At 32.1% G+C, this 144,179-nt stretch overlaps 1 protein-coding gene across 2 annotated transcripts; it reads right to left on the reverse strand.

The window, feature by feature from the left end:
• Nucleotides 1-4,747: 4,747 nt before the first annotated feature.
• LOC118184897 (uncharacterized) lies at nt 4,748-79,880 on the reverse strand. 2 transcript variants are annotated; one of them, XM_035354623.2, is made up of 9 exons: nt 79,754-79,880; nt 68,582-68,712; nt 53,140-53,352; nt 43,694-43,910; nt 40,508-40,748; nt 37,293-37,416; nt 34,573-34,759; nt 9,700-9,910; nt 4,748-4,979 (listed from the first exon to the last, which is right to left on the reverse strand). In XM_035354623.2, exons 2-9 carry the CDS (start codon nt 68,690-68,692, stop codon nt 4,883-4,885), a joined length of 1,401 nt encoding a protein of 466 aa, XP_035210514.1. In that variant the 5' UTR covers nt 68,693-68,712; nt 79,754-79,880; the 3' UTR covers nt 4,748-4,882. The 2 variants fall into 2 exon arrangements, with proteins under 2 accessions (XP_035210514.1, XP_035210515.1); XM_035354624.2 differs by having other exon boundaries at nt 68,582-68,699; nt 79,754-79,803.
• Between the last annotated feature and the right edge of the window lie 64,299 nt (nt 79,881-144,179).

The following is a 144,179-nucleotide window of genomic DNA, read 5'->3' on the forward strand; positions in this document are numbered from 1 at the left end:
CATTTTTGCCTATTAAAAAAAAAGACGCCAAACTACGCAATTTTTCGCCAAAAATGGAAAAGTCTTCAAACACGCTGGGTTTGGTGTATTACACGTTTAGTTATTATACTTCAGTAAAGACTCTTTTTCTTTTTTCCTCTATCACACATTTTCGGAAAAAAAATGATTAAAATTTCAGACCTGCCTACTACAGAAGAGCATGCTGTTGAATATTTCCAAAATTAGGAAATCTTACTGGCCAGAAAAAATGTATTAATGCCCACGAAATGGCGCTTTATTTAAAAACTGAGAAACAATAATAAATAAAAAAAAATAATGGAAATTTTTAATGAAAAATTTAATATAAATAATGGATAATATAATAAATTTGAAAGAAAAAATAATAATAGAACGTTTTGTTCTTGTATTTAGTAAATGGGTTTTTTTTGTTTTGGAGCGATTGGCGCCGTCTTTTATGGTCGACGGGATTTTCCGTAAGTACCTAAAAATTTTATTAATCACTGAGTATTTTTTGGGCCCTAGGAAATATTTGGGCCTAGAGGCCAACAATACTAAGAAAATACGCGGGCAGCCAACAGCCTAGGAACGGCCCTGCTCGCGAGTCAAGTGCCGCTGGTCGCCGGACAGCGGCGTGGCTCTTATGCGAATAAAATACATGTATAAAAAACTAAACTAGTTTTATATCTGAAAGAAAGTAATTAATTTATTTTATTTCTCTATACAAAGTTGTCAGAGATTTCTTTCCATTTGAAACCTGTTTTACTACTTTGAAAATGATGTAAATATGGACTTGCGGCTTTTGGAAAATCTAGTTACGTCTCTCGAACTTTCCTGAATTTCAATATGGCTCTTACTGGTACGAAGTTTGGCTACCGCTGGTCTACATCAAATTTCTCCATTTTCGTATTATCTTTGTTGCTTACGTTGCACTACGTTATTCTAATATGGCATTTATTTTCCACACAGTTTAGCCACTTCCTATTACATGAAGCGTAAGATCTTTAATTTATAATCTGCGTGTCTTAGTAAATTACAAGATCTCAGTACCGCAGGCGTTTGACATGGTATTAGATCTTTTACCTTTCACACTGAGACTAAATATTGCTTAACTGACGAATTATTAGCACAAAAAGGCTATTAGTCTCGAAATGGCATTTTGCGTCGAATCACTAAAAGCGTTGAATCTCTTTTCAAATTGTTGCCTCCAAATTTTATCGCCCTGTATTATATTTAAAGAAATTAAATAATGAAGAATCTGCATGAATTTGCATATGTTTCTCGCATTGTGGTCAAACAACGGTACCTAAGCTATCTTGATATCAGCTATCAAATTTTGATAGCTGTAGTCCTCCACCCGAACATGGGCACCTGGAAGCTTGGATTTTGAATTTCGAATTTGTTTTATTATCTATGTTCTTGTTTGTAAAACTGTAACGAATTTTTGATTAAAAACCCAAGAACTTTAAAGCCAGCAGTACGGAATAGAACATTATTATCTCAAAGGCGTGAGACTGTTTATCAGAAATTTTAAAGATATGCTGTTTTAAGATACTTTTTTTTGTATTTGTGTGGTGTGTGTTTGTGCAAGTGTGTATGCGTGTATGTGCGCGTAAATGAAAAAAAAACACCCTTTAGGTGTAATTTAAAATCTAAACGCTTACAGACTTTTTTAATGTAATATAAATTTTTCTTAACAATTAAGTCCAATTAAAATTGATTCAGAGCCATCAAATTATGTAGGTGGATATTTCTGTAAATATCTTTATTTTTTAAATTTTATGAAATTTATTAAAGTGTTAAAAATTTACATAGAAACCATTATTTATAACTTTATTTAGGAGTTCAAACATTAAATATTCATTTTTAATGCATAACTCTGGTATGGTTTTGAAAATGATTTGACACATTGTTTAATGTGAACAATTCGTATTGTTAAAATGTCTTCTTAGGGATTCTAAATCCACTTCTAATTTTAACGATGATTTGAACGTATTTAATATCAATGCACTGGTTAATATGTTTCAGTATATAGACTCCACAGATGTCCTGTTAGGAATCTGTGGAGTAAAAAGTAAGCATTATTACGTATTGTTTAGAAGTTCATTTCTTCAAAAGTTTATATCGTTCCAGCAGATGTAATTTCAATGAATTAGTTCCTCTCTGACACTGTGTTTAACTGATAATATTTAATGTCACATGCATCTAGCTGCGACTCTGAACTTGATGAAACTCAGCACAGTATTTAAATGAGTTTTCGAAAAGCTCCTATTGTGATAAAAATAGTTCAGTGTAATATTTAACGCTGGTAACTTGTAGGTGTATAAGGTTTGACAACTGTCATAGGCGCATTTAAAATCTTCAAGTACGGAACTGAAATACGCTGCTCAAAGGTTTCAGGAGAAAAATTTAACTGAACAAAATAAAGAGTAATATGTATTGCCTAGTGGTTAGATTGGTGGGCTAATCAGAAAGCCGTCATTTCGAGATCACTTGTTTAGACTTTTATTCCATTTTTTCAAAGTAGCATTACTTTTTGGTATAATATAAAATACACTTAATTCATTTTCATAGTTTGAGACCAAAGTTTGCAATGCCGCTTGAAATTATCATTAAGGATCTGTAAGGTAAGCATAAAACTTTCCATTACACTGCTGTGTTAACACTTTTTCGCATTTTTGCTGTATTCCATATACACTGAAGTGACAAAAGTCATGGGATAGCAATATGCAAATATACAGATGGCAGTAGTATCGCGTAGAAAATGTATAAATGCGAAGTGCTTTGGCACGGCTTTCATTTGTGTTCAAGTTATTCATGTGAAGAGGCTTTGACGTGATTATGGCCGCACGACGAGAATTAACAGACTTTGAACGCGGAATGGTAGTTGGAGCTACACGCATGGGTCATTCCATTTCGGATATCGTTAGGAAATTCAACATTCCGAGATCCACAGTGTCAAGAGTATGCCGAGAGTATCTAATTTCAGGCATAACATCCCACCATGGACAACGCAGTGGCCGATCACCTGCACTTAACGACCGAGACCAGCGACGTCTGCGTAGAGTTGTCAATGTTCACAAACAAGCAACACTGCGTCAAATAACCGCAGAAATCAATGTGGGACGTACGAGGGACGTTTCCGATAGGACAGTGCGGCGAAATTTGTCTTCCTTGGGCTATGCCAGCAGAAGACCGACTCGAGTGCCTTTACTTGTAGGGTTTATATTTATTTTAACTAACATTTATTTTAAGTTTAAACTATCTTTCCTGTCAAGCCTTACTTTCCCCTGGAACTGCCAATGCCAGAATATGTAAATTTGAGTAGAACGCGCAAGGATTCAAATTATCAGCGGAAGTATTATGATTTAAATAGGAAGGAAACAAGTTCAGAGTGTGATATTCTTACTTCACGAGCGCGGAGGTAGTTAGCGAGAAATTGAAGAACCCCGCGTTTCGGCCTATGTGCTTGGCGGGAAGTAGTGTTAATCGTTCAAGTGAGCTTCAAGTCTGCTGAATTAGCAGCGGTGTTGTAAAACGCGGTGAGTTAGTTATTTTAGAGAGCCTCGTAGTTAGAGTCTTGTCTTTAGTTTCTTTTCAAGTTATTATTTTTATTTGACCGCCAAGTAGGCGCAGTCTGTGAGCGTCAAGAGCACGCAATTGTAATTTATTACGTTGAATAAAAAGGGACTTAAACCCTTCACAAGACTCTGTGTTTTATACAGTTTCCACAGTCACCTCTTGGTTGCGTGCAAGTTGGAGGCGCGCAACGTTACATACTGACAGCACGACATCGCTTGCAGCGACTCTCGTGGGCTCGTGAGCATATCGGTTGGTCCCTAAATGAATGGAAAACCGTGGCTTGGTCAGATGAGTCACGATTTCAGTTGGTAAGAGCTGATGGTAGGGTTCGAGTGTGGCGCAGACCCCACGAAGCCATGGACCCAAGTTGTCAACAAGGCACTGTTCAAGCTGGTAGTGGTTCCATAATGGTCTGGGCTGTTTTTACATGGCATGGAATCGGTCCTCTGGTGCAACTGAACCGATCATTGACTGGAACTGGATACCTTCAGCTACTTGGAGTTCACTTACAGCCATTCATGGACTTCACGTACTCAAATAACGATGGGATTTTTATGGATGACAATGCGCCATGTCGCCGGGCGACAATTCTTCGCGATTGGTTTGAAGAACATTCTGGACAATTCCAGCGAATGATTTGGCCATCTAGATCGCCCGACATGAATCCCATCGAACATTTATGGGACATCATCGAGAGGTCAGTTCGTGCCCAAAACCCTGCACCGTCAACACTTTCACAATTATGGACGTCTATAGAGGCAGCATGGCTCAATATTCCTGCAGGGGACTTCCAACGACTTGTTGAGTCCATGCCACGTCGAGTTGCTGCACTTCGCCGGGCAAAAGGAGGACCGACAAAATATTAGGAGGTATCCCATGACTTTTGTCACTTCAGTGTAGTTATTGTTCCAAAAAATTTCTGAAACCCTAGTTAGCAATTATGAATCATCCTGTAATTGATTTGAATTAATACACTTACGAACATACTTAAAATTAATAACTATAAGTGGGGCGTATGTAGGTAATGATTTCAATCATTCACTCTTGAAAAACATTCACCTTAAGAATTAAATACTGATTAGCATATGCATGGTACTAATATTCTGATTTATATTTTCTGCTATTTTTGTAAGCACTTGAACTAAAATGTGAAAGAAAAAGACAGAAAATCTATTATTTTTTTAATCAATAGAGTCCAAGAATTTCACTTTAAAGCTAACACGATTTTGTTGAAATTTTCTTTGAAGAAAGTAGTAATATTTTAATTTTAAACATATATTGAAATTTTAATTTCTTTTCTAAATCAATAACAAACTCTATCATAAATTTGTAAGTCTCCAGAAACACCGCTAGGGGTATGAACAACAGCTGTGCTAGTGCTTTTAAAGTATATCCAGCACCTGTAAAACAATTAAAGCATAAATTACTATGTTTATTATTTTCGAAACAAAATACATTATTAAAAACCCAATGTGCTTAATATTGAATAACGTGTAAAATACGCTTACGTTTCCAAAACACTTCATATATATTTCTAAAACTGTTTATTAAAAATAATCATTTAATCGCCTTAATTAAATTCTCTTTTATATGATAAATAAAATTTGACAAAAAGCTAACAAAAGTTTTATTTGACAAAATAATCTTCTTAGAGTAGTTTTGTTCTTATTTTGAGCAAAACGTGCTGAATAAACAAAAGTGCTGTAATAACTTTAATGAAAGATTTATTCTTTTAATTTATTTTAACCAAAAATCATTGTTATTTTAAAAATATGGAATAATTGTATAGGCTCTCATCCTTAACTGCTTAAAATTGAAGATGTATATTCTTTATTAATAACTTTTAAGGTCTTTTTATGTTTTCTAATCATATGAATGAATTATTAAAGAATGTATAAATTTGTTTCTTTTAAAAATGATGATTTTGAAAGGTAGAGAATGCAATTTAAAATTTTTAATTAATTATGATTTCTATCAAATATATACCGCTGCAAAAAAATTATATTCCACAAAATATTCAACCAAACTGATTTGTTTTTCACTGGAATGAGTAATAGGCAAACTTCATCCGGTCCAGTTTGATCAGCCTCTGATGAAAATAATGACACTGTAAGCGCTTTGTACAAAGTATCCTTGCGAACTTCTGCAATTTAGGATTTGATTTCAGAGTTTAACTAGTCAAAGCAGTTTTTATGATACCGAAATGTTGCTTAGAAGATTCTCTGAGAGAGAGCTGTCGGCTGCTTAGAAACAAAGCAAACAAAAGTAAAGTAGCAAGAGTTGAATGTTCCAAACAATAGTCCAATAGTCTCTGCTGTTTGGAAACAACTTAAAGACTTTGGAATTGCTGCTAAAAAACCAAATATAGGCGTAAAAGTAATAACAATTTCATTAAAGGGGGTTTATGTTAAGTGCTAATTGCAGCTGGAAACTGATTGCCAGGTAGATGAGTTTTAAATGTGCACTGGCCATTTGAACTCGCTTTCATTTTTAGGCAATCTACATACAGTATGCTTCCCTCCGATCGTAATGGGTTTAGATCTTAAATTTCAAAAGTTCCTCAAAATCTCATCAATAAATGTTATTTTCTTTGATTATAATTAAAAAATGACTCTCTCACTTTGTAGATTCCTTTTCGTCCAATATACATCAACCCCAAAATCGGAAACATTAAAAAGTAGCAATTTTCATTAATTTCTTTAATTTTTCATTAATGAATACTAAAATTTTCATTAATAAATACTAAAATTTTCATTAATGAATACTAAAGCTTTCCTTCTGTAACAATGTTTACGTTCATAACGTTGAGGTAGAGCAAAGGGTTTGCGTTTCACCACATTCTCATCAAATAAATATGAATTGGTCATAGAAAATCAAAACTGTAGTCAATATAATGGCACTATATATTCATTTCGATAACAAGTTTCTGTTTAACACCCGATTCTAAAAGCTCTACAGCTGAAATTCGAGTCGGCTCCAGAGCTATTCACCTTTCTCCGCTCTTACATATTATTTCACTTTTATTTGCTTTATTTTTTCTGTATCTTAGTATTCTGTAGTCGATATTTACACTTGCATTTGTGTATTATAATGATAGTTATTACCCCCCACAAATTCAAGTAATTTTATTCAACAGTTTCTCAGTTTATCAACAGGTTTGAGAATCTGTCTGAGTTTTCAGCATGTAAAAATAATTGTGGTTAAAAAGTACATATATACATGCATAATTTTTAATGAACTTTTATTTCTTTAAATACTTTAAACATTTAGCAGCATTAAAAACATCACATAATTTTTTATGGTTTAAATTAGTCAGACTTACTCCAAATATCTCTCATTAGAAATGGGGCAACTCAATCGATGGAAAATAATAATCAATGTAGTTCAGTAATATTTGACCTAATTACTGAAACTTTCCACCCAAAATAGGAAAACAGGCTGGAAGGAGTGGTTTCACTGAAATGAATTATATTCGTTTAGGGGAAAAGCACAAACGAATATATGCTTGAAAGGAGGGATGTCTTCGTAAAAGACTCAGTTCATGTTCTAAGGATCATCTTTGGTGCAAACTGAACTAAACATCGAATTTATATTTTTTAAGTAATAAAACGCATTTTATACTTAGACTAAAAGCTTTAAATTCAATATATTTGCAAGAGTTGAAAATAAAAAATGCTTAAAATTAAAAGATATAGTTTTAAGTCACTTCAAATGAACTGTAATTTGAAGGGTATACTGGGCTACTTAGAAAAAAGAATCTCAGAACTACAAATTTCAGAATTCATAAAACTTAGCTTTTACTCACATGCAAATTCTAAATCCTGTTATGCGAAATACATGTTTATTAGAACGGCTTAGGTATAGTCACATGATCAACTCCATACAAAGCTAAGAGTGAGGTTAGCGTACTAAACCTTAACCTAGAAACTCTATCTTGTGAGCATTGCTGTACGCTCGAATGATTAATTGCTTCATATCTCAGCTGGTTTGTATTTCTTGGCAGAATTTCACCATTTTCCACTGTTATGGCAAGCGTTACTGTTTTAGACGCATAACATGCGTTTAACTGTCTTTTTTAGTTTTAGCTGTCTTTTTCAGTTTAGTTAGTTAAACGCATTTTATGCGTTTCTCCAAATAAAGTAAATTATCTACGCCCGATTTATGCTATATATGTATAAAAGGCTAACTCGTACATAAAAAACTCACTTCTAATGGTTAATTTCCGGTTAGCATAATATTGCTAATACCATTCAAATAGATACAATAATCAGAAAAAAATTTTCTTCTCGAAATCTAATGAATCTACAATTCCACCAGCTTCCTTCGTTTGTACACCTTGCTCAAAAAAAATGGACAGTTCTGTATCTCCCGTTTTAATGTGCCAATTGACGAAATTTAACTTGCGTTTTTTATGTCTCGAAAGCGCAATTTAGAATATGTGTTATATTTACATATAGCATTGTCCTAACGTAAATATTCTGACACAAAATGAGACTTTTCTGATGTATATACCGATTTTTTCCATATTTCGATTTTACGATCCAAATTATGCCAAAGTTCCAAGTTTTGTAAAAAATCGCACGAGTGGTTTTTAAAACTCTCAAACGCTCTCAAAATTTTAGCCCTTCAATGTTTATTGAATTGATTATATATTTATTAATATCTCTTTTTTTGCTAAACTTAACTGATTCCTTGTTTCACAGTTCGAAAGCTAGGTTCAATCCAAATCAAATTCACAGATATTTTCTGATTTATTTTTAAAATTTGTATTATTTAGTAATTTTTATAAACTATTTGAAAATATTTCTGAAGAATAACCTATAAAATTTTTACTATCACCTTAAATTAGATATTTTTTCTAGGAACACCTGCAAAAAAATTATTTTATTCAAAATTTCCAAAGCTATACATAAATTTAGATATATATTGGCGCGCTTTGATATTTGGTATAATTGTTATAAGCGATTATAACGACAAATGTGCTTTAGGCGCTTTTGTAACATTATTTGAAAGAACGGACGATGCACCTTGTTTTCTGCTCGTGCACAATGAAAAAAGGGAAACGAAAATAGGTTACTATAAATTAAGAATTTCGCCAACTGTATTATTTCTAGAGCAAACTGAAAAATGTACTCCGAGATATGTTTTTAAATTCCTTGGTGAGTTACTCACCAAATTTTACAAAATTCAGCATTTGCGCATCATTTGATTTGTAGAATCGAAACATGGAAAAAAAATCGCATATCATTTCAGAAAAGTCCGATTTTATGTAAAAATATCTATGTTAGAGCAATGCTTTATATGAATCAAATATATATCCTAAGTCGCGCTTTCAAGACATGAAGACCGCAAGTTCAGTTTCGTCAATCGGCTCAGTAGAGCAGGAGATATATTACCATTTTTTTCCAATAAGGTGTACCATAAAAAAACTTAAATTACCTGTAACTGGAGGTACGCGTTTTGCAACTCTTGGCGAAGTATTTACTTGTTCATAATTATCAAAGTAATCATTAGTGAACTATGGTAATTGTAATAATATTCAAAGAGAAAACTTGCTGTGAACAGTGCCCGGATACCTTTCACAATCATCAAAGGTTTTATCGCACTCCCGGGAAACACTGAATCCAAATATCTGAATAATTAAGTGCATTGTATATAAGGATAAATACAAAACTGAAAAAAGAAATTTAGTCCATTACATTTTTATCCCAAGGAAACTCGCTGTTAATGCATACGCAATAACTAACAGCACAAATATGCGTAGTATATTAAGTATTATACTAATTATAATATTGTGTGGTTTCAGCCTCTTTGTAATAAAAGAACCACACAGTTTAAAAGTCTTCGTTGTAGTACATAATATTTTATAAAATTATTTTAATAAAGAAATTAAAATTTTTTTCAGTTACGATGCATCTGCTGATAACTGCGCATGCTACATACAGCCTTCTGTTCATTTAAACCTTGTAAATTTCCTTCAGGTCTTTTGATTTATAAGGTGTTTGTAAAAATGCCAAGACACTCACTTTCTTAAAGTTACGAAGATACTTTGAAATCATTTTATCCTTGTTCAAAATAAATCAAATGGCAAATCAGAATTAAATGCACTAAAATACTTACTGTTTTTCTTTTTTATGGTATAAGCTAGTTGTAAGATCCAGTTCAGTCATGTGTTCGGCGTATCCAATAGATCTGCAACGTTCTTCTGCAATACATAAACTCTGGCATTCCTTCAAACCACCTTTGACTTCCCCTTTCTTCATCATTTCTTCATCGTATACTTTTAATAAACCTCTAATTGAATCATGAAAGTTATTTTCACATTGTGCATCTGTTTGTGAAAAAGAATATTTCTTTAGAATAAAAAAAAATATGTTTTCTTTGTAGACTAAAACTTACATTTGGGTTATTACAAAGATATAATTATGTGCGTGCGGGTTCGTAATGGATTGAAAACACACAGAACCGATGAAAGGTTGATAAATTTAATTTTTCCCAAAGAAATATTTTACAGTTCTGGAACATTTAGCAAAAGTACTCGTACAACTCTTAGAAATATGATAAAGCTCAGTCAGTAGTTACCACTTCAAATTGCTAAGAACGTTAAACACAAGACAATTCAGAAACCTCAAATGAGTACGCTCGCACAAAGATCTCTCAATACTCTGAGCTAAATTCTGAGCTCAACTCTGAAATAAACTAGACTGATGCTCTCTCCGGTCTCGTATAGTTTTCTCCCATCCATCCATCCAGAAATATCTAGTACCTTCGATTTGTCGAAATTTTAGGAAGACATACAAGGTTACAGTTGCATAGGCACGAATACAGTTACATGGGGATCGTAACAGTTACAGTTACAGCGGTACAAGACCAAATTGTCGCCCATTGATCGCCAAAGTTTGGTAACTTTTGGCCATTTCTTACCAAATTTGGCGATAAAAATTTGTCACCAAATTTATTGCCAGCTTGGTGCTATTTCGACAGTTTGGAGAAATAGCAATTTACCTCAGTGGACTTACTCCTGTAGTCCTCTTTTTCCAGCTATACTTCACTCTCTTGAAGTATAGAGTCTTTAATCTTACACTATACAAGAGTTACTACAATTTACATATATTTTCACTAAAATTATTTACATATGTTTATGTAAAATCCGTAAAAATATTATACATTATTAAAGAGACAAGTTACTGTAGTGTCGTAATTATTATTATTAAATTCATGTTTTCTCATTTGCATGCAAACTACAAGTTATTATTTGTGTCTAAATTAAATTCCAAAAAGAAAACAATCTGAAAGGATTCAGATTTTGACGGTAGCCTAAAAGGGCTCTTTTAAAGTTTAATATAATTTATCGGTAGCGATTATCAATAGAGGTAGCCCAGAAGGAATAATAGGATGTTATATATCTTCTGTAAAGTTGAGAAATGAAAAAATATACAACATAATTCTATAAAAATATTTTAATTACACATATCATAAGTTATATGCACTTTCTTTGAAATCAATCAGATTAAAAAGTATAGAAGTAATATTCTTAAGAATTGCATCAACTGCTTTAAACATGTTAGTTTATTAATCAGAAACAAACAAAGTAAATTTGAAAGATAAATATCTTACATTTCGCCGAGTGGCAACAGATTCGAACGAAAAGTGAAGCAACGCATTTACAGTGGACGTCATTTGAAGTGAATTATCGCAAAATCGTATTTTGAGACTTTTAGCCTTTTGGGCTAAAAACAAATAAAATTAAAAATGGGTACTTTCAAAATGTATTAGTAATTTCTAGATATGCATAAAATATGATCTTATCTATTCAGTCAGTAACTGAATTAATATTATATTAACAGAAGTGTGAAACTGACAGAAATAAACAAGATGCAAAAAGTGTTATTTCTTACCCTCATTTTTCAACTTAGAAACATTTACATAAAAAAATTTATTTATTTTCAGATTTTAACATAACTTATTTATTCCGAATATTGCAAGAATGGAAGTGAATCTTATCATATTTTTTTTTAACTTTCTTGTTGTGAAAGTTTTTCTTTAACTTTCTTGAAAGGAGAAAATCACAAAAATTACAAATAACTGCGTTTAAAATTCAAAATAATTATCTGTAAATCACTTTAAAATTAGAATAATGAATGTGATTACAAAAGAATTATTCACAGGTGGGAAAATTTATCAGACGTTATTGCTCCCAGTTGGGTATATACAAAAAAGAAACAGTACGGAGAGTTTTTTCATAATTACACTCATGTTTCTCTTTCGGTTAAGCAGTAGCAGAACATGAAATATAAACAAATTAATGCAAGTCTAACTTTACCTAAATTAGATGTCTAAGCGATTAAAAAAAAATAATTGCGATTAATGTTTGTAATATTTATTAGGAAAGATGCTTCGATTCCTATTAAAGTATTAATAATAAACATTTTAATAAAATGAGTTTGACTAATGATAATTTTAGTTAAAGATGACTGTATTCAAATTAGAGCTATGTTGTAAAAAACAAAACAAAAAAAAATTAAAGTTAGGACACCCAGCTGCTGTGTGCCTAATTTTGCGCTTCCTATTTTTAACTTTCATCATCAAAAAGACAAAATCGACCATAACTTAATGAGATATTTCAAAACATTCCATTGAACAGTTCGAAATATAATGCTAGATACTTATTCATTTGACTGAAAGAAACTTCAGATATTTTCAGCAGGGAAGGAGGAAGAAGAAGAAGAAAGAAAGTGCAATCAAATTATGGCATACTTAAAAAAAACAAGTATAAAGTTTCCTTTTTTCTTAAAACGGAAAAATTAATAATCCAGTTTATTATATTATAATTCTTATTTTTAAGAATTTTTTTAAATGATACTTTCTACTTGTAACAATATTCTTTAGATAAGGTACTGTAGATGAACTCAGAATAATTATCAGATATGAAACAGTTATGCAACACTCAAACGGAAATGGAGCACTGTGACCCTCAGAACAGAAAACAGCTTCCGCCACATCCTCCGTTGCATGGAGACTAAGATTAGATAAGACAATCACGCTACGTACTGAGCGCCAGTGGACAGATAACGTCCTCCCACTTCGCTCGCATTTGCCCGGAACTATATTTTTAATGCGTGCAACGGTGCAGAAAGTATAGCCTTTTCAGTTAAAGAGCAATCCAAAAATGAGTGAAAACGTTGATTCAAATCACATAAATCAAAGTAAATCTTCGCCAGAGGAAAGCCTCGAAGACCTAGAGTGCCTTAACTTCCCCGGCGATGTTGATTGGTCATCGACTCTCGTACTAAGGTGTGATCCGAGCGCTGGCCCTTACAACCTCAGTGACGTAACAGCAGGTTTGTTCAATATAGTCCGTCGCATTGATGTCTTCAATCTAGGTGCCACATCTTTGAACCATGCTTTCACCATGAGCTTCAAAACCACTTACGGTTTGGAGAATTTCGTAAAGTACTTGAAAAATCCTAAACTGTGCAAAGGCGTAATGGTAAAAGGGCACCGTTGCACGTTTACCAGAGTGCCAAATAAGTGTGTCACTGTAATAGTTCGATGGATACCGCTAGAAATCGACACAGCTCACATAACAGAAATATTTAACAAATATGGAGCCATAGTAAAGACGGAGTTACTGAGGAGCAAATTCAGAGGTTGGTTCAACGTGTACACTAACGAAAGGAAGATAACGTTGTGTCTACGACCAGGAGTTACGCCACAGGACTTGCCGTACGGGATTGTAGTAAAGGAACTGATTGGTGCCGTTTTTGTTGAAGAACGTAATCCAAAATGTCTAGAATGTTATTACACAGGTCACAAGAACGATTCGTGTGAACATGAACAATGCGCTTTTAATCAAATTAAGAAATGAACACCAGCTACCACTATTGTAATTAGAAAATTTTTGAAGTCATTCCATGCTTCTCTTTAAAATAGTAAGAAACAAAAAATTGGCAAATAAGAAATAAAAAATGGTTTTCAGAAAATTTTTTGAATTCAACAATCTTTTTAAGGCTCTGGATATTTTTCTTTAATTAGTAAAGTGCAAATCAAATGAAATTTTCGTTAATGATAAATCAAAGTGTGATGGTTTACAAATAAATAACAAGTCAAAACTGCAAAAGATGGTTTCTCAGTAAAGAGGATTAATATGATTAAACTGTAGAGATATTTTCACAATTTGATAGTAAGGTAGGTAATTAGATAAATGTATTAAGTGTTTTCATGACAAATACAAGTAGAACGTTCATTTCTTTTAAATGTTAAGAGTATTTTCATTTTCTTTGTTTCTATTTATATTTTAATCATTAATAATCTACTGCTAATGATTAAAATTCAAATATTAACAAATTTTACATTAATAAGTATGAATATTATTTTAAAATACATACAAATGGTTTATATTTTAATCATCAATAGTCTATTTAATTTCAAAATGCGTTATAAAAATCTGCATGTTTACTAATAATTTTGATTTCAAATTTTTAATTATTAATGATTTAAAATGTTATCATTTTAAGATATAAGTATTCTTGCCTTTTTTATTGAGAGTACTTCTTTTTCCATTTAAGCAAAATAGCTAGTTTCAAAAAATAATATGAAATTATTAGTAGCAGCTCTCAATATTTAATCCAACTTAGGGAAAATTTTATTCAAGTTTAAAATCAATAAATGTTTAATTTTTCAGCTTCTAAAAGAATTATCTAATGTAAATATATGCTCGTTTGTGTTTGTGTACATGTACATAAGTATTTTTATTTTATGTTTGTATGTATGTATATATATACATATAAATATATACATATGTATATATATATATATATACATATGTATATATATATATATATATATATACATATAAAAAATCAAAACATCAATAAATAAATAAATAAATAAGTAAAAATAACTTTTAAGTGAAAATTTCAATAAATAGCTAATCTGTTAGTTTGCAAACAGCAAAAAAAATTTAAAAATAGTTAAAATATTTATATATAAAATTTATAGAATTTATAATATATATATACTATAAATAAATTTATTTATTAAAGAAATATTGATTACATTATCTCCAAAGATTAATTTTAGTAGAATTATCTAAAAAGAGTGAACCCATAGTTAGTAAATTTAATTCCGAAAATTGTTTTAAAGTAACTTGAATGTAAATTGTTAAAAATGTTTAACGGGGACTTGAATTAAATCATGAATAACAAAATTTCAATTGTAAAAAGAAATTAAATTAAAAGCAATTAATCATTGCCATTGATCGGAAATTAGTTGACTTTTCAAGGGGAACAAATCAACTCCCGTTCAATGAACAATAATTAAGAAATAAATACAAAGGTGTTTCGTCCTTTACTCAAGTAATAAGGCGATACTAAACTGGCAATTTAAGTTAGGCCAACTATTTCCGTGAATTGAAGGGATCAAGAACCAATGCACAGCATTAAAGAACTCATTCTGATTAAGCATTTTCGCTTATTCAATTTTGAGTGAAAAGCAATTTATGCAGTAAAATTGATAAAGTGTTATTTCTTTAATAACTAAATTATTATTAACTTACTTTGCAGCTATTGCGCAAGTAGTACAATAACTCGATTTCGCACTAAGTGATTTTAAGATTATACTATAAATAAATATATATAAATAATTATAAATATATACATATAAAATTTATATAATTTATAATATATATAATATACATATATATACTATAAATAAATATACATAAATAATTATAAATATATATATAAAATAAGGCTTGTAAATTTTATAGATATTATACATATAATATCTATAAAATTTTTGTATTTAATTTTCATTTATGGGCAATTAATTAGCAGCGGTTTGAGTCACATGATGGCAGGAAGAACGAAACGTGTGTTCGACACTCATTAATCATCCGGATTTAATATTTTAAATACTAACCCTTTGAAAAGTTTTTTTTGAAGCATTAAACAGAAGTTGATTAATAGTTTTTATTTGTTTCTCCCTTAATTATTTTTTCAAACTTTAATAACCCTTTTAGAAAAAAATTTCTTCAGATTTTGCATTTCACTATAAATTAACGTAAGACAATATTAATACGCTAACCAACTTTTCCTAGTATAGTGTAATTTTTTTAATAAAAAAAGTTTTTTAAAAATTACTTTAAAATATATACATATGCCACACTCATAAATAGTAAATAGATTTTCCTTCTAAATATATCCCATTTTGAATCCTCCTTCTCTCTCTTTCTCTCTCACTCTCTGTATGTATATAGATAGATAGATCGGTGCATATATAGGTAGACGTATCGATATGAGTATGTTTGTGCATATGCATGTATTGTGCATGCATATTGTATAGTTTAAGTTACCAAACTTCAAGGCGTTGCTTTTTCCTTACATTAAACTTCTGAAACTCAAGACATTTTTACATATAGAGTCTCATTTAAAAAATATAAAAAAACTGAAAATAAAATAAAAGGTTTTTAAACTGGAGCAGCACGTCAAAGAGGTTAAAGAAACGATTCCTGAGTATCTCCTTTAAGAATCTGCTCCTTTTTCTTGCTCAGCCCTATACATAAAATGCATATTGGGGTGCTACGTCTTCGTCCAGCTATGCATACCACTCGATATCCGCAAAGGGAAGGACAATTTTTGCCGTCAAAACGTTGGGCCTTCACACTTTTGCCAGATATTTTTAATGTATGGAAAGTAATTAGTATACACGTACACACATATATATGCACAACGCACATAAGATTATTCCTATCTCGCCATGTGTACGCCATGTGTACATTTATACGCAATCCTATGTATAATATGTATACAGAACTTTAAAAATATATTTTGTGCAATGTAGTAAGCATAGAGTATAAAGTTTTGAATGTAAAAAAAAAAAAAAAAATATCTTGAAGCTTATGAAGCTCAGAACTCAGAATGGTTTATACGTTCATTCAATATGTATCCCCTAAAAACAACAGTAAACTTTTCGTAAAAACAAAGGCATAATTAAAAATATCTGCGAACCATCAATAAAATGCAAAAAAAATGTATGAAAAGCAATTATAACAATTTTTATTGTTTTGGTTATTATTATTAGTAGTATTAGAAGTAGTAGTAGCGAGCAGTTCTTGTAGTAATAACTGTAATAAGAGTAAGACTGCACTAGTTTCGTTTAATTTTTTTGTAGCTTTAAACTGAATTTTTTCATAAACTTAAAATTCAGCAGCATAAATAATTTATACATTCAAAAGCAAAGTTACGTAAATTTTTAAAACAGCATATCCAGTTTAAAACAGGATAGCCAGTGTACGTTTAGAATCCCGATGCAGCGTCAAGAGTTTGCATGTATTTTTTTGCGGTTTTTTTCTTCAGTTCATCATATCAATATTCAGTTTTTTTACTAAAACGGCTTTACAAAATTTTATTTTATTTTTATTAATAATGTCTCATTTGTTTGTTGTCTTTATTAAATATTAAGTTCTTGACCTTACGCCACATAAAATTCGATTCAACAGCAAAATCATAAAATATTTAAAAACATCATATCTTTAGAATTTCCTCTAGTCTAGACAGACCTGGGCTTCTGGAGATAATCTTTTCCGCCTGACAATATTGCCATTGCTCGCATTCAGATCGTTGAATTTGTTAACATAAATTCATTTTTTCAAAACTTTTATAAAATGGGAAACACAGAATTCGAAATTCAAAATTTGGGATTCCAGGTGCACATGTTCGGGAGGAGGACTATGGTATTCAAACCTTGAATAGCTCCGTTGTTTTTTCACAATGAGAGAAACATGCATACATTCATGCAGATTCTTCATCATTTAATTGTTTAAACATAATGCAGAATGAATTTGGTGGCCAAAAAAAAAAATTGAAAAGTGATTCGACGCAAAATGCCGTTTCGAGACTAATAGCCCTTTTGGGCTAACGCCCATTTAGGCCAAAACAAAATTCAGCAGAATTAATTAGCAATACTTGGTTTTGTGTAGCATTGACTGCCGCAGCTTTGACAAAAATTAAATTCTCTTTTGCGAAAATCTATAGTATGCCACATGTTACCTAATACGAATATTGACAAAAATAGTATTTTAAGTTTTTTACTGATATCTGATAAAATAATTCGCATTGAAGAAAATATCGTTCTTCAGTTATTTACTTAAAAGAATATTAAATGCATAATACTAGAAATGCCTTTACCATAATTTAATTACTATAATAATTATTATTTTACCCTTCTCAGTATCGATGAAAGTGTCCCTCTGAAACTTCCTCATCGAAAATAAAAGAGAGAGAGAACAGCTGTATATATTGTTTAATGTAATTAGACATTTTACTGTTTCATTTGTACTTTTTTTAGTTAATCTCTTAGATGAAACACTTTTAATAGTGCTTTCAAAATCAATTTAAGGACTTTTCAAGGTAACTTTCAAGAGGTATTTAATATAATCTTAAAATAAAATTGCAGGCTATGACTTATTTTCAAACTTCTCTATGTGCAGTTGCTGTAACCTTTAAGAAATCCATTAAGTTTATAAAGTATCAGAAGTAGAAGCAATCAGACCCACCTAACCAAACAAATTGGTCTTATGACCAAAACAGGCCACGCCAAAATATTCAATAAATAAATTATTTATTAAATAAGTTTATAAGGTATTTTCTCCCTCCTTTTTGCATGAGATCATGCTGAACTGGAAGCGCATTCGAGAGGTCCGGGTTACAGACACGGCGAGGGCATTGCTCATTTTGCATGCCTCCAACATCAATAACCCTAATGACTGTACATAAGCGTCCGAACTAAAATATATGATGGACGATAATTCGTCACAACCAGGATTTGACGAGTGGGTCCCCTTATCCCCATTCGCCCTTTAAAAGAGGGAGTATATAAGGTATTTTCTCCCTCCTTTCCCCAATGCCTTCGCGGTGTAACTGGAAGCACACTCGACGCGGATTCAGGAGGGTCGGAGTTCGAATCCCCGGTAAGGGCACCGCATATTTTTCACGTCTCCTACATCGAAAATCCTAACGGTTGAACAAGTTTTAAGATGAATTAGAGCTGAAATGTGTAGCATGATTGAACTGCGTGTTTTCTTGCGAACACCTATTTTATGTAATAAACTGTATTTCTCCAATAATTATTAGAAACAAAATCCATATATCTTCCCTTCTGAATTAAACGCACATCTAAAGTAAACAGAATCTAAATACACATATTTGTACATACAACTAGGCATGGGAAAAAGTAAATTTTTAAAATTCGCGCTGTTTATGGTAAACATTTGAAAATCAAAATACAGGCTGCGTAATAAAAATGTAATAATTGTAAAAAAAAGAGGAAAAAGTAAGTGACGGGTTTTAAATTTCCCTACCTAGATAATCTAATTACACGTACATTGTGGGGAAAATAGAAAATTGTATAAATAAATGTTATTTTTATTTAATTATAAGTTATTTACGTAATTATAAAGCATTATGTTTTAACTTCTTAAATTACATCTTAAACTATTCTGAACTATCAGGTACTTTACATCATTAAATTAATTTCTTCTGAAAATTGTCGTATAACGTACAAGCAATTATTGCTAAATTTACCTCTTACATATTCTTATGAAGATTTAATCTATTAAGTTATGAGCAACATTTATATTTTCGAACTATAGATATGTGTTCATAATAAGTATAAGTAATATCAAAATATAAATTGATTCTTTGGCAGTTGCATCCAAAAAAAATAACTGTATGCATTGTAAAAACTCACAGTTGGTTTATTTCTTTTGAATATGATTACGAGTGAGTTACTTTATAAATGAAATAGGGACCAGGTATGTTAAGGTAGTTGCTTTTTATTCCTTAACGGACTATATTATATACAGAAATGATTTTGAAGGCCATTAAAAATTTTATCATTAAAACTTCTTATATGCATCATAATTACATATATTAATAACTGGTCTTTTACAAGCATTATATTTCGCATTTTTATGATGATAATGACTAAATAAAGTTGTAAGGATCTTAAGTTTTACTAACGTTTATTTTATTTTAAATCTTTACTATCACTTCTTATTTTCTACTTCCGGCCAGAATTATAAGCGTTAATGTATTTATGCAAAGTTTGTCTGGCGAACGCCAAGTATTTAAGTTGTGGCTTTTTGCCAAGCGAGAGAGAGGAAGCAGTGAGTCGAAGCAGGCCGTTTACCTTAGAAGTTTCACGCAGTTGCTGGTTGCCTTCCAGGCCAGAGGTCTTAATCCTCTTGATAAATTTTAAACGTATTGTAGTGTTCACAGTTCTCTGTACTACATACGGCTTCCTGTTAATATAAGGCCAATCTTCCACGTTTATTTAAAGTTAAATTAGAGTTTAGTTCTATTTTTATATTTTTACGTTAGACCCCAAGTAGCGGGTCTGTGTATTCCGAAGTACGGAAGTTATTGTAAATAGAGAAAAATAAAGGGTTTTGTATACCCTTCTTGTGTATCCTGTCTACTTCCCACAGTTTTGAACATAGCTTTAGTAAGCTCTCTGTTCCGAGTCAGGTCCTTGCATGTTCCCGAAGAAGGTAAGACGGAACATTGATCCTGATAGTGGCGCCCAACGAAGAAGAATAACCATGGCCGAGTTTCAAGAAGAACCTGTGCTGCCTGCAGAAACGGCTCAGAATCCAGAAATGCCAGCTGCCGCCCTGGAAGGATTTGGTTACATCGTCCAGACCATGCGCGCTTCGATGAAACCAGAAGCAACATTTAATGGAAACTCACCGGTAACCAGTTTTTTGGAAAAATTGGATGACCACTTCATGCTCTACCCCGTGCACGAGTTTCAAAAAGTTACCTTAGCTACCAGCGCTTTGAGGGACCAAGCGCTTAACTGGTTCAAATGTATAGGCAGAAGTCTCTTGGGTCAAGCAGGAAGTCCCACCTATACTTACGAGAATTTCGAGACTGCCCTAGTAAAAGCCTTCCGTGTCGTAAGGGATCGTGCGAAATTAGAAACGGAACTTTTCAGTATATATCAGCAAAGAATCGAAAATCTCTCAAGCTTTATTTTAAGAAAAATTCACGTCTTCAAACTCTTGTATGGAAACCGTCCAGATCCTGAAATAATTCAAGTAATTTTGCCGAGGTTACTGCCCCAAGTGCAAGACTTTATTGAATTAAGAAATCCGACTACACTGGAAACGTTATTTGAGCTAGCAATCCAGTTTGAAAGTAGAAGAAAGGCGGACATTGAAAGAAGACGCCAATATCAAGAGTGAAACCAATTTGGTGCGCCAAGACTACAGCAAACTCAAGCACACGGCTACGGAAGCAAAGCGAATCAGTGGGCAAGGAAACCCGAGCATTCAAAAACAGCCGGCGAACGTCGACAGTTCAATAGCAATCAAGGAAAAAAGTCTCAAGGCCAGTGGAAAAAGAAGGAAAGCACGGAAAAGAAAAATAATTTAAACTAAAACGGATTTCTGCTGACGAGAGGGTGCGGAAATCCGAAGAATCCGAAGGCCAAGAAAACCCCTCTTCCTTCAAGTTAAATACGGTAATGGTGAGAAATTTGACTCTTCCGAAGATTGAAGTGTTGGTGAATAATCTCCCAGCCACCGCACTCCTGGATACAGGCGCGCAGTGTTCCTGTGTGGCAGAAGAATTTTTTAGGAAGTATTTTCGGAAATACCGCATATATAATTCGGATAATACGACAGTGTTAGCGGCGCAAGGAGAAAAATGTAAGTGTATAGGTAAAGTACCGCTGTATATCCGTATCAAGGACGAACAAGTAAAGGTGATGTTTTTTATAGTAAAGAAGCTGCAAGCACATATAATCTTAGGAATAGATTTTCTTTCAGAAGCACAAGCAACGCTGGATTTTAATGAAGCGTCCCTTAAGCTGACAATGAAACCAGTTCGTGCAGAAAAGGCTGAACCGCCGATGTTAAATCTTGACCACCTGCCTAATGACGAGCAAGGAAGAATCCGACAAGTGGTAAGTGAATTTGCTTCGTTATTTAGTGATATTCCAGGATTTACTCAGGTTACTAACCATAGTATTGACACCGGAGATTCAATGCCAGTTCGCCATAAAGCATACCGGTATGATAAGAATAAGGAAAAAATTATAGAATGGCATATCACCGATATGCTACGTAAAAAGATCATAACGCCCATCTCAAGTAGTTATGCTAGCCCGGTGGTTTTATGTAAGAAAAATAATGACTATCCTTTGACACATCCAAAAAGGTGGAGATTCGCGATTCATTACCGTAAATTAAACTCCATAACTAAATATTCGGCATATCCGTTACCTATTATTGAAGAAATTCTAAGGAACATAACATCCACCAAATATATGACGACTTTAGACTTAACGACTGGTTATTTTCAAATAGGGGTTAGGCCTGAGGATGTGCCTAAGACTGCTTTTATAACCAAGTCTGGCACTTATGCATTTTTGCGTATGCCGTTTGGCCTTTCAGGGGCCCCGGCAACATTTCAGCGATATATGGACATTGTGTTAAGACCTGTTCTTGGAAAGTCCACATTTATCTATTTAGACGACATCATTATTACTAGTGATAATCTCGACCAACATGTACAGGATGATTTAAGACAGGTGTTTTCTTTATTAAATGAGGCCGGTCTAAAAGTTAATGTCGAAAAGTGCAAATTTGCAGCCCCTGAATTAAAATATTTAGGTTACAAGATATCTCAGAAAGGAATAGAGACAGACGAATCAAAAATAATCGCTGTACAAAAGTATCCGACTCCAAACACGGCAAAGAAGCTCTCTTCTTTTCTAGGACTTTGTTCATATTGTAGGTCCTTTATAAAAGATTTTGCAGCTATCGCTGAGCCATTGTTAAAATTAAAAGGGAAAAAGGCAAGATTCTCGTGGACGGCCGAAGCCAATAGTGCTTTCGAAAAATTAAAACAAGCTTTAACGCACGCCCCTGTGTTGAAATTTCCTGAAAAGGATGAGAATTTAGAAATTTCAGCGGATGCTTCGGATTGTGCGGTAGGAGCGGTACTTTCGCAAAATCAGCAGCCCGTGGCATTTTTTAGCCGAACTTTAAATCAAACACAAAGAAACTATTCCGCGACCGAGAGAGAGGCACTTGCAGTTCTGTTAGCAGTGCAAAAGTTCCGAGTCTATTTTGGAAAGGCGCCAATAACAGTGTACTCTGATCATGCGGCGGTAACTAGATTGTACTCAGGGAAAAACTTATCCCCAAGGTTAATAAGATGGGCACTCAAGCTACAAGAATATAATCTGGTAATCAAACATACCCCCGGAAAGGAAAATATCGTAGCAGATGCCCTATCAAGAATTAAAATAGATGAACAAGATAATACTGTAAAGGTGGCAATGCTCACAGCATGTACAATAAATTCCGGAGAAACTGTAATAACCGAACTGGGTAAGGATCCTGAGTTTGGAAGCATTTATGAGTATTTAAAGGATCCTGAAAATTTTAGCCACCAAGATATTGTGGCGATAAGAAATAGGGCGGCCCATTACGAACTAATAGATGGTCTATTATTCTATACAAAAACTACGAATTCCAACAACGAATTTCGACCTGTTATCCCAGCTAGTCTTAGATTAAATATCCTGCAGGAGCTCCATGACAGCCCTTTAGCTTCTCATGCTGGTATTCGAAAAACTATCCAACGCGTGCGCGAGGCAGTCTATTTTCCTGAACTGCAAAAGTTAACAAGGGCGTATGTCCAGTCCTGCCCAACATGTCAAGCAGTTAATTATATTAATTTCCGCCCGGCCGGGTTTCTAAATAGTATTAAATCCGATTTTCCAAATGAAATAATTGGCATCGATTTATTGGGCCCTTTCCCAAAAAGTCAGTTAAATAAAAGTCGCTATCTCCTTGTTATGGTTGATCATTTTAGTAAGTGGACCGAAATTGTTCCCTTAAAACGAGCCTCCGCGAAATTAGTTACTGATTCTATTTTAAATAAATATATTTTAAAATACAGGGCGCCCCTAAAAGTTATATCGGATAATGGTCCTCAATTTGTAAGTAATGTATTTGAAGACATGTGCCAAAAACTGGGCATACGTCATCTAAAAATGGTCCCGTATCGGCCGCAATCAAATATAGCGGAACGGGTCAATAGAAATATAGTGAAAATTATCCGTAGTTATGTTAAAAATTTTCATAAAAGCTGGGATAACTATGTCAATGAATTTGCTTTCGCCCTTAGGACCGCAAAACATGATACAACGGGCAAAACTCCTGCTGAGTTATTTTTAGGCAGAAAGATTATAACGCCGTTAGATAAATTATTTTATGTGCAACAAAGAGCCCCAGAATTTAAAATGGGTGATATAGAAAGACTAATTAAGGAAGCAAAGAAGAATACTGAAGTAGCACAGAGAAAACAAAAATTATATTATGACTTGAAACGACGGGGAGTAACTTATAAAGTAGGGGATGAAGATTTAAAAATTAAGCATTCACTTTCTTCAGCACCAGAAGATAAAACTGCCAAATTTTTTCCACGATTTGAAGGACCATATGTTATAGAAAAAATAACTCACGCTGCAGTAGTGTTAAAAGCCAGAAATGGGGAAACCTGCTCCGCAAACATTGATCAAATCAAACCCTACTATGATCGTAATAAAATGCAAATATTTTCAGATCTTTTGCAGGATCCGGCACGGCAGACACAGCAGGCACAAGCTCCAGAGGTGGAAAAACGACAAGTACAAGGGCAAGCCATTAAGAGGCAGGAGCAAGTGAAAAGAAAGTTTCCCCGCGGAAAAATTGAAGGTAGCAAGAAAAAGAAGCCGTTCCACCGTCCAGAAAAGAGAGTTCGCGAACACCCCCAGAATGAAGAAGGGAGAAGGACGACGTATGCAAAGAGAACCAGGAGAAATGACGGCAACTATAACCCGGCTCTAAAACGGAAGATCTACTCATCCGACAGGACTCTCCGCAGCAAATGTCGCCGAACTGCGGAAGGGCCATCAGCGGCGGAGGAAAAGTTACAAGGAAAATTTGAACGGCCAGTAACGAGGTCCAAGCAGGAACACGAAAAAAGTTTCCCGGTTCCGCCAAGACCAGCTGCCATCGAACGACCAAGACCACAGGCAGAAGCGAAAAAGAAGGTATTCAAGGGTGACCGAACTGGAGAAAAAAGAAAGCATCTAGAGGAAGGCACTGAAGGGCGAGCCCGTACAAGAAGGAGGATAAATCAAACAACTATCTGCACTACCTTTAAGGACTGGGCCCAGAAAAGAATGTCGGAATATCACAAAGATAAGTAAAATTTTATGTTACTTTGTAAACTTAAGTTAATCTTTCATTCTTACTGCAAGTGGCAGATTTCAAGAAGTTTTACCTCATGCGAGGTCTACCTTTATCGCCAAAAGAGCGAGAAATGAGTTGTTACCGAGTTTGGTATTATGTTTTTCAATTACTCGCGCGTAAAACTAAAGTTGATGTATAATAGCGTTGTGTAAAGACTTAAATATTGTATAAATATTATTTAAAACATTCTGGTAAGAAAGAAGTTTTAGTCTGAAAGACTTTTTGAAATGTATTATTTCAATGTAGAAAGAATTGGCACTTGCTTTGAAAAGAATAGAAGTTAACAATGTACTACTAATGTATGTTTTCAAATGTATAAAATTAACGGCATGTTAATATGTTCTTATATACAATGTGAACTGTTATTTTAAATGTTAAGAAATACCGTGATATGGTAAAAGTGAAAGTAATGTTAAATTTTTTTTTTATTCGTGTGACTGTAAAAAGACTAAATGATGGTGAATATGTGTTAAAGGTTGAATGATGTAGTTAGGCTCTCTGACGCTACACTTCAGAGTTAGCCACTTTCAGAATAGTACCTCAGGGTTTAGAGTTGAAATTAGGGTGTGTTACGAGGTCTTGGTATGTTGAATTTTAACACGTTAGTGTTTTGATTGTAGGAGGAAGTGTTGAACACGTAGACAGAAACACATTCGTAGTTCTTTTACAACACATGTCAGAGAGCACGGGGAGAGATAATTAAAATAGTCATGAATGAAATAAGAATGTTAAGAGAAATGTAATTATACATGTTACTTGCCATTTCATTTTGTAACATTTCATTAAACTAGTTTTCCTTCCAGATCTCTGGAAGGAACCAGATTTGAATAAAAGCTCCTGTTTAGATGCAGTACAGATGAAAAAAATTGTGTGTCCTGGGAGCTGCTATTGTAAAAACAAATTTCTTTTTTTTTAATTTCTAGTTTCTAGCGAAAAATGTTTGTAAAAGATTGGCCTCGCGTTAGATTCTAGAGCTAAAAGTTTTCAACAAGGTCGTTTTAGACCTCAGTTTCAAACTAATTAACTGTGGCGGGAAGTATGTAAGGATCTTAAGTTTTACTAACGTTTATTTTATTATAAATCTTTACTATCACTTCTTATTTTCTACTTCCGGCCAGAATTATAAGCGTTAATGTATTTATGCAAAGTTTGTCTGGCGAACGCCAAGTATTTAAGTTGTGGCTTTTTGCCAAGCGAGAGAGAGGAAGCAGTGAGTCGAAGCAGGCCGTTTACCTTAGAAGTTTTACGCAGTTGCTGGTTGCCTTCCAGGCCAGAGGTCTTAATCCTCTTGATAAATTTTAAACGTATTGTAGTGTTCACAGTTCTCTGTACTACATACGGCTTCCTGTTAATATAAGGCCAATCTTCCACGTTTATTTAAAGTTAAATTAGAGTTTAGTTCTATTTTTATATTTTTACGTTAGACCCCAAGTAGCGGGTCTGTGTATTCCGAAGTACGGAAATTATTGTAAATAGAGAAAAATAAAGGGTTTTGTATACCCTTCTTGTGTATCCTGTCTACTTCCCACAGTTTTGAACATAGCTTTAGTAAGCTCTCTGTTCCGAGTCAGGTCCTTGCATGTTCCCGAAGAAGGTAAGACGGAACATTGATCCTGATAAAGTATCAGGTTCCTTTTTTCCTTACTTTCAAAATTCGTGCTTTGTAGCAATATGAAATCATTTTCTTAGAGTTCTTTATAATTTAGTAGAATATAATGATCAGTTGAAATCTTCAGTCTGACTAGAAGTTTTTAAGCGTTTGGCATAACTTCTCAACTTAAAATACAAGAAATGAATTATCATAAAAATATAAAAACTTTGAATGTAAACATGCTGCACTACTATTCAAAATCAAAACTTTAGGATTCAATTTTTGTTAGCAGTACATACCTGTGCATTTTCTTACTTACATCCAAGCAAGCGATGGATCAAAAGTTGTTTACATAATACATTTGAAATCTCCACTCCTTGCATATGCAGATCCAATAAAAATCAAATCTGAATTTTTAAATAGTTCCTAATTCATTTCTCTTAGGCAAATATGAAAAAACTTTATTCCTGATTAAGAGTAATAACTTATAAGATTCAACACACAAAAGAAGCCTAAAACGAATTTACTTAAAATGTTGGAAAAATTATGAGTTCAAGTACACTTTTATTCCAGAAGCACTCAAAGACATTAGCTTTTGAATAAGACAGTAATTTTTAAATAATTCTCTCAGAAACAAATCATAGAAATTATCAGATTTTCCTGAATAGTTTTGGAAATTTCATGAAATTGTAATTTAGATTGATTGCTAATTAAATAAACATTCAAGAAAGAATAGGTATATCTTCGAGATTAAAAAAGTGAGTAATTAACTTATAGTATCAGAAAAATTTCCTGAAGCATATGTTTAAAAAAGATTTAATAAAAAAGATTGAAAATCACGCATTTTTTCGCGCAAATTGAATATATATTCAATGAGATTTAGTTGTGTGATAAATTGCAACGATATATCCAAATATTGCTAAGAGACAAAAATTGTCCTACTTCAGCAATCTATCAAATTTGCAGCTTAAATTTATTTTTGAATTCTTACTATTACCATAACTTGTTACCAGTACTGATATATAGTACCTTGGGTATTCAAATAAATACATCCAAACGGTGATGCTACAGTACTCAATGGGTAATTACCTTTTTCAAAAACCTGTTCCTTTTTTAAGCTTTTCTTTATATGTTACAGCTAACAGCTGTATTTAAGTAAAGAACATCTAAGTTCACCAAATACAGAAGTCATCTAATAAAGATGAGACGTATGTCAGTATTTAATGTATTCTCACGTATATTATGCTTTCAGAGTTAGTTCTTAGAGTCTCGCTTTACTTCAACTATTTGATGTAGGATGCTGCTGATAAAGGTTTTCCTACTTTTGTATTGATAAAACTTTAAATTATTTTCTTCTTGTCATTATAAACAAAGTCCGCTGTTAAATATTACTAAAAACTATGTTGTTTACCATACGTCGGGCAATAATTTCCCTTTAAAGATTATAAGGTATTTCTCCCACTTCCCTAGCATGCCTTCGTGGTGTAACGGTTGCACGCTGGCCGGTATTCCAGAGGTCCGTGGTTCGATTCTCGGCGAAGGCGGTTGTTAATTTTTCATCTCTCCGGCTTCCAAAAAAAAAAAACCTAATGACTCTACAAGATACGCTAATCATTGATGATGGTAAACTAAATAAACTCAAATAAAGAGAGGAGTTCAGAAGAACCTCTCTCTTTATTTTAGTTTTAATAAAATTATTCGAAATATTTCTTCAATATGTGAAACTCATGTTTCCGAAAACTTCCTTTTCAATAAAATTGTTTAATTTATTGAATGATATTTTGATTTCAATTCAGCTTTTCCCAATTTTTTTTTTAATTCTAATTTCTACCTTTTCTATTTTTTACTTGATTTTTACTTTTGCCCAGCAGATGGCACTATGTGTGATAGATTTAATTATACTATATTTACTTTTACTTTTTAATCCCCCAACCGCTTCCTTCCCTCGCAAAGTACATTTTTCTTCCTGTTAAAGAAGGATCTCGTTGCTGTGTTTCAAGTGATATCCGTATTGTATAAAACTAACAAAAACTGGTTAAGAAAGCGTCGACTAATACAACTAATACAACTGCAAGATTACGTTATTGTTATCTCAAAAAGACTGAAACTACGCCTGAATTCTATATGACTATCAGGAAATAAATAACTAGGAGGATTTGCTTACAGTTTTCCCCTGAATGGTGCAATTTAATTCCAAACATTGCCTTAGTTTTTAAATTATTACTATAAAAAGTACATTGTTTTCCTACTTGCCATTTACGTTTTCAGAATAATTCATTTTTGGGTTTCAGTTCCTACTTTGTTTATTTTCATTTATTTTTTAATAGATTTACCAAACATTTCTCTTGTAGAAACCTAACTAACTGGTTGCTTAAAATCCCCTCCCAACAAAAATGCATATTGTCTTCTCAGTGGCAAGTAAATAGACGACTTCAAACTCTGGTTTCACATTCCTTTTTTCCTACCCCACTTGAATATTAGAATTCAAACTGAACACTTTAGTTTCAAATTTTTATACTTTTAGGGCTATTTTACTCATTCTGAGGCTAAAAATTAACCTTATGTATAAACAAAAAGTAATATTTTTTAACAAATTTTCCTCAAAAATTAAATTAAATTTCGCTATACAGTATATTAGGCTTCGGCAGCTTTTCCCAGTTTTGGGTCAAAATCAACCATTATACGTCTATTAAAAAAAAACGTTTCTGGCCAGGGATATTTTTATTTTAAAATAGTCTTTTTTGGGTGAATAATAAAACAAATTTCATTGGGAAAATAATTACAGTGTATTTTAAACATAAAAATTATAATTATAATTCTAATAATTATAAAAATAAACGTAACTGAATTGACTTTATTTTTCTTTTCCATATTAACGGCTCTCCTTAGGCTGAACATGTGGCGTCAATTTAGTCAAGATCTGGCTTATAGTTAGTCGCCTTAAGACGAATACAAGCATCTGAATTTTCGGTACTTAAGCTTCTCCTGTTCTTACTTAAAATAAATTTTACGTGTGAAAATACTTACTTACATCTGTAAGTTGAACTGAATGCGAACCAAATGGCAAAGCCAATTTTTTTGCTACTGAATTCATTCTTGCGCTGTTGAATAAGAGATAAAAATGAGAGCGAACTAAATGGACGACATTAGGGTTGCCAGATATTTGTCAAGTAATTATGGATTCACCGATACTTTCTTTACACGTGGTAGAAGCGAAAAAAAAAGGGGGGGGAATCTAGAAATTCCAGAATTTAGTTCTATATGCAATCACGTTTTACTAGTATGTATAGTGATATTTATTGTACTAGTATTTTACTAGTACTTTTCTGATGTTTTACTATGTATTAGCTATTAAAAACCATTTAGTGAAGTATTCTGGGCGGGAAAATTAAATAATTGCGCAAGTTTCAAAATATTTTTTTTTTTTTTTTTTTTTTTTTTTTTTTTTTCAAAATTTTATCGCAAAGATTATTTATTCAGTTGCTAAACAAATCTTTAAATCTATATTCAGACTTTAATTCCCATAAAATGTTTTGCATAGCAACATAATGTTGTAAATGCATATACATGAAGGGTAAAAAATTTACACAGGAATTGATATAATAATAAATTAAATCTTTTACCTGTTTAGAAATATTATTTCAAGGTTATTTTTTAAGAAATTTTTTACTATAAATAGAGTAGTGAGTATTATTGATTTCCTATTTAAACCGAAAATAATCAAAAATGAGTTAAATTTGATACATAATTATTAATATTATAAATTTATCTATTTAAATTATTATACTAAAATATTTCACAAAGAAATGTGAACCGTTTCTGGTTTTTTAAATGTAGATATGAAATGAATTAATTTGTACCCATGTGTGCATTAATAAAATACTTGGAAATTTATCAAGAAAATCAATACTTTTAAAAATATGCTTTTATTTTCCTTATCTCTAGTATTTTAGATCAGTGGTCTCAAAATGGTAGCCCTCGAAGTAATTTTATGCGATGGATGATTACATTTGAATTATGTATTTGCAAAACTGTATGTATTTGTTGTTGTAAAGCTGTACGGCAAAGATTTTAATTATTTGTTTGCATTTTTATGAATTTATAATGTTTTCATTACCCTTAATAATTAAGTTGAATAATTCACCAGAAAATTTATAAATGGATGTAATTAATTTACTGCGTAATATAAATTTTATTCAAAGATTCACCAGAAAATTTATAAATGGATGTAATTAATTTACTGCGTGATATAAATTTTTTTATTCAACGATTTCAAGATGCAGAATTGACTAACTTTCATACGTACTTTTCAAAAAATAAGCATGCTAAGTTAAGAATTTTTGCCCTAAGAATAATCGCATTGTTTAGGAATACGTTTATTTGTGAATAACGTTTTTTCACAGTTTAAAATTAATAAGGATCCAAATGACCGATGAGCATTTACAATCCATGATGAAAATAATTTCTAATTATTCTCTCCAGTACATGTAAATTAACAAATTTTATATTTAAATATAAAATTTATACTTATTTTTATACAAATACATGTATTTTAATTTATGTTCCAAAGAAAAATTTAATAAATAAAAGGTTGTTATTATTTATTGAGGTTTTTGCTCTTATTAAAACATTATTCTCAAGTTTTATTATTATTCTCCAATTTTACCAAACTTAGAAAGTTTAAATATATATTTCTTTATTTTGATTAAAGTAAATTATTAAATTATTAACTAAATTTAGTTTATTAGAATATTTGAAAAAAATATCACTGTCTTATATATTAATATTTAGCTATCAATATGTTTATATTACAAAATATAATCAACAAATCCCTTGCAGGTACCAAACTTTAAATCTCAGCTGGAAAATAAATATAAATTTGAATTTCCCCTTCCCGGTAAAAATTTCATATCGCTAAAACAAATTCTAGCCCGTCAGCTGTTTTCAGATAGTGCAATCGGCACGCATGTAATACGAGTCTGAGACAGCTGTTTTAGATTAAAAGAAATCCTCTAGATTCATTTCTGTTAAGTTTATTTAATTTCATGATAGATTGGTAAATGCTGTAGTCAAAGCAATACATTTAGACGCTGAAGAGTTGTGGTAAATTTTCAGAAGTACCATAATAAAATTCTTCTGAATTTTAAATGATATAAGAAATATAGAGTCTTAATATTTAGCTCAAAATATAATGCCGTATATTTCGTTGAAGTTACAAAAATTAATAAATCTTTCAGTGAGCAATTGATTTGAAATACGTAATGTAATGCAGTGTAATGCAGATGAAGCATTAAAATATTCAATAATCTGTGCCCAAGTCTAATGCTTATTATATCTGAAGAAGTTTTAAAGGTAGTTATTTTCTATAAACCCTCGCAGACAATCGCAACTTTTCCATCAGTCAAAAGAGGAAAGAAAAGTCAAAGCAATGAATTATACAAACTTTTTAGTATTTAAAATACATCACAAACTAAACTGCAGCGAATGCTTGCAAAGTATAAGAGAAAAATCATATGAAATAGCAAATGATATCTAAAATGTGAAAGGTTACAACTTGGTATTAAATCATTACTTCCAAAAAACTATATTCAAGCTGATTACCTGTGGTGGTGAAATCTGAGCTCTTCCATTATCTTTAGGGAAAGAGAAACACTGAACGCGATTCAAAGGATCTTTCTATTAACTATAACAAAAGGTATAGAAATACATCAAATTTTGTCATAAGTGTGCTGTCCGTAATTTGCCCTCTGCCTATCTTCTCGCCCTCTAGAAAACCCATACAAAAGCAATAATTTTTTAATTGCAAAAAAATATGCCCTCTGCTATGACATTCGAAAAAGGGATTTCGAAGGATCAGGACATTCATATTCTTGCTTTGTTCGTATAGTATGAAGTAACATAAAAATCAACAAGAAGGAAAATAAAATCAGTGAAATATTCTCATCGGTGTTTATAGACGACTCAAGAATTGATAACGGATTTGAATTAACATATGAATTATTTGAATTTCGAAGGATCAGGACATTCATATTCGTGCTTTGTTCGTGTAGTATGATGTAACATATAAATCAACAAGAAGGAAAATAAAATCAGTGAAATATTCTCATCGGTGTTTATAAACGACTCAAGAATTGATAACGGAGTTGAATTAACATATGAATTATTTGATTCACCACAGCAATTAATACCACTTAAAGGTCACTTTTTGCTAAAGAATGATATATTTCAAATGGAATGATGCGCAAGTTAATATGCTGTAATTCATAGTAATGAAAAGGAAATTAAAATATACTCCTACTACTCATCAGCATTACTTGCAACTTCCAACAATCTACATAAATCTCCACTATTCCAAGAAATTACAGAACTCTCTTGCAGCAACCCAAATCTAACAATCCAAATAAACTAGGGACCATGCAGGAAACATAAATAATGAAACCTCTGACTAATATGCAAGAGCAGCAGCAAATAATATTTAAGCAAATAAATTAAATGCTAAAGAGTCAACCTCTCACATTCAGAAACATACCAATAAAGCTTAAGAGATTACTATATATAGAATATTGGAATACTGCGTCCAAGACACAAGGTTTTATAAAGTAATTTCGCAAGTAGATGAAATGAGGAGGATAGAAAGCTGATTTATAAACTTGTTTTTAAAGGGTCACATGCTTTTTTCTGCAGTGAGATATCTCAAGCACCGGCTTTTACAGATGTGAGGAAAGGGATGACTTAGAATATTACCCAACACTGAGAACTTAATCCAATTTTCATATTAAACTACCAGAAGAATGTGTTTATCCTTATTTAAAATATGGAATATAAACGAAACACTTGAGAATTAAAATAATAAAAATGATTAAATATATATTTCAAAATAGTGTGAAAATGTGCTTAGTCGCTTAGAAACTAATCAAATAGCCTTAAAAATGAAAATTCTAGCAATTAAAATGTCTATAAAGCCTTATCAAAAGAAACATAGAACAAAAGCGCATTACATATACCTTCCCCATATACCACGTCCAACTTCACTTTCAAAAATCTAAGATGTATCAACAGTGCATGTAAATTAATTACTTATCTCAATTATGTATCAGTAAAATGTACATGCATATCCAGTGGTTCTACTATATTCACAAAATAATGCATATAGGTATCTGTGTAATAGAATAATGTGTTAAACATTTAATGTGTATGTGACTTGGGTGTTAAAACAGTCTACCGAAGAACGCAGAAAAGTCAACTTAATACATTATAGCATCAGATGTATTCCATTAGCATATGAAAGACAAGGGTAACTCTGTAATAGCATGAATGCTTTTTTTAACATCAATAAAATGTATGCTTTTTTTATGTATGCTTTTTTTAACATCAATAAAAATTGTAGTTAGTGCGTTGAGATAATACTCGGTGACTCCCAAAAATATCTATTATTACCGGACCTTATTTGAACAAGAAGCGGAATCTTCATTGTCATCTTTGATGCATGAGTTCTTGCACAGGAGAACAAAGATTCTGACAAAGTGTTGACGACTGATTAAGGTACTGAAGGCCAGTGACCAGCTTGTATTCATTAAGACTTTGCTGAGCCAGCTATCACTACTCTTTTGTTGTGTTATCTATTATCTAAAGCTAAAACCACAGCTTTTTTATTATTTCTTTTTCCATAACGTAAAGTCCAAAACACTGCGTAATATTTCCATGCAAATAAGAAAGGAACTAGACAGTTACAAAAACATGCTTCCACTCCTTAAAATAATCTCTTTTTCATAGTTACTGCCTTACAGAGTTCTCCTAGCCTGAATATATAATTATACAGACATAACCATTTGTTCAAAACAAAATTTAAAAATACTTATAGAAGGTAACACAAACTAAAGATAATATCATTTGTTGAGTCTGTTAATTTGAAAATTGTGCTGTAAGCTTCAGAACAACAAATGGCAACATATTTCAATAAAAATACAAAATTGCTGAGAATTCCTCTGTTATAAATCAATAACTAGTTTTAACTTTCTACGGTAGTCTTAGAAAGTCTAGTATGTGATTTAGTTAATAACGCTGAGAAAGAGACGAAGTAATTACTAACCTAGTTCCTCCTTTAGGCGTCTATAAGCTAAATTGTAAGTGCCTATTCCTCTCGGCAGTCCACTGAGGTATAGATGGATTGCATTATGGATTTCATCTTTCGAAGCAGGCTTAAACAAGCTGATGTCTCCACAAACTTTATAGAAGGCTTTAATGCATTGATTCAAGGATTCAAGAAGATTATTGACCTATAATAGTGGGATAAAAAAAGAATGTTTATTTTAGTATAACTTATAAGGTATATCTCCCGCTTTCCTAGCGTGCCTTAGTGGTGTAGTGGTTCTGAACACTGGGCCGGTATCCAGAGGTCCATGGTTCGATTCGCGTCGAAGCCGGTTGCTAATTTTTCATCTCTTCTGCTTCCAAAAATTACCTAATGCCTCTACAAACTTAGGATGGCTGGTTTATTTTTAGAAGATGAATACTTTAAGGGAAAAGAAATAATTCTTATACAATTAATATTATTTAAGAAGAGCATATTTTGCAATCTTTCTGTTATCCGGTTTCTCAAGAAATTCTGATTACAAAAATTTCACACTAGTATTATTTATACTACATAAATTTTCGAAGACTAGCTTGGAATGTGCACCATGTCTTGCAAAAGGAAAATATTTTTATAAATCAAGGTAGATATTTCATATGTAGTCAAATACCTGCTCTAAAAATTATGTCAAAAAATCTCATGATATGTTTTTTAATATTTTAAACGAAGGAAGTAATATATGCTAACACTGTGAATTCTTCAAGAAAAAATATTTAAAGCAGCCTCTGCTATCATTGAATTTGATTATAAAAGAAATGAATTTTACAGATAAATATATGAGATATTTCAACAATTTTTAAAATCATAATTGATATCTCTCATTTTATGAGGAAAGAAATTTTCGGAATTAAAAGTCTTATTTAGTACCAGAATAACAAACTTTTACGTAAATTTTTTAAATAACTATTAAAAATTTGTCTAAACTAGCGGCAAATGCCTTCTGTTATCGAATAAAAAAGTATTTTTATAAGACTTATCAACAGAAAGCAATATGCTACACACCCTTTCAAAACAGTGAACAGGCACATACTAAAATTAACGCTATGTGTCTATATAAAAAAATCATAATAGGTATAAGAAGAACAGATACGAAGTCCACGAAAATACACAATAATAATAATTATAAATACTAATCTTCAATAAGTTCATTAAAAATTAAGTTGCAAGCTAATCTTTAATGTATTTATTGAAATAGTGAAAATGTTTATTCATAGTAAAAACTGTGAATAATGAAGTATAGATAATAAACATTCCAAAGTTTCACGCTCTAAGAGACGTACATTCGGCAAGGAATGAGGGGGTGAGAATTCGATACCTTAGTTATTACTGTAGTTATCAACTGTGTGAGAATTTCGAAATCTTTAAACAGTCGGCAACGATAAATTTTGTTATAGTGGTGGCTAAATTCTGTCATTTGTCTTACAGATTAATATCTGTGCTTAGAATGGAACCATTTACTACAGAAAATATGCAACACTTTCGGTTAAACAATATTTTTAAAGTAACAATACATAATTTTAAAGTACTAATATGTACTAATGTTTCATTTATTTATGTAACTTAGTAATACAGCATGTAAAATTTATTTATATTTTATTTCCTGGGATGTTGTGAATGACTTTTAACATTTTCCCAAAAGAGTTCATTTAAAGTTTAATAAGGTTAAATTAGCAGAGATTATGAATAGAAATGGCCCAGGTGGAAAACCGATATATTTATAGGATACTAAATGAATACATATTTCGAGTAACATGGGAATGTTATATATCTTATGTATATTTGAAAAGTGAAAAAATATACAACTGTAATTCTGTAAAAGTATTTAATAGTTTTATTTATTTATATAATGAATTAAATTCATTTTCATTTAACTGAATTAGATTCAATAGCAGACAAATTAAATTCGAAAGATAATTTTTTTACATTTTGCTGAATAGCAACTGACCAAAATGAAAAGTGAAACAGCGCACTAAAACAAACAACATAAAACTGATTTTCGAGACTAATAGCCTGTTTGGGCTAAATGCTTTAATAGCTCATATCAAGTACTAACATATGGTAAATATAACAAAAACTTTAATATAATTGCTACCTAAAATGTAATATTGGTTTTTGTACTTGAATATATATATCTTTTATTTCTTTTACTATATTCTATGTCACTCGTCAATATTTATTCAACTTGTAAAATGCTTTACAGTGAATTACATTTGTTTAGAATTATACTGAAGCTTGATTATCAATTCAGTAAGGTAGTGTTGTATAATGTACGTTAGTAGCTAATAAAAAATACAGATCCATGCATGTAAAAACAAATTGACAAAAATTTCTAAAACATATGCTAAAACAAGTTTCCCTGCATGTCGTCTTATAGTTGATAAGAATTATCTGCACTAAATCATTTTCGTTCCTCATAATGTATCATCTTTAGTGAATAATAACTGCTCTATAGAAATTCATATAAATATTCCTACAATTTATGATTCAAATATATTAACTATAATTCTTAATTTAAAAGCATTTAAGTCAATTGAAATATTTATTGGAAGAAAAGAAATATTATTAACAAGTCAATTTAAGAGAATATAACAGTTATTTTGAAATTCTGTGCTCAATGACCATATTTACAAAATAATAATAATAATAGTGTTAAATAAAATGTCTAAAACCTATCTTACGCGTTCTTCATCTTCTTCTTCAAAAATTGTCATAGTTTCAGTTACCCATCGCATCATGCTGACTTTAGTGACTTTAGCATCATCGAACATTTCATCCAAGGTCTCCAAGTCTTTTAACATTTCACTAAAAATACGAGAGTTACATATTGTTACAAATTTTGTTTACATATGTAAATAATTGTAGTGAAATTCTAGTATTTTTTACATAATGTAACATGACAAGTCTGACCAGAATGAAGCGCTGTCGTAAAAATAAGATTACAGAGCAAATCTATTTAACAATGAGATAAATAGCTATTTCAGTACATTGTCAAGATATCGCTAAGCTGACAATGATTTGTGCGGTTACTTTTGTCGCCAAATTTGGTGAGAAATTACCAAAAGTTGCCAAATTTGACGATGTTTCAGTACGGTCCCTGTATAATTGCAATTGATACTGTGATTGAATAACTGTAATTGATCCCTATATATAACTGTAACCGTATCCGGTCTTTATACGTAACTTTAACCCTATATGCCTTCCCATAATTTCGAGAAACTGAAGGTACTTGAGATTTCTTAATGGCCGGAAAAGAACTCTTCAAGACAGGCGACAGCATCAGTTCTCAGTTTTTTAGTTCAGAGGTGACCTCGGAGTATGATATCTGTGTGTGATTGACAAAAATTTCTCTTTGGATGTGCTTTGCATTGCGTTGTGTTGAATGTTATTAGTAGTTTGAAGTGGTAACTATTGATTGTGCTCGGTCCTACTGAGAAGAGCTATACAAGTACATTTGTGAAAAGTTCCGGAACTGTAAAGTGTTTCTTTTGATAAAATAACTTTTATCAAGCTATCATCAGTTCTGTGTGCATTCAGTCGATTACAAACTCGTACGCACGCAACGATATAAAATCAAAATAAAGAAACTATATTACAGCGCTTCAAGTTACGACTGGGAACGCTTTAGTAAATTCCTGTACACCATACATTTAAAAGTCCTTCAGTGGCTTGTATTATCGCAGCATTTGTCATAGACATATACTTCTAAATATAAAAAGGCTTTAAAGGAGGAAACTATTGGTGTTAGGACGTATTTGAGCTTAAATAATCGATTCTTAAAATATTATGAAAGGTAATTTTTTATACGCGTGCCTAATCTCTACAGTTATATTTAGCAAACGTTTGCATTCATTCTAGAAAATAAAGCACAGATATATTTAATTTTAAAATATAAGATGATGTTTAGGGCTCAAGAGCGAAATATTTAAAACTGTATAAGACTAAAAATGAAATATCAGTTCAGATAAGCATTTCTAATATTAGAAGACCAAGTGACGAGCATTATTATGCGGATTGTCATGAAAAGTTACGTTCAATACAATTCTTTTTCAAAAGACACATTTTATTCGCAGAATAAAATTTTATAGACAGTATTCAGTATTGACATGCAGCCAGTTCATAACATAATTTGAAAATGAAAAATTATTCATAGTTAAAAATGAAAAATAATTCTGTTTAATGAATTTTTTGTATGATTATAAGAATATGGTTCTGACATTATAAAACTGCATGAAAAATTGTATTTTTTGCATCTGGAAACTTACGAATTACTTTCATGAAAGTCGTTTCAGCACACCTTATGTGATATTAATATAAATTAAAGAATATTACACCCAGGTAATCACTGAATGATGTTAAAAGAAAAAAAAATCAACCTCTAATTATTCTAATTTATTTTTTAACCAACTCCTCAAGAAAAGCCAAAAAAAAGGTGACCAAAATCCCAAATTTTGAAATTAAATAATTCGAAATTTTGTCATTTGCCAAATTCTTCGTCCTTTATGTCTTAGAATGAATATAAACTCTTACTAAATACAGAGACCTAGAGATCATTTAAAATGCTACGTCGTTTTAATTTTTTTTAAGATTAAAATTGCCAAAACATGAAATCTTTCTTCACTTGAAACATTTTATAACTTGAGCACAAAATACTGTGGAACGCATCGCGAGAGATAGAATAATGTATCACTAAACAAATCCTAATTGAAGCGTTTTAAACTTATAATACGAGGGCAATCCCAAAAAAAAGGTCTCCTATTTTTTGGACTTTCTCTACATCCCCAAAAAAAGGTCTCCTATTTTTTGGGGATGTAGAGAAAGTTTTAATACTGTTGTTGGCAACACTTGTGAATGGTGCTTTCTCCACTACCACATAAGCACGCAGGCGCTTCGCTCGGATGCTCAGTCTTGGCTTAGCAGCCATTCGAAATAGAGCTCCCAATAAACGTTACCGCCAAGTGCGAAGTGCGCGCAGTTATTCGATTTTTGAATGCAAAAGGCGTTAAACTGGTTGAAATTCAACGCCTATTGACGGAAGTGTATGGACAGTCGTGCATGGATGTCAAAAATGTTCGCAAGTGCTATAGAGAGTTTACAGCCGGTCGTACTGAAATTCATAACGAAGAAAGGCGCGGGAGGCCGTCAATTGCCGACGAGACAATCGCAAAAGTTAAGGAACTCGTGCGTAAAGATCGGAGGATCACTCTGGATGCTATCTGCATTTTGGTTCCTGAGGTTTTCAGAAGCACCATCCACAGGATTTTAACGGAAAAGTTGCAATATCGGAAGGTGTGTGCAAGATGGGTGCCGCGTATGTTGACAGAAGACCACAAACAACAACGGGTTGATTCTTCCCGCGAATTTCTTCGCCACTATGGAGACGAAAAGGACAACTTCTTGGACTTCTTGGAAAGATGAGAGTCAACACTTCCTGAAGGGCATGGCGGCAAGCTGGTATGACATGGGCATTGTAAAACTGCCACAGCGTCTACAAAAATGCATCGATTGAAATGGCGATTATGTTGAAAAATAAAGCATTCTTCAATCTTTAAAGAGATGTAGCAATTATAGAAAATAAACGTTTCTTTGTATATCTAAAAATATAGAAGATCTTTTTTGGGGGGATTGCCCACGTATTAGCGTTTAAAACACGTATATCAAGAAAAATATTTGATTTACTGTATACTTTTATACGTAATACAAACGAGCATGTAGTTTTATTATCACTCATTATTCTTCACTGAAATATGCTCAATAGTTTATGACCACCGTGCATATCTTCTGAACAAAATCATAGATGTCAGAATATGTAAGGAAAACGTGACACTTATGATACGTCTTTTTCGCAAAATCATCACGCTGTATTCTGTACAATAATTTGATTCTTTCCACTTACTTGCTTTGTTTTACAGTGGAGTACTTTTTATCTAATTCGTTCAAGGGCTTCAGAGTCATGAATAAGGGCTGTCCTAATTTTCCAACGTCTGACGGGAACTTCTTGATGGCACTAATTAGAGTTTCCGGAGATGATATGAATTCTTTGATAGGTGCTGTAGAGTAGACATTTGTGCTGATTTTAACCTTCCCACGAATATCTTTATTTTCTTGAATGGCGGCCATGGCTTTGTTCCATCGATCTTCAAAAAAATATGCATTCAATTTTATAACCAAGGGAATACTACCATATGAGTATAAACTAATTATTTAGAGATTTAAATGTTTATTAGTTAACATCTTAAAAAAGCTGGAAAATTTATGTATCTGCCAAGTAAAACAGCTCTTGCTGAATCATATTTTCTAAAGGTAATTGAAAATTGTGTTTTTCTCAGTTATAACTTATTTATTGAATCTTATTTGTGAGTAGCAAAATAGTTTCTTATTAATAAAATTATTATTAATAAAAGCATTTTATTAATAATAATTTTATTAATAAGAAACTTATTAATAAAAGCAAAAAAGTTTCTTATTAATAAAAGCAAAAACTTGTGCTACAAGATTTTTGTAAAGAATATAGGTCTGCAAATTTTGTTGTAACAACTGAAAACGTTCAAAAAGAAAAGTTTATTTCCCTAAATTTTCGATTATATAAATTAGGTTAGGTTATTTTACCGTAGCAAAGTTCTCTCTAGCTCTTTATCTAAAGGAGGAATAACTTGGTAGAGATTTTCTAAAGAAAATTGCTTCATATTTTAAGGCTAACATGGGAACAAATCACGAAAACGTCCACGCAGCTAGTCCATTTGCTGAGATTGCACCTGATACGAAGTGTCCACTAGATCGAATATAAGCCTCTTTCGAATAGATAGTTTAGGTTAGGGTAGGTTATGTAATTAAGTCAAAGCGCAAGATGGCTGTCTGCCATTGAGAAAGGATATCTTCGTGAAAGCTTTTCTAGAGAAAACTGGCTCTTATTCACGTTACACATGGGCAAAACTCTAAACCCAACCAGCCAGCCAGCCCGTTCACATCCGGATAGAATTCTCAACATTCAATTTTAACCACTCGACCACTGGTGAGGTTTGTTCAAATAGAAAATTCAAGCGTAATAAAAAAATTTAAATAGGAATGCAGTTTGTTTATAGGGATGTTTCAGTAGCCTTTCATCGCTGTTAAAATGAAATAGTCTTGAAATAACCGTGATTATGCCTTAACATCAATGCCTTAAAGTTTCTTTATAGACAATATTACTATACTATGTTTTTCTTCGGCTGTTGTTTCAGATACAATAGTTCCCAAAAGTTTTCGTACACTTTAAGAATTTGTAGAAAAGACGATGTAGCCTGGAACTGAATTCGAATATAAAGCTCAGTATTTTTTCTTGTCATCTCCATTCGATTTTGAATAAAACTAAACTTTCTTTAATGCTGACTTATTTTCTTTATCTAAAATTGGAAAATGTAAGGAGCCATAGATGAAACTGGCCACAAAAGAGATCGTACATCTAAAAGTTTTCGTAGAATTTCATAAATAAGATTATTGTCCGACACTTTTTTATTTTTGCATTTTGATGACGTTTAAAACTTCGCTTGGCTTTACTCTGTGCTTGCATACTTCATTATACGAATATTTTAATTAATATTTAAAAATGGGTCGTAGTCATAAGGAAACAACAAACATCATTCGAAAATTGATCATTTTTCCTCATAAGGGTGGAAAATTGTTCCGGGATATCACTAAATTAGTAAATTTATCCCGTTCTACGCTGGCTTTAAAGAAAAAAAAAACCGCATCGAAAATAAAGTAAGAAGAGGTCTTCCGGCAAAGTTAACGCAATATGATCGGAGATTTATAGTCAGAAAATTTGCAAAATGTCCATATTTGGATCCTGTAAAGATTTCTACGAGTTTACTGAAACATTTTCTACTTCAGTTCCACCTGAAACTATTCGACAAGTACTCAGATCAGCTGGATTACATAGGCATTCTACTCGAAGATAATTTTATGTAAGTGTAAAAAATAGAAAGCTCATTCTTTCTTTCGCAAAATCTTCCGCACCGAAGGGCCGAGTTCAAATTCCGGGGAAGGCATGGATCTTTGTAAGCATATATTGCTTGTGCGGCGTGAGGACACTGAAAGTACACGGCTAGCCAAAGCCTCTTAAAAGGTTGATGGTACGGGAAAAGGGGTTGGGACTGAACCCCTAGGATTCAATTAGGACCTCGGAATTTCAATTGAGGTAGAAGCTTAGCATTTAGCAAGGTCTGGAGATACCTATTATACATACATGGAAGCACAAGTGACAGCGTTGCGTTATGCTGTACCTGTACACTTGTTATAAGATCGCTTCCTTCAATGATGATCTTCAATAAAAGGTTCTTTTTATTTTTGCTGAAGTTAGAAAGATATCTATAGATGAGATTCTATATAAAGATATCTATATCATATTTGTAACTTAGATTTTCCTAATAATTTATCTTTCAAATTAAAATAGTACAGCACTTAACTCTCTAGACCACGGGTTCTCAACCGGTGGTACGCAAAGAAGAAAAGTATTTTTAACTATTAAATTCAAAAATTAATACCCCAACATCCTAACTGAGTTTTTTTCTAATACTCGTAAATTTAGGCGATCTGAGCTTTGTTTAAGAAGGGTGGTGGTAGTAGTACTTTGTAGTGGTGGTAATAAAGGTTTTTAATTTATGTTTAGATGGTACGCGTTAGTCAAAAGGTTGAGAACCGCTGATCTAGACAATATAGACGAAATGTGCATATTTCTTTATAACTTCTTTCTTTATTTTATTACTACGTGCATATATATACTACGTTCATCGTCATGTACTATCTAACATATACATATCATGCAATGGGTTTTTTTAATAAATTCATTTTCACGGCCCTCAAAATTATGATTTTTCTATTTGCTTTTATCAGATGAAAAGGTTTTAAACTATATAAATTTTGTCCTTTTTTTCAAATGCCAATATTGCGCAATAGTTCTTTTTTTTTTAATTAGTTTCATTGTTTTGGAAGCAACACCAACGTTCTGTTGCTACTGATTTCGACATCATATGTTTCTTCATATGTTTTCCAATTTAAGATGGAATTGAAGCGCAATCTGCATATTTTTAATGATTATTCTTACCTAGTGTTCCATTTCCCAGCTCGCCAATTACGCCTAATTTTTCTGTTAGAGTGTGCCTTACGGCTCGTACATCGCCTGGAATATCACAGTGAAACCGAAATAGAACTACACACCATCCTCCATACAGCAGAGAATCCACATAATGAGTCTTAGAATTGGGAATTTTGTCTTTCCAGTCGGAAAGTGGGATGGCATCTTTCTTAAGTTGTCTTTTGACCTGAAAAGTGTGAAGCTTAATCAGTTTTGTTGATGGTAACTTTACATATATAGAGTGCAAATGGATGGGAAATTTACCAGTTCAGAATTAATTGTTACCTTCCTTGAAGTAATTCTTTCCAGAGAACTCGTGAGTAAAATTATCTTTAGAGTTTATCATCAAATAGCATTTCAGGAATTTTAGACCCTTATCCAGATTAAAAATCTACTACTTGATGTTAAATAGGAAGAGGCAGATCCTGTTTCAGTTTTCCTTTTTCCGCCTGTCTGAACTTTGGTCAAAGAGTACATAAATTTTAAAAAATCTTTTCTAGAGTCTATCGGAAAAAGTTTAAATTGTTCATCTTATACACACGAGTGAATCAGCCATATATGTATAACTTTAAAGAGAACATAAAGGGAAGAAAAGTGACTTCAGTATGAAAACATTTTATAGCTATAATGCTTCACTTGGTAGGAAACTGAGAAATATTTTCAATACATCTCCATTCAAAACTAAGCAAAAATAATGTATTGTTGAATTTTAATGAGTTTAATAAAATGCGAATAGATTTCCTCACTATCTCAGATGCCACAAAGTAAAATGGCTACGAGAAAAAATATTTGTTTTGTGATTTTTACACTTCAATATGCAAAAAAAGGAAAAAAATAAAATCTGAAAGCTTTTAGATTTTATATTGTTATATTGCACCCAAATGGGTTTTTTTTTTTCATGTACACACACATACACGCTTCGAGAGCACTTGGGCTACCGCCACATTGTGCTAAAAAAATTTAAAAACAGCATAGCTTTAGAAATTCCGATAGACAGTCTCAAGCGCTGGATACAAAAATGTTTCATTCGCTACAGTGTTGCCACTGCTCGCTTTGAAACTGTTGAGCTTTTTAATCAAAATTTCGCTAAAGTTTTACAAAATAGGAAACAAAGAATAAAGCAAATTCCACACTTGGGCTTCCAGGTGCCCATGTTCAGGTGGAGGACTATGTTTTACGAAATTTGATGACTCTAGGTACGGTTGTTTTTTCACAATGCGAGAAACATACATATATCTATATATATGTATATATAAACATATATATATATAGATAGATTCTTCATTATTTAGCTTCTTTAAATATAATACATGGGAATACTATTTGGTGGCAACAATCTGAAAAGTGATTAGAACGTTTAAAGTGATTCGACGCAAAACACCGTTTTGAAACAAGTAGACCTTCTGGGCTATAACGAGCATTTGGGCTAAAAAAGGCTTTGCAATGGTAACCTCTGTAAGTATACGAGTTATGATCGACAGTAGAAATGAAGGCTTCACAACATCGTTCCGTATTTATAATGACAGTGTTAATCACAGAAGAAGCAAACAATTGTCCTTAAAAAAGAGCAGAAATTTAGAAACAGTACACTGTGGAGGAAAGCGGTTTGATTTATGTATCTCTCTAACACGACTCATATACGTTTTGGGGGAGACATTTTTTTACTTGCTGATAATTCTCAATAAACAGCCCTGCAAGCATGCTAGGTTTATCATTAATAAATATGAAACCTTCTTTCCACTGCAACAATAAATGTACATATATCTGGAAGTAAGTTTTCAGCTTGAAAGCGAATGCAATTATTGATCCAACAGAAGACACGTAGTGCTTGGTGGGCATTCACTATTATGCCTATCCACATACCAAGAAGCCACTACTTCATCAACAGTCATTTTAAGAAATCTCAAGTCAAATCCACATTAAAAGACGTTGAGAATTATTCTCGAGATTAAATTGCGAATATTCAGCAAAAACGACGTGTGTTTCATACTTTAACGCTTTTGCTGTGATGTTCGAGGTTTCAACTCAACGAACCAGAGGAGCGCAAGAATTCGACTCGCAATCCAGTGTAAGGAAGCGTGTAAGACACAGTTTATAGAAACATTTCCGCGTCCAGTTTTTGAGCTGTTTGTGATCTACATGCTTTCAATTTTACAAAAAAAAGCAATTACCAGGAGCTAAATCAATCCTCAAACATCCATATCCAAACTTTCTGGAAACCTTCTAATCCCTCTAATAGTGATTAAAAGATACACATACTATGATGCATAATAAATTGTCGCATCATATCGATTTGTTCCCCATCATTATCGCATTCTTAAGTTCCCCTCAAAGCATTCTGTTGCACATATTGATTCCTGCTGTTATTCACTTTTTATACCATGGTTTTCTCAGATTCTATGCAGCACACAAACTTCGCGATTTTAAGTGAGAATTAGTTTGGAACGCCTTTTAAGATATTTCGTTACTACTATGGAACTCATTTTTACACAGTTTTCTTATACATGCTTGGAATCCTGGTCATGGGACAAGGAAACTTGCTAGGAGAAATGGACTTCTTCAACTATATGCCATGTTTGCAATGAGTGTCATTTTAGTTTTGCACATATAAATTTTAATCCTCTATATTAAATTTGGGGTTACTTTTCTATTTGCAACTTATTCTTTTAGAACTATATCTAAATGATAATTTTCTCTACAACTTTCTTATTTATCTGTTTGGCCTAGATAGCTTAAAGAATCTTCCTTATTAGTGTGGATAACCTTAACAAAAAACAAAAAAACAAAAAAAAAAAAAAACATGCTAGTGACACAAACTATTTAAAAATATTTTCAAAATATTTTTTGAAATAGAATATATAATAGAATGTTTTGAAGTTAAAATATTCGAAAATTTACTAAAAAGCTTAAATAAATGTGTGTAGTAAAAATATAAATTTTGTGATCTTGAATCTAGATACGTATAAAAAAAACGTAACTTTAAATTTTTACCTTTAAATTAAACAATTAAAATGACATCTTCTTGGTGCCGCGACATTAAAAAAAACTAAAGGTAAAACTAACTAAACACTCAAATAATCAAAACCAAAACTTAACTCGTTATATCAAAGGGAAAAAAAAAGAGGAATATCCTCCCTGGTGTTTTTTTAGAATCAAAGATTATTTATCAGACAAAATGTAAAAATACATTTCCGTAACCAATTCCGTAACACGCTATCTATCTCTAAAAAAACTAGATCCACTGACTTTCTTAAAACACATAAATATCTGCACCACTCTAGAGATAGCCACTGAAACACTTTACTTTTAAAATACAACTCAGAACTCTTCAAAACACCAGGGAAAGATAAATCTCACACCAAAGAATTCTAATCACCAATTCATATAAATTAGTTAAGCCGATCGTATAGTCACAAAACTCTAAAAACTGATTTTTCTACTACCCAGGCTCGAATTGAAAATAACCATATTTTCCGCAAGGATCATATGGGTGACCTACAATAGACCACAAGACAAAATTTAAAATAATCATACACTAATTAAATCAATAAACACATTTATTAAATATTCCAAATATTATAATTAAAAATAGCTGGCCAGACTACCCCTACAAAACATAATTTTAAAATTTATTTATTATTTCAATCTCATTGTTAACATTATTCAATTCATTCAAAATAAAATGAAACACCTCACAGTTATTAATCTTTTAAACATGTGCCCAAGAATTTAAGCTCATGACAATTAAACATTAAAAAAAAAACTAACACCTTCTCAACAATTAATTACTCATAACACTTTCTCAACTATTATTTGATTTATTAACAGCAAATATTCGAATTTTAATCTATATAAAAATGTCGGCTAAGACTTTACAACTTAACACTTCCAAAATCCTAATGATTAATTATTAAAATAAAGGCCAAAATGAAAAAGAAAAATTTTAAAAATCACTAACAGAATCCGCGTACACAAGTCTGAGGGACTTAAGGAGCTGCCTGGATACAGTCACAAATCGTCGAAACAATAACGGCCGAAACTTCATCGTTGTCAGGAAAACCGATACTGAAGTCTGTTCAATGGGAAACACAGCGGAAATTTTTATTTCAAAGCACAACGGGAATTATCTCATAGTTCCAGCATTATCCTCCGTCTAGCAGCAATTTAACTCAAAAAAATCAGCCTTTGCTTTTATTTCGAAGTTCCTCTGAAGATAACAGAAGGAGATGGACAACAGGCGACAACAGACCACGGCAGACATCAGGAGATGACGACTTCCCTCTTCCCGTATTTTCCAAAGCAAACAGGAAATTCATGGCGAGCAATTCAGACTCTTCCACAAGTGGAAACTGTCAGAGACATGATTCTCAGTCAAAAGTTACCGGTCAAGGAAAAACGCTGGACCTAGCCCCAGATCTTCAGCCAATTTCACCGAAGTTTAACAGATGGAAGCCCGCGACGAGCTCGGACCGGTTTCCGCGACCATTACCTCGGAGATAAACAATAATAACCGCAACCGCGGTCGCCCACAAGGTGTTCCCGAGCTAATCTCCTCTCAAAGTAGATCAAAACTGGACCAAATATCACAAAAATCTCCCTCCTGCTTTAGTGCAACGGCTTTTGACGCACACAATGTAAACGCCACTAATTCACTATTGGCTCAAATAATTCTAAAATTAAAAATTAGACAATCTTAAGCAAAACTTGAACTCCCTCTAGCCAACTAAAACAGAAGTGATAAAGAAAGACCGAAATTTGAAGAAAATCAGATCCTTCACAAAAATGGCATACCTTTCTTTACCGCGCAACAGAGGAATGTTTCCAACCCATAATTCAGTAAAACTTGCGACACCAGTAAGTAATAAACACGTCAACCAGTTCTCTACTTCAGAAAGGCCGAAATACATTCTCGCCTCTGCACCCTAAACATGTGGTCAACTCCTCGAAAAGAAAAGAGGAAATTGCAAATTGGCAGTCTAACTCCTGACCCCCAAAAGAAGCCGCCTCGTGAGAAACGGAAATACAACCGCGCCCTATATCTCATCTTCAGCTAAACATAAAAATCTTTGCCGTAAACAAACGAAAAGTTTAAACAAAATTAAATATAAAACATTAATTTCTAAATAAGAACATTACAAATTCATTATTCACAGTAAAATAATATAATCAATAAGAATTCCCTACGCGCAGTAAAATAATACGTAATAATTGTACACAACAAAATACACTAGTGTGCAAAACTTAAGCAACAGCAGAGGTTTTTGCCATAACTCCACGAGAAATCAACTGAGAGACATGAAATGCAGAAATGAAGGAGAGTATTGTGTACCTACAGGATGACGAAAGCATCGGAGCTGAAAAAGGAATACAATGTATACGGTATGGAATTAAGCAAAAACAAGCTTTATTGAACGCATAGTATCGTGACTCATGATTGTCTATCCAAGAGGAAGGACAGAAAGCAGATGTTCCTTAATATGGGATATGCCCTTCTCTCACTGCAACGGTTGCTTAGCACCTTTTCCGCATACTCAGAACCAGCTAGTGCAACATTTTTTGCGGTAGGAGTGCCCATTCCTTAATCAACATCTGTTTGACTTGTTGGGTGTTCTCCGGAGGATGTAAACGTGCTGCAATGCGTCTCCCCAAAGCATCCCTCACATGTTCGATGGGATTTAAATCTGGGGAGTACGCTGGCCAATCCATTCGAGTGATATCTTCACTTTCCAGTAGCTCAAGCATCCAGTAGCTCTAGTAACAGCAAGAGTCTGATGTGGCCGTGCATTGTCATCCATTAAAATTAAGTCTGGGCCAATGGCACCTCGGAACAGACGCACATGGGGAAGGAGTACCTCCTCACAATAGCTATCTCCACTCTGTCGAAAACGTGGAGCTCATTTCTCCCATTCAGCAAAATGCCTGCCCAGACAAGAACTCCAGGACCACCGTTAAGGTGTCTTTCCTTGATGTTACTGGGATAAAACCGGGTCCCGACCTCTCTCCAAATCAAAACGCGTTGAGAATCGCTTCTGGTACTGAACCGACTCTCATCCGAAAAGAGGACACGACTCCATTGATCCGTTGTCCAGTTTTTGTGCTCTCTGCACCACTGTAAACGGTGGCGTCGGTGGCCAACTTTCAACGAGAGGCAGCGCTCAGGACGGCGGGCAAATAGGCCCCCTTTGTGAAGGCGTCTGGCCACAGTAAACCGCGACACTTGTCGCCCCGTTGCTGTGCAGAGTTGCTGAGCAATGGCGCTTGCTGACAGCTGTCGGCCTCTTTTCGCCTTCAGGACGATATATCGGTTATCCCCTGCAGTTGTCGTCCTCGGGTGGCCACCACCAACGTTTCTAACAGCTGTTCCTGTGGTTTGGAACGCTTTCCAAGCGCGCGAAACGACACTTTTGTTGATTCCGAACTCTGCAGCTACACTGGTGACAGTACGCCCCTCCTCCAGCTTTCCGATCATTCTTCCACGTGTGAAGTCGACCAGGAGATTTCTTCTAGCCATATTTCACGAACTGACTCAGTAACACTTGCAGCGAATATGTCGAATTGCGTCTCCTTGCTTCCTTTAATTCTACTGTTGAGCAGCGCGCGCCGACATCACGCGTTTTGTGTACGCTCACGTCGCCTCTGACGTTTCGTTCCTGATATTTGCATACGCATGGCGTTTCTACTGACTTACGTGTTCATTGTACTGATCTCCATACCACCTTTTCTGCAATTTCATGGCTATCTGCTAAATTTTTACAATGTTGCTTAAATTTTGCACACCAGTTTAATACATAACATTTTCCATAACATAAGTAAATTCTCCCCCATAATTTAATAACTGCAATAAAGTTCATTGATAAGAAATTGTTTGTCCTATTGGAGATACACTGCAATTTTAAAATGGAGACTCATTACTTACAGCTTACAAAGCTTGCATTTTGAGGATCATCGGATTATTTTTCTCTGCTAAATTCAGTACAATGTATTACTCATCGCTCTCGATGAAGCAAAAATAAAATTCTCAAGGATAAGGTTGGATGATATTAAGAGTAAGTTTTAAGCAATTCTAAATGCAATTACTGCGTAATAAAATCTTACTGTAACTCATTTAACTAGAGCTATTAACTCGATTGCATAATTCCACTCAACTTCTGTCAACCAGACTATTTTACATTAAAAAAAGTAAATATGATTCCGCTGCTTACTTAATTTTAAACCCATATGAATAATTACTTATAATTCTAAGAACTTATGCCTATGCGAAAAGTAATTCATTTCTTATGTTTTTTTTTTAAATCTGATACAAATTTAACACTTTTTTTAGCAAAATAACTGTAAATTTTCAATTACTAAAATTTAAATCTTGCAAATGATAATCTAGGAGATCAATCCTAATTTTTCAATTTTCTTCTTTTTTTTAATTAATTATTATATTTTGTGCATTGTACTTACATATATTTGATAAAGTTGTATGAATTTGTAAGTAGATGTGTAGATCAAATAAAGAAATTATGTGGTAAATATGATAATAAAACAAATAAAATTATTCCCTTTTTTTATAATTCTCTGCTTTTTTTCTTAGTTGTATGAAATGTTACATTTAGCTGTTAACTATCCCAGTTCACATGCATTTGTCACATAGGTTCCCTCACATTTCTGCTTTGTTGAAGTAAAGTCGTTATCGACCAGTTTTGTGAAGTCACGAACTTTTCATTTCATTTTGAACTAGAAACTAATATTTTAGTTGTGCTGTTTTGTTATCTTTCATTTGGCTACAATACTCTTCCTTGCCAAAAAATTCAAAATAATTTTTAAAAAAAAAAGGAAAGAAAGAAAAGGCAGGAAATTGGATTTATAATTTTAATATTTTACTCGTAACTACGCTACTGAGGCGTGATTTATTTCAGAGAAATCATGATGATAGCTGTCTGCAGGAGTGCTTTTAATTTCAGCTAAAGATTAAACTATCTAATTGGAGTTATAGATTAAATGAAGCAAATAACCTGTCTTTTGCTTAACAAATGCTTAACAAATGGCTTAACAAATGACTAGGCTAGGTTTTGCTTAACAAATTGCTCCAAACTAAGGTAGTACAGAGCCAGCATAAAATAACTTCCCCGATATATGAACCTCCAGCGCCCTATTCGCTCAACCAATAAAAATAAAATTTCAGATACTGTTATTTGAAGCTATGCTCTCGAGATTCTGATGATTTGAAACAACAGAGCTCTCACAGTTATAGTGAAAACATTTCTAAATTTTCCAGTTGCAAAACCTTTCTTTTTTCCTGCACAAATTGATCAGCGAATTGAAAACCATAAACGGCCTACTTGCAAAGAATATGAATTTTCATTTCGATTGGTTGAGCGGATAGGCCACTAACGTTTCATGTACCGTAGACGTTTTTTATAACCACCCTGTATTTCTTAAGAGATAATGATAACGTATTTGAAACATAGCCGAGTGAGAGCGATGTTAAATCTAAACGCGATATTAATAAAAAGTATTTTAGGTAGTTTATTAAAAAGTATTTTAGGTCTTTTTTAAAAAGTACTTTTAGGATTAAAATTTTATTAAAGTTATTAAAAAGTACTTTTAAGATCATGCTTTGTATAGAATTTTTTTGTCCTCATTCAAGAATTATCATTCTGTTTTTGGATCATTTTCATTAAATATCCATTTTTTACGAATTCCTATTACTAAATTTGTTGAAAAGTTTGAGACATCTGTATAAACAGCCATGAAAAATGTTTAGAACAAATTACAGTGCAAATTTAAAAAACAAGTTACAAAAGTAAAGAAAATTGCAGTCTTCATGAAAATAATTAGCCTGAAAATTATTTTGTTCTCCTGCTCTGTGAAATAGCTATGCTCTTACGTTAAAGTTATTTCAAACATTAATTATGGATAAGCAATGAATTTTTTATAATTTTAACATAAAAGTGCCCAAATATCATAAAATTCTATTCGTTGCAAATGGAAATTTTCTGTTACTATGTGTGAAAAGTTTTTTGTTTTGGTTAAAATATTTTAAAGCAGAAATCAATTACGAGCTTTGGCTTGAATTTTTATTGCCGTTAAATTTATCATTATCCAAAATTTCTTAAATTCTTTATTTCTAGAGTCATGCATATTTTAGGACATCCTAAAAGCGTCAGTCGTTTCAAGTTATTAAAAATTGTATGTGCATTTTCAAACATATTTATCTATTTTTTTTTTCCTTTGAATTAATCTCAAAAGTACATAACTAAAATAGATAAGTAAAATAGATAAACAGAAGACTACAGCTAAATGCCAAAAATTATATCTTATAATGTAAACTGCCTTTGTAACAGAAGGCAGAAACACCAGACACATTATTTAACAGAAACACCTGAAGTTTTGATGACTTACTCTTTGAAAAAATCTGGATACTTTACCGTTTGATATATTGTTGTCACTGGTACAACAACACTGTTATACTTCCATGATGTATCTTTCAGCACTCCATCTAAGCCCATTGCACCAGAATTAGAAGTCAAAAAGTTGGCTTTGATCCGAAGAACTATATCAATTGGTAGGCCAAAATAATTATAAGGGAATACATCTTCTTGTATCACCTGATATGATGTATTTAAGAAATACATTGATTCCTGTAAAGTGAACAAGTATATCTTTAGAAGTTGGCAATAGATGGCAGCACTAGACATAAATCAATAAACTATTTTACTCTTACTTTATTTTATTAAATCTTATTAATTTCATTTTAAAAGTAAAGCACCATGACCTTAGAAAGCGATTAAGCCCCTTTCATTGCAATTCATGATTCTTTTTCAAAGACACTCGATTAGTCGTTCAAAGCATGTACTAAGTGGTCTAAACAACATGTATCAAGGCAGTGGTCTCAAACTGGCTGTCCTCAAAGCAATTTTGTCGGTCCGAGAATACATTTTCTGTCATTTAATTCGCATTGATACGGTATTAATTATTATGGCAAGAATTTCAGGAAAGGCTTAAGATTTTAATGTTTTGAGTACAGGTTTTCATTTTTTTATTATTTTCATTACCATTAAAAATGAACGTGAATAACGCCTCAGAAAATCTTTAAATAGAGCTATTTAATTTACACTGTCGTATAAATCTCATCTAAGATTTGAAGGTAGAGATTTGATTCAAATTTTTTCTTACTGCTTCAAAGATGAATACGCTGAGTTACGAAGTTTAGATATAAGCGTTTTGTTTGGAAATACATTTATATTTATATGTTCTTTTTTATTATTTACATTGTTCTTGTGTAATACTTGAGCTTGTGTAATGCTTAATCTTTGCAATAATCAATATGTAACAACAACATTTATATGGAACAGTTCCCTGCCTCCTATTATTATGAAAATTAATAATTATTAATTATTATGAAAATTATTATTAATAATAATAATAATGAAAATTATTATTTTTAAGGTTTATTATTATGAAAATTGATAAGCCTTAAAAAACGTCCAGCACTAATTTGCGATAAAGAGTTTCTAGTAATTTTCCTCCAAGCTAAAAATTTTGTCGAAATTGAAACGCCAGGAGAAGCTGTAGCTGAAAGATGTGATAAGAAATAAAAAAGTTTATAATTATCTACATACAAATGCATGTATTTTTCTGTGCACATCAAAGAAAAATTTAATAAATAAAATAAATTTGTCATTAGTTATTCTTAAATTTTGTTTCACTTAAAAATATCTTGTAATTTGCATATTTTTAGTTTAAACAAGTTGTTTAATCATTGATTCAACACAGTAACTTATTAGAATTACTTGAAATATATGTCAGTCTGAAAATTTAATAATTAGCTATCAACACCCTTGACTTGCAAAGTGTAACCAACAAAAATTTCTTGTAGATCCCAGCCTCTATATTTCAGACAGAAAATAAATATTAATTGGAATTTTTCCTTTCCGTCATTATTAATATTGTTGCGTGCGTACGGGTTCGTTATGAAATGAATGCACAAGTCCGATGAAAAATGAACAAAAATTTATTATTATCACAACAAAAATGCTTAAATTTTCTCAAATTATCATGCAGTATTACAATATCTCACAGTAGTTATCTTTTAACTACTCAAATATCCAATAGAACGTAATTCAAAACAGCTAAAGAACGCTAATCCGCGAATTCGCTACAATTAACAAGAGCAGTTTTCTAAACAACAACAAACTAAGCAAGCAACTACTACGAACTGAGATGTTTTCCTCCTTTTATAAGATTTTAAAATCACGCGCTAGAATTTTCCAGTACTTTCTCGAAATCAAAAAGAGATATTTATTTATTTAACGCACGCGCTCTTGTATTTTTAATTTTTCCGGCTTAGCTTTCTTTTAATATTCGTCACGCGCTGCACTGCGCGAGAAATAAAACCATTTAATTTATAATTGAACTAACATTAGCTTTTTAAATAGCAAATTCGTAACAATATTATTTATGTATTCTTTGATAAGTATTCAGTAAAAAAAAATTTAATTTCTTCAGTTAAAAGTTTTCAAACAAAACTTTTAACTTTTCATTAAACATTTCCTTTCATTTTAACTTAAACAAAACTTTTCATTTTGATAAAAAAAAAAAAAAAAGAACAAAAAGAACAAAAATTAAGTCCGTCAGCTGAGTTAAAATTGCGCTTTTACCCCGAGTGCGACTTCAGTTTGAAACCACTGCATCGTCAACACAACACAATTGCAATCTATACTACCCTAGTATCCAGCAAGATACGCCTATTATAATATTCTTAATAAATTAAATGATTAACTGAAATATACCAAATTACCCTGATGAAAATATTATTTATTACGTTAATTAGATAATTAGGACACATCGCTAGAAATGTTCGATTTCGTTTCAGCTATTTTTACTACTTCCTTGTACAAAGTAAAGAAAGTATTAACCGCTCCACGATCTGGCACGACACAGAAAGTAAGGGATGCCCTGTGGAGGATTTTCTTAAAAGAAACTGGCTCCTATCCAAATTACATATGATGTAAACCACAAAAATACCTATGCAGCCTGTCCGTTCGCCGGTACTCGAACCACGGACCGCACTACCAGTGTTCAGTGGTTTTCATTTCCTATGTTCTTTCTAATGGATTTGGCTTGTATTTCTTAAGACGTCAAATTATGATTAGAGAAACACTTATCTGAATTTAGGGTGTTAACATGGCTACCTAAGTAATCCGATTACAGTGTCCTGGATAAATATGAGACACTATGCAGTATGCTGGGAAACACAGAAGTCCTAGAAGGAGGAATATAACAGATGATCACTTTGTAGTAAATACTCTGATCATAAACTGAACTTTCTCAGGCTCACGATGTTCATGTCCCGTCATTTTTCTCTAATTTTACATTGAGGAATCATAAAGTATTTGAATGGTATGCAAATGGCATAAGAGGCAGTGGTCATCATCCCTTGATATAAATTACCGTTTTACAAAAAGGAATAGTTCATGCCGAAGGAAGGAGATTGAAAACGTTTTCACAAGTTCTCACCTGCGAAATACCGCCTTTCGCTAATGCTTACTATGGAAAAGAGATACAACTAAAAAAAATTGATTACAACTAAAAATAATACAAAATAAACAATTGAAATTCTTTTTGAAAGCTACTTGTTGTTAATTTACAATATACTGATTAGTTTGCAATTCCAGCATCTGTACGCGAAGCTGCAACATTGTCTGGATTGGATTGTGTAATAATAAATGGGTGTCAAATGTGATAGAAGTGTGTGGTCTAAAAGAAAATATGGAATTAAAGAGTAACTTACCCCAAAGGATGACACTTCAAATAATGTGAATTACGAGAAACTTATTATTATCTTGACATCGTGAAATTTTAAATTAATACTAGTATAAATCAAGAAAACATATCCAGACAGAAGACAATTAACGGCAAACTACTGAAGCAGTAAGAATCAGTCCTACCATTTTGAGTCCTAGCTTTTCGTGCACAAAATGCGTAAAGTTAAATTTTGAATGTTGAATAAATGTGGAGGCTTGCCTGCACAGATTGAAAACCCGTAAAATGTGTATAATTTCTGGACTCCGAGAGTACGTAACGCCATAATGGGAAGGTATCAACATAGAGTTGACAGTTATCAAAATTTAAATCAAATATCATGAATTAAATATTCTCTTGAATCATGTAAATATGCAGAGTTTTAGTTTCGAACTCGATTTATTTAAATTGTTGTTTTCTGTCAGTTTTACTGTTTCATTACTTTTTTTCCATAAAATGCAAATTAGGCTTGTTAGAAGGCATTTGTTTTATATTTGAGCAGCCTGATAGAGGGTTAAGAATTTTTGAACGCTACTTCATCTGGGAATGAGGCACAAGCTCGACACGCAATTCGGAAACTGATTTCACACCTAAGCTAGTGTCGACCTCACCGCTGTTCGATCTTATCCAGGTCGCTAAAAAACGTAATTTAAACAAATTCTTTCCCCTCTTAAGTATGCAGTGCTACTAATTATAAGCCTTGTTTAATGCTGTGCCAGTGTCGACTCTACGCCAGTGTCTATCCTGTATCTACATCGATCGTAAGTCATAGCCATAGTATACCGGCAGATCCCATACTCGTGACGACATTGTGGAGATATAAATGTACATTTATCTCCTTCTTAGTTACAATATAATTATCAAAATTTGTTTTTTATCGTGCTGATCGTAGGCCGATACTTAGTGTATGTGGTATACTTTTGTTGATCTGGTGTTGGTATCGACTCTACGCAATGATGTGCAACTCTGTCCTTCTCTTATGATTTAACCCCTTTCATCATGGCTGTGTCTAACACTGTAAAAAAAAAGTTCGCTCTTTACAGGCAAAAGTTTTGTAAAGTTACAGAACTCAAAAAGTTACAGAAGAATTTCCTGTAATGGTAACAGGTTGAAAGCAAACTGTAGCGGTAACATCTGATTTGCTTGTAACATTACAGATAATGTTTCAGTAGCCGCGCGGAAGAATCACGTGACTGACTGGAAATTAGCCAATCAGGAGAAAAGTGTTTGAAAGCTAGTTGCAGAAAAAAACATGGCTGAATGCATGTTGGTTGTATAGCGCAGGTAAGTAAGAAAATGTTAACAATTACTACTTGAAATATTTATTGTTCATTTTATGCAGATTATTCTCATGCACTTTGCACTGTTATATGTAGTGAGTAAGTATTTAAACGTTTAAGCTTTGCGATTAATTAATATCAGTGTTCGTAATGTCTAATGAGTTGAAAGAGTGCAAAATATTTATTCCAAATGCAGATCTAATAGTAGTATTTTGTCATTGTGCATCCGATAAATTACGCCTTAAATTGCCCGTATTATTATTTAAAACTAATTATTCCAAAATTTAATCACTGCTTGTGGTATATAATTGAAATGATAATGTGGTTGTTGAAAACAAAACTAACCATTTTAGCGTTCTTTTCCAATCGTCTGACCAAAGAACATTTGACATCTTTTTCCCGGCAGGCCTTGCGAGAAACGTTTATATAAACATTTAGAATTCTGAATGTAATGTATATATTTTTTTGCTTACAAGGTTTAATTTATTCTTTTTCTAGGATTATCTGATTAGTTATACCTGGTTTATAATTCAGTCTAATATGTTTATGTACGAGTGTGTTATGAAGTAAAATTACAAAAACTTAAACAACGCGGTCGAGAATCTCGTTTATTCCTTTAGTGTAATAATACTTTTTTCAGTGGTATTAATTTCTTACGAAAATATTATAACTCCAAAATGAAGTAATTATATTGATTAAAAATATGCCGTATCATACTTTTCGTAATGTTTTGTTTTACTAACTAGATGCAACTTAATTATTCCATATATTTTAATGTACCAATATCAACAGGGGAAAAATGGAAATGACCTAAAATATTTTTCTAACAATTCGTTAAACTAATTATAAAACAAAACTAAAATTTTGTGCATTATTTCCAAAAATATCATTTCATTAATATTTTATAAATGACAACATATTGTATATATAACTACCATTGCATTCTTATAAGTTTTTAAACATTTAATGTAGAATTTATGTTGATTTTATTTTGCCCAGTTTTTAATACAGTTTTGAAGTATGATAATCTTGTTACTAGGATAGCATGAATCTGCTAATACAAGTTTAATACATTTCTTGACAAATATTTCTCTTATTCATGTAATATAATATATAAATCATAAAATAAGTTTTCTTAAAAATAAATTATTATTGTTTATTGGAATTTAAAACAACTCTGTATCTGTATGTTGTATTAAAATTAAATAATAATGAATTTTTAATGAAGCAAATACAAACAATGATCTATGATAGTGAAAGCAAATACCAACTGCCATTCACTGTGCAATTTTGCCATATCAGCTGAATGTTCACCCTAGCAAGCATCAGACCACAACCTTCTCTAATTATTTATGTATGATCTGAGGCCTAAGGATTTGCAAGAACAACAATGAGAATGACAGAAGTTCAAATTATAAAGAAGAAATGAGATAACTTATTAGATGTTGCAATTATGTGTATTCTTATTGAAATAGAGGTTTCTTTTAAATAAATAATATTGTGATAGTAGTAGTTTATCCATGATTACTTTTCATTTGTTATATTCCTACTGTGACTCTGTCCTTTGGAAATTAAATTATTCGTTTAATTTTTCCCTATTAATTTTCAGAAGATAAAATTAGTAAAAATAAGTGGGAATATGGCATCAAGAGCATTAGATATCCCCATTTTCTTGAAGCTGTTCACTATTATTGTTTCATCAATGATAGGCCATGCACCCAAAATCCACTAGCAAATCAGTTAGTAAGATGAAAATGACCACTATGCGGACAAAACATTTAGGGTAACTTGTTTTGTGAGCGCCTTAAGGAAGACAAACATTATTACAAATCTTTAAAACATATTCAGAATCCTGTGCTAAAAGAAAGCTAGGGGGAAAATGTTGTCCGAGTCCCAGTGATTCCTTTGGACGAATATGTAATATTGTTTTAGAAATTTAAGGTAATAAATATAATATTTTTCGAATGCTAAAACAGTTCGAGAAATTTATTCAAGTTCTGAATTCTGAATGTAAGTATACTGTATATTATATTTAATAACTATGGTGGCTTCATTTATGAAAATATTTGAATATTGGCTGTTTTTGTACAATGAACCTTCTCTAAGCTAGCTATACGTGATTCCTGAAAATTTTTATCTTTAAATGATAGTGGGCATCCTAGAGAAGTTATGTTTACTAATTAGTTATTTTATGAAGAATGCTGGTTAAATTTAAAAAGTGATTGACTGAGGTAGCTTGTCGTAATGAGACGGTTCACTGTAATCCAATTTTTTAAAGAATTTAAGCTGTTCTTAATTAATTAAGATATTATAAAGAAATATGATTAAAAGTGTTATATAAGCACATGTTTAAAACATCTATTAAAATAATTTTTATAAGCTTTTTAAGAGCATGATTATGATTTTAAAAGAAATGTTTTTTTCTTTATTTAGGAGACATGGTTTACAAAGAGGAGAAAAACCATTCATTTTTTCCAAGCAGTCGAAACGATTTTTTATGAAATGTTTATTAAATTATATTATGTTATTTTTTAATTAATTCTTTTTTTCAGGTTTTATGTAAAGTTTATGAATTAATAAATTATTTTTACTTCTGTATTTTAATTAGCATATCATTTGCTTCATAGTGTTTCACAATAAAATTATAAATTCAATAAACTTCTTAATTAACATGCTGTAATATAGAGAGAGCATAAAGTTTGTTTTCTGTTGTCACATGTTTATTTCACAATTTTGTATGCGAATCTCGAAATTTATAATAACTAGGAATACTTTTTAGTATCACTTTCGAAATGGTAAATATTAAGCTTAGATTTATTACATATTATGTTTGTAAAAAATTATAGGTAAAATTAAAATGCATTAAATTTTAAGCTAAACTGAAGTATTAATTTTAGAAATAAATTTCTTAAAGGCATAGTTGTATTAAGAATTTTAAGGGAAACAAGGCTTTAAAAATTAAGGTCAGTTGGCAAAGTTTTATGCTTATTGAAAAAGCATGACATTAGGTTTTTAATGAAAGACTTCTATCTGTTAATTCAAAGGAAATTATTTGAAGGTAAGTAAAAAAGTTATGCATTATTTCAAACAATAGCAGACTGTTGACAAACACTGAGTGCAGATAAGAATAAAAAAATTAGTTAGACGTTGTAATTCAAGCGTATGAACAAAATTTGAATTCCTTGTAGTAACAAAATGAAGTTCATTGCTATGTTGAATTCTTTAATTTACTAAATGTCATTTTTAGAAGGAGAGAATATATTTTTGAAATATGAAGAACAGCTGTTCTGAGTTCTTCATAGAAATATTTCACAAAATGTCTTTTACTGTAATAATATGATCATATCAACATGCAACACGTTTACTCTAAAGTTAAATCTAAAGCGACATGTGTCTATTTTAGCTAAAATTACTAAAAAGAAAGTTCTAGAACATATCTTATTAACTGACACTAAAACATGCAAATAAAACATACTATTTTTTTCAGCTATTTTACAGGGCAAATATAAGGAGTAGCATATCAATTTGAACTTTTAAATTAATCAAAATGATAATATGAAAGGCCTTTCAATAATATCAGACATAAGTTTCTCTTCATAAAACAAAAATACTCTGCAACAGACTAATGTTACTTTTTGAAAAAAGAACATTGCTGTTGAAAGTGCATCTTTTAAATTAATGCTATGAGGTCAAATTGACTAATTTAAAAAGCCAAACTATTATGCTTCACTTGCATATATCTGTATAATGATATACACATGCAGATATTGTTTTACTCAAAACATCTTGATTTCAGTATATTTTATTATAATAAGCATCATTTTAGACAAAAAAATCTATTACTTTTATAGACATATCCTTTAGTATTATCTATGAAAAATATATTCTACACACATAATTACTTAATGGGATATTAGAAGGAAATAATCTGAAACCTTTACAGATACAACCATTGGAATTTTATGTAAGAAAAGTATCTTCTACTCACATAATAACTTGCTATAATAATACAAGCAAATAACCTGTAACGGTTACAGATATATCTGTTGAGATTTTACATGAAAAAACATGTTCTTTTTACATAATTATTTGCTGTAATATTACACGCAAATAATCTGTAACCATTACAGATATATCATTTGGGAATTTACATGAGAAAAATATGTTCTACTTACATAACTATATGCTGTGATATTACAAGAAAAAGATCTGTAACCATTACAGGCAAAACTCTTGTAACGTTACAAAGAAAACACCTGTTTCTGTTACTCAAATAACCCATGGCATCCCAGTTTCCATGAGTTTTCTTAGTAACCTTACAGATTTTTTTTTACAGTGAATGAAATTTATCCCGATTGTAGGGGAGTTACTCGAGTTTGCGATTAATTCGACCATATATTTAATGATCAATATCAGGAGTGATAAAGTGGAAATCAGCATTTAAATTTACATTTTGTGGGACGGTTATTTTAGCCGTATTCAAGTTTTAAATAATTCCTCTCTACGGAAAACAAAAGGCTCTTATTTCATTGTAAATTTATCTCCCGCTAGAGGAGTTCGCTAAGTTTAAAACTTTTGTTTCGTAATTTAAGGGACAGTACTGTTAAATAAATGTTTTATCTTATGTTTAAATTTTGAGTAATTATTTTCAATTTAGTTAAAAAGAAATATATGAAAAAGACGAAACTTTCTTAGAACACTAAGATCTAGCTTTCGTAAGAATAAGTTTTAATTTAAATGGTAGCTAAAATTCATATTTATGATTTAAGGATGAATAGAAAGTCTGTTGGAGTAAACTTTCATCTTTTCTTTATGGTGGGGTGTATGAGCATAACGCAATGGGCAAATTTGAACTCTTTTGTTAACATAGATGGTAATTTGTGTTAACAAATGCAATATGGTATCTATCGCGCAATCAATTAAAAAAAGAATGAAACAAATGGAATGAAAAAAAAAGAAAATCAAGATTACTCGAGAGCTATATCGGGCTATAATTTTCTATGATTTTAAAGTTTGGTTATGCCTTCAACATCTACAGTTAGCACATAGAAATGAAGCTCTATCTCGTGCTACTGTATTTAGGCGGTTTAAAGAATTTTGTAGAGTATTTTCAGTTATCTCTTCGAGGAATAATACACAGGAAAAACTTTATCAGCTGTAGTCCCAGAAGATGTGTCGGCCATATGAAAAATGTTAATTAGTGATAATTGCTGTAATGATACAGAAGGAAATTGACACTGGATCCGTAGCTATGCATAAGATTATTTTTGGAGAACATGAAAAATTACTTTGTCATTTTCTCCCCCGTCAATTAACAGAACACCAAAACGCGAAGCATGCTAGAATTAGTAATAATTACTTGATGCTGATGGATACCGCCTTTTTTCTAAAACTCCTAACTGGTAATAAAACGCGTGTACCGTATTTTAACGATCCAACACATCAAGAAAGTGAAATAGGGGTCACTGAAGATGAGCTCTTGACGAAAGGACAACAATCAATAAAAAAAGTAATATATGTCGTTTTCTTCAAAATTACAGTACTTGTGACAGCCATCAAATTAGAAGGACAGAAGAGGATTACAGTTAAATATCTTTTAGAAATTCTTTAAGAAACAGATATTAGAGGACTCATGATTGACTATGATAATGCATCCTATCAACAAGACTAACGGTTGAATTTCTTGGAAAAAAAATCAAAGTGATAGACGCAATTCTATTCTCCTTATGCGTTTTTTTTTTTTTTTTTTTTTTAAATATAAAACGAAAGTTACGGGGCCGTAGGGTGACGTACTTTTCATTTCGAAAATGAGACTGAAGAAAAAGCATATTTTTCATCGGTTTCAAGAAATGGATAGTTTTAAGCATTTAATCTTCGTAAAATACACCTACAAAAGCGTATTGATATTGAATGAGACTAGTTTGAAAGCACCTAAGTTTTGGTAAGTACAAATTATACCATTTCGCTATATTTCAAAAATTTCGAAGTGACCTTCATATTAGGAGAAATTGACCTATGAATAATATACTCTTCTGTAGACAACACTATCGTGAATCTGAATCTGAACCGTATCATACATCTTTCAGAGACGAATTCGGTCCACTCGAGAAGTGCATGCTTTATCTACGAATCTATTTTTGCATAGCCTATACTAATTGAAATATTGAAAACATGGTAACATGACTAAATTTCAACAAACGAATTTGACAAATATTAGCGAAAGGTGGTAGGCAGTCGCGACATTTCACTATCCCAAAACTGAGATTGATTTAGATCTGCTTAAGCATTGCCAATTCTAGCTATTCGTTATTGTTAAAGATTTGAGTAATTAGCTGAGAAAATTTTAAAAATGTTCTATGAAACTTTGCAGTCCTGGAATAGTTAAATATAAAACGGTTCATTGAAAGACTGTAGATGAGCGGATACTGAAAGATTCGCTTTAAAAATGTAACTGACATCCTCATTTGGAATTATTAGCTTAGTGATATATTATTAATTGAATATTCTTATGAAGGTATTAAGAACTTAAACAAACACATTTCGCCCACATTGAAATAGAAAATATCATGCCATCACAAATTTAGTAATTAGTTTAAAAAATTTTAAGATAGCGCATACCGATAAAAAAAGGAAACCTAATTCCTGACTTTAGAATTTCCCACTCATATCATATACATACTTGAAAATAAGTGGACACCTCATTAAAAAGCACAAAAACATAGCACGAAACATAAACACATCACAAACGCGCAAAACAACAGCACAAAAAGTACTAAAATGAGAAAAAAATGTCTCAGACAGATCATTAGACTAGCATCTAACTATAATAGGCATGTTACATGAAATTAATATTTCTCGTTTAAATCTGAAAATCAATTTTGCAGTATTAATTTAAGTAAATAATAATCCTCTGCAGTTTTGATCTTATGCTTAAAGTTTCCTAAGTAGCATTTAAATTTTGTAACTCCCAGAAGCAAATATAACCTATAACACACGATTCTAAAAGTAAGACTTAAAATCACTATCCTCTCATTAGCCGTAAATCTTGACATGATGTACCCAAAAGTGAGTCTGTGGGGGCTTAAATGAATTGCGGCAATGCAAAGCCAATCCGATCTCCACGTATTAGTTACATTTTCCAGCCATCATATATATGAAGAGCATGCAGTGTGCACAAGCAAAGTAAGCCGATGCAGTCCCTAATGCTAATTAGTCCAATAGTGAAATCGACGTACTACGCGACTGACCGTCGCTGGATTGTTCCTGCCGGACTCACTGTCCTCCAATTACTGGCAGGTTGACTCTCGCTTGATGAGCTCCGGCTTTCTAATGACACGGAGTGGATTACCATGAAATAGAGCTTCTCTCCCTCCTTCTCGAAGACTGTGGCCAAAATGAGCTTCGGGAACTTTACTTGAGATTTAGGATCGAGTGAGACTGAATCCTTCAAACGGTTTCTGTTTGCTAGTTATTTATTCTGACCCTTCTCCATATTCCTAGAAATAAACGGACAGCAGAGTTTGTATGGTATAATGGATATTTGAGCACTATTTAGAAAACTCTTACGTTCAGCCAAAATAGAAACAAAAGATATGTTCGATATATGGGACATAATGTATGTAGTATTTGAAAAATATAAGTTATATTTAGATAAAATATTCTGTTTGTATATGGTAGGTCAAATTTTCTTGTTCTCTTATTTTGTGCTATGAGGAGAGTTTTAAAATCAGTAAAATCATAGTCTTCTAAATTTTTATTACCGTTACATGAGGTTTTTGTTACTGGAGCATTATAATCATCCAAGAGATCTGACAGGGCTGACATTCCACAAAGCATCTTTCATTTATTATCCATCCGACAAGTCGAATTACTAAATCTTAGCAGTCTGCCAATCGAGTTGGCATAAGATCAACATAATAATTATACTCTGCTCAACAAACTGAGTGCTTTGAAACAGTGTACGTATTTCTTAATAACTTACGTCTTTAATTTACATTTTATAATACATATCTTTAATGAATCAAGTAATTTATAATGCATTTAATTTACGTAATTTGTAATGCCTCTTATTCCTGTAATTGACAAAATACAATTAGAAAAGAGGTAATCCATATTTCTGAAAATGTAAATAAGGTGTATTCTCGATTATCCTGACTAATTCCATGGAAACAGGTCACGAATAACTGAAAAACACGGACAATTTAGTCTATCAGTTTTCATGCATTGTATGTATTTATGTGTTATTTTACGTACTTATTTCTTAAAAAAACAGTAATTATATTTTGGTTTTGAGAAAGTTTAATGAGTTATCGAATTTCGTTATGCATATTTCGAAGAGTTATTTCATTACTGTATTCAAATCCCCTTTGGTCAACAAAGCCCAGTACAGTTTCAACGAATTGTCATTGCTGTTTTGAGACTAATGTAATTGCTAGTATCGCCTTCACTTGTATTTTCAGTATCACTCTCCGCCTCTTCTGTTCTCCTGACATTTGAAACGATATCAGCATCCCTCAAACTTTGAAAGTCAGACTCAGTCAAACCATCATCGAATCATTCCTCGGTTGTTTCTCGATCGATATTTCCGAAGAATTCTATGTTTTCAGTTTTTTTTCAATTCATACAACTTCAGTTATTGCTTTGACTTCTTTACAATTAGATAAATACTCGATTTTAGTTTAAGAAGAATCTTTCTCTATGATCGAACTAGAAATATTGGTTTTACCTTCAGCCAAGCTATGCGTGCGAGAGTGGATATCGTCATGCATGGATAATCCGCAGTCGGATAATCGAGAGTACACTGTCTATGTCTGTATTGAAACACCACTTCTTCGAGATGATCAAAATAATGACACAGATGACCAAAGTAATTTAAAACGTTTGTGGTCATCCTAGAAATGATCCCTACTATTTAACTCATAATTTTATAAGCATTTGAGGCGCTAGGGTAATTAGTAAAAAATACTAACATTATGTACTATGATGCACCTCAGTACCGAATAATTATCACTGAGAAGCCAAACTACAGTTTTTAGAATACAGTAATAAAATTAATTTTCCATTTTAAATTTATCGTTTTAAAATTCAATATACAGCAGTATTTCAGCGTAAATGGGACATGATTAAAAGTAACTATTTAAGAAAACTGATTATGCTGTTTGTGATGTTATATTACTGATAACTAATACTTACTCTAACAGGTATTCAGAAAAAGAAAATGGAATATTCTCTCATCCAACATGAAGAAATCAAAGAAACATTTTAACACTCATTGAAACATGTAATTCAGATCAGGAATATATAATTCAAATTGCTCCGGAGTTGGTTTTAAATGTTATTTAAATTTATCCGCTACAAAGAAAAATAGCAGCCCGCATTACTTGAGTTTGAGTATGGAAACAGCAGTTTCATTGATGCGGCTGTCCTAAATTCTTCCAACATTTTTCCCTTCATATGTGCCAGCATTAGTTACAGTACATGCCAACCAACTAATGCCATTGATAAAAGTTTATAATTTATTATTTACAACGAATTACGGAATGAATTGGAAAGGAAAATCTTTTATTGTCTATTGCTTCAATACAGGTTTAATCAGTCTGTCCTTATTAAGAAGGAAGCTTAAGATTTTCTTCCTTAATATGCACATAAATGCTTAAATTAAATTAATCTAAAACAGAAATTTAACAGTGTTCATACCAATGATAAGAATACAATTTCACTACAAAAGTTTAAAAGTTTTAGATACGAAATTCTCCAACCTCCCCCCCCTTTTTTTTTTATCCGTTCAGGTTTAAAGGAGAAAAGGTGCACACATATTATTACATGTGTAAAAATATCATTTTCAGGACACGGATCATTGGATATACTCTTTAAATCAAGTATATAACACAGTGCACATACTTTTCATGGGTAACAACAAAATTTTCAGAACACGATCATTTGATATACTATCATTCTTTAAATCAAGTGCATAACATAGTGAATTTTCCTTTTCACAAAAACGGTTACCCCTCTTGAAGTTCCAGTACATTTGAGAACATAATTGACATCTACTCTGAATATCGCTTAGCAAATCAGAAGACCTTCTGCAGAAGACCGAAATAGTACGCATCCGAGATTAGTCTCATTAAAGGGAGTTAAAAATATATTTGATAAAATATACTAATAAAGTGCTTTTTAATAACTTTAAGTGCGTTTATAAAAGTTATCGATTAGATATGTCATAAATTATGGGAAGTAGATGCATTATTGAAAAATAAAATAACGATATATCAGTTATTAAGTACATTGCTTTTAAAACACTCTATTGCCTAACACTATCCATGCAAGATACTTTTGTAACTTGTAAAAATGGATTTAAAATCTTCTACTCTTAAACTTGGAAACATCTTAGAATTTGCAGTTGAGTTAAAATTGCAAATTTGAGATCTACTGCAAAACTGAAAACAGCTTTGAAAATTGACCGTGAACAAGGTCGTACAGAGGATTAATAATATTGTAATACTATAGCGTGGTATAACGGAATCCAAAGAAGTGAGAAACACATGGCAGTTTTAAAGCTGAAAAATAACTCATAAAATCAAGCAACATAAATATTAATTTGAATTTCAAACATAATCAGACAAAGAACCAGCCTGTTATTGAATGCACTTTTTTCATCATTGTTTACATTACATGCATCCATATAGCTTTAAAACATAATGCTCAGATAAATTATAATTTTGTTCAGTGATTAAAAAAAATACAAAAATTCTTAAATAAATTTAAACAAAAGCATAAAACTTACTTGAACGAATTCTGCATCATCGTATACGTTGTTACCAATAGTGTAAGTTCTAAGATCAATAGTCCTACCCAAAAGCATGGACAAAAGATACGGAAGAAACACGCTCGTCATGATGGACCTAAACAGTAATTCTGTAAAGTTAATTAAAAATGAAAATGCAATTCTGTTAATTTGAAAGAAATTATTTATCATAAAGGAGAGGGAAAGTAATTGCAAGAATATATATTCTTATCAATAATTTACTCTAAGTGGAAAAGTCCGGTCATTTGCATTCAGTCCTATTCTGGTAATTCGTTGAAAAAGTAAAAATATGCCACATTTACTCATATATTTAGTCCTCCTCGAGCATTCTCTCCCCCACTCCTACTTTTTTTAGCATATGCACATGTAAGAAATTATTTGGTGTAAATAAAAAAAATATTACTGAAATTGATAAGTCCCTTGAAATTAATAATATAGAAATATTAATGCTGCTTTTTGTGGCTTTTAATAGCCTATGCTTATCATTTAAGCCGCCTTTTTAAAAGCAGTATACACCGCGTCTTTTTTCTCCTCCCGGTTTTCAAGCAGTAAAATTAGAAGGAAAAGGGGGAGAAATGCGCGAGTAAAGACTGTAATCCTCAAACTTGATTGACACCATAATAAGCTTTTCTACTTTCCTTCTTCATTTTCAGTATCTCTGCAATGTACTTTTCACTGTAAATGTTGCTCAGTTGTGTGCGTGAGCAGTACAAAGTTATAAAAAAAGAGCGCAGAATAAATACAAATAGTAGTAAATAAATGCTGGTGTGCCTTTTCTTCTTTTAAATTTGTTACATTTAAGTGCTTGCGCATGTCCAAATATGCAAGTCATAAAGTTGAATATTTTTAATGCTAGAAGATATCCAGAGCATTTACCCAGATGGACATCCCTAATATTCTCTGATGAATATTCCAAGATATATATTTTCTGACTTAGAGGGCAAGCTTAGTAAATTTGAAAAATGAACAATATTTTAAGACTTCTTTTATTATTTAGGTTTTCTTGCACTTTGTAATTGCCCTTAAGCTATTCCACTTTAGTTGAAGAATTGAAATCTGATCCCCTTTTCCTAATATTTAAATAACTAAGCTGTTGGTTTATTTCTGTTTTGCTTTCCTATCGCTAAATGGGTTTATTAAAATTTCTTTCATTACAGAGTCTTATCTTGGACTTTATTTGAATTTTTCTTTTCCGCATTGAAGCCTTCCCCAGCGGCTAAACATCTAAGTAAGATAGTTGAATATTGATAGATTCTTCCATTGTAGCCGAGAGAGACCGCTGATTACTGGAATTTGAACCCAGTTTCAATTCCAGTCGAATCAGCTGACTACAAGTTGACTTTCTTGGTTTTTCCCACTTGTAATCTGAAAACGAGTCGTTTTCCCTTCAAAAGTCTTTTACGAAGGCTTTCCTTTGCTCAGGCAAATAGATTCTCGTGCTCTGCTATATTCAAATAACCAGTCAACCACTGATAGCCTTAAGGCTCAAAGCACGATTAATAAGCCAACAGCACAGGATTTTTCTGGTTTATCCCATATGCAACGTGAAAAAAAAAAATCTCCTTTCGGAAGTGCTCTACAAACGTATCCCTTCCCTTAGGAAGGTTTTCCTAGTGTGATTTTCGATAATTTAGCAAATGCTACCCTTTTTGTTCCCTTAGCATATGCTTTATTAACTTGATAACAGTGGCAAGGTTCAGTTAAAACTTTCGAAACTCATTCTGTATAAATTTTCCTTCATTGGGATAATTGTTAGCGAAAACGTTTTAACTTTTAGGATAATTATATTCTGCCAAATTATTTACTTCTATCAAAAAGAAATGTAAAAGTTAATAAATAAGCAGTTAATCAAAAATAATGCTAACTAAATTTTAGTCAACTTTAACAGAAAATCATTACTGCAAATATGTCAGATTAAAATATATACGTGTTATTTAAAGCAAAATAAACGTTATTCTCCGTGTGATTTCATCAGTAAGAAAATTTAAAATTAAGGGAACATAGCAACTGTGCTGATGCTGATACCTGTTGTATAATTTTTAAAAGATTAACTTAGAATACTGACTTAATACTGAAGTATCGAAACCACCTCTGATAATGTTAGTGGTAAAGGCGCTATCTCTGAGTGCCCAACTCACTGTATCAATTTCGGACAGTAATCTCAAGCTACATAAGCAGAATTCTTGAGAGGTTTGCTTCAAGTTATTTATAAATGTTGTTAAGTCTGGTAGGCAACTAGCATGCTCTTATGGACCTTTTTGTTTTAATCCCTATACCTTATGCTATATTCTACTCGTATAGGCGGTTTAATAAATAATATTTCCTCTGTTCTATAATAGTAACATCAAGTGAATATTTAAACGGGAATAAATGGGGAATGCAGCTTAAGTTATGTTGTAGCTCAAAATTGCGAAGACTTCAATCAAAATCAATGTTCCGTTACATCTGTAATTTGTTTAGACACATATTCAAATTTTAGATTAACATAATTATAACGAACTATAACTAATTTTTAATTTCATCCGCTGATCGAAATTAATCGTTTTATTTCAGTTGAATATGAACCCACTGTAAACGTAAGATAAAAAAAAGAGTTTTTGAGCAGAGATCGAGTTGCGATTGTCTAAAACACAATAACGAAATATTGAAAAATCCTGAAACTATCTAAAAATTCAAACTAAAAATTAAGAATAATATTTTTAATTTGTTGTTTAATTTAATCTATTTTTTATGTGTGTTCTATATTTATTTCCTTTTGATACTATTATGGCGCAAACTAAATTCGTCAACTACTACAATTGTTATGGAACAGAGAGAGTAATCTTCAATCTTTTCTTAAAATTTAAACAAGTTTATATTCAGTATTTGTGTTCAATAAACAAGTTTATATTCAGTATTCAATATTCACAAGCAGTCTATTTAGCAACTTAAATTCAGTTCTCTTCGTGCTGGGCACTTTTACGAAAATTCGATTTTCACCTCCAAAAAGATTACAAGATACATATTTCGTTAGACATACAATCTCCAATAATAAATGATAACGCCAAACTGACAATAAGTTAAAAAACGGGAGAGCAATAATAAACTGTGTTTATCTGATGTCATGCATAAAAGACTTCAAATAATATAAAAAGATTCTTAAATTTAATTATTACTTAAAAGTATAATTTAGGGTTTTTCCTTTTCCTCTAAAAATTTTGGGAATCGATGCTTGTAGTTGCAAAATAAATTGCAGATAAAATGCTTCCTGATATGAGGCAAACATCGAGGAACATCTGGAAAAATCACAGAGAACCTCAGGAATGATACCTTGTGAAAAGCTGATACAGATAAAGCTATGCCTATTTTGAAAATATGTGCAAAATCAGTGTAAAAACTGAAAATAAGCTTAAATAAAAAAAAATTGAAATAGAACAGTAGCAGAAATAGAAATGAATACCCTACATCCCTTTTTCTCTCTTTCGCCAGCGACTTGTTAATTTAATATATGATTTTGCAAAGACATTATATAGGCTTCAGAAAATAAATTGGCTTCTGTACAGCATAAATAATTAAGTAAAAGTACATAACAACACAAACCATAAGCTGCTCTTGTCGATACGACTGTTAACGCAAGTGGTTGCCATCCATCTGGACATACATTCAAATCCTAAATAAGTTGGATTATTGTGATTGTCACGTCTGAAACAAAGGCATGTAAAATCCCTCTATAGAAAATTTTTCGTTCAAAGTTAATAACAAAGAAATGTTGATCTTTTGACAATTCTAAAGAGATTGCTGAATGGTAAAGGGAAAAAATTATTTTAGTTTTTCTTTACAGGGCCGCCTGAACAGTTGCTCTGCTTTGTATTTACAGCTTGGTATGTCTAGCCAGTGGAAAGAGTTTCCAGAAAAACGCAGATTGTATAATCAGATATATACGAACAGACATAAAAATATTAAAGTGATGCCTGCGGGGCAGTAGAACACAATACGTTTGCGGTAATGCAGTGCTTTGTTGATACACAGAATAATGAGACTTGCATGCGATAAAATAAATATTACATAAAAAATAATATACAAGTTTTCTGAGAAAACAATGAACTTGTAGAGAAATTAGGTATTTTTTTGGAAGCAGGAGAGATGAAAAATGAGCAACGCCTTAACCTGGAATCGAACCACAGACCTCTGAAATACGCGCCCACTACACCACGAAGACGAAGCGTGCAGACCACTACACCACGAAGGCATGTCAAGAAGGCGGGAGAAATATTTTTTAAACTCACAATACATTATACATTATTTGCAGCTAGTATTAGTAAAGCATTTAGTGTGTAAAAGCAGGAAAACAACAATATCAAAGTTACAAGAATATGCATAAATATGATGATTATATAGGATGATGATTATCGTTAGGGATGCTTATGTGTCTGACGCAGATGACAAATGTAATGTTTGTGTTACTTTATACAGACTCACACAAATCATAAATCTTTTTTAACATGTAAACATAAGAATGAAATACTTAAGAAGGAAGTAGAAAAAAGTGATAGAAGGGCAAGATTTTAAAAAATGCCTGTCAACTATATGTATTGAAATCTATATCGGTAAAGTATTAGTAATATCAAAATTTCTGCTGATCATTCGATATTCTTGAAATTATACTAAACCAAAGTTTGGATACTCCCAAATCCTGTCATACATCCTGCTTCTACTTTCATAAGCAACAAAAATTAAGCTAAATTTTCAATGCGTTCGTACTCCCTTGCATTAAAACGGTAGGTTTTAGTTTATTTTCTGAGTGTATCGTTCTAAAAATTATTATAATAAAATTATTATATATTATTATTATTATATTATGCTTAAAAACTACTATAATAAACAATTTAATTAATTGTGAAATTGCAAAATAATCTCTCGATGCGACTAATAGAATTTCGTATTTTCAACGCAGTTAAAACTATGCAGCCATCTACAAAAATGAAGATATGCAAAGAAAGAAAATTCCTCTTCTTCACATCGTACCTGCATTATTAAAATTCGTCATCCAGTTCCAAATAATTTTAACTTTTTATTTTGTAATCTGATCAGGAAATTCAGAGTAACTGGAATGGAATTTATATTGTGCTTTTTAAGATTTAATGAGCAATATGACCTGCCCGTTACACGAGAGTTTAACTAAGAAACGCAATTCGCTTACAGAATTTCCCTTATTTTTGAAAACCGAGTAGTTCAATTATTTCCTGCTTTAGATACGCCGGCACCATGACCATCATGAGATTCATGATTCAATACATAGGAATTTTAAACACATTGTCACTCAGGTGCGGATGGCACTGATCTGGCCGATAAAACCGGCACTTTTATACCGGCTGATCGCAAAAGTGCCTGGCATGCTTACGAAGAACAATTTATACAACGAGTAATGTATAATTATAACAAGGTTTATTTATTTATTTTTAGGAACCATATTTATGTCTAATACTTAGAACCCTTAGTATAAGTATTTTGAATAAGCAAGTATTTTTTTTTTTTTGAATGAATCTTATCCGCGAAGTAAAAGTTTACAGATTGAATGCACCTTAATATTATAAATTTCAAAGAATCAAGATCATGTTGTGTAATCAGTAGTATTCCTTCTCATGTTCTCCATTCCAAAAGGTTTAAATCCCTCTGTTTGGTGTTTTTTCTCCCTTATTCTCATTCTTTTTGTCTGCCTGATGCAAGTTCAAAGTTCATCAGTTTTCGATAAGCTGCTTACTTATATAAAGATGTGTAACTACACTCTAATTGGAATTGTGTATTTTATTTTTGATTTAATTATTAAATTTTAATTATTAAAATATAAACAACTTTAAATTAAGATATAATCAACTATTAAAATATAAATTTAAAACTTGTTCTGAACTTTTAGTTTACATGTATAACTAAATATCAGCATTCTTTAATCTTCATCAAGATGCCGGGACACCATGTGAAACTCTAAGTCAACAGTAGCTGACTAGCATAAATGTGCAAGCATCGTTATGAAATCGTCGAGGTTGCGGTACATGCTTTAGTTTTTTTTCCAAGTCCAAACTTACATTATTTTCTTTACGACCAAAATCGAACAAGAATAATAGACCATAAATTGATTACTAATTACAGAGCTAATTAACTTGTAATGTGATATAAATCTTCAAAGATGTAAAGATACAGATTTGATTAAATTTTATTCGCACTTTTCAGGAAAAAAAATAAACTTATAAGATATTTCTCCCACCTTCTTAGCATGCCTTCGTAGTGTAGTGGTCTGCACGTTGGTGCTTATTCCAGAGGTCCGTGGTTCGATTCCCGGCGAGGGCGTTGCTTATTTTACATCACTCCTGCTTTAAAAATAACCTAATGACAAAGTGAACTGCACTGCGAATTTTGGCACTAAGAAAAAGTGCTTTGTTTAAGAATATGTTTAAATGTGAAGAGCCATTTTTCACAGTTGAAAATTAATAAAAAAGGAAAGCGATTGTTTGATGAACATGTACTATCCATGGTAAAGACAATATCTAGTAATTTCTCTTCGAGGCTACCAACTTTATCAGAATCGAAACGCCATCGAGTGTCAAACTATATTAAGAAATAAAGTTTACAACTGTTTACATACAAACATATGTATTTTCATTTATACGGCTATGAAAAATTTAATGAATGAAGGACAGAGACTGGGTTGTGATTATTTATTTTCAAGCTTTGTCCTACTTGGAAAACTTGTTCTGGAAACTTAGAATGTTTTCATAATTTGTTTATTTTTAGTTTAAAATCAAAATAAGTTATTTGATGATTAATTGTGTTACAATAAGTTGAAATAATTGTCAAACTGAAAATTGAATATTTAGCTGCCAATATATTGTGTAACCTACAAAAATGCATTGTAGGTACCAATCTTTAGATTTCAGACAGAAAATAAGTATAAATTTGAATTTTCTTCTTTGCGATGTTATTATTATTGTTTATATCTGTTTTGATCAAATTTAGTAAGCGAATTTTGAAACTTATTTAAAATGTCTTTTTTCTTGTATTAGTAAAAAATTTTCATTTTGTTAAAAAAGAAAAGAACTCTGGCCTGTCAATTGATTTCAGATCTTGCATTTGGCCCTATGCAATTTAAGTTTGAGAACACTGGAATAAAGAATGAAATCCAGCAAATCAAAGTTTGCAACGAGATAAAGTGAGCTAACGTGGACTAGTTTAAGATGATCGGTTAATCTATGTTTAAGCAATCTTTCCCATCGCTCTTACTTTCAACTCACACTTTCTTGTCAGAATGTAAATGATCCAGCGCCCGCGTATTCAAATGAGGTAGAAAGAAGTTAATATTAAGGGAAGATTTGGGGAGGTAAAAAGAGAGCTTGTTCTGCCTGCCTGAAGAGCACATTGCTGTCTTTGATTTTCTATGGATTAGACTTCTGTGGCGTTGAGGGCTTCTTATCGTTAGGCTTGTGTAAGCCGATTCTTCCAGTCAGAGTTAGCCTGAGCGGTAATTAACTTGTAAAGCCTTTAGTGCTAATTTAACTAATTTTAAGTTATTCTTTGTCTTTTGAGTTAAGTCAAAAGTGTTGGCTTTCATAAGCATGAGTTGGTGCCATCTGTGAAATTTATCTGAGTTAATGAAGGTATTTTACACCCTTCTCCTGACTTAAAGATAATTCTTTAAACAGTCTTCGAACGTCGAGCTTAGTTTATGATAGCAAAATAAACGAGACGTTATAACCTTTAACGTTAGTTCATCGTTAGATCTTTCTCTTTCTTTTTTTATGGGGGTGGGAGGTCCGTTAAATTTTTCTTCCAATGAGTTTCTTTTTTATTTGTCCCGTAAATCTTGAATTATGATTAAATGCTTCAACTGCTTTTAAACCATAGATAAGGCGGACCTAATACGATAACTGACAGCTTGTAAGGATCTTAAGTTTTACTAACGTTTATTTTATGTTAAATCTTTACTATCACTTTTTATTTTCTACTTCCGGCCAGAATTAAAAGTTTTAACTTATTTATGCAAATTTGTCTTGCAAGTACTTAAGTTACCAAGTACTTAAGTTGTGGCTTTTTGCCAAGCAAGAGAGAGGAAGGAGCTATTAGAAGCAGGCCGCTTGCCATAGCAGTTTTACTCGGTTGCTGGTTGCCTTCAAGGCCAGAGGTTTAATCCTCTTGATAATTTTAAACGTATCGTAGTGTTAGCAGTTCTCTGTACTACATACGGCTTTTTGTTAATATACGGCCAATCTTGGAGTTAGGCACTTGTTTGATTAATCCAAAGTTAGTTTAGTTAGAGTTTAGTTAATATTTTTATATTCTTACGTTCAGACCACAAGTGGTTGGTCTCTGTATTCCGAAGTCCGGAAATCATTGTAAAGAGAGAAAAATAAAGGGTTTCGTATACCCTTCCTGTGTGTATTGTCAACTTCCAAATTTATTGAACATAGCTTTAGTAAGCTCCCTGTTCCGAGTCAGGACAGTTAATGTTCCCAAAGCAAGTAAGAAGGAACACAGAACCTGATAAGCTTGCGAAATATCCTGAATTCCTGATAGGCGCATAGGTTCCTTTTTTTTTTTTTTTTTTTTTTTTTTTTTTTTTTTTTTTTTTTTGCTTATGGTTATTTTATTTCCGAATAAACTATATGCCGGATACCTATGACTAGAATATTTTATATTAATTTCAATGGCCTTTTAAACAAAATTCAATCTTAATTAGGAAACAAATTTTCAAATTAAACGCTTCTCATAAAAGAAGTTCTTTGGGAATTTAAATTTTAACGAGATTTTTCTCAACCATTTTATTTTTCCGCTTTCATATAAATTTTACTCATTTTTATAAATAGTTTATGACAAATATACAAAATGACTAATAAATATTGTCATTTTTCTCACAGAAAAAGGCCCACCAGCGGCCGAGCGGTAAAGTCGCTGAACACTGGTAGTTCGGTCCGAGGTTCGAATCCCGCGAACGGGCTGGCTGCATGGGCGTTTTCGTGGTTTTCCCCATGTGTAACGTGTATACGAGCCAGTTTCCCTTAGAAAGTCCTCCACGAAGGCATCCCTCCTCTTAGGCAGATAGCCCTCGAGGCTTTGCCACAATTATACACACACACAAACACAGAAAGATGGGCCCCCCAGCGGCCGAGCGGTAAAGTCGCTGAACACTGGTAGTTCGGTCCGAGGTTCGAATCCCGCGAACGGGCTGGCTGCATGGGCGTTTTCGTGGTTTTCCCCATGTGTAACGTGTATACGAGCCAGTTTCCCTTAGAAAGTCCTCCACGAAGGCATCCCTCCTCTTAGGCAGATAGCCCTCGAGGCTTTGCCATAATTACACACACACACACAGAAAGATGGAAAAAAATTAAAAAGAGCAACTGAAAATTTCAATTATTAATTTACCGTCAGATATTATCTAATAATTCATTCACAAACCAGCTTTTCATTTCCACTCGTGTTATTAAAATGAATTATTTACTTTGTGATAATTGATGAAAATCTAATCTAACAGCCTTTTTTAGAGAAAAAACTCTCGTGTATTCACTGACTAAATCATAGACTGATTCTTCACTTAACGAAAACATGTGTACTATCTGTAACATAGTTTCTGTAACTACTAAAACAGTCTGTGACAAATGGGGGGGGGAGTTAATTTGTCAGTTTTAAATGGCATACTTCTTTAAGCAAGTAACTATGTCTGACATATCTTTATGAATAACCTGTTTAACTTCATTCTTTCTTAATATTATTTGTCTACTTTTATTAACAATTTTGTGATATTTTAGAATAATGATTTTTAATCTTTTATTAATATAAAAACTGTCTTGGGGGAAAAAACAGTAAACATTTTCAAACTTTTTACCAGAAATTTTTAAAGTACGAGTATAATTTAAAATGAGCGTACTAGATAATTAAATATAACTGAAACAGCAATAATAAAAATAATTTTCGATACATACTTTAAACAGAATTTTCTTCAAAAACACTTCTTCTCAAATAATATTTTAAATACTGTCTAGTTAAAAAAAATGTTGTTATAAACAATTATGAATGTATAACGAAATATGATGATCCTCTTCGGTGAGCTCTTGTGGTAAAATGGTTATTCATTCAGTTATCAACTAGACTACCTGTTTTTATAAATCCCAACCCTTGTTGCATTATTTTATAAATTATTATTTTATTTAAAATTCATAAACGCATAACAATAATGGCCCAAGGTATAAAGAATGAGGCTTGTAGTTTAAAAGTTATATTCCATATTAATCATTGTAATATGTCAATATATAAAATAATATGTAAACAATATATATGCAATATATATAAATAATATATGTAAACAATATATCAAACAATATACTCTAAGATAAATTTTACTTAACTGTTTAATTCACGTAAATCCTTGCAGAAAAATAAATTAAACCGGATGCAAAATTTTGCGTCTAGAATTAAATCTTCGTTTATGTTAGAAATAATCGTAGTAAGATTAACGAGAAATAATAAACCAAACACAAATGAACAAATATCAAGAAAAGTAGAAACGTTGAGATCAGATTAATTAAAGAAAAGTAATATTTTTCTCCTTTCTACCTCTCTTGACTCATGTTTACGTTTTATAGAGAAAAGAAAACAAATTATATAAAAATTTCATTCTAATTTTCTAATTTTAAATTAAACTGTGGAAAAAAGAAAATAAGTTTTTTTTTTTTTTTTTTTTTTTTTTTTGGAGGGGGATATTTTTCTGTTGTCCACATCATACAAGTAACTAAAAGTACTATTCTACAAGCTTAAAACGAATTATAGTCATAGCAGGTGATAAAATAATGATGTGGTCTTTACATCATTCAGTTATGGTCATAGTATTAACTAAATTGCTAATATCTTATAATGTCTAGTCTTTAAAACTTTTTTGATTAGTTTTAATATAATTAACCTTTTTCACCTTAATCCTTTTAAATTTTATTACTTTTTTTTTTTTTTGTTGTTGTTGTTGTTGTTAAAAGAAACAAATCTTTAAAAAAACTGAACCATCAAATTCAAGCTCACGTTTAATTTCTTGAAATATGATTTGCCTTGCCTTGAATTAAAATACAGACATTTAAAAAATTCTCAAATATTCGTTATTGCAAACTGTTTTGAATCATAAAATATTATTAGACTTACCTCAGGAGGAAATTGCTAAGTATACTTTGACGTGTTCCTCAACATATAAACTGAACCACAGAAATCGTGGGAATTTGGACATACGCTCAGTGACGATGAAATAGCAACACCTGCAACTTGGAGGATACACAATCTTATCACCAGAAGTATCTTCATCTAGATGGAAGTTTTCAAGAGAACTAATAGCAAGGATCAGCAACTGAAAATGACTAGGTTTAATTTGAGGGAGTCTTATCTTTCCTATCACTCATTGTTCTAGAAGTGTAAATAACGTGAACGCTAATCGACTGTAAAAACATTTTTTTTTTAATTTTTAATATGGGCTCTGGAACTTTCAAATATTATGGGCTATTTTTCAAAAAACTATAAGAAGATAGGCAGATAAATATAAATCTCTGCAATTAAAACTAAAGTAAGAAGCAAAAATTCTTATAAATGTAATCAAGAACATATGATCTTAAAACCTAAGAAGAAAAATAAAAGGTAGAAAATTTAAAAAAAAAAAAAAAAATTAAACTTGATTTTTCTGAAAGTGTACGAAATTAAATTGTTTTGTTTTTATATATGAAGGGCTAAAACTAACTACACTGTAAGGCCATCCGCATTATATTAAAAATTCGAATCTTAAATTTTCTCAAATTCAATTCTAAATTTTCAAAAAGTTTTCCAATAATTCGAACTTCGATTCTTCATATCGATACGTTATGGTTCTTTTGTTGGTATAATTTTAGGCATAACTCGACTCGAATTATGCCTAAATATAAAATTTTGTAAGACTTGGCGAGAATCTTACCGAGAAATTTAAAAATTTATTCTAGGGGACTTTTCTCAATATGCGCCAAGAATGAATTCACTTGACGAAATTATTAATTTATAGTAACCTATTTTCGTTTCCCTGTTTTTCTTTGCGCACAAGCAAAAAAAAATGTGGGTCGTTCATTCTTTCAAACAATTTTAACAAAGTGCGTAAAGCACATTTGACGTTTTTATTGCTTATAAGAGAGATTTCTATACGTACCACTATATAAATAAATATACGCGAATTTTTCGAAATTTTGCATAAAAAACTATAATTTCTTGCAAGTATACCTAGAAATATATCTACTTTAAGGTGATGGCAAAAATATTATAGGCTATAATTTAAAAACGTTTTTCGAAAAATTTATAAAAATTACGAAAAAATGCAAATTTAGAAGTAAACTAGAAATTATCTACGAATTTTATTTGGATTGAACCTAAATTTAGAACTTTGAAAAAAGGAAGCAGGTAAGTTTAATGGAAAAAAACGAGAGTTTAAATAAATATATACCAAATTCAATTAACACTGAGAAACTAAAAGTTTGAGAGCTAATTTTTTAAAAACTACTCGTGCGAACTTGGAACTTTGGCATAATTTGAGTCGTAGAGTCGAAATGTGGAAAAAAATACGTATATCATTTCAGAAAAATTTAGAATACGATATCGTGTCAGAATACCTACGTTAGAAAGTCACTATGCATAAATCTAATATACATCCTTAGTCGCGCTTTCGAGACGTGAAAAACGTAGGTAAAATTTCGTCAATTCGTCAATCAGCCCAGTAGAACGGGATATATAGAACTGCCCCCTTTTGTGTGCGTGTGTGTGTGTGTATGCAAGGTGTACTTAAAAATAAATAAATAAATAAAACACAATATTAAAAACATCATCAGTTTAAATACTGATATCAACACATTATATAAATATGAATGTATATATATATATATATTTTTTTTGGAAATTTTACAAATAATTAGCCGGGAAAAGATGAATGTTTAAGCAATATTCGTGCAATTCATTCTTGGGATCATATCATTGCCATCTTCATAATTAGTTCTACAAAGAGTGATTTAAAATTATATATTGTACAAAGTAAAAAAGCTCATAAACGATGTAAAAATACTCATGAAATTCAACCGGAAAGCAAATGAATGTCCATTAGATCACTCCGGTTGACTCTCTAGAAACTCACTTCTTCCACCCACCCTCAAACATCTCCGATACGTAAGCTTCGTTGTGTCATCCATCAAATTCATTAGTGGCCCTTTCCTCAGCGGGTGTCGTCTGCTTTTTTATTGTTATCCCCCCTCACTTTCAACTCTCTTTTCTAGGCAATCTTTTGAAATATCTGGTTTCCGACAGATATGCTACGATACGATATTAATGAAATCCGAGTAACCGGTAGTAGCACATATAAGTATAAATGTGCATCGTTTCTGAGGGGGAAAAGAAGGGCAAAAAAGGAGAAGCTATAAATTTCTTTGACAGTTATCTTTGTCATCATTTATAGACCGAAAATTTCAGCATAAATAATATTATTCTATAATTAACTGCAATTAATTAAATTGAAATATTAATTTTATTTGGATTGAACAAACTTTCAAATTGCTATTGTTTGCATGCCAGAAATGGAACTTAAAGAAATAGTAACAGATTTTAAATTAAAGTAAGGCAAATGATGCCATAAAAATGTATAAAAGTTTAGAAAAATATGGTTATAATTTTCATTTGTGTGATGCTACTTATGTACTTCTGATTGAAAAGTTTCTAAAAACAGAGAATGTTATAAAATCATTTTGAGAAATGGTAGGAAGGCAGATTCTGGGAACATAGAATCTGCCTTTTGTATATTATCATAGTTAAAATTCCGCTTAGTAAAATAGATATTAGTTTAATTTAAAGCAAGAATTATACCCCTCACAAATGCGCAAAAAATTCGAAATTATATGTTTTTTTACCTTCGTGCGACAGAAATACGATGTTCCACATCTATTTTATCCAATTTGGGTGTATAAATTTTTTGAATCGCGAAAATCGTAATCAGTTTCTATTTCAAAAACAATTTTTATTTCATTTTTGCAATTCACAGATAATTTTTTCTTCATAGCTGCTCTCCGATTTTACAGGGAAAATAGTAAATTTTCATTGTTAAAATACTGAAAAGTCTTCCGAATTTGTTCCCGAGAATCTGTCCGAATTCTATATGTGAAGAATACAAAGTATTTAATTTACTAAATCATCTGAAAACTACAAGTATTTAGTTCATTAAATCGTGCTGAATATGCTACTAACTGTCCTTTTTGCATCTAAGTTCATAAACGTTAAAGGTTATAATTGCCTTTCCTACTTCTTACATTCAGTGCTGAATCGCTTTTCGCAAATTCTCTACTTTATTTCGAGAAACTTCATATTTGGAATTATACGTTTTGAGTCCATACTTGAGAAAATATTTTTTTATATAGCCATTAGAATACGCTTTATAAATCTAGTAAGCATTATTTTATTTGGTTGGATTAATTTACATTTTCTTTCAACAAAGCGAACCACAAAATATAATAAAAATTAATCATAAGTAATAATCAGTGTATAACGACAGAAAAATTCTTGAAGTGCTCTTCCTTAGTAACAAAATAAAAGTCAGTTAATAGAATGGTGAAACATCAGTAGAATTTTTTTTAATTAGATATATTCCCTTTTAAGTCTTCTACTTTGTAATAGATCAATGAATATAATATTAATAACAGCAACAATAATTACAATTATTGTTCAGAAATCTTATAAGCATTTCACAAATATCTCTCAAGAAAGTAAAATTAAGAATTTGAGCGGCCCGAAGTCTGTAAATTCGAAAAGTTTTGCAATGAGTTTAAAACAGCGTTTTTAAAAAAAATCCTTTTATGATTAAAATAGACTGCTTGTGATTATATCTATCTTCTTCTCTACATATAATAAAATAAAGAGTTTGTCTGTGTGTGTGTGTTTTTCTTTCGCGCTGCGCTTAAGCTAATAGACCCACGGCTACGAAATTTGGTACATAGGTACGTCTAGACAAGAGCCAGTGCACCTCGAAGCGATTTTTTCGAAATTCGAATTAGAATTTTTTTTATTTTATGTTTTGTGACGAAATAGCGTCATTTTGAGACATAATGGGCTATAGGAAAGCGAGATTTTACTCTACACGCTCCATTTTCACATCGTCATGAAACGTAAGCACTTAGCTATTTTACGAACTTAAAATAAATTTCGTGTTTCAATAAATCGATTAAATACGAATTTATTTAACAAAGGGAGCTTGACACCTTTTCAACGGGATTTTTTCTAAAAACGTTTATTTTTTAAAATGTACAGTTTATTTTTCTTTGATTTTTGGACACGTTAAACTTTCATCCTTGCGACTGCTTTTACAAAAAGAATTTTGGAAAAATGATAATATTTTGTATTTTTAAAAGATTTTTTAAATGAAGATTCCGAGTACACTTCTCACATCTCACATCTTTAAAAATGTGATTTTGGCAACAATTTTCCCGTCTTATTGTTGTTGATAAATTTTTGATGAAATCGCATCATTTTGAATAGTTTCATTCTTTTAGAAATATGGGTTTGGCAACAATTTTTCATCGTATTTCTTATATAACTGTTTTTAAGAGATTGGCATATTTCATTGTCATTTATATATATGTTACGGTGAAACACCGAAATCTGGAGAATGTCGACTTTCACCGGTGAATGTCAACATTCACATAGTCTCTTGGTGTATGTCCGAAATATTTTCCAAATACTCTTATTTCTGACTTACACCGGTCAATGTCGAAATTCACCATGTACTAATGGTGAATGTTAAACATATAACAATATTATATTTTCTTCTCCGTAATTCAGTCGCGAATAAACGCACTTGAGACTTGAAATAAGAACTTAAGAATATGAGAACCTAAAACACACAATACATTCAAAATGAGAAAGGAAAATAATAGAAGTTAAAAACTTACTTAATTATACATTACGTTCTAAATGAGAAAATAAAATAACAGTAATAAACTTACTAAATTATGTGATTCAAATCTTATTTATTGCAACAACTAAAACTATTATGGCACTTTATAACCTCTCTTTTCGACTTTCACCAGAGCATATCTGTGATTGTCGACATACACCAGTGAGGGTCCGAATATACAAGAATGTAGTGCAATATTCGATCTTTCACCGACGTATTTTTTGAATGTTGACATTCTCTGCTGAAAGTCGAAATTCTCCAATTTCGGTCATTCACGGTAACATATTTTATACATTTTTTTTTTTTTTTTTTTTTTTTTTTTTTTGTTTTGTTAAAGTTGTTGTGCACAGTAAAATTCTGCGCGGAATTTTATGTTTTTTGAGTTGCTTTCATGTTATTTTTTGCTTATTTCACTGTTTGTAAGATATTGAAACAATTTGCAGGATTTTTTTCTTCAACGGAAAGTTGGTTAATTTTTTATTAGGATAATTAATATTTGTATTAAGAGATATAGCTTATTTCATTGTAATATTTTCCTCTTGAAAATATAAGATAAAATATCATTAATTATACTTTGCTTTTCAGAATTTTTTTGTTTTTTTGCATTCTTTTATGTTATTTTTTGCTCATTTCACTGTTTTTAAGATACTGAAAAGTTTTCAGTCATTTTTTTAGGAAACAAAGCTCTTAACCTCCTTTATACCATTTGAGTTCTTACGGTTTTGCAAAGGGAAGTTGGTTAATTTATTTATTAGGATAATTAATATTTGTATTAAGGGATATTGCTTATTTCATTGTAATTTTGTTATACGTAATAACCTTTTCTTATGAACTTGTTCTGCAGAATAAAATTCTACGCAGTTTTTAAATTTAACGTTTGGTGTTCCCTTCAGCCATTTTTCCGGTACATTTAAAAGCCAGACGAAGGCTGGTAGCAAAGCTGCTAGTATGTGTATAAATCTTGATATATTTCTCAACTGTAAGTGTAAAGAATAAGTAGTAATTCATTGTGTAAGTATTGCGGTTCAAATTTTAAAGTGTTATTCTAAATACATTTAACTTGGCATAAATATAAAGATTAAAAGCTTGAAACCCTATAACGTAAATTTTGCTAGATTTCTCCCTTTCAAATCTATCTCAAAATGAAATATCTCTTTCAATATTTCAACTTTATTTCACAGATGATTTAAATACTAAATTGCAGTGCAGCTAAAATGTTTATTTATTTGCATGATACTGTTCCATAGTGAGTGCAATAATAAATTATAAATAAATTATAAATGTGTCTTGCCTCACTATGGAACTTCATAGTGAGGCAAGACACATTTATATAAATATAAACTTTATTAAACATAACATAATGATACTTCAAGGAGAAAACTGAAACTCAGCTGCAGTTCCATTAATTATTTTAAAGCTGAAAGTTTGTATGTTGTTTCCATAGCAACGTGGCATTTCATCTTATTTGGTTGTTTCATTTCCGAAGCAACACCACACTCATACGCTATTAATTGAAAATAATCAGTCAAATATAATTATTTATTAGTAAAAATATTAGTAAAATTTAAATTCAAATTTACTGAAGATAATTTTATTAGAAAAAATTTTACCTTTCCCTAATCATTATTAAAGAAATTCTTTGGATAACCAAATGAAATGAAAAACTTTCTACTTAATTATTTTATGTTATTCATGTCGGATTATCGTTTTAAAAAACAGAAAATTCTTCGCATTATTCAATAAAATCAGCAGCATCGTTAGGCGCATTTTACAAAATGAAACATTTAAGCATGTTTGTTTTTCAAGTGGAAATATTCATATGTTGTAGTATTCAATAATTAAGTTACATTATCAACTTTCAATGAATGTAAAAATTGTATTCCATAGTTTTATAACTAAATTAGATAGAAAAACGTGCATATCTTCTCCTTCTAGTGGATTTAAAAGAAATGCGAGAACAGATTATTTAGTCTCTATGACAAAGCACAATAAGGCTGGCTATCTGCTTAACCCTTTAACTGTCAACTAATTTTGATGATTTGGGTACACAAATTGTCAATTTTTTTTATTGCAAAAACCAAATGTTTAGTACAAAATAAAATATACTTAAGTAGTTAAAAATTGATATTTTGACGTACATGGATAAAATTTTTAAAGTTTTGTAGCCACTGCATATTTCTTTGAGGCAGCTGTCACTCAACATGGCAGTTGCAAAGTTCGCTTCTAGTGGAGCATTATTTTCTAAAAATAAAAAAAATAACTATTTTCTAAAACATAAATAAATATAAGTGAATACCTATTAGTAGTTCAGTAATTCAGTCTTATGTGGTACAACTGGAAACACTTTTCCAAGCACAAACCAACTCCACAATCACTACACGAGAATCGTGATTCCTTCCTTATCTCTTCCCCATTTTTATCCTTTTTCGAACAACACACTTTGCACTGTCTTCTAGGCCCACGTTTCGCAGGAATAGGAGGAAAATGGGATATAAAATGTCATTCAGTAAGACGGGCAGGGTTATCTATTGTAGGTGGTCTGCCAACATTCTTTTGTCCAGAAGCTGCATCATCATATTTATGTAAAAGCTCTTCTACAACTTGGATTCGAAATTCTAAAAATGTAATACGTTTCCCAACTACATTTTTATAGAGCAAATATGAGTTCCAGAGTACCTTGTCTAGTAAATGTAAAAATATCTTTTTAGAATATTTTATCTGACGTTTTCGGATTGTTGGATGAAAGGATATTTCCTGATCACAGCGATCTACACCACCCATAGTTAGACCGTAATTAGAAACAATCTTCGGCTTGAGTATATCTCCATTTTTTATTTTTGAGGCTGACCATGGAAGTATCATGAATACTGCTCATCAAACACACATCCTTCATCTTCGGTTGAAGAATTTAAATCATCTATATAACGTTTCAAAGAACTGGACGCTATTTTACAACAAAAAAATCCCATGCACCTCTAACCTTTGAAATCTTTAGTAAAGTGCTGTCATCTATTGAACTGAGCGCACATTAACTTTTCCCAAGATACAGTCGGGTTTGACAAAGAGATGAAGCCGAAATAAACGTCTCCCGATATATATTCGGGTATAACAATACGATGCACTCAAAAAAAAATTACCCCGAGTAATACTCGGGAATAACATTTTCGAACACTAGTGCTGTGCCCGACATTATCTCGGGCATGACAGTTAAAAGGTTAAGAGAAGGAATACTTCCGAAGGCTTTCGAACGGAAACTGGCTCCTAGTCTAGTTAGACATGAGGAAAACTTTCATGCTGCTAGTCTCTTCGTCTGTATTTGAACCTGGATCGAACTACCAGTGTCCTATGATTTTATTTTTCGCTCGCTAGGTGGCACTCTAAGCAGCAAAAAAGGCATAAGTGTGAACAGCGTTATGAGATGGTTTTATTCAAGATCAAGCTGCTAAAATCTGGCTTCCTCTTTCCCTCTCTGAATTAGTTAATTTCAGTGGATTTATTTTTCATCTTTTTTCTAGCTTTTCTGTGTATTAAAATTATTTGCATGAAACTTGCGAGCAATTTTTTAGGATCTAAAAAAAATAACGTATTATCCAGTTTAAATGCAGGAAACTTTTGCATCGAAAATCCAGCGACAGCAAATTTGGAATAGTTTTCAATAATTTTTATCGTCTTAACAATCTTTGGTAATAAAAGTAGTAAGTTGGGTCTAATCGATTTAATTTATTACCATGCAAATTTTTCTGATATTTGTTTTATTTATTTATTTATTTTAATTTTTATCTTTACTCTCTTAAGAAGAGCAATTCTTAAGACCTGTTTAGAAAGTATTCTCTCTCTTGTCTCTTCATTTGAAACACAAAGCACCAGACGTTAATTGAATTTGCTTGATATTGTTATCAGAATACGTTCAAACAAATGCTAAAAGATATCCCCTGTACCTTCAGCAGTTTCAAAAACTACTGCATTTTTCAAGATTTACGTTGAACATTTCACGGGTATCTTCACGGGGACATCACGGGTATTTCACGGAAACATCAGAGTTTTCCATATTATGTAATTATGAAAAGTATATTAAAAATTTATTTATCTTTTCTGGTTTTTTATTTGCATTGTTCGGGTTTAAATCAAAACTTTAGTCTGGGAAAATTCAAGATTACGAAGTTAGATGCAGTCGATAAAATCTTTTACTATTATTATTATTATTATTCGACATATTCTTTTTTGCAATGCTTATTTCTCATCAGTTACATAAAAACACATGTTCTCGTATATTTAAGGCATAATGCCATTAATTCTGTGTTACACTAACACTGGCACTATTTTTTTTATTATTATTATATTATTATAAGTGACAGAACCTTTTCTAATGACTATTTTTTTCTTTCAGTTCGGAACAATAAATTTGATACATTAAGCATTAATAGCTGACAGCTTTGTCCATATCCACTAACCATAAAGTTTCCGCCTTCGTTGGTGTCAACACGAAAGGAAAGATCATTTATTTCCCTGACAATTAATTTCTTCTTTTGACATCCTTACTAGGTGCATTAGATACATTTTGGCTGTTTTTCGTTCTCATTGGGTATTTCTTGTCGTAAAAAGAAAAAATGGAAACAGGTGTGTACCCGACAAGAAATATGACCTCTTCCGTTTGTTATCATTGATTAGATTGCGGGCGAAATTTCCTTATTGCTCTTTTATAGAATTCTCTTGCTAGATTACTACTACCTTTCTTTTTCCCAAGATATTCCAACGAGAAGTAACAAAATAATAATTTTATAATGAGTAAAAACGTAGTAAAAACAACATATACACCAAGACAGCGACTTTCATTGATTCGAAAGGCATCCTTTGTCAAAACAAATAAATATATTTGCTTTGAAATGTGACAGATACGTTTCTTTAACAATCAACCGTATGATATTCATAATACCTGGTCATGAATATCATTATGTTAATGTCTTGCATAACATTCAAGCTCATATTATATTCGAAAAAACAAAACTTCGTCCTAGCACATCCTATAGTGGCTGTGTCATCACGCCACTTCTGGAAATTGTTTTGATCATCAATAGATGGCGTAAGCGTCGCGCTTTAAACGCGACGTATCTTTTTTCACAGCTCTTTCGTTTCCCCAGTCTCCCCTTCACACCTCCTTTTTTATACGTTTGATTTTAGACCTTAACTGGATGGAGGGAATTATATGTCCCTCTTGAATGATACGATTCTTTGATTGTTAAAATATTTTCGATTCTGTTTGGTTAAATTTTAAACTGATGATGAACGTAAATATTAAACATCTTTTTTAAATAATTTGACGTGTATAATTTGCCACGCCACCAAAAGTGTATTTGTTTAGATGCGCAGGTGTATGTATGCAAAAAAGGCGACCTTGATACCTTCCCTAATTTTTTAACTAATTTCTAGGAAATGCGCAAACAATTAAACTGTGCCTAAGTATTTAGTATAGGGCGTTAGAAATGATACTTGTTAATTACAAGACTAGTGCAAAAGATTTAAACCATTATCAGTTATGTATCATTAAAATGATATAATATTAGGTATATTATCGAATATATCATAAACACATTGCATTATTAAAAATATATATATATAAATAAAAATTATTAGACAGTACGCACTAGAAGCGTAATATTAAGATAAAAAGTGTAACGTGATGAAATTAAAGGGCTCAACTATAGACATTTCTAAAGTCAAAATAACAAGTGAACCGTTTCAAAGATGATATTTAATTAAGTTGGTGATCCAACAACTATTTTTACAAAATACGTCATACTGCATACCAATTATGTTTTGTCTCTCATACAGCCTTAATCGTAAAAATTTTACATGTAGCATATTTCTAATGAAGAAAATCGTATTGTAGAGTTTATGTAAAGCTGTTTTTCTTAGGAGTTTCGTTAGATTTTTAAACTTAAAATATGCTAATTCATCCTTTATATCATTGGCTTTCCTTTTCCAACTCAAGCCACAACTGGCTTGACGGCTCTAGCCGCAAATAGTACAGATTACAGAACTCCGTATAGCTAGTAGGCAAGTTGTTTAATTTCTCGTGACTTCCGTATCTGTATTCGCCTTGTCATTTAATTTACAGATTAGCAGAATCTGACATCGCACACGCACTGGTTAAATTTGATTAATTTGTCTAGTAAAAGCATACATTCCAGAGAAAGCATTTAGTTTCACCTAAAGTGATTCCGAGAGCTTCACAATCTAATACCAGCTTTTAGTTACTATGAAATTTCAGTGTCTATTTTTATATCCTGCCATAAAAATCAAGCAGAATCTTTAAAAAAATCTTCCATCATCCTTCCTGTGAAGAGCAAGTAGTCGAGTTCTTTACATTAATCAAAAAATTTTAATTTTTCTCCAGTGGTGTACAGAACTGCTAAAATTAGTTCTCTAAATTGTAGTAATTGGTAATGTTTTCTAACTGATTATCCAACTATCTCGTCACTGCAAACTGAAAAGAAGCTTTAAGTTGCATTTTAACTTTATAGTCCTACGTAAAAAAAAAAAAAAAAAAAAAAAAAAAAAAAAAAACTACGTCTACGTTCGCTTAAAGCGCCTATAAAGAAGTTCTTGAGATGTTCAAAATTATTACTTACCTGGGTTAAAAATAATAGCCATTTGAACTCACAATCCTGCTTCAGTACTCCTGACACGCTTGGAAACATTAGCAGAATACTTCTTTCAACATACAGTAGAAAAAACAAAACGAAAAACATATGTGTGGCGTGGACACACTCAGCTCAATTTACAAAGTCAAAAGCAAAAACCTCTTCCCTCCTGTTCTCCCATAACGTGAAAGAGCAGCCATTATTATTATCTGCATACGGTGCACTTACTGCATCAGGTGGAAGTGCGTCCTTAGCATTAAATTTAAGGCAATTTATGATTATGTTTTAAGCATTATTATTAATGTTTGATGACTTTTGGCGTGTAACCGAAACATAGTGAACATAGATTGTGATTAATTTTATAAACTGATTTATTTTGTTGATTTTATTCCTTATTATTGCGCAAAATTTTAATTATGTTGTAAAATAAAACAATAAAAAAATTGATCCACCTTCATTTAATCTTTATTTAACATTATTTATTTATTATTTAATTTCGTTTAAACTTATCACCAAGTCTCAGAAAATATACATAACTTTAAAGTTGGAGTAATTTACTGCTATTTAATTCTCTCAGTCTTATTTCATATAATTCATACATTAGCAAGTTTCACTCGTTCACTCATTCGATTCATCAGAGAATCTGAAAAAACAAAACGAAAAACATATGTGTGGCGTGGACACACTCAGCTCAATTTACAAAGTCAAAAGCAAAAACCTCTTCCCTCCTGTTCTCCCATAACGTGAAAGAGCAGCCATTATTATTATCTGCATACGGTGCACTTACTGCATCAGGTGGAAGTGCGTCCTTAGCATTAAATTTAAGGTAATTTATGATTATGTTTTAAGCATTATTATTAATGTTTGACGACTTTTGGCGTGTAACCGAAACATAGTGAACATAGATTGTGATTAATTTTATGAACTGATTTATTTTGTTGATTTTATTCCTTATAATTGCGCAAAATTTTAATTATGTTGTAAAATAAAATAATAAAAAAATTGATCCACCTTCATTTAATCTTTATTTAACATTATTTATTTATTATTTAATTTCGTTTAAACTTATTACCAAGTCTCAGAAAATATACATAACTTTAAAGTTGGAGTAATTTACTGCTATTTAATTCTCTCACTCTTATTTCATATAATTCACACATTAGCAAGTTTCACTCGTTCACTCATTCGATTCATCAGAGAATCTGGGACTTATTAGTTTCTTGCAGAATGACCGTCTCGTGCATTTGGATAGCTTGAATTGTCTGGAAATCCCTTTGGAAACTATCTTGATAAGAAATAGCAGCAGAAAGTCAGTAATCTGGAAAATAATGCGGTTGAGGAATAAGAGGGATCTATTTTTGGTTAAAGAAATTTGAGCTTCTTGTGTCAAAATTTAACATCTCGCAGAATGGCCGAAAAAACAAATTCCATTTGCATAACAACATTACCTACACTATCTCGAACAGTGTCGGGCCATATATTTTTTCTGTAATGAATACGTTGACCCTTCCTGTAACAGATAAATCCAGCTATTGCATATTTTATACAAGTAACGCGAATTTTTAGCAATAAAAGCTATCGTTCATGAAGTCTAGCTAATTAGTCGTAATGAGTTAGTAAGTTAAGCACCAGATTGTCAAAATTACTTTATTGTGTCTTTCTATCACTGATATTTTAATTTACAAGCAAAGATTCTTTTTACAGTTTGTAACTTGACATGAGGTGAAAACTGTTGTAAGCTTTCATTAAAACCAGACAGGAAGAATACTTAAATGTGAAAAGCATTTCCCACCATCTTCGTGACGTTAGATTTCCGAGATACAAAAGATATCCAAGAGGGTTGGGATGCAACCGACACGCCCACCTCTACACGTGGATCATAAGTATCATTAATAATACCACCCTGCGCCTTTCAATCCTTCATTTGGATTTCATCGCCGGAGATCGCGGTAGCCAAAAACTTGCTTCCGGTTCAAGGGTAGTGCTGTCAAGTCGTCATGAACCAGTCCGGTTCTCTGAGGGTGTTTTTTGGTGAGACGGGAATGACTGTTATTGTACCACTCTCCTCTTTACCGCTTCCGTTACATTTCCTGAAGGCTCGTGCGCTGTGGTTCGGTCTTTTTAACGTCTTCTGTTTGGGTGATTAACGTACTTTGTATTTGTTTACGCACGTGTCTCTGGAAATCGAAACACTTTCGTAAATGACAAAACCTTCTGCAGATATACAATTTTAGCAAAATCGTAGCTAACGCTTTAACACAGCCTCAAGGACTTCAGCAACCACTTTATGAAATGTTCAACTAATCTGCATTAGAGCTTCAGCAAGATTCAAATTTTTACATTGTAAATGAATAATAGAAGTGCTGTTGGGGAGGGTAATTCAAGTTAATGAAATCAACAATGAAAAATACACGGTCGAAGAAAAAAGTCAACAGATTTTATTCTTTCCTTTCAATACATGAATCGCATCTATTGTATTTGAGATACTACCACAAATTACTTAATAAATATTTGAAAATAAGTATCTTCCATTGAAAGCACTTGCAACGTACTCATGTGTCATCAGGCTCAGAGCTTCATGCTAAAGCAACTAATTGTAAGTAACAGCAATCAGTATAAAGCAGGGGTGGCTAAGCTCCTTGATAGTCCGAGCCATTTTTTCAAAATTTGAAATTTTTCGCGAGCCGCAATTCAATACGTGTTTAAAAGGTATGCAAAAAAGGTATTAAAAATTTTACAGAAATTATATTTATTGAAAACATATAAATAAAAGTACAAATTATGTGTATTGAATGTAAATATTAAAAATTAAACAAATTTATTTTACTTCTCTTGATAATTCTTTAAAATTTGGTGAATAATTGGTGACAGCACTTCTCAATAATTCTTTGAGATGCTGGTTAATAATATTGATCGGCGTTTGGATTTGACGAATTTTAAAGTGGAATAAAATGATTCACATAAGTACGTTGTTTCGAATATTGAAATAATTCGACAAGCAGCCTTTTTTAGTTCAGGATACTTCGATTCTGGTACACATTTCCAAAATTCAGTAATCGGCGTCGATTTATATTTTAATTGTAGAGCTTGATCTTCTTGCATCTCTATTAATTCTAATTCTTCAGATGCTTTTGGGGTCATAATTATATTGGAAATGGAAAACTCACCTTGAATTATGTTAATTTTGAATGGATTCAGAAAAAAATCAAGAGACGATGGACGAAAATGAAATTTGTTACAACGTTGCACTTAGTCTCTCATATTTGTTGTCTCTAATTTAAAAGACATTTTGAAACTTCTACTGAACGATAATAATTTTATAAAATATAATAATACAAAAATGAAAAGGGAACTGGGGTACAATTATCGAGAGCCACAAATAATCCTTCGAAGAGCCTCATGTGGCTCGCGAGCCGCAGGTTGGCCACCCCTGGTATAAAGTGAATTAAACAGAATCTTCTTGTAAGAGAATAAAGAGTAAAAAGTTAATTAGATAAAGATTTTCGAAACTATGTTCTTGTAAAATGTACACCGGTTCCGGTTACTTATCATTAGTTGCTACAGTATTTACTTCTTTGGAATATTCTTTTGTTATTATAAACGCTTATTACAAATTCAATATCATAATGAATTTGTAAAACGACGAATTCCCCTCCCCCGTTCAAAGGCTAAAATCAGTTTCATTTATCTCTGCAGGCGTTTGCAAGGCTTGATTGTTTTGACACAAGGGACAAAAGAAAAAAAGGACAGCATCAAAGTACTGATTCCCTTAAAATGTCTCCAGAAGCAAACTGATCTTGCTAAGCGTAATGAAGTTTTCAATGATGATGATTGAACTAATAATTAGTTTATTTTATTTCGTTAAAATTATTCTTCGAATTTTAGTGAAACTAGATTAATCTTCAGGTGTCTTCTAATTTTAATAATTTGAGATTTAATAAGTCTCAAGAGTTTCAAAAGGGATAAAATACAAAGAGCGCGTACTACTAATTAGCTGGTACTCCTAAAGAATTTTCCGATAAGTTCAGAATTTTAGGCCATCATTATCATCCCCATTAATGTAGTCAAATATGCATCAAAAATCTTGTCAAGTGAAACATTTTTTATCTTTTCTGTAGATACAGAGAATATTCATCAGTTGCAAGGCAGCTGCTTCGACCTCATTTTCACAATAGAATGAAACCTATTAGGGTGATCTCTGATTTTCAACTGAGGATGAATACCCCCTCGTTTATGAGTGGCATATTAGAGGAGCGAAAGCAGAAGCAGCGAACAATAACACTTCGTTTTAGATGTCTGTAGTAATGCATCTCCAACAGATGTTTAAGAAAAAAACTGGTGCTTGAATTTTGATTTTCCTCCGATTAGTGTCACAAAACTTTTGACAACTACATATTTGTAAAGCTGCAAATGCTTCATATCAGTAATAAAAATATTTGCTTGTGTAACTTATGGACAATATGAGAAATTTGAAAACGAGAAATTTTGGAAATAAAGTGCGCTGTCTTTTCGAGTAGAGTACTAAAAGATCTGTGGATAACAGGTATAGTATGTTAAAATTTGCATTAAAAGACCACAGAGGACGGAGTGTGTTTAATTCCTTGCAAATGACAGAGGGTTTCCCCCCCCTCTCTCTCTCTCTCTCTGATGAGCAAATTATTAAAAACAATTTTGCTGTAGATTTTTTATTCTACGATACATTATATAAATAATTCTAATGCATATCCAAAAACTGGAAAGCATGATGTCATAATGCCAATTTGCTCCATATTGTACATCATAAATGGAGAGAAATCACATTTAATAGCAAGTAAAATTTCAAATTTTGGAAAATGTAAATCATTCATTTGAAATTAAAACTTTAATTAGTATAACTGTAGAGTTAAATGTGTCATCTAAGGTGTCCAAATTCTTGGTAGACTTTAAGCGAATTATTGCTAAATAACAACTGAAATTTGAGAATGGTGTAAAAGACTTGATTTAAATCTAGATAAGAACAAAACGTACACTTTATGCTTACAACTCAGCTAACCATTCGTGGCATTTGTGGCGCGAAAGTATCAGTAAGTCAAATGTAAAATTTAATTTCAAATAAGCTTGTAGCCGAAGGCTACACAGATCAATTTAACGCGAAGTTGGCTCAAAACTTAACCCGCGGGGATGTCAACTATCGGCAATTATAGAACGAGATCGAAGACTACAATTCTTATCCTATGCAGCAATTTTAGTAACGTGGCCTCAAGAGGCAGAACATGCTGTGTAATGCAATCTAAAAACCTCACCTTAAATACATGCTAATTAAATTTGCATTATGCGGAAAAACAGAAGGGAGAAGTGTCAGTAAAGATACAAAATATAAATTAACTGATTAATTAACATAAAAGAACCTTGTATGATATTTAGCCTGTATGATAGCAGTTCCATAAGTTCGAACATCATGAGTTATCCAAGACATTTACACATCCCTAAAGAAACCTGTTCGGGGTATTTAGTGTATTCAGCTCTCCGATTTCTTGTTCTGGCAAAAGAGAAAATATTATCAGAACGATGCATTTGTTATACGCCTCGTGCACAAGCGATCCAGTGAAATAAATGCACAGCTACATCTTGAATAATTAAATCTTGTCTTTATTAAATAACGCTCAAATCTTCATTCGGCTTTAATTTGAGATGAAATAATCTCAAAGCAGTTATTTTTTCTAATAATTTAATTTTGCCGCTTTGAGCAACTTATTTTAAACATAAGATTTTATGTTCGATATTTTTAACTTCTGATAAACTCATTCTTAAACTCATTATATACCGTAACTATTTAACCCAAAATTCTTCAGTTGTTAAGCTGAAATCTATATACCAAAATATTAACCATGTTTTTAGAAACTTTAATACTAAACAGTTTGAAGTGTCAGGCTGCAATCTGAAATTTTCAGATTAATTTTTTTTTTATTATTATTTCCTTGGCGAATATGCGTATCTTGGAACCTTCTTTATTTGCAGTGAAAACATTCAGCGTATTGTATTTTTAAATAAAATTGCTTTTCCTTTTTACTAATTAATGAGGAGAGATAGAAAAGTTGCCACAAGAAGGATAATTTTGTACATAGATTTATAAGACTTGACCATATCAATTAAATGCACATTTTCAACAGCTAAAGGTTAAGAAAATTACAAAATTCGCAATGAAAACAACATATTATGAGAAAATTCTTTGTTTTCATTACGAATTTATCGAAATTCTGCGAAGCAGATCTGTGTATTATTGACGAAGATACTCGTTCATAATGTTCAATAAATTCCTTAAAAAGAAAAGTTTCATTTAGTTAGGAATTGAAGAAAATAATTCCAGTGTAATATTTCTCAGAAAATTCTACCATGGAAAAAAAAGAAAAATTTAGGAATTAACATTTTCAAGTTGCCATTTTGCTTTCATGATTTAATATTTAACCGCTCATATCACATGTCTGACAGGCAATAATATAGACAGAGGTACTGTTTAACATATTACATCATTCTAAACTTGAAAATTATTTGTAGCAGTTTTTACTCTTAAAAAAGCAGTCACTTTAGTAGAGATATTAGGTTATTTTGAAACAGAAATCATGAAAAATGAGAAATGCCCTTGCCGGGACTCGCAACTGGACTTCTCGAATATGCGCCAAGTGTGCTAACCGTTATACCACGATGGCATGATAAAAGGAGGGAGAAAATAATTTATGTACTGGAGATTAGGGGACCCAGTCGCCAAATCCTGGTGATGAAGAACCATCATCCACCACCTTTTAGTTCAGACGCTACGATAGAGTTATTAGGTTTTTTTTTTTTTTTTTTTTTCACCTGAAACTGGAGATGTGAAAAATGAGCAGTGCCCTCGCCTGAACTCGAACCTGGACCTCTCGAATACGTGTCGAGTGTGCTAACCCTTACACCGCGAAGGCATGCAGAAAGGGAGAAAATACCTTATACTCTTCTTACATAAAATAGAATAATAAATTATAAGTATCATATTTTGAATTTCTTTTTACATGAAGCATCGATAAACGTACATTCAATTTGCAAGAGCACTTAAGTCTGTCTATCTGAAAACTTTTTGAGCAGTTTATTACTGGTCAAGATGGTTATAAAATCTTCAAATTCCATCTAATGGAGTGTGATTAGTCAAAACTAAGATACAGCAAGGCAGATACTCCTCCTGTGCTTTGACTTAATTAAACAATTCTATCTAGAACTGGGTAGGAGAATGCACTACATTGGTCGACATACAAGATTTCATTATATAAGACGTATATTTAATACTCGAGAGGTGTTTTACAAAGAAATCAGTTACGGTCTGAAACTTCATAGTACAATCTAACACCCCCTGAGAGATTACAATTAAAGAAACGAAATACTAATTTTTCCAAGTTAAAAAAAAAAAAAAATAAGAAAACCATGAGTGTAAAAAAAAAAAATTTCACTCCGATCTTGATATGCAAATTTCAATTTAACGCCTGAAACAGTTTTAAGCTAAGCAGTTACAATACTGTTCTACTTTAAGGGATCTATCCCTCAGAAATTAAAGATATAAAATATAAAATCTATTTAAAAGTAATTGCTCAAAATGACAAAGCCAAACTATAGAAAAATCAATAGGCCATGATTTATTTCTATTGTAAAGTAACGAAAATGATTTATTTCTATTGTAAGGAAATTTCGGTAATTATTTAACATATTAAGTAGAAATTTGAGTGCTTTTGTATATATTACTTTGATATTGTAAATTCTCCATAAGAAAGATAATTAATTTCTCTAATTACTTTACCTTGAGATAAAACTAAGTGTATAAACTTTATTTTGGTGCAAACTACTGAATGATAGATTATCTATATACCCTTTTTAAATATTGCATTGGTAATTGCGATATTCAGGAATTCATTTTAGGAAGGGATCGTCTTAGATTAGATTAAACGATACATAAAATGAAAAGTATAAAATAAAATATTTATAGGAAATAAGAAACCTTAATATGCTTTTCAAATTAAAATAATTCAGCGTAACTTGAAGTAGGGAATAAGATGCTAATGCTTAAAAATCAATATTTATCGAATTAACCTCTAAACACGAAAAAATAACACTTTTAACAAAGATGCCGGTTTATTGTTCCTCATCACCTTTAATCAGAATGGTGCTATCTTTATTTATCTCATTATGCCATTCACTTAGCAATTTATTATACCAGACATCAATATGCAGTGTTCCGTAGTGCTATCAAATATGACTTTCATTCATTATCTCAACAACTAGTTTCATGAATGAAAAGGAAGCACAAAGAATACATAATTATCCTATCACTGGAAGAAGAAAAAAATTTTGCCCAGCAACATCACTCTTGACACGCCCATCACGTCTATTACACCTTCCGCAAAAGGAAACATTTATAACTCAGATTCATTTACAAGCTAAACGACAGACTTCATTTCATTCTTTATAGTTCGGTGACAGCCGTTGCAGCCTCTTGGAAAGCTGTCAAGCCCTCATTCCACCTCCGGTTGCCTTTCAGAAAATAGGACAATAGATTTTTCCTCAAATGAGACGGTAAGTGAAAACAAAGACTTCTCCGTGAATGGCAGGTAGCTCAGTTAACTGCCATCGTGAGTATGTTGCCGAGGAGATTGACAGCTCCATTGGTCCATTACAATGTTTCATTGGCATAGCAAATTTATTATCAATATGTAATCCACAAGGACAGTAAAGACTGATGAATTTACTTTGTTGAAAATTTAATTGATTTTAAATCATTCATACATTAATGTGCTTTTTCTATTTATGTTCCGGAAAAAAATTCTAGAATTCAAATTTTTGCTTTAAAGCCACACAAATTCTTATATATGCATATTTTATTAAAAGATTATATATATATATATTCTTATGTATATATTCTTATTAGCATAACACGGATAGTTACAGATTTATTAACGGTTGCAAGCGCTAACTTGGTCTTCACTTCTATGTGGGTCATTAAAGTAGTTTTTCTTGCTGTTCTGCCTAGTAAGTCTTCAGCCAACACTTGAATTAATAATAGGTTTAAAAGGAATGATATTTTGACCAAACAAGATGAATGCTAAAATAAAGTATACTGTGGAGTAAAAGGATGGAAATTTTCAAATTTCTTAAGAAAGAATTTAAACCAATTTCTATAGACATCAAGTGGATCTTCGAATGATCTGAAAAATGGCGATGAGAATACGATCCCTCAGATAACAAGTGGACGAGGGAAATACTAAAAAAACTAAAGGGAGAATCAGATCGGCAAACTTTATTTCCTGAGTTAGAAGATATCTATGAATGAAAAGCTTACAGAGTAGCAAAGGCATTAGTTTTTGCAGAGTTGACATTCAAGCTCTGGCAATGACACCATAGTTAGAGAAATCCGCAGAAGAATTCAAAGCATCATAAGATTGTATGAATAGCTTCTGTCAGTGACATAAACTGTTTCTAAGAAGACTGACACCACTTTTCAAGCTACAAAGTTGTGCAATTATTAAACGTGCATTTGCAAAGTCGTTATCTATGGAATCGACTTAAAATGTATGTAAAAACTAACTTTTCAGCATGAAGATACTGTGACGTTTATGCGTCGAAGTTCTCAAACGACATTTTATCGAGAGGTTTTCTAATCATTACTGAGGGCAAGAAAGATAGGACTGAATGTGTTTTAAGCCCTCATGTTCTTGAAACCGAAAATGCTTGATGCATACTATCAGCTGTAAAACATTATGTCGCTTTAGGTTAATACCATCTTATATCTAATCCATCTTAATAACTACAAAAATATCTTCCTTATCATCTGCACCATCTGACGATAAAATTCATTAAACATTTATAGCTATTCGTTTAGAAAGTCATCAATTCAATACCCATCCTTTTTCTGCTTAAAGATTTTGCTCTTTTTAATTGGTAATTTTTTTATCATAGTTCCTATGGTAGGTGAACGAATCTATGGAAGTTGCAGTTTTCACAATTTTAGAACAATCATCAAGACAACTTGAAACACCATGCTTCAAAGTTTAAGTTGCTGTTAAAGAATTTGTATTATCTTTTAGATAATATTACTTTTCTTCCCCAAAACATAAAAGCTCATTTCCATTAGAATTTTTTTCTTCATCACAATTATCTTTATTTCAAACTAGTTTTAGATATGTCACAATTCTTTTCTGAAGAAAATTCATCTTTTTTTCACCTTACGTAAGCCTGTATATGTCTTTTCTGAGAAAGTGAAAAGTTTAATTATTTGTAGAAAATGTTCTCTTTGAGATTCTAGTCATACAGCTGTTGTTTTGGTCAAACAAATTAGGTTTCTAACTAGCTAACAATTTTAATATTTCAGTTTGATATAAACTAAGTAATAAAGGCAAGTCTTATTCCTTGATAAGCTTATTTGGAATAACAAGTGTTTATCATAGGGAGTGCCAGCGAGAGTCTCACGTTCAATAATTGAAAAGTGCTATATTTTTCCAAAAAATAGTGCTTATCTATCAAAGCGCTATAATTGGGAAAATGTAGCATTATGTAATCATGGAATATATAAAAGCAAATTTGAAGAATGTTTTTAAAAGTAGAAAAGAAAATAAATGAAAATAGACTCAAAATTGTCGATTAAATGACTGTGAAGTGAGATTTTTTATATAAAATTTTTGCAACACAACATTAGATCTTTTCGACAAGAGAAACATAAAAAACTGTTTCTTGGCAGGGATTCGACCTGCAAATCTTCTGTTTATACGACTACTAGTTGGTTGTATTAAGTACTTTCATTATGGCAGCACGCTCAGAAGAACTGGATAATTCCCTACAGTAAAAATAAGAAAAGGCTCAAATTATTTACGATGCATAATAGAAGTTTTATGAAACTATCTGATGTGATAATTATTAAGCAATAAAACGGATATTCAGGACAATAAACAGACAGAAAATCTCGTAAGTGTAAATCTCGTAACTCGACTTTGCGATCTGGGGGAAAAAAAAAATCTGAGAGGTTTCAGATTTTAAGTTACGTCCAAAGGAGCGTCTTTTTAACGTTTTGTGTGTTACCTTTATTTATTAAATATCATGTTCTTTGTACTTAAACCATAAAATTCAGTTGAATAACAATGTCGCAAAATAATTTTAAAATTAGCCTATCTTTAGAATTTCCGATACCAATAATAAAACAAACTGCAAATTGCAAATTTGGGCTTCCACATGCCCATATCCTTAGGATAATTACGTCATTCAAAATTCGACAGCTCTATGTACCATTGCTTTATCACAATGCGAGAAATATGCAGACATTTTTGCAGATTTTTCATTATTTAATTTCCTCAAAATATAATGCTAGACTCTAACATTGGGTGGCAACAGTTTGAAAAGTGAAACGGACATTTATAGTGATTCAACGCAAAATCGCAAAACGAAAACAATAGTCCTTCAGGGACAAAGCCTCTTTGGATTAAAAAAAATCTAAAAACTCTCAGATTTTTTATAATGCTCAAGGGGGGTTTAACATTTTGTGTGTTATCTTTATTTATTAAATGTCATGTTCTTCGCACTTGAACCACATAAAATTCAATTCAACAGCAATATCACAAAATATTTAAAAACAGCAAATCTTTAAAATTTCCGATACACAGTCTCGCACGCCGGAAATAAAAATGTTTTCTTCCGGACAGTGTTGTCATTGCTCGCTTTGAAATCGTTAGGTTTGTTAGAGAAGAAATTCGTTAAAGTTTTACAAAATTTGAAATAGGTAACAAAACAAATTCGAAATTCAAAATTCGAGCTTCCAGGTGCCCATGTTCGGTTGGAGGACTACGTTATTCAAAATTGGAGGGCTCTAGGTACTGTTGTTTTTTCACAATGCGAGAAACATACAAGCATTCATGCTGATTCTTCATTATTTAGTTTCTTTAACTGTAATACATGGCGATTCTGTCTGTTTATTGATTTCTTTAACTGTAATACATGGCGATAATATTTGGTGGCAAAAGTCTGAAAGTGAACCAAGGCAAAAAGTGAAAATAGGCAAAATGGCGCTTTGAGACTAATAACCTTTTAGATCTAACGCCCCTTTGGACTAAAAAAACAGAATCTATATGCAAGAGTTAAAATAAAAACTCTGATGTGGGCACCATATGACTTCTTTATGCGGCCTATTAAATTTTAAATATATTTTGCTGTACTTCATTTAAATTTATTTGCTCGAATTATTTTAACTTAATTAACCGATTCCTGAAGGCAAGTTGAAAATGTCATGGAAAATCGCATATTTTGAAATTAAATATTCCGGTCAAATAAAATGATTCCCAAATCAAATTTCCTTATTTGTCCAAAACTGTTATTACTTTTTTTTTTAATTTGTCGTTGCCAAAACATGAATACTTTCTTCATTTAAAACATTTATGTATGTGGAAGTATATGTGTACGAGCATAGAGAAAATAAAGACCGGGCAAAGACTTTTAAGTAGGGCAGGTAAATACATTTTATTTTGGTATTGCCGATTTTTTGGAGGGACGATAAGAAAAGGGAGGTGCGAATTAGATGCTTTAGCAGTCTCATTTACAAAATTTCAGAGTTGTGCAGGTTAATTCTTTTTGAGTTATTGGAGAGAGATAAATACGTATGTACGTACGTACGTAAGTATAGCCAACTTCAAATTGAAAGAAATATACTCCAGATGGATTCGGAAACTGTCAAAGTGGAAATTTCCATTGAAATATGATACTCGAAATATCGCAATTACTATACTCCTTTAATTCGCACTAGGAAGTAAAAAGGAATTAAATTAACAAAAAATTATTTTAAAAGACATTGAATCAAAATTTTTCTTCCGAGACTGGGATTTCGTTTTAAACGTCAAGCAACGTACGCTATCATTGTGATAATACTTAAATGAAGGTACTACGAGTAAGTTATCCTTTCGTTGTTACATCACACTTTTTCTGCTTACATTACAAATTACTTCCTTGTGCTTATGTTTAAAATATCATAAATTTCAAAGAGAAGTGACCAGCAAATTAAAGAGAAGTAACCAGCATGTCAAGATTAAACTAAATTTAACCGGAATTTTCACTCACAAAGACGTAAATTTATTTTATAACATAGATACTTCAATCAAGCAAAAAAATATATCTTGATCTTTTATATCTTAGTTTTACTACACTGAGTCATCTGAAAAAAAAAAAAAAAAAAAAAAAAAAAAAGAGAGAGAGAGACGTTTAGCGCTTTTTGGCTCAAGAAAGAAAAAAATATCTGACAGCTGAACACAAAGTAGCTGACACAAAATATGATAGCCGCATAAGATATAATCTGACTTAATTTTTTTAACCTACAAAAAATAACAGTTCATAAAGAAAGACTACGAGTGTACCCCCCAAAACAGGCGTGAACTGTGACCCTCAAAATCTGAGGGAGAGTGGAAGTAGTATAAATACGACTTCGAACTACTCGAACGCATCACAAAGGAAATCCATAAATAAACGCCTTAGTATTCTAGAATATTTTTAACGTAGTATGAAAAATCTAGAATTTTTACAGAAAATTTCAGAAAAGGGAATTATTTGTTATTTTTTTAATCCTTAAAGAAATACTTATTCTCCTCGACAACATCGAAAATTTAATAAACAACATTAAATTTAATAAAGTCAGGCAAAATTACTAGTTTCTTCCATTAGTCATTTTTATCTTATTCTTATTCTTCTTTCCACTATTATTATTATCATCAAAATTAGGACAAAGAATGTTTTTCCAGAAATTTTTAAAAACATTATCTCAAAATGCTGAGTATTTTAAGAAGCAATGTCTAAGTTTTGGAGAATTTAACTCTTTGGGTTCCAACTATTTAATTATTTTTTACTTAAGAATGCGTTTACTGCTTACATTAAAAACACATAATTATTAACGCATTAATTTAATATTTGCTTTTAAAGTAGTTAAGTCAGATTATTTTATTAATCGCAGGAAATTTAAAATGCTTTTATTAAAAACTGAAAATATTCCTTGTTGTAGTATTTTTAACGCAGTTTTAATTGGTTCAAAATACAGCAAAGTTTGATTGGTAAATTAATTTAAGTTGCGCCACAAGGAAGTAGGTACAAATAATTTGTTTTCGTTTATTTGTTTTTTCCACAAGACAATTTCTCTTGTGTTGTTTCGAAAGCATTCATTTCTTAATGTTTAAGCAATAAACAGTAGTAGCAGAAATGAGCGGAATAAGTACAGAAATAAGCCAAATCTAACCAGTCAGTAGGTAAGAGAAAATAGAGCCGACTTTAGATTTTTTATTTTCAAGTTTTGCAGAAAGCATAACTCGAAAATCTCTTACTTTCTAAAATATATTAATGAAACAAAATAGGTTTTAAGTAGTGAACAGAAGATATTCCTTGTAAAGATATAAATCTGACATAGTGTTTAGAAATCCGTGAGGAAAATAATTTATTTAATTTATTCAAAAATATTCATCGATAAAAAGTATTTTTAATTACACAGAATAGAAAGATTCTCTTCTTTCCTGTTTATTAATAAAATTTATTAGTCCAAAGGGATTTAAATCCCGAAGGACTATTAGTTTCGTTTTGGCATTTTGCGTCGGACTCATAAATGTCGGTTCATTTTTCAAACTGTTGCCACAAAATGTTAGAGTCCTGCATTATATTTGAAGAAATTAAATAATTAAAAATCTGCATAAATGTATGTATATTTCTCGTATTGTGATAAAACAACGGTACACAGAGTCATCGAATTTTGAATAACGTAATCCTCCAACGAATATGAGCATGTGTAAGACCAAATTTGAAATTTGAAATTTGTTTTATGATCGATTTCCTATTTTTTAAAACTTTGATGAATTTTTGATTAACAAACTCAAGGATTTCAAAGCGAGCAATGGCAACGTTGTGCAGAAAAAACATTTTTATCTCCAGCGCGTGAGTCTCTGTATCGGAAATTCTAAAGATATGCTCGTTTTAAAACTATTTTGCGATATTGCTGTTGCACTGGATCTTATGGTTTAAGTGCGAGGAACATGATATTTAATAAAGAAAGGTAACACACAAAATGTTAAAAACGCCCCTTTGGACGTAATTTAAAATCTGAAACATTTCAGATTTTTTTTTATTATTATTATTTATTTATTTATTATTTTTCAAGACGAAAGTTTTTCTTTTTTTCTATTTTATTGCTATGTGATAGTATTAAGTCATGCATTTCGAAACAATTTTTGGCGAATGAGAAAAAAATTTTACATGAGCGAAATATGCCTTTTTTGTTATAAATAACGTCTGAGTTTTCACATAAAAAATCACTTCAATATACGTGTTCATCAAACCTAAATTTTTATTTTTCCTTTAAAAACTTTCTTGATATAGCACTGCTGGCCATTAAAATTGTAACACCATGAAGGAAAGCAAATACAAAAAAGATATTTATTACACGTAAACAGTAAAGCATGAAGAGAAAATGATTAAATTTTAAACATTTTGGAGGTTTACAGGGGTGCGAAACTAGTAGAAACAGCTGCCCCCCTGACAGCTAAAACAGCTCTTACTCCTTAAGGCATGGAGTCAAACTGGGCTTGGATAACAGAAATAGGCAACTCATTCCATGCTGCTTCAAGTCTGTGCCACACTTCATCAGCCGTATTATCTGGAGAGGGGTGGCGGGCCAGTCTCTCAGCAACCGATGTTTTCAATGGGTGACAGATCTGGAGACCGTGCAGGCTAGGGCAGCAATCGAATACCCTGTATATCGAATAAGGTCAGAACACTACGTGCAACATGTAGTCTTGCATTATCTTCTTGGAACATGGAGCTTGGGAATCTCGAAGGTAGACCACAACCACTAGACGTACGATGTCGGTAATGTACCTATCTCCGTTCAAATTGCCTTCGATCCGAACTAGAGATGTCCGTGTCGTGTACCCAATGGCTGCCCAAACTATCACAACAGGTGCAGGCCTCCTATGCCGATATCGAATGCAAGCAGGCGGAGTGTGGTCTCCTCGGACACTCCAGACACGTATACCATCAATCAAAATACTGCAGGTAGAACCGGGATGCGTTTGAAAAGGCGACATTGTGCCACTCTTGCACGCAGCTTTGTCGTTTGGTGCACCAGAGTCGCTATCTCTCTCTATGCTGCATTGTCAAGGGATACCGAATTAATAGTCACTCAGATGATAGTCCACGCTGCTGCAAACGTCAACGCACCTTACGAGTTGATACTGGACGTGCTGTAAACGTGCCCATTTCCTGACTAATGATGCGTGATGTGGTCGTACGGTTTTGCAAGACTGAGCTCACAATCTGGCCTCACAATCACTGTCTGTCCTCTCTTGCGTAGTCATGGGAGAGCGTTGAGATCCTGCATGCCGTTCAGTATGACCTTCAGCAATCCATTGATTCCATATTCACATGAAAGTAGTTGGATGTCGACGGGTGCGACCGGCGATAATCATGCAACTATAATCTATCCTTTCGATAGGCAACGATCCTGCCTCTATCGAATTTCGAAACTTGCTGGTAAGCAATTCCTGTACTTATTCGAGGCATAACACGATATTCTGAGCAACGCCAACCTTAAAAAAGCACTTTCCGAATGAGAAATCCATTACACAACTTTTCTTTTATGCAGTGCTTCGAATGTCGTTTCTCCCTCCTGCGTCGTCTAAATGCGCTGAAATACTAACAATTTGCATATTCCAATATTCCAACCTCTTCTTCCTTTCATGTGATTTTTACGTTCGTCAGATCTTTCCTTCCTGGTGTTGCAATTTTAATGGCCAGCAGTATATTTCAACTCTGTCCTTGCATGTTTATCTGGCTTATCTTTATAAATTACTACATATTCTTTAAATTTTTCTCTTAATATACAAACAGAAAAGATAAAATGAAATCGTATCCCAGTGAAATGATAGAGAACAAAGAGGAGTAAGTCACACGTATATTGCTCACTTCCAACGATTTCCACTGGGAAGAAAATTAGTATAACCCTTTCCCATTCGAACTTAAAATCCCCTTTCAACTTAGACACTTTTTTCCTTAGATATATTTCTAAAGTGGAATTCTTTTTTATAGTATATTTCAGAATTCACCTGATTACTACGACGTAAATGCAGGACAAAATTCCAGTTAAATTTGACGTAAAAAATTACCTTAAGCAATCTCTTAAATCTAGACTGCTATATCGCAATGCGCTCAGAATAAATATCGCTTACATCCTAAATTATCCTTTATGAAATGAAGCAGTTACAGAAATTCGCAATTATATCCAGCCATATACAAGTTTCCAGTAAATCGAAATTATAGACCTTTATTTTTCACGGTTGACAACCGAAAAAAAAATTGATAACTTTATAAACATGTTAGACAGATTAATCCAAGAAATTATTCGCTACATATACAAGATAAAAAAGAAATAAATCAGCTTATGGAATGCAACATATGAAAGGGTAAAAGAGCAAGTTCATGAGTACAAAAAGAGACGAGTGTTAAATCCCTTCAAGACATTTTTTACGCAATCATTTAAAAGTTTTCATTTTCCTGTTGAAATTGAGGTACTTTGCTTCAAACGTGAAATAAAATGTCAAGAATTTCAACCTCCTTCTGCCATTTATCGTGTCACGATACTGAGTAGACTTAATGTCACGCTACTGTCTCCGATGATCGAATAATGTATGGTATGCTACTAATCTTTTAAAGCTTGAGATTGAGTTCTTTAAAGTGACAATCATACATGTTAATGTTACTGAAAGTTTATGACCTTTAATAGACAATATTTCTAATGCCTGTTTTAAAACATAATTTCCTTGCGATAAGCTAAGAATGAGAATAATAATATTGATAAATTTATACAGTATAAACTAATTTTTTGAAAATTATTTTCTTGAAAATTCATAAAACAAGAATTTTACAGTAAGAAATTCAGTAATGTTATAAGAACGTTTTCGAGAAAATTTGTAAATGATAAGATATAAATGCTTAAATTAGGCGTATATCTGTATATATAAAAAGCATCTCTCTTTTTTTAATTCATATAGAAATCTACAGTTTTAATCCGATTTTGGGGAAATTTGGCTGACATGACCTTCAAAACAAGAGGAAAGTCACTGTCTAAGAGCTGGTGTATTGCCGTTCAACAAAGCGTAAGATATTTAATTTTTCTTCCAAATTCATTGTAACAAGCTATGTAATTTAAAGCAATTAACGCAGACAAATTTCATTTATTATTAATTACTAGTGCAACCCCTGAAATTACACTAGATGGATTCATTAAAGTCATTAATATATATAAAGAGAAGTATCAATTTGTTCGTGCAATTCATAAAAGTCTAAAGTTTTATTAGGATCCTAAGGAAACTTTGCACAGCTTATAAGGTATTTCTCCCGCCTTCTTAGCAGACCTTCGTAGTGTAGTGGCCTACACTCTGAGCGCGTATTCCAGAGGTCCTTGGTTCGATTCCTGGCTAAGGCGTTGCTTATTTTTCATCACTCCTGCTCCCAAAAAATACCTAATGTCTCTACAGTATCGCTCGAAATAAAAGGGTGGTGGATGATGATTCTGCACATCCAGGATTTGGCGACTAGATCCCCTAAAAACCACAGTCGCTCTTTAAAAAGGAGATTATATAAGATATTCCTTCCGTCTTCTTAGCATGCCTTTGTAGTGCAGTGGTCTGCACGCTGGAAGCGTATTCCAGAGGTGCGTGGTTCGATTCCCGGGGAAGGCGTTGCGCATTTTTTATCTCCTGTTTCCAAAAAATTTGGATTTAAAGAGATATTTAGGTTTTTATTAAAAGTTTCAATTCTGTTAATTATAGATGTTTCTGTATTGTTCGCTAATAAGTAGTCGCGTTGAAAGGCTTGCTAATTGATAAGTAGTTGCGTTGAAAAGAGATAGTTAACTTTTCATTAAAAACTAAATATTTCTTTAAATCCAAAATACAACAGATTTACTAACCTATATGCTCTTCCCAAATTCCATAAAACACCTTTAAAAATCAGCAAATGGCACTAATAACTACAAGAAAAATGTAGATTATTATTTTGCTCTTCAGCTTAAAAAAATTGTAAAATTATTTTCAATGATTATAACACTAATCATAAATATTGTTGGATCATACAAAATAACACTCCTGTCATTAATGCCATTCAGACAATCGACATACAAAACATTAACTACTATGACTTTGAAAACTTATATACCTCACTTCCTTTAGAAGAAATCTATACTACTCTACTAGATCCCTGCTATGCTCACGATTATTAACTTGAATAAAGTAAATTATTCAAGTTAATAATCACATTTTGGAAAATAAATTATTATCAAATAATTTATCTTTCAAAAAAATTTACAACAGCAAGAATTAAATTACTACAAGCACACTTACAGATATATAGATGATCTTATTACATTTAATAATTTTAATAAGATTGAAAACTCCGACATTTATCCAGAATGCCTTACACTTAATAAAACTAATCATTCGCAAAATAACATCGACTATCTTGATCTTCAAATAATTAACTGCAAACAAATTTTACGGTTTGACAAAACAAGAAACTTCGATTTCAATTCTAACAAATTAATAAATTGGACTTCCAACATTTCCAAAAAGTTATTAGTAATACTATCTTAAATCAAATACAACGTATTAAAAATACTTGCACAGGTACGATAGATCTACAACGCGAAATTATGCTCCTTATTAAAATTCTCATATATAATCTAATACCGAATCAATTTATTAACCATTATCTTAAAAGAACAGGCGTTAAATACTCTCTCAATCATTTAATTGATAGGGATGTGATAATTTGTTCCTAAAACTGAAAAGGCGGTATAAGTTGGATGACTATCAGTTGGAGGATTTGTACATAGTGTAATTACAAATTGTATGTAATGTTAAAATATCATTGTTTTCAGACTTTTATTATGCTGTTACTAAAAAAATGAACCGAATTCATACACTGTAGTCTGCCAAATAGCTCGCTGGTAGTGAAAATACTTTTTTCTTCATTTCTTCTTCGTTCCGCCACGACAATTAGCCAGAAATTAATTAATTTCCATTCACTAGTTAATGTACTCAAAATTTTAACAGAGGCTTTCACTCAAGTAAAAATTCCGCAACAATCCCACCCCTCAAACCTATTAAGTCCCTCCCACGCACCAAAAATAACTTCTCAAAGGTACACGGCCTGTAATAATTCTAAGTCTCCCCACTGCCGATAACAGAATTTCGGATAGTACGGCCTACACCACCCATATGAATAAGAAACAGAAGAAAGCATATTACTGACATCCCACTAGAAAGAGTGTAAGTCAATTAATTCATATACTGGCCTTTTATATTTCATGTACAATTCGCATTTTACATTTCATTAACTCTTATTATATATAAATTTCAATTTTTCAACTTTTATTTTAATTGTTTTTGCAAAAATAACATAGTTTATTATGTTTCTTGTGTTTCTCATGTTTTTTTTTTCTATTGCTTTGAGTTCTATTTCATAATTCCAGTTGAAATTACTATTGTTTATTATGTTTATTATTTTTATAAAAATAGTCTTGACTTAACAAACATAAAAGCGAGGATGTCGGGGGGACATTGACTCAAGTATCTTGTAAATTTTACTACATAATTTGGCTACTCACTTAAACTTTCTAAAAAATCTGTTATATTAGCGAAAATGCTTCATTCAGAATGAGTCCTTTGGTACTCTAATTTGGCTTTAGTGTCTCAAGTTTTCTAAAAATCCAGTCATTTAACGGAACTACAATTTTGGCCTAACTTAATTTGCCAGTTTGGCATCATTATTCTTACTTGAGTAAAAGACGAAACATTTTCGCATTTATTAATTATTGTTCATTGAACGGGAGTTGGTTTGTTTTCCTTGAAAAGTCAACTAATTTCCGATCAATGACGATAATTACTTGGTTTATTAAATTTCTTTTTCAAAGTTTGAATTTTTGTTATTCATGATTTAAATTCAAGTCCCATTAAAAAGCTTTTTTTTTTTAGTCCAAAGGGTTTTGAATCCCGAAGGACTATTAGTTTCGTTTTGGCATTTTGCGTCGGACTCATAAATGTCGGTTCACTTTTCAAACTGTTGCCACAAAATGTTAGAGTCCTGCATTATATTTGAAGAAATTAAATAATGAAAAATCTGCATAAATGTATGTATATTTCTCGTATTGTGATAAAACAACGGTACATAGAGTCATCGAATTTTGAATAACATAATCCTCCAACGAATATGAGCATGTGGAAGACCAAATTTGAAATTTGAAATTTGTTTTATGATCGATTTCCTATTTTTTAAAACTTTGACGAATTTTTGATTAACAAACTCAAGGATTTCAAAGCGAGCAATGGCAACGTTGTGCAGACAAAACATTTTTATCTCCAGCGCGTGAGTCTCTGTATCGGAAATTCTAAAGATATACTCGTTTTAAAACTATTTTGCGATATTGCTGCTGCACTGGATCTTATGGTTTAAGTGCGAGGAACATGATATTTAATAAAGAAAGGTAACACACAAAATGTTAAAAAACGCCCCTTTGGACGTAATTTAAAATCTGAAACATTTCAGATTTTTTTTTTTTTTTTTTCCTGATTTATATTCAAGTTCCTTTTAAAGAACAATTTTCGGAATTAAACTTCCTACTTCTGGGTTCCCTCATACATTCTATTAAATTTATATTAGGAGTTAATATAATCAATATTTCATTAGTAAATAAATTATTATTATCTTACTTTGTAGCTATTGTGAAAGTATTAGAAAAACTTGTTTTCGATTTCAATGAATTTTAGTTCATTCAGTATATATACATACACATCCACTCTGTTACTCAACTCAGTGAGCTGTTTTTTTTATTTTTTTTATTATTTATTTATTTATTCTTTTGCTAAAATGCCCAGCGGTCATACGAAATGACCGCTGTTCTAGATATTATAAATTGTAATTAAAATGATTTGTGCAAAGGTGTCACCTAATTTAAACCGAATTACTCAGAGCAGGCGGCGAGGGCGCCTCTTTTCTTACTGCCCCATGGGGTTTCCCCCTTCTACTTGCTTAATTACTTAAAGTAGAATACAATGAAGGAAATCACTAGTGGTACATTTCTTAAGATCCCACCGCTAGCTCAATCAATAAAAATGATTTAAATAATGAAATGTTAATTCACATGTCAAAGATCTCTTTGTACACAACATTTCTTGTGTAGATCTTTCCATGATTTTTAAGCTCGCCTTGCAGATGACTATCCAATATTTTTAATTTTACGTCCGGTCTTTCACGAACTCTTGAACAGGCAACATAAAGTTGACAGTGTCCAAATGCAGGCTCAGGTAAAAAAATGCCAACGCGCTTAAGCGTTTGGTCCTGAGACGTATTGATGATCATAGCAAAGGCAAGTTTTACAGGAAATTGTCTACGTCTCAATTGAAACGGCAACCCTGTGCCGTGGCAACTTCACCCCATTGGCTAGTATAGTTACGCAAGCAGCCAATAAACTATCGGCGACAAACAGACACTTAAGCCGCATATATAGTATATGAGGTGAAGTAACATTATCTCCTCCGAAACGGCTGGCTCCCGGGCTTAGCGGAGCACACCGTTGGATTCCGCAGGTCTATGGCACGCCATTTTGACCATTTGCGTCTTCTTGGGACTTTAATTAGCCGAGATATTAATTAAAAACTAATTTTCCCGACGTTTTCCCTACATTTTTCACTTTCTTTCTTGGGTTTTCCCTAATAGAGAGATTTGGCTACATGGCAAATTCTTTTTTCTCGAATATTTACGGAACAGCGCCGAGTTGAAATTCGAGACGAGTATCCTCGGATTCCAAAACATTCTCCGAATCCATCGATACAGTTCTAATCTCCGTACGAATTCGGCCGAGATATTAATTAAAAACTTCGGAAACGTTAATTTCGAGTGGCAACAATAAACTATCGGTGACACACACTTTAGCCGCTTATATATATAAAGATGTTGGTTAATTGCTCGTTTTTTGCTTTAAAAATGATTGAATTATGTATTTCTGATCCTCCGGTTAAGGTCTTTATGCCTTTAGTTAATCTGCGTACAATCGTTCTAGAATTATCAACAATTTAAAAATTGTTTAAGTGCGGCCAAGCCTAATTTTCCTTACTATAGCAGCCATATTTTTTTTTACATTTGAAACTTAATAACGAATTAAGTCTTTTTTGCACTTTCATCAGTGTTTTTTTTTTTTTTTTTTTATTTATTTATTTATTTTTCCGAGTGGGACGAAAAGGAAACTTTTAATTTTGTGCACCGAAACATTTGCGTTCTTGCCTGCTGGCCGGCTTGTTTTTGCGTATAAACTCTGATTTCAGTTGTAAAAATTGGTTTTTTAATTGTTTTAATTGCATTTGGTGTTTTATGTTTTCTATATCTATCAACTTTTACTGAAGATATTTTGAGGCCTTTTTTTTTTTTTTTTTTTTTTTTTCCCTCTGTCTTGTTGCGAAGTGAGAACTGAATTATTGAATAAGAAATACATCTCTAATGAAATTCGAGGAAATACGTTTAAATGAAATGCAGCAAAAAATGCGTATAATTTAATATTCCGTACAAGAAAGTCATGGGGTTGTGTATACATCAGATTTTTCTTTTATATATATATATACCCACTCCCTTTACCAGGCTTAAAATTCCTTACCCTACCTTTATTTTCGGAGTCGCTTGTCGTGGTCATATACGTCTGATTACGGAAATGTTTTAAATTATGAAAATATTCCTGTTTTGACAATATCAAGTTCTTTAAAAAAAAATAATTTTGGACAAATAACGAAATCTAACTTTTAAGGCTGTCTTCCGGTTTCTGTAATTAAATGTTTTACTCTCGTTTTGGATCTCATAGGACAAAAATTGATAGGTATATTTAATTTCAAAAATTTGCAATTTTTGATGTTAATTTTAACTTGCGATCGGTTAATTTAAAATAGGATATAAATTTAAAAGAAGTGCGCCGAAAAATGGGCATAATTTAATAGGCCCTACAAGGAAATAATAGGGTGCCCATATCAGATTTTTTATCACACTAATTTAATCAAATTCAAAGGTTCTATACTTTAGGTACTATAGAAATTATACAATGAGCTAATATTTATTCACTACAGTTCATTATATAATTTATTTAATGTAACAACTACTTTTAATTATGTTTCGAAAAAAACTGGAGAGAAGGAAATAGTTTTAAGGCATTCTGTTTTTCACTGCACAAAAGCATCTTACAGTTTAACATTTAAATGCGGAATGTGAAAGATGGATCTGCTTATGTCTTTCCTTCAGACCTCCTCAACTGTATTTATATCATTTATACTTGTTTCTCTGTTTTTCAGTATATATTGGCAGAACTAATGTTAGCTCAAATATCGAAGATTTAATTTTATTTTACATTTGTTTTTCTTGAAGAATTTGATGATAGGGGGACACAATAGTCATTTAGTAGTAGTCATCAGATATATTATTAATGTAGCCCAAATCACATTTTTTAACTATGCAATGAAACCAGACGAACCTTTTAACCTTGAGCTTCACGGTGATATAATAGAGTATATATATGGTCACTTTACTTAACCTGTTCCGCCAAACTGAGTTAATGGCACTACAGGGTTAGGAAGTTATCCTATTCATTGCTAGCAATCTGACGGTTAGGCCGCCTTTCTACATTTTACTTTAATCTGTAGTTTCTTGGATATAATTATTTTCATTCACTTGCTTCATTATCTCTAAGATGCCCTTGTTGCAGTAATAGTCCGTGAACAGTCTATTCACAGGATATGTGATGTAGTCGGAAGGAAAGAACTGCTGTCGAAGGTGCTCTGTCAGAGGGCAGGAGAGCAGGTAATGAAGTGCGTCCGCGTCTTTCCCGCGAAAACCGCAAGAACAGTTGACGTCCCGTCTGAGGAAACGTCTGTAATACGCTGGGAATTTCCCGTGGTTGGTACAGGCTTGGATGAAGAGTCGGTGGCATTTCAGCCTCTTGAGAGAAGGTATTGGGAAGATGTTGTAAGTAAATCTTCCTGTCTCTTCTTCCTGCCATCGTGATGACCATGTCTCTTGAAATGCTGTCTTGAGGAGCCTTTTTGCAACTTCTGCGGAAAGCGGAACTTCCTTGTCAATTTCTGGTTTGAGAGCTGCAGTCTTAGCTAGTTCATCCGCTCGTTCGTTGCCTTTCTGCCCGGTATGTCCTTTTATCCAGTTGATCTTTAAAGGTATGGAAGAGCCTAACGTCAAGAAGATTTCTCTAAGTGCTGCCGTGTGCGGATGTTTTGGAGGAAAGGAATTCAGCGCATTCAGAACGCTCATGCTATCTGTGAAGAATGAAGTGTGAGCTGCTGGTTGTGTACCTAACCATAGTGCTGCTTCTTTGAGTGCTAGGGACTCGGCTTGGAAGACTGAAGCATGATCGCTTAGACGGAATTGTGCTTGATAAATTTCTTCATTGTTCGAAAAGACCGTGAACGCTGCCCCTACTCGTCCTGAAATTTTTGAACCGTCGGAAAAAATCTCTCTTTGTTGTCCTGAGGGTGACGATTTGCACCAGGAAAGGATGGGTAGATCTCCTGGGTGTAAGTTAGGGGAATCTTGGAAGCTTTCTATGCTGGCATATGATAGATGTAAATCTTTTTTAGTGTGAAGGTCCTCTTTGTAATGTAGAAGTCGATAGATTGATCTTTCTAATTCTGCTTTTAGGTCGAGTGGGAGCGTGCCAGCTAAGACCTGAAGTGCTGCGGTTGATATGGTGCTATACGCACTGGTGATTTTTAACAGGATTACTCGCTGTATTTGATGTAGTTTTTGACATATTCTTGCTGTGCCATTCATCCAGACTGGGCAGCCGTAGAGGATCATGCGTTCAATTGCATTAAGGTATAGATGTTTTAACAGGCGCCCCTTTTGGCTCCACTTGTCTGTGATTATCCTGTTTAGTTTATTGATGATTCGATGCGTCTTATCTCGGACTTCCGTAAGATGTGATACCCACGTGAGCTTCTTATCAAGCGTGAATCCGAGGTATTTAATGGTATTCTGGGATCGCAGTGGATGCCCTTCCCACTTTATGCGTGGTGGATTCGCATCTATTTTTGAACTTTTTGGAAAGACTATCATCTGTGTCTTTTCAATACTGAAACACAGTTTGCTGTCTTGACTCCATTTTTGCAAGCAATTTGAGTGCTGCGTCTGCTTTACGCTCTATTGTTGTCCTATTGCCTCCGTCTATTATGAGTATAATATCGTCGGCGTAAGCTTGTATCTTGGCATTGTCTCCAAAGTTGATGTTCAGCGCTGAGTCTGCAATTATGTTCCACAAGATGGGTCCGATATTAGACCCCTGTGGGGCTCCTTTGTGGTAATTCATCGTGATATTTAAGCCGTCTCTTTTGTAGGTCACTTGACGTTCTGTGAGGTAGCTTGCGATCAGTTGGTAAAGATTCTTTGGATATCGCAGGTCTTTTAGTTTTGTTTTGAGCGCTGGCCACCATAGTTTATTGAATGCGGAAGCTACGTCAAGCGATATTATACACGTATGGAGGTTATTTTGTCTGTTATTTAAGATGATGTCTTGAACACATATATAATAGAGTATAGGATGTCTTAAGTATAAATAGCTGCTAAAGAACTTTCCCTAACGAATTACTGGCACCGCACGAGATAATTGCATTTAAAAGCTTCGCATTACAATATAACATCAGAAAAAGGTTTTATCTTTAAAAATTACAAAAAGCAAGAAGAAATTTTTAGAAAAGAGATTCTCTATGTATTGTGTGATGCTAGAAAATTTTTTATAAATTTAAAAAAAGAAGTCCATAAAAATTATTAACTAGATATATTATGAATCAAATGCATTTTATGCATTTTTATTAAATCGGTTTGTTAATTAATAACAGTTGGGTTAAACCTGAGAGTTAAATATCTTACGCCAGGGGTTCTCAACCGGTAATACGCAAGAGAAAAACAGGTGGTACGCAAAGAAGCAAACTATTTTTAAAATTCAAAAATTAAAACTCCAACATACTAATTAAGTTTTTTCTCTAACACTCGTAAATTTATGCGATCTGATCTTTGTTTAAGAGTGGTGGTGGTAGTAGTACTTTGTAGGGGTGGTACTAAAGGTTTTCAATTTTTGTTTAGATGGTACGGGTTAGTCAAAAGATTGACAACCGCTGTCTTAGGCTTTGTCGACTAGAGGTACCGTGGCGCATAGAAATAAAAAGTATTTTGTTTCCGGTAGTGAGAACATGTTGCTATTAAGAAGCCGAGGCTGTTTATGGAAATTGAAAAGTAAATATCTTACACTTTGCCTAAGGGCAACACACTGGTACGTAGAAAATAAAAATGCTTCATTTCGAGCAGTGTCAACTGCTACTTTTATTTTTTCAAACTTGAATCATCTACAAAGAATAAAAATGTATAAAGCATGTGCATGAGCATTTCCAATAATCATTTTAAATTTAAAACTAAATTAAGGTATAAATTTTGCTGCTTTTAAATCATTGAATTAACTAAAAATTCATCAAGTTCTCGCAAATCATGAAATAAATAAAAATTTTGAAAAAATTGAAATTCAAAATTCGGGATTTGAGGTGGCTTGTTTAGAGGTTTTTGTTCGAATAAAGAACTACGTGTATTCAAAATCGGGTGGCTCTGGGTTAAGCCGTTTTTTTCAGCAATGTGAGGAAGAACCATACGTATAGATTTCCTTCATTGCATAATTTAAGAGATAATGAAACTGTACTTTCAAACTGATCCAATCAAGGCAGTGAGCAGTAATTATAAATAAAAGGAAACAAAACTGTCTTCTCGCGTATCATTTCGATTCCTTTTAGTTACTTTTTAATTAAACTTTTTTTTGCTCTTTTAATATTTTCCCTTGTTTCTGTACTCAGTGTTCGAAATTCCAACAATTCATTGCAGTGAAGCACTTCGCTGTCTCCTTTTAAGATGGCTGACTTTGGAAAAGATTTTCTAAGAGACGGTAGATTTTAATTAATTTTTACTGGTAAAGATAATAAGAAAGGTTCATTTTCCCCTTGAAACAGACCATATAGTTGTAAAAGCATTGGAGAGGATTCGAACATGGATCTTCCGACTGCCAGCAAGACGTGTTACCATTTATATCCATGAGAGTACGCACGAGGAACAGCGATAGCTCCTTATATAGTGAAGTGAGTAGTATGCAGTGTTTATTTTATTTTATTCCTGTAACTAAAAGACAATCTTTATTTTGAAAATTTATGAAAATATTAGTATTTTCAAAATTATCGATTAAAAAAATTGATGAAATAACCAAAAATACGTATAAAAATAGATTAATTTTGTTTTCAAATTTGAATTCTACAAAAATTCAAATTTATGAAGCATGTGCGTAAGCATTTCTAATTTACCATTTTAAACACGATTTAATTTAAAACTAAATTAAGTGATAAGGGCTAAATTATTTATTAAGGCAGATCTCTGAAAGGGGGCTATTATAAGGGGGAATAATATCTTTAAGCAGAATTTAATAAAAATGCACTTGCACTCCAGTTTCACACATGGGAAACCATGAAAGCCATGCGGCCACTGTGCTGAAATTTCTTCCAAACTCAAAATTATTTCGTAGAAAGAAAAGTGCTTATAATATTGTAAGTATATCTAGTGGTGTTCGGTGTGTTCGGTGTATTAAGAATACGGCAAAGCACACTAGGGTTATCTGCCTAAGGGGAGGGATGCCTTCGTGGAGGACTTTCTAAAGGAAACTGGCTCGAAACATGGGGAAAACCACGAAAACGCCCATGCAGCCAGCCCGTTCGCGGGATTCGAACCTCGGACCGAACTACCAGTGTTCAGCGATTTTATCGCTTGGCCGCTGGTAGGCCGTATATCTAGTGGAGATTCATAGCATGTATTTCCGTTTGATGGAGTGCATAACAATAAATTATATTCAGCTTATTTATTAAGCTGTACCTTAGGCTGCAAACACCAGCAAATTTTCCTTTTTAAAACTTCTAAGATTTCAGAAATGTTTGGAAATGTGAATTAACAAAAAGCGAATAGAAATGAAATACAGAAAATGTTATGCAAATTTTACATGCAAAATGGATTAGAAAATGAGAAGCTAATTATTGTCTTAAATAATCTAATGCTATCCAAGCTCTTTATATGGAAATGGTATGATCACAATAATATTTCTGTTTCAGAATACATTTGATTTTTTATACATTTGATTTGAATATTCATCTCTTTCTTTTAAAATCTTGAGAAAAATTTAGTGTCAAATAATTATGTCAGTTATCTAAACAATTTTCCCGCTGATGTTATTATGCTCTTAGTGCTATACAATTTGAAATGTAAATTTAAGGAAGGGGATTTATTATAATTTTCGAGATAAAAAAAAGTGCAAAATTTTATATAATAACGAAATTGTTTGTTCCGCTTTTCGTTTGAAATTGAGGTATTAATGGTATGTGTAATGATGTAATGATAATATACATGTATAATTTACATGTAATGAATGTTAATTTTTCTGTTATACTGTTATATAATTTGAAAATTTTGTATTTCAGGTTTTTTTTTAACCTTTTTCTTCTGCAGGCATTTTCCGCAGTACAGTTTTTTCTTTGAAGGCACAGTTTTTTTTTATTACGAGAGGAAAGTTTTCTTAAAATTTAATTTATTTACGCGTTAATTTTGATATTACTATAAAATTAATTCTTTTCGATTATTTCAATTTTTTCAGCCTTTTTTATCTAATGAATATCAGATTTCACCTAACTACTAAGATCTTATTTTTATTTTTAGAATAATTTACTTTTACCTCGCTAAATTATTTTCTATATTATAAATAAAATCTATTATTTCCAGTTTTCACGTCACTTTAAATTACGCTACCACAACATTAATTAACTTCCCGAAAGGACAAAATTTCAGTTTTGTTAATCGTTGCACATCTGCAATTTATCTTTCAAATTACAAAACTACATTAAACTTGAATGCAACAAAGTGAAGAATTCATACAGCTCTCGCATCACTGAACGAACAATATATTGCATACAAATGCAATAAACTGAAATATATGCATGCCTTAACAATTTTTTTTCTTTATTTTAATTTTAACAGTATATCAGCCTAGTACCATTCCTAATCTACCTAACTAAAAAATTTATTAGCATTTACACCCAAACTATGATTAATAAGCTACATTCCTAATGTCATATGATACAACTCTGTTTTGTGTGCCTTCTAACAGCATGTTTAACGAGGCATAAAATATTCTAAAATACAAAGAGGGCAAAATCCCCTCAAATCTTAAAGAGTTAAATTTCGTTTCCCATCCTCAGAGCTTCACGATTCTGAATTTACTATTAGTTAATTAAATATAAAATATATTTTTAAAAACATAACAGCCCTAAAATAGATATTTTAAAGATATTGATTATGTTTGCTTTCTTTTTTTATACTTGATGCCCTTAATTCTTTTTGTCATCATTATTCCCATTTTCTTACTATTCGTGATTTGATCGCCGTCTAACTTGATTAAACGTCCAAGTTTTCCTTCATAAATCTTTAGGGTAACTTAGGCAAACCCCTTTTTTACTTTTATAATATTGCTCGTTTGAACTCATTTGAATTAAACAAATGTAAAAATTTCAATTGTTTAACAGGTTGACATAATGCCACAGCAACTAACCCACTTGCTGCTCTGTTTACTCTATTACTTGTAGCAAGTATATTATAGTTTATATAGGACAGACTAAAAACAATTAAGAATTAATAACCACAGATCTGACATTAAGAAGAATTCGCTCACTTCTTCACAGGCTACAGCTGAAATAGAACATTTTAAAACTCGCGATTTTAATGATATTTCAGTCAAACTATAGGTAGTTCTCCCGCCTTCTTGGCATGCCTTCGTGGTGTGGTGGTCTGCACGCTGGGCGGATATTCCAGAGGTCCGCGGCTCGATTCCCGGGGAAGGCGTCGCATATTTTTCACCTCTCCTGCTTTCAAAATAACCTAATGTATCTGCAAAACTTTTAGATATTATTCCTAATCTTAAAAACCAATTTTTTCTGGTTATCTCTATACATAAAACTATGAATTTTAATCATACTACTGATGGACAGTTTAATATATTCCTTCAAAAGCTATTAGAGAAACTATATGACCTAAAAAGAATACTAGAAAAGCTGCCATAAATGTTAATAAACTTCAATTTAAGTTCTTAGTTTAGTTAATTATGCAGGTTTACTAAAAATCTTGTTAAATTATTACATGCATTTATTAACAGTCAATTTTCACAACTTCAACATTACTTAAATGATACTTTCAGTGGCTGCTCAAATAAATATTAAAGATCTAGAATTAGATTTTATTAAATTTAAATTTTAAAGTGTTAGACGAAAGACGACTAAGAATTTATAATTTTGATAAATTAACTTTGATAACTGCATCCTCAAGTTAAAAGATTAATTTCAACAAATTTTTAAAAAGTCTCAGTGTCTTTTTCCTGCAATTGATTCCAATATTCAAATATATTTTAAGTACAACAGAATACTTAGTAACTACCTTTCCAACGAAGCTGGACTTGATATTACGATGATCTAATGTTTCCTCCTCTTTTGGATTCTCACTGTAAACACTTACTGGCAATCATTCTCCTTAAGACAGCTTATAAAATAGGATACTAAGTTTAGGCCAGTTAGCTCCATTAATAAGCCCTTTTGCATTAAAAACTTTGAAGATAACACTGATTATTTCATAACAGTTACAAACTTTGCCTTCCTACTCAAACTTTCATGGAATGGAAATATGCAATGCAAAAAACCTGGATGTTTGAAAGAAGACAATTTTTCTCCATCTAACCATAACAACAAAAACTCATGGATAATAAGTATTACTTGTACTGATTTTTTTTATTTATTTTTTAATGGGGTAGTGAACTGACAAATGAAGAAATAGCTTTACTACTAGTTAGTTATTTGTGCGGCATTAGTGTCTCTTCCTGCAAACATAATTTCTAATTTTCAGCCTTATAACTAGAGTATTATAAAAGCTTTGTCCTTGCAGGAAAATGTTCAGAAAAAGAAAAGCAGAGTTGAATCTTGGAAAATGCAAGCATTTAGAAGAAAGTAACTAAATCCACATCTCTGTTACATACCATGCATATTATGGTCAATGCAGGAGGCTCAGTCTCTTAAAACACAATTAGAAAATGTTTTCAAAAACATGGCTTTTTTGTAGTAGACGCCTCAGAGAAACTGCAAACGCCAATGTTTCAGACATCAGTAAGGGAAGTTGCGAAGATTAATTTTTAGACTATGTGTTAATCGAAAACAGTTCTGAGATAATATATCAACTATAATTATGATGCTACAGAAAGGGTCAAAAAATGCCGAAACATCTATTAAAAATTATACAGAACAAAGTGATAACATGCCACTATTAATCAAATCTAGAAAAGCATTGCAGATTATAAGAACAACTCTTGAACTGAAAGTTGCTGATCAAAGAAGCTACGAGAAGTTTTACGAAATTGAGAATGCAATAAAAAATATTGATTTTTCATCAACAAGTGTTTGTAAAAAATAAAAATTTCAATCAAGTGTACAATCATAAATATATTTTTTAAACAAAATTTAAAAGTTAATTTCAGAATTGCGTAAATATAAGAAGCACCACTAAAGTAACCAGAAAATTTCTTATAAATAAAAAAAAACTTCAGCAGCGTCTGAGCGGCAAAAGCCGTTGGATACTGGTAGTTCGGTCCAGCGAACGTGCTGGCTGCATGGAAATTTTCGGGGGGGGTTCCTATGTGCAATGTGGATACGAACGAGTTTTCCTTAAAATATCCTCCACGGGGCATCCCTCTCTTTAGGCGTAGCGCCTAATAGTGGAATGGTGGAGCAAGTAATAAGTAAATAAAAAAAAAAAAAAAAAAAAAAAAAACCTGCAGATAAAATCAAAATCACCTTCAAAGTAATCGCCAGAGCAGCCTATACAAGTTTTCCAGATTTACTTCGGGTCATCCAGACACTGTTTATTGACGACGGAACTAACCTTTCGCAAATTTCGCGTAATATTTGATTTAGTATTCGAGATGTTCTCAGATCTCTGTCCTTTCATGGCCATCTTAAGCTTCGGAAAAAGTCAGCTGGTGATAAGTCGGGAGAATATGATGAGTGATTTTTCACTGCAGTTCAATACTTAAGGAGTTACTGTTGAACAGACAATGTTGTATGCCTAGCATTATCGTGTAAAATAAAGCATGATGCCTAGCATTCTCGAGTCTTTGCCCAGACTCGAGAATTTCTATCCTATCTCGCCTTATCTTGCTTCGTAATTGAAAGAGCACCTCCTTGTAAAAATACTGATTAATTGATTGATTTTCAGAGCAAAATTCACAGTGAGTAAGTCGTTTGTAATCAAAAAGTGCAATCAGCGTCACCTTAGGCTTTGATTTCGACATCAGTGCATTTTTTAAAAAAAATACATCAGTGCTCTTTTTTTTCGGGGGGGGGAGGGTAGGATAGAAAATGGTTCTTTCCACTCTGCTCTTTGTCTTTTTGTGTCTGGGTAGTCTGTCTTTTTGTTTTCGTTTTCTAAGAAAAGCTCTTGAACTGAAAGGTGCTAATCAAAAAAGCTGCGAGTAGTTTTACGAAATTGAGAATACAGTTGAAAAACTATTGTTGAGTAATACGAAACAGACATAGATAGAGTAGGTATTTATAAGAGACAAAATTTCATCAAGAACGTAATTATAAAAATAATTTACAATAAGTTAAAAAATGAATTTCAAAATTGCATAAATAGTTTAGGTTCAACATTCATTTTTAATTATTATTTTAGGACAGATTACTGAATTATTTGTTAGTTATTATTTTACTTGAAAAGTTTAAAATAGAAATCACTGTTTTCAATACACAAATCACCATCTTTAAGCTCGGCCGCTTAATAAACTCAAATGAATAATAACTTAATAAACGTGATCCCATACACTTTATGTGCCTTAAAATTTCAAAACTGATAATGAAGCTAGCTTAACAGGAAGCAAACGTAGAGGGATAATACATATTAAACTCATTAGATTGCTACATTCATGCTGAATTTAACTGAATCTTGACAAATAGCTTAAAATAAATAATTCGAAAATTATATTCATTAAATTATTTTTTAAATAAATTATTCAAAAATGGCAAAATACAACAGCTAGATGCCTTCTTGGAAGACTCCCTGAGGTAAATTGAACCGTTTTCATGTTACAAAGCTTAAGACTATGAAAATCAACCATACAAACAACGCGTATGCCTGGAGTCGAACGGGATCGAATTACAAGTACCTCTTAACCCCTAGGCCACTGATCAGTCCCTTAATAAATAAAAAATTGATCAAATTTCGATTAACTTTATTTATTTTTATATTTCCTAAAATTTAAAGAAAACACGTACAGTAATGCCTCTATACTCACAATAATATATTTATACAAACAACTTATTTATACAAACTAATTACAGAAACTTATTTACACAAGGCATCTGTTTAAATTCGTTACATACATAAAATTTCATTCATGAAATTTCATTCATAATCATTCCATCAGATACTGAATACAATCGCAACAATGTTGTAATGATTCAATGAATCAAAAGAATCGCAACCTGTTAAAAAAGCCGCTAAAATAGACCAAATTCAAGCAGTTTGAGCAACGAAAATCTTTTAACCTAAGTATAGCAATTTAGAGATCCGTTTTATAAAACCTGTTACCACAAAAAGAGGCAGATAAATCAAATTTTGAAGAAAAAATCTGGTTTAGAGAGGATATTCTTCCAAAAATAAATACATTACATACCAACATGCACCGAAATCTGCGGTGCAAACATGTCAACGATAGCTGTTCTTACTGAAATTTAATGCATTTATTTTTGGGCATAGCGTTCTAAAATCTTGTTGAAAGAAAAGAGTGCTTATCATTCAAATAAAGCAAATTCGTAGAGCAGACGCGTAATAAAATCAGATTATAGAAATCGATACCAGGCCTATTTCAATATCATTTCATCGCAAAAAGGGCTTCAATTTGCAATAAATGTCTCCTTGCTGCGTATTCCGTTAAGAGCTTGTTTTAGGCTCAGTGTAAGAAAGCGCAGTGTAAAACAAATCAGTTTGAAATACGAAACAGATACCCTAAAATTTTATTTTAAGTGTAAAAGTATTCTACGAGTAGCAGATATTTATGAATTAAACATAAGTAATATTTTTACTAAAAAATTAAATTTGTGCATTTTCTTTTGTGGCCCTTAAAAAAACGATTTTTAAATTAACTTTTCTAGGAGTTCAATAGTCAAATTCAAAATCTCAGATTTTCGAATGTCATGTGAACAGTAAAATTAAATAATAAAAAGGAATTAAATCAGCTTTACAATATTATTATTGTTATTATCTAAATGAAGCAGATACGTTTGTATAAATTAGACCCCGCTCAATCAGATGCAAATAAAGCAGCTTTAGGTCAACAAGAAGAATCATTTGTCAATCTGTCTGTGCCAGCCAATTTGTCAGTCTGAGCACTTTAAGTACCCCTTAACTATAAAGTATGAAAATAGGTATCTTCGTAATACGTTTCGGGGAGGATTAACAATATACATGTATTCTTTTCCTAACTTGTAGCAACAATTGCTCGACTTGCCACTCTGATGAAATAGATTCGACGTTAATCCCTGTCTTTAATGTGAAATTCCTATCGCATTGCGCGAAAAGTATACAGAATCTTTAGATGACCGAAACATTTTCTGAAATGTTGATATCGTATAAAGGATACAGCTTTCAATTATAAGTTGACTTGAGTGTCAAGAAAAAGTGAAGGTAATTTATTAGTCATATTTCATAACTTGCAGTCTGTTACAGCGGCAAAGCATAACAAATCTGTGTCTAACTCTTATCCTTCAGTTTAGCTGCAAAGAAAAGTTTCCTTCAGTTTAGCAGTAAAGAGTGACCCAAAAATGGCGCTATCTATGGAAAAATTCCTCAAACTGTTGCCGCCAGATGTTAGAGCCCTGTATTATATTTAAAGAAATTAAATAATGAAAAATCTGAATAAATTTATACATGTTTTTCGCATTGTGATAAAACAACGGTACATAGAGCCATCGAAATTTGAATGACGCGAATATGGGCATGTGGAAGGCCAAATTTGGAATTTGTTTTTTATTATCGATTTCATATTTTGTAAATCTTTAACGAATTTTTAATTAGCAAACTCAAGGATTTCAAAGCGAGCAATGGCAACGTTTTACAGAAAAACATTCTTATCTCCAGAGCCCAGGACTGCGTATTAGAAATTCAAAAGATATGCTCATTTTAAAATTATTTTTCGATACTGCTCATGAACTGAATTTTATGGTTTAAGTACGAAGAAAAGATTCAGCACAGGCCCCCCCCAAAAAAAAAAAAAAATTCATGAAATTTTATTTTGTAAATCGCGGATTCAGTGTACTGAGAGAGGAAGCACATGTGCGTCATTATCAAGTCAGGAAGCCGCAATTAAAATCAGCGATAATCCGTCTAATTCCTTGTTTCCAATAACCTGAATCTGTGGTAAACTTGCCACGAATTTGGAAATCACGGTCCATGCTAATCCAAGAAAACGGCTTTTATACTGAACAAGCTGCATCAGCGTCGATTCTACGCCGTATTCTCGAGTATGCTATCCCCAAGACGACATTACAACGAGACAGACTATTATCATCTCCTTTCTGGACAAGGATTAGTTCCAATAAATGCCGCTTTTAGCTGATCATTATCTGATTTATCCGCTCCAGATTTTGTTTTTTGGGGCCATTTAAAGAATCGTATTTTACACTATTTGAAGTATCCAGCAGTTGAAGGAAAGCATTCGAACAGAAATTCCAGCAATGGAACCGGACACCCTGATCCACGTCTTGCGAAACGCACTGGAAACAGTGCTAGCTTGCGAAGAGACTAATGAAGTTTATTTACAGGATATCATGTTCTATAATTAAAACAAAAGAATTTCCTAATCTTATATTTTCATATAAAGGAACGATATTTTATTTAATTAAGAAGATAGAAATTTTAGTTTTAAAATGGTAACGCGGCTTTTGAACTATCTTGTATATATATAATGTGTATATATATGTATATGTATATGGGTGCGTATGTGTGTAAGATAAAAATATATGTAAATAAATATTATAACTTAAATTCACAATAACCTGGTAATTCTTCATTTTAATTTCTGTATCTCCAGTTTCTGTTCTAAAAGTAGAAATTGTTTATAAAAACTTTTACTGGTTCGCAGCTTTTCAGAATTAATCCGTTTCATGCTTTCTTATGTAATTCTGAAATGCGAATAGCTCTTAGCCAATCAGATTAAAGAAACGTTTGACTGTCTCACGCTTTTTCTGAATGCGCACTTACTTCTCCCCTCTCTGCTTCTGCTCTGCTCCTACTAAAACCATTAGTCATGGAGGTCCTTTCTTACCTCCATGACTAAGATGTGCCGCTCGTCTGTCTACTGTCTGTCTTCCATTATCTGACAATGCAAGCTTTTAAAAATTATGGGGTGCATATCGTACTCATGTTGATGTGTAAAGAAGAATCTGTGTATCAAGAATTAATTATCGAACAATAAATTATGTTTTGTCTTCGGCTTCGTCTGTATGTAAATCCCATCTTTATATCTATGCAGAAAACCCTTCGCCAAGTTGTGACTATACGACCATCTCCAATACATTGAAGCTATCGCCCAATCATCAAAATATTCCAGGTTATAGAATATATATATAATATAATGTGTACATTTGTAGATAGTCGGAATAATGTAGAATCAGAGATACAGTTAAATGATTATTGATTAATAACTGATGACATAATAATTGAATAACTAATTAACAATAAAAGTTTGTTAGCATTATTAAAAGCAAAATAATTCTCTATCAGTTTAAATTGGCCAAATATTTACTTAAGGATTTGCTGGAAACAGCCGAATCATTTAGCAGTCTCATTAACAAGAGTGTGGCCGAGGAGTCCCGTAGGGCAAAAAAGTTCAAGTCCTATATATAGAAATCAAGCTTACATAATCTGACTTCAGGTTAGCAGGGAACTTCCTTTAACCCACTCGGTTACAGGAATCAGGTAGATTGTTAAAATAAAGTTAAATCGAATGTGACCATAAGACTGCGAATCCATCGGTAATCCATGGTTTAAAGTTCTAGCACACAGTGGTGCAATAAAATTAGGTACATTATTGAAACAAAATTAAAAGTGCCCATCAAAACATTTTATCATCGGCGCCTTGCGGATTGACAATCGCTGATTGTCAACTCATGAATCATCAGCGGGGGCAGGTGAAATAAATTTAGTTATTTTTTTTTTTTTTTTTATTTATTTATTATTTTTTTTCCCAATGGCTCGCCCTCCGCCGACTTCGGCTTGGCCATTACTAAAGCCAAAAGTGGTGGTCACTTTATTATGAAGATGCCTAATAGGTGGGGCCCCTTTGCCTCCAATGCATTGACGGACGGTTACAACCATGCATTTTCCGGGATTTGAACCCGGGAGCTTTGGTATCGCAGTCGGCCTCCCTAACTATATACCGTCTGGGCGGCAAAATTTAGTTTGTTTAAATTAAATTAAACTCAAACACCCTGGTGACCATCGCGCTCACTGATCTCGGGTCACTTACAGGTTAACAGTCACTGGTGCAAAGCAGTATAATGTTTGGTGATGTAACAGCATTTGCCCAAGTATGGGGATGACACATGCGTAGTAAATTAACGTACCGTAACACTCGAGAAATTTTGGAAAGGCTTCGTTACAAACATTTCTAGTTTAAACTATTAAATAAATTACTATTATTCAAAACATTATTTAATAACCTAATAGCTTGTAATAATGACTTCAAAAAGTTGATAATTTTTTGGATTTTCGTTTTTGGAAGTTTCGTTTGCATTTTTTTTTTTTTTTTTTTTTTTTTAAATATATACTTTTCCTAATTTCTTCCTCCTTTCCGGTAATTTCTTGTTCAGCGTACCCGTCCCATTAAGATTGGGGAAGGCACAATAATACGTAAAATGTCTCCAGAAAGCCAAATGAATAAACATATATTCCTAAGAATGATAAATTAAATTACTTCTTAAGAAACGGGAGAAAATGCTATTGTATTATTGCTACATCATTCAATATGCATAAACGGATTCATCCCTAATGAATCACAGCAGCGATCATTCATCATCTTTACATCGCTGAAGCGACATAAAAAATAATTAGTGAGACGAAAGTTGGGGAAAAAAATGAAAATAGAAGAAGACTGCCGCTCAGGAACATTAAAATGAAGGCAATTAAGTCGGAAAGCGGGTTAATAAAACTGAATCCTTAATGCCCGAAATTAGATTGCTCTGGCACGTGTCCACGACGCTTAAATGCAAACCGCAACAATAATTCCGCTTCGCAATAAATCAAATTCACGAAACAAACAATGAAAGTGCCATCGAGGAGTGACGTTATTTCATAATCACCTTGAGAGCTAGAGAACAATAAAGTCGGAGACGGTGAATGAGAAGTTTAAAGAGTGTCTTCTCTCTTAAAATGCATATCAGTTCTTTAGCCCACTTCGCGGTATTTGCATCTGAAAGGAATATTCCAATACACAGTTTCCACAGCGGGGTTCTCAAATGTGGCCGAACTTCGCCATTTCAGTGATTCTTTTGAATATATAAGTTTAAATACCGGAGATTTCTGCACTCTAATGCATTTTACTGAAAAGAATCCAGATTTCATATTTTTCTAGGAAAATGAATCCCAAAAACTTCTTAGAGATCAACGTTTTTCTTTTCTTCTTTTAACAGGCACACAGTTTGATTTTGTTTAACATTGCTACGCATGTTAAACAAAACATAAAACTGCTTATTGTTAAAAACGTGTATCATAATTCAATTTCTCTTTCAAGTTGGAATGATACTTCAAAAATAAAATTATTGTTTAATGCAATGTGAACAATATTTAAGGGGATCAAAAGCGGCAGTTTGGTCATGCTTGTTATATAAATTTTTCAGTCAAGGAAAAATAACAAGAATCTTTTATCTTGTATACTTGGGTTTGCTACAACGCTAATTTTTATTTGCTTTTCAATCCACGGGGGAAGAAGTAACTAAGGCTAAGGATATATATATAGCTTATCTAGGGGGGTGGGGGGACAATAAAACGTTCCAGCAGTATGAGGTTTCTTCATAAGTAAAACGAATAGGACTCGGGCAAACTTCAACGTCTGACATACAGTTATCGAATGCTTTGTCGCAATTAATTAATTAATTTAATTAATTTTCATTAGTTAAAAAAGAATGATTTACATTATGTGAAATATTTGTATCTAATAATATATTTCGACGGCAACATGCCATAATCACGAATCAAAATTCTATTTTAGACTGTTTTTCAATGTTTTACCTGTGTCGAAAGAAAAAGAGGCTTTTTTTAGTGGAAGGGCACAATACCAGGGAATTATGCAATCCATAAAGGGATTATTTAAAAGACGTGATTAATTCATAGTTTCCGAAGTATCAAAAATTATTTTAATAGCTAAGTAGAATATGCTTTTCGAGGGGGAAAATATAAAACATTTACATGATTTATGTAAATTTTAAATTTTAAATTTTTAGTTGTGTAAACTTTCTGAAACGCTCTTCATTAGTTTATAACGCTCTTCAATATTTTCAAGGCTCTTCATTTTAGTCCTTGAAAAGATCTTAAGAATCGTGTCAGAAATTCGAATACAAGATCTTCATGCTTCCTTCGATCTTCTATTTAAGAATTTAAATGCTTTTCTTTCCAGTATTTAATCTTTTGATTCAAACTAAATATTAGGTAGAAAAGGACAAAATACAAAATCAAATATTATTAATTGATTAATTAAAATAATATCTCATTTAGATGTCTGGAAAGCACATAAACAATAAAAATCAAGCAAAGGTAACACATTTAATGTTTATTTATCTAGGAATAATAGCAATTGAATTTAATGAAATTTTTCCGCCATTATCTTAACTTGTCACACAATTAAAAAAAATACTGAGAACCAGTAAACGAGGTACAGCAATTCTGACTTGATGGTAAATGACTCGATAGCTCTACGTTATCAACTTTTTTCTTCCTCTCGTTTCACGAATTCGAGTTTGCATACTTGTTCATCGAACCTATGACTGTAAAGAAATAGTAACCTTGACAGTGAAAGGAACAAAACATTCGTACATTATCGTTAAGGGTGGATAAGCAGACAGAACAAGTTATATATTTTTATTTTATTTTTATTCTCATTTGCTGTTTTACTTTTTTATGTTGTTGCAAAACGGGAATTAAAAAAAAAAGGATCAAAAGAAAGGGATTATAAGAAAAATGTACTAAAAATTGTCTGAACATGCAGAAACTTGTCAGAAAACAGTATAAGTGCATAACAAATTTAAAGCTGGAAAAGGACAAAAAAAAAAAAAAAAAAAAAAAATCTTTAACATATTCTTTCTAGTTTTTCATTTATTTTTTCCCCTTTCTTTCTTTCTTTCTTTTTTTTTTTTTTTTTTTTTTTTTTTTCTTTCTTTCCCGACGTCGTTACCTTTCCTTTTTTCCTCTCATTCTTTCCATATAACAAAATAAAATAAATGTAAAATGATGCAATATATTTACATTTTTACATTTGAAAGGATGAGACTATGAGATGAGATGAGTTCTGTGAATCTAACTGTTAGCGAATAAAGAAACAAGAATACAATCTCGCCATTAATTGCACACGCACACATTTAGATTTAGAAGTAGTCTAATTACATGGCCCGACATATGAAGACTTATGAAGACGACGACCAAAAACTAAATTGAAAACCTTCTAATTTAAGTTTCTTACCTCTAAATTAAATTTACTACTTATTAATTTAGGTCTACCAGCGGCCGAGCGGTAAAGCCACTGAACACTGGTAGTTTTGTCAGAGGTTCGAATCCTGCGTACGGACTGACTGTATGAGCGTTGCTGTGTTTTTCCCCACATGCAACTTGTTTACGAGTCAGTTTACCTTAGAAAATCCTCCACGAAGCCCTCCCTCCCCTTAGGCAGAGAGCCCTTGAGTGCTTTGCCTTAATCACATAAACCAAATCATTTACCTACCTATATTCAATACATAATACAGAGTAAATTTAGATCATATGTACATTGAAGTAATAAAACGATAATTTTTTTTTTTTTTTTTTTTTTTTTTACAGATGCAAAATACTATTGCAGAACTAGCAGTAAGAGAGACCTATTCAAAAATTGTATAGCGAGGAGAGGGGAGGAGATAGACTTGCTATTTTTCAATTCTTGATGCGTCGAAAGAAAAAGCAGAAGTTGCAGAAAGATGCAATTCCATCAGTTGCACAACACTTCAAGTGTAACAGAATGACCACATCAAGAACTTGGAAACATGTTCCCGAAAATAATTGGCAAGGTGAATCTTATGCGAATGTTGATCCTTTAAAAGAAACAAAACTATGAATGCAAATACAAAAATTAGGGAGAAAAATGTATAGCCTCTGATGATATTTCTTCCGAAATACTGGATAATACGATTCTGCTACTTCAACAAGTTATGTTGAAAGCAATGATGAACGATGGCTCCAATAATTTTAAACACACGCATAAAGGGAAAAAAAGCTTTGCAGCCTAACTACAAGTTTAGAATGCAATAACGAAATTATTGAAAAATCCAGGAAGTATCTGAACGCTCAAAATAAAAATTAGGTAAAATATTTCAAATGTATTGTTTAATTTAATCTAGTTTTTGATAATGAATGCTGCGTTCTGTATTTTCTTCTGCTATTATTATTATAGGACAGAGGTTGTATAAACATTTATATAAAGTACCATAAATAGAAGAAATGAGGAGTCTTGGCGGACATTGGCGTATTAGGAGAGAATGGTAGTAAACGATCCCAGACCTCTTCGGCAACCCTACACCGGAATCGTGCTTTCAAACCAACACGTCAGATCAGAACATTGTTTATGAATTGGATAGGTTTGGCGGCTTAAGGAAACAAATTTCCAAAAAATCTCTTCGGCTCTTGTTTCGCGTCGATTGGGGCTCATCCCCTCGGAGAAATGGAGAAACCGACTCGCAATCAGATGAATGAAAATATAAAAAAAGAAGTTATATGTGGAAGCACCTCCATCCAAAACGGAGAATGGCATAATCAATAAAAAGACAGGAAACTCGGAAAAATGCGATGTTGGAATTAAGTCTCCCGGTGTTGAAAGCTGGACTCGTAAAAAGTGGGATTTGAAGAAGGTTTGTGTGACTTCCATGCGGAAAAATCGAGGTTTCGGTTACTTTGCTAAAAGTTTTCGATGTAATCTGCTTCTACGCGTATTTATTAGTGTCCTAGTGGAAAACGGCGCTAAGGGACTATGTGCTTTGTATTTCTGATATGTCCCTTAGTGCCAGAATATGTCAGGCAATGGTGAAATTTATTCATGCTTTGCAGTAATCCGTGAATTTCATCAATAGTATGAAAGTTATGGAACTTAATAAATTTTGATTTGATAAGAAAGTGAAAAGCTATATCCCATCTTTTTTCTTGGTATTATCAACAAATTTCACCAGCTAGCGAAATCGCAGATATCATTTTGAAATGCCGTTTTAATTTATTTATTTATCCTTATCTTACAATATTCTCATATATAATTTAATAACTGTTGTCAATCCTGAGTTTCTCTCCCCCCCCCTTTTTTTTTAGGAAAGAAGAAAAGGGGGAAAAGTGAAAAAAATATTTCTTAATTCATCAATTTTTCTTAAACCTGCTTAAGTTTCTTAAACCTGTGTAATTTTCTGACGAAATTTTTAGCAGATTATCAACCTTAAACCAAATATTATATGCTTGATTGAAAATAAACTGTAGTATAAAACGGTGAGTTAAAAGTTAAATACTGTGATAAGAAATCAAAATTTCGCAGTAGACGGTAGCACTGCAAATATGATGAACTCTTCATCTTGAAGTATCATTGCGTTTAGGCTATACTTTCAACTGCCGAGTTAGTAGCCACTTGACCAGAAAGCAACAGCCAAGATGGTAGCCCACTTGGAAGTAAATACGGGGAGAAAAAAGCTTACAGTTTTCAAATTTATGAATACTAAAATTAAAAAACCAAAAGGTGCATGTATTACCACGAAGGCCACAAACTGTATACCGCTGATCATCATGACTACATATATAGAGTCGCTACTATATATGAAAGATAAAATAATATGAAACTCAAGATTTTAACTTCAATGATGCCAATAGTCCTTTTAATTACTAACTTGAATTTGGCTACATCCCTTTTAAAGAATTTGCACTGTGTCACTTCCGTCATTATTTCATCTGCACTTCGTCAGAGTTCTTGTCCAGTCACTATTGAAAATTGAAACGAAGCAACCGAGTTTATAAATATCTCAGCTGGCTGAATACGCAGTTACTTCTTCGCTGGCCTACCAAACACCAGTCGCGTCGCTTTGCTTCATTCATCAATTGTTAAAGATGTGATACAAGTATATAAAACTATGGGACTCTTATAGCACCTATAATGCTGTGTAAACCAAGAAGGGATCTTTTAAGATATGTCTAAAAAATCATTCATCAAAATAACAAAGTAATGTTGTGATTATCAAGCTAGTTGTGCTTTCCGATATTCCAGTCATCTATAATACGCAGTCTGTATATCGGCCATATTTATCATTGTTTCGGCCATGACTAAAAAGTTAATGTGCGAGTTTTTTTTTCAAATCAATCATTAACAATAAAAATACTTCCTATACAGAGAGTTGTAGTGTCTCAGACACTACTTTGTGAGCGGGGTACATACATGGTGCAAAGTTCAGTAAAATATACGTGAAATTATTCTATGCATTAGTATAGTATAGTAACCTTGATATGAGACTACAGCTATTGCTAAAGCAAATAAGAACATTTTACTGTGTTATGATAGGTACGGGGATTTAGGATGCTTGTTTTTACGATTGCTAATGACCTAATCAGACCTAGAGGTGAGAAATATAATAAGAAACTTTTTCGAAAACTACTTTTCTCCTAGAAGTATAAAGGAAGAGTCCCAGAAGTAAACTGACAGAAACATAAACTACTGATTGGTTCACGTACGCGGAATAGAGCTTCCAGCAGAATTTTCCCTCAGCATCATAAAATACTGCGTATACGGGTACGAACGAAATAGATCACCAAACGCAAATTTCTGAGTAAAAATTTGCCATTCAAACATATCTGTGAGGAAAGCGTTTCTCAGAAATGGTATATTTACATCTTTCCTCCCTGAAAGGTTTCAGATTTCGACGGTCGCTTAAAAGGGCTTGTTAAGGTTTTTTACGCTGTCGCTGAGGTGGCAGTCAACTAATTTACTGTTACATTCCCGCTACTTACACGATCTTTGTTTTTGTCTTTTGTCTTTTTAGCTTTGTTATCAAGCATAATTTTCTTTGCACTTAAGCCATATACATTTCAGCAGCAAAATCACAAAAATTTTAACAGCAGCAAAGCAGTAATGCGTTTAGAATTCCCGTTGCAGTGTTAAGTTTGACATACTTTTTTCCCCCCAGTCTTTTCTCAGTCCATATCATATTAATGTTTAGTTTTCTTACTAAGATGGCTGTACAATTTTTTTTTTTTTTTGGTCTTTTTATTATTAGCGTTCTGTGTGTTTAATTTTTTTAACTAAATATCACATTCTTGCACTTACGCGACATAAAATTTGATTAAACAGCAAAAACACGAAATATTTAAAAGCAGAACATTTTTACAATTTCCGGTATACAGTGACGCCCCCTGGAGATCATTTTTTGTCTTTCCCGTACAGTGTTGCCACCTGTCGCTTTGAAATCGTTGAGTTTGTTAATCGAAAATTCGCTAAAGTTTCACAAAGTATGATAGATACATACATGCATGCAGATTCTTCATTATTTATTTTCTTTAAATTCTATAATATTTGGTGGCAACTATTTAAATGGGATGCGCAGTTTATACTGATTGAAAGCAAAATGCCATTTCGGGACTAATATCCCATTACTAATGTCTCTTTTGAACTAAAATAAGAGGCAAAACGTTGATACGAATATTTTCTGTTTGCATGTATACATATATGAACAGAAGAAGCTACATCTTTCGAGGATGACTTGATGTGGCAAATGTATCTCATAGTAACGTAATTTTAGTCTTTTAGGATATTTAGTGGTCCGCTACCAAATTTTTGTGTTGCCATTTTCTTGTATGCTTATGTAAGTAGTAAGTTAGGTAGTTGTGTATATCTGAGTTTAGTGGGCTTTCAAACTGATTTTTACAATTAACATTTTTTACGCGAACATATGTGCCTAAATGTTTATCAAGGTTCTAGAAAGCTGCTTCATGCACACAAGACTACCGAAATCCATAGTACATAGAGATGACAAAAATATAATGTTATCAGGTTATTTACGTATTTACCCGTCGACCGCGAATGTATTACCATCGAACCTTAAAAGTTGGTATATCTCGCCGAAGTTGCATTGATCGTTCCTGCGGAATTCTCAAGCAAACGATACCTCTTTATTTAATAAACAAACAGTATTCATTCCACTTCATTTTTTCACTTCGTAAAAAGGCCTTCGTCTATTTTTCCGCGAGTAACAAATTTCCCCCCAGGTACAATCTTCCCGCAAGTGACTGTACCAATCCATAACTGCTTAATTAGCCGTATTCAAAAACCATACACACTGTTTTCTTCCTTGTAAGAAGTAAAAGAAGGATTGCAATCGAGAAAAATTTAAGGTATCGTATTTCAACGAAAATATTCATTTTGAAAGTTCCCGAATTCATTTGGGAGATGTTTTTGCGTAACATTTGTATGTATAGATTTGTATTTGTATGTAAGAAAGAAATCAGCTTCCTTTATAAAGAAATAAAGAATTGCAAAATGGATTCGGAGATATTTTTTTTTTCCTGTGTGTGACATCTTTATGCACGTATGTACGTAAGTATCTCGCATAACTCAACGAGTACCCTCAAAAAGCTGAAATTTTGTATATAGGACCACCATTTGTTGTCCACCTCCCTTTTGGTTATAATCGGCAGCACCAAAAATATGTATATATATGTGATGTACCAGCTTTAGTCGTAGCTTAAATTATCAGAGGATAAGTTTTAAAAAAACAGGATCCATTTATTATTATTCAGGAGAAATAGCAGTTACAAAATCAGATATCCAGAGTAAATAAAAAGAATTACTAATAACTTTTTGTATGAAGTTTACTGCATCGTGACATTTAAGAAAAAAGCTCCCGATATTCCTTTTGCGAGTCCTTTTATAGCCTCTTGGAAGGCGGAGCTTCCAAGAAATGAGCAAAAATGTGTAAAAATTAATAGGCCGTACAGGGAAGTCATGTGGTGTACAGATCAGAATTTTTTAGTTATAGTATCATGTAACTTTGAAATAATTTGCTTCTCGCTATTATAAAAGGCAGCTTTACAAAAATGATTTGTAACGTGGGAACATCCCGACTGTTTCTAATGCAATATACTCGTATAATGTCCTGAAACATGTTGTCTGTATCCACTACATTAGATAACATCTTCAAAATATGCACCTGCACAACTATGCATTTCGCAATGTATATCATGTAATTTTCCCTTTTACTTGAGCTAATTTAACGCTGAAAGGTTAGGAGTACCGTTGATGCCGCCGCCGGTGGCAGTACTTATAGTGCTCACTGGAGTCACATTTTCCATCACGACTCGGGGAATGATGCCAGAATGTTATTAGTTTTCTAGTTAGTGTGTGGGGCTAATACCTGCTTACTTAGGGTAAATATTATGTGGCCCCCCTCACTTCTACATAACATAACATAACATATAAAAGGCAGCTCGCAAATATTAATTTTTTCCCCAAAATGGGAAAAAAATGGTGAAACACACTATTTTTTTTAATCCCCTCAGCTCAAAAGGGACGTTAGCCCAGCAAGGTTATTAGTCTCTAAACGGCCTTTTGGAAGCACTTTCAAATTATTGCCACCAAATATTATATTTAAGGAAACTAAAAATGAGGAATCTGCATGAATATGTATGTTTCTCGTATTGCGAAAAACAATGGTACTCAGAGCTCTTCAATTCTGAATAAGGTTGTCCTATACCCAAATATGGGCACCTAAAAGTCCAAATTTTAAATTTCGAATTTGTTTTACTTTCTATTTCATATTTTGTAAAACTTTAACGAATATTTGGTTAAAATACTCAATGATTTCAAAACGAGTAGTGGCAACACAGTACGAATTAAAATGTTTTTATCTTCAACGCGCGAGACTGTCTATCGGAAATTTTAATGATATGCTCTTTTTAAATATTTTCAGCCTAAATGAGCGTTAGCCCAAATACTCTTGAAACATGCATGTGTATGTGAATGAGAAAAAACGCTCCTTTGAACGTAATATAAAATGTGAAAGCTTTTAGACATTTTATTTTATTTATTTATTTTTACTTGTTCATAAAAACTGAAAGTGGCATATCGAGAAGCATTCGAGATTACATCAAAATAAGCGCAGAGATTAAGTTTTTTCGTCACGCTTTTTTTTTTATTAACTAGCGCTAAATCTGGCTGCTTGGTGACAGTTTCACAAGCGACGGGATAGTCGATACGCACCTGATTTCATTACAAAATTCAATACTGAAAATGTTTATATTTTTGAAACAAATATTGGAAGATATTTTTTTCGCCAATAAAATTTAATGGAATTTGAGATTACAAAAGACTTTCTTACGCAGATATTTTCCCTGCGTTTTTAATAACATTTATAGCAATGGCATAATTAAAGGAATTAATCCGCTCAAATACCAATTGAAAAGTGATAAAATTAAGCTCAAATATGAGTGAGACATTGTAAAATTAAAAGATAATCTGAAAAATTATACATAGCATTGTCTTAAAGGAAAGTTGTAAGGAATTAAAGGCATTCTTTCAGGTTCTGTTTCTGTATGATGTTTAGCGCGTAGGTTCGGCAAATCATGTTTCAACTCCACGCAGAAGCACAGCTGTTTCTTGCTCATTAGCTTCTTTTACTCTTCTCATCGGGTGTTACAATTAAAATGAAAGACGGTAATTTTTTACCAATTTGATTTGGCCAATTACATAATCAACAACATTTTTAAAAAATCTTTTCGTCAAGTGAATCCATTGGAGCTGGACATTCAAACTCATAAAAAAAAATTCCTACCCTCAAGAAAGTTTAAAGAATTTTACAAATGCAATTCTTAACCCAAAAGAGGCTATTAGTCATGAAATAGGATTTTGCGTAATCCGCGATAAACGGCGTATCACTTTTCAAATTGTTGCTACCAAATATTATATTTAAAGAAATTAAATAATGAAGAATCTGTATGAATGTATGTATGTTTCACGTATTGTGAAAAAAATGACGGTACCTAGAGCCATCAAATTTTGAACAACGTAGTCCTCCACCCGAACATGGGTACCTGGAAGTCCGAATCTGGAATTTGAAATATGTTTTCTCATTCATTTCTTATTTTGTAAAACTTGACTGAATTTTTTAGTAACAAACTCGACGATCTGAAAGTGAGCAGTAGCAACACTGTTCGAAATAAAACATTTTTAGCTCCCAAAACTGTTGCCACTCGGAAAAATGTGAGATGTTTATCTTTCACTTGTAATTAAAAATCTCCGCTCTATGAAAACAATGAGATGCAGCGAGTGGAAATAAAATACTTTTATCGTCCATGCGCTTCTATTCAGTAAAGCCTGAGATACTTTCAAGGCGAATCTGAAAGGTTACTGCATGATAAATTAAGCGATTTAAAAGCAATGAACACACTTCTTAAGAATATAATTTTTATATTTTTAAATCAATAAACACAGTTCTTAAGAACATTTTTCCCTAAATTTTAATGTAATGAATTTTAATAAAAATGTGTATTAAAATCATGAGATGTCTAATTGGAAAAATTCAATATTTTCATGAAATTACACCAGCTGGGCTCATTAAAACCCTTATAAACTTTTTTTATGATAATTATTTCAGCGCCTGACCGTGCAAACGGCTAGTTTTTAAAGAAATATAAAATAATGTAGAACAACCTCTAACGCTCTATCGGAAATTCTAAAGATATGCTGTTTTTAAATATATTGTGATTTTGCAGTCGAAATGAATTTTATGTGGCTTTAAGTGAGAAGAGCGGGGTGTTTTATAAATAAAGTGGTTATACAAAACGTTAATAATTAAAAGACAAAAAGAGACGGGTAGACTGCGAGCTCTGAGATAGCCTAAAATAAATCCTTGACAAATTCTTCTAAATTGCTGTTAAAATCTGAACCCAATCAGACTTTTTTAACTTTATTTTAATCAGTTTTCTAAGGAGATGCAGTGATTTTCCGCAAGATGACAGCTATACAGACACATTGTGTTTTTAAAGTACCTGACATTTATTTAACATTAAAATTATTATTTATATTATTGATTAGAAGGAGCATAGCAGGTGTCTAGTCCTTTTCAAAAGAAAGTGTTTGAATAAAATCATGTCTTTTGTCAGGACATTACCCAAATCGAATAGATGTTGATTAAGTATTAAAAGAACACGCCTAGAGGAAAATTGAATAAGAAATGAATTTTTAGTCTTTTTACATAAAAATATTATTCTTGAAGTTTTTCAAAAATAGATTGTCATTAAGTAATTGTTTTCATGGTTGATAGTGCAAGTTTTGGACAGCACTGCCGTACCAGACCGGGTCATCTCACAATTAGAAATCCGCGACCACCATCCTCTCTTTGAAACATGTTTACCTGCTGAAGACGCACTTTTCTTTCAATTGTTATTGCCACAAGAGCTTAAGAAAACTTCATTTAAAATTGCTAATTATTTCTGGATTAATTTTTATAAGAAACATGAAAAATTAATTGTAGCTTTACCAAGATTCGAATCACGAATCTTTTACCTGCTGGTTGTACCTGTTAACCCGTTATACCACGAAAACACGCACACTGAATAATGCAATAATTCCTTACAAGATGCTTCCCTTAGGTGGCTAGCAGGGGCAGGCACGATGCCAGTCGACCAAATCTAAGTAATAACAGCTACAGGTTGAAGCAAGTCATGTACTTGGTTCATTCCCGAAGGTATATATCGTAGGATCTCGCTAATTATTACGCTTCGGGTTCAGTTTTCAGGGAGAACTCTCCGAGGGTAGTTCAAGGATCTCCCACCTCTCTTCCCCTACAAGGAACCTCTCAAAAGGACTTTCAGCTCGCCGTGTATTTTGAGTACTCGCTTGTCGCATGGACATTATACGGTTACAAACGTCTATGTCTTCTCCTCGATTCGAATCACGTCCTTCAGTACGGCAGTCAGCATCTCTAACCACTGTATCGATTATCATTGTCCGCCGCATTTTAGTTCGGGCGCCGCTGTAAAGACTAAAACATTTTCTAAGAAGGAAGCATGAAAAATCAGTTGTGCCCTCGCTGAGATTTGAGCCACTGATCTTTCTGTAGTTGCTGGACGTGCTAACTTACATAACGAGAGCATTCATGCTCGGATGCAACTATATCTGCAGAGAATTGATAAGCAAAAGCCCACCAGCGGTCGAGTGGTAAAGTCGCTGAACATTGGTAGTTCGGTCAGGTGCCCGAATTCCAGCGAACAAGGTGGCTTCGCCCATGTGTAGCGCGCATACGAACCACATACGAACCTTAGAAAGTCGTTTAGGAAGGCATCCCTCTTAACCCTTTAGTGCTTTACCGTAATCGAATAAATACCTTAGATAAACTATTTTTTACCACCTAAAGTCTCCATTACATTTTCCTTGTGAATTATTTATCTCGACGCTCGGCCAAAAATGTAAAAATCTATTGTTTAAAGTACGTGTAAAGATCAATTAATATGTTTCTGTTTTGTATTTCCTACTTGTAAAGTCAGAGCCTCAATGACAATACTATATGTTCTTTTACTCTTTTGGCATATTCGCTTTTCACCTTTCTCTTTTATGTAAAATAGCGAATTTATTTGAGTTATAATGTCTTTTTTTTCTTTTTCCCTGACTAGCTTTCTTATACATAATACAGCGAAATAAAAATAAAATGCATGCTTTATTCAGAACAGCAATTAAAAATCAATTTAAATATTTTCTTCCGAGCTTCATCTCCATTTCCCAACTTTGCAGTAATAGGTATATTCTCTTAAGGCTCAAACAATTACTATCCTTTTGAAATTATTATCAGTTTATTTATTCACTGCAATTTATCTTAGTAAGCAAATATGCATACTAGGACCTCACCCTAAGAAAAAACAAAAATTTTCCTTAATTTTTTATTTATTTTTTAAATTTTATTTATTTATTATTCAGATTCAGAAGTCAACTTCTCTCAGGAAACAAATATTATTACTTCATGATTTGAATTTTATGGAATATCAGCAATGCAAATGCTAATGTAATTTTCTTCTTGATTGTACTCAATCCTTAAATAAAAAATTGCGTTCTTTCTTCCTTAGGACATTAAAGACTGAAAACGAGAGTGCTATGTTTCTGAAGAGGAAAAAAAAAAGCGGAATTTTTTCTCCCAACACTTTTATTTCTTTGTGATGAGCGTTACACGTTCTCGGACATCAAAAAAAAAAAAAAAAAAAAAAAAAAAACTTTCCCAGTATCAGACATTAACGCAACATGGAAAAGGGGGTTACAAAATCCACTGAACTGAAAAAATGAGTGTGGTATGCGTGTTTTTTTCTTCTACTCGCTTTCTTTTCTGTCTTCTTTTTTATGATGTTCACTTTAGAGACAGTTAATTGCATTAAGGGGCCTAAAAAAATGTTCAAAAACTGTTTCATCAAAAAGAATCAACTTTTTTTTTTTTTTTCTTTCAAAAATGGGAAAAAGAAAATTTTGAACAGAAAATTCTAGGTTGAAACGGTATAT

Source organism: Stegodyphus dumicola, chromosome 5, assembly GCF_044657685.1.
Source record: "Stegodyphus dumicola isolate Sdum_Otavi_A_Nest chromosome 5, ASM4465768v1".
Lineage (NCBI taxonomy): Eukaryota > Metazoa > Arthropoda > Arachnida > Araneae > Eresidae > Stegodyphus > Stegodyphus dumicola.

Coding starts and splice junctions, on each gene's coding strand:
- LOC118184897 (XM_035354623.2), bottom strand. CDS start 68,692: ATGACGAGCGTGTTTCTTCCGTATCTTTTGTCCATGCTTTTGGGTAGG. Junction 43,911..53,139: donor TGACAACAATATATCAAACG/GTAAAGTATCCA, acceptor CACACTTTTCAG/GTCAAAAGACAACTTAAGAA. Junction 40,749..43,693: donor GCTGGGAAATGGAACACTAG/GTAAGAATAATC, acceptor ATTTTTTTGAAG/ATCGATGGAACAAAGCCATG.